At 39.4% G+C, this 144179-nt stretch overlaps 4 protein-coding genes and 2 pseudogenes across 12 annotated transcripts; 3 read left to right on the forward strand and 3 right to left on the reverse strand.

Annotated features, from left to right (window-relative positions):
• Positions 1–3382: 3382 nt before the first annotated feature.
• Positions 3383–94207, reverse strand: LOC100998165 (ras-related protein Rab-40A-like). The gene is made up of 14 exons (XM_031662633.1): positions 94129–94207; positions 79000–79215; positions 62073–63188; positions 45180–46326; positions 45004–45053; positions 43111–43202; positions 42579–42719; positions 37875–37999; positions 37381–37488; positions 33827–33907; positions 33296–33398; positions 25320–25406; positions 23316–23467; positions 3383–4474 (listed from the first exon to the last, which is right to left on the reverse strand). Exon 14 carries the CDS (start codon positions 4399–4401, stop codon positions 3565–3567), a length of 837 nt encoding a protein of 278 aa, XP_031518493.1. The 5' UTR covers positions 4402–4474; positions 23316–23467; positions 25320–25406; positions 33296–33398; positions 33827–33907; positions 37381–37488; positions 37875–37999; positions 42579–42719; positions 43111–43202; positions 45004–45053; positions 45180–46326; positions 62073–63188; positions 79000–79215; positions 94129–94207; the 3' UTR covers positions 3383–3564.
• LOC116273528 lies at positions 31284–32511 on the reverse strand (annotated as a pseudogene). Its single transcript, XR_004181847.1, has one exon. The product of XR_004181847.1 is annotated as a prohibitin-2 pseudogene (transcript).
• On the reverse strand, positions 32107–32527 carry LOC116273529 (annotated as a pseudogene).
• LOC116273527 (transcription elongation factor A protein-like 4) lies at positions 94205–96444 on the forward strand. Of its 2 annotated transcripts, none has more exons than XM_031662635.1 (3): positions 94205–94398; positions 94934–95006; positions 95365–96444. In XM_031662635.1, exon 3 carries the CDS (start codon positions 95392–95394, stop codon positions 96040–96042), a length of 651 nt encoding a protein of 216 aa, XP_031518495.1. In that variant the 5' UTR covers positions 94205–94398; positions 94934–95006; positions 95365–95391; the 3' UTR covers positions 96043–96444. The 2 variants fall into 2 exon arrangements, with proteins under 2 accessions (XP_031518495.1, XP_031518494.1); XM_031662634.1 differs by having other exon boundaries at positions 94205–94339.
• Positions 96445–116079: 19635 nt separating this feature from the next.
• On the forward strand, positions 116080–118116 carry LOC100999219 (transcription elongation factor A protein-like 3). Of its 2 annotated transcripts, none has more exons than XM_031662636.1 (3): positions 116080–116239; positions 116773–116842; positions 117207–118116. In XM_031662636.1, exon 3 carries the CDS (start codon positions 117234–117236, stop codon positions 117852–117854), a length of 621 nt encoding a protein of 206 aa, XP_031518496.1. In that variant the 5' UTR covers positions 116080–116239; positions 116773–116842; positions 117207–117233; the 3' UTR covers positions 117855–118116. The 2 variants fall into 2 exon arrangements, with proteins under 2 accessions (XP_031518496.1, XP_031518497.1); XM_031662637.1 differs by having other exon boundaries at positions 116125–116227; positions 117212–118116.
• An 18581-nt stretch (positions 118117–136697) lies between these two features.
• On the forward strand, positions 136698–138943 carry TCEAL1 (transcription elongation factor A like 1). 6 transcript variants are annotated; one of them, XM_031662638.1, is made up of 3 exons: positions 136698–136800; positions 137499–137578; positions 137888–138943. In XM_031662638.1, the coding sequence occupies exon 3, from the start codon at positions 137920–137922 to the stop codon at positions 138397–138399; it is 480 nt and encodes a 159-aa protein (XP_031518498.1). In that variant the 5' UTR covers positions 136698–136800; positions 137499–137578; positions 137888–137919; the 3' UTR covers positions 138400–138943. The 6 variants fall into 6 exon arrangements, with proteins under 6 accessions (XP_031518498.1, XP_003918102.1, XP_009196293.1 ...); XM_003918053.5 differs by having other exon boundaries at positions 137499–137566; XM_009198029.4 differs by lacking the exon at positions 136698–136800 and adding an exon at positions 136902–137031.
• The last annotated feature ends 5236 nt before the right edge of the window (positions 138944–144179 follow it).

Genomic DNA, 144179 nt, shown 5'->3' on the forward strand with positions numbered 1-144179 from the left:
AAAAGGAATTCCAGCATTATGATTTGTGTGGTGCAGTAGAATTCTGACCTAATCAGGAGATTGCAGAAGTTCCCTCTCTCTACTATTATATTTCACCACCATTATATTACCTAATTATGGCATATTAAACAATCAGACAATGCTTTTAGGCAATATATTTAACCATGACAAATTTTGAAACAACATTTTAATTTCAGGTGATTACATTGTATACTTAGTAATTCCTTCAGAAAGAAATAAAACAATAAACAGAATTTATTTAAGTGATCATAAAAATATTGCTAACATGCAGTAAATCTATTTGCAACATTCCTTTTATTGAAGTAATATTATGGGATATGTTGGGGAAATGTTGTACTTCAATTGATAGCACAGTTCCTGTAGCACAGCCTTCACATTATCTGACTGACTCTATGGAAGCTATTTTACAATGCTAGCTTTTAGGTAAATATAGCATTGCCATAAAATCTTTGTCTATACAAAAGCAACTGAATTTTGTCATTGCAGGTGAAGCTTTGTCTCCAGATAGATGTTCATTTCAACAGTCTTGATCTATAAATGGGACAAAGGCGTGGCTGTTGGTTTTGATGGGGTTCATTTCAGTGGAGGGATGCGGTAACAAAGCACCATTAGATGAGGAATGAGGACTGAGGTGGAGGGAGGTATAAAGGGATGAGTTGAGTATTGAGAATTCTTCATAGAACTTTGGTTGCAATGGGAGAATATATGTAAAGAGAACAGTAACTAGGGTTGTGGAGAGGGGTCCAGGGTTTTTAAATTATGTTTTGAAATTATCAATGATAAGAGGCTCTCTCAGGATGGAAATATTAATGAGAAGGAGCCATCTCTTCTTAGGTCTAGAAACTGAGTTCACCACAACCCCCTTACTTCCTTGTTTCTATTCTGGGGAAGTCTAAAGCTTCCCAGAAGGATGGTGTCATTTGACCTTAATGCCTGTTAACTATGGGGATGGATGGATGGATGGATGGACAGACGGATGAATGGATGGACAGATGAATGGATAGATGCACGATGTGTCAAACAGGTACTGGTATTTTATCTTCTAGCACCAAGCTCCTCACACAGGTGACTGAACCCATGGTTTTGGTGTCTGAGAAGATGCAGCTTCTCCAGTCTCTGTAACTGATGTCAGGAAGATGGGAGCACTCAGCTTCAGTGTTCAGAAGCAGATTTAGGCCGACTGCCATACCTTACATCCTGGAGGGATCCACCCTGACTTGAGCAGGTGAGATCACAGAAAGGCTTGCTTTCCATCACAGGGACAGTATTACAGCCTGCTCAGAAGCATGTTGTGGTCCAGCTCTTGTGTCATTTAAAAAGACTCCAGCTCTTCTCTAATACTGAATTCAACTAATATCACAGAGAGATGTTCTTAATCTTCTAGACAAACACACTGCCATCAGTATCCCCCAGAGGCCACAAACACACCCTGGAACCATAATGCCACCAGTAGCTCTAGGAGAACTTGCAGGCTAATGTGCCTGTTGCTCATTGTTTTTAGGCTACATATGAAAATGGACCAGTTTGCAATAAAAATATAATGCAATGATGATTATCAGAGCATTTTGTATACTGGGGAATTTTTTAAGTTATCTGAACACCAAATTAAATATAATGACAATGAAAGAATTTCCACCTGTCATATCATCAAAGTATAAAAAGAAACCATTCAGGATTCCAGTAAGGTGGGCATGCAGGGAAGTCTACCCTGTTTCATATTGGTGTTGGGGATGTCACTTAGTACAACCTCTTTCCAGGTTGATTTGGTAATTTCTATTAAAGACTGTATGTATCCCCCATCTGCATGTGTTTAGGGCCTGCTCCTTCAAGTATTCACCCTCAGCATGACCCCTGTCCCTCTGAGAGTGCATATTCTTCTTGACATCAGAACTGTCTGGAGACTCTAGTTTCTAAAGTACTGGCCCAGACACACTCCCTTGTCTACAGAGTAGGAAATTTAGGTCTGACAAGGTTCTCTATCTTTCAGAAGAGAGACAGAACTGGCAGACTGGCTTCAGAGCTGAAGATACAGATTTCAGTAGTGACCTGCGTCAGCAGGAAAGCAAGATTTACTTGGTTATGGTGTGATGTGCAGCTCAGCATCACAGTCTGCCTGGGGGTGTATAGGGTGCAGGTCTCTGCTTTTCCACTTAGTGGCAGGATGCTCCCCAGCCAGGCTGCTTAACCTGCAAACATCACTGTTTCTTCAGCTACAGGATGGTGTAGAGATTATATCCTCTACCTCCCAGGAATGTTGTGGGAAATTCATGAGACAGAAAAGTGCCAGCGTTCAGGAAGGGTGAGTCCCCAAGGCTTCCTGAGGCCAGAGATACTGCTCTTCTGCGGTACTTTATGTTATAATCACCCTATGACAATGCACAAATAAATAGTCATTCAGTTACAAGAGTGCAAGGACTTATATTTACTCAGTTCATCCAATATAGATTATTATAATATTCACAATGTAAATTGGAAAGTAACTACGTGGAAATCAGTTCTTCTTCCTTCCCATCTAAGGTCTCAGAAGTGCTTTCCCAGATGTGATCTCATTAACCTCTATATTGATCTGAGATTTGTTAACCAAAACTGGCCAGCACAGGGGAAATGACTCACCTAAAGTCTTATAATGGGCCTGCCCCGCCATGTTCTATTGCAATGTTTTTCTGCAAAGCCTCATCTTGCGGGGTTACATTATGTATATTTTTCTTTTTCTTTTCATTTTACCAAAAGAGAAAAATATATACCTTTTTATTGTTAAGAAACGTTTTCTCAAATAAGTACTTATTTCATTCCTTACTGAAATGATTTTTTCTTACTGATCCATTGAAACCATGTTGGCTATGTTCAACATAACTAGAGATATCTTTGGCGTTTTCCTCCCTTAGCTTCATATCTTGTAGAACATCTTGTACAAAAAAAGTAGATTTATAGAAAAACATACATATAAATCACGAATTAATCCTCAAATGTAGTAAAATAACATAGCAAAAACTTTATCAAATCCATTTCATGCACAAACTGGACAGATCTGTTATATACAATCTCTATATGCATCTGCAGTGTTTTATAAATTGGTGCTTTGACTTTAAATGGAGGTTTACAAAAAGGCCCCTCTTGTAATATCAATGACTAAATTATCTCACTATCATTGATTCTCAAATTTACTTGAATTTATACTCATCACTGCCATATCACCATTCTTACAAAGGCAGTAATTTTAAGGAAAAAGTTGCAGTGTGATTATGATATAAGTAACATTCAAAATTTCATGTTACCAAGAGTTGAGCAGAGTACTAATTTCCCGTTTATAAACACACGTCTAAAACGAGAGCTTCATGCACATCCACATAGAAATTCAAAGTCAAACTGCGTAATGTGTTTTTATTGACAGAAGGCATCACACCATTCCCAAGCAGCATGATTCCCTTGAGAAACTGAAAACTAATTTCTTGAATCTAGAATGCGACTTCCGACTTCCGTCTTCCAGGTGTAACCAGAGTTCTTCCTGGAGCGATTCCAGCTTGTTTCCTTTTGGTGCCTTCCTTAAGAAATTTTGCAGTTGTTTCTGGTGCAGTTTTTGGGTGGGCTCTGGGGTGGGCAGACGATCTCCACTTTGCAGAGGCTGCTCCTTTTGTGGGTGGAGCTGGTGGTGAGGGAGTAGGAGAGGCCTTGCATCATCCTGGCATTCAGGCCCTTAGCCATGGGGAAGGACTTGAGGTGGCTTCTTAAGGCATTGGGGAGCGGGAGCTTGTCCACCAGGTATACGGGTGTGCAGGACACGATGGTGCGGGAGCAGAGGTCTTGCAAGCTCAGTACCTTGCTCGGCCTCCCAAAACAATTCATCCTGTGCCGCAGCAGCACAATCCTGGCCAGCTCCGTGAAAGACTCTATGATGTTGAAATTGCACAGAGGGCTGACCTCAAAGAAGGTTATGCCCAGGCGCTCAGCGTAGGCCTGGGCCTGCTCCCTGGGCACCTGCCTCTTGAATGCCAGATGTAGGCGATTCCCCACCAGGATTTTAGGGACACCAGGGGCATGCTCATCGATCTTCTTAATCCATCGATCCATACCCTCGAAAGACCAGCGGTTTGCAATGTCGTAGACCAGAATCACTCCTTGTGCACCACGAGAGTAGGAGCGGAATATGGTACAAAATCTTCCCTGCCCCGACGTATCCCAGAGCTTCAGCTTCACCCGCTGACCGTCCAGCAGGATGGTGGTCGTCTTGTAGTCGATCCCCCTCAGGTGACTGTATGGGGACTCGGCCACGCCATCCTGCAGGCTCTCCAGGATCTCACTCTTGCCTACGTCGCTGTCGCCCACCAGCAGGAACTTGAGCAGGAAGTCATAGGCCTGGTCGGGGCTGTCCAGGGTGCTCATGTTGCTGGCCCCGCACTCCCGCCTGAGCCAGGCCCACAGGGTTGTGCGCAGAGGTAATGCCGGGCCTGTTTTTCTTGAGAAATTAACATAGAACATAAAAAATGAGATGGGGAAGTCTATGAAATAAAGCGAAATGAGGTGGTGGCTTTGATGGACTTCTTTTACAAACCCAGGAAATTGGTTCAGTGATTGTTTTCCTTTTCCTTACCCAGCACAGAGTAGTGACACAGCAGTTAATTAATCATGGAAACCTATACATTTCCCTTAAAATTTTCATATAATCATTATGGAACCATGCCTTTTGGATTATGTCAAAGGAATCTCCTTTAACGGAAGGATGGGTATGGGATAGGAAAGGGACTAAGATGTGTTGAGTACCGTATGTACCCTACACTGTGTATGACACTTAAAATATTTTGTTCTTTTGCTTTCAGAACAGCTGTCTTTGTTAGCTATGATTGTTTCCATTTTACAAATCAGAAAAGGCAAACTCAGAAATGTTATGTAATTTAAAAAAATATTGCCATTATTATAGAGATCACAGAAATCACAATCCTGAGCCAGGGCTCTCCTCATATAATGCACCACACATCCTTTTTACTCTGTGGCCATGCAGGGTTTAGGAGTAAGTGTGAATTGTCTGTGCATGTGATCCTTGACAAGCCACGCATGTTTGCATGGGCACTAATACTTTTCTTGCTGCAGGTGGACATCTCCCATAAATATAAGAGCCAAGATCTCAGAAGAGACATCTAGGACATAGATTTTGCTAGAGTGTCTCATAAATAATATTCACCCAACAAAGATGTGTTGAAATAATGCATGCATCCATCAGTGAAGGGTTTTAGGTTTAACACATGTACAGCTCCTATAACAAAACAGCAAAACTGACAAAATATGTAAATGGTTCACAGGCAAAGAAACGCAAATGGCCAGTAATCACAAGAAAAAGCATTCTAGCTCACTAATACATTAAGGAATGCAAATGAAACCATCTAAATATCCTTTTATCACCTATCATCTGACAAAATTTAAATGTGGAAAAAAAAGCAAAAAAGAATTTTTTAAAAATTTGAAAAACGAAAAGGTAAAAAGTGGTTCTGTGTGTGTCTGGGTATGGGGGCGGCATGAGGGACCAAATACATCACGGAAATGGAAACACACTTATCAGTTATAAATACATTTAAATATTGTAACAACAGGTACAAAGATGGTTAAAGAAATGAGAATGCTCAGACACATATAAGGAAGTTTAAATTATTGAAATCAAGCCCCAAGGGATGGATGTTTACACATGTAATGGAGGAAAAAATGTTCACATGTCCAAAATAGCCAGGTAAGTGGTTATTTGAAATAGCATTGCTGAAATCTTTTTAAAAAGGAAAAAATGAGAAACATTCTAAATACTCATCAATACAGGACAAACATGTGAATAAAGGATAAGAAAAACATTTCTATTTCTCTGTGGGCTTCAGGGCAAATAGAGAAAAAAAAAAAGCCTTTAGATTAATTCCAGAGTTAGCTGACAATAAGGAGATAATAAAGTTGTCTCCCTGATTTACATAAACTTCCTTAAAGACAGCACCCTGATTGGAATAATGATCATAATCATTGGTACCTTGAACAGCCGTTAGGGTAAAGGAGATGAAATATAGAGTGTATTTGCTTAAAGTAGTTCAGTGCAGGTTACTTTCCTTCTCTTCAGCTCACCCGTCGCAAGGCCAACACCTAAGCTTCTGCTTGAGCCCACTCACCACTTAAGGGATCAGCCAACTCATGCGGTCCTATACCCAGTCTCTTGGCATAAAGTGCAGGATTTCACCTCCTCTGTCTTCCTCATCACCCAGAGGGGTTGTGGAGTGGGGGACCCTTGGGGCCGCAATAGCAGGGTAGTGGAATCTGACCATTTCTCAAGCCCTGGAAGCCCATCTTCTAAAAGGGGGTGCTTGGGGTCGTTTAGGGAGGGTGAGGGATGAAACCTCATTCCAATCCTGCCACTTACCTGGGAAGGTGACTTAGGCTGTGAAAGCCTGAGCTTGATTATCTGTGAGATAGAACTGACTGTATCATCCTTACAGAGCTGTCCCAAGGAGCAAATGAGAAAACCTGTTGAGAGTATATGGCATGAAGTGGGACTTCAATGGCCCTTTAAATGCTGAGACACAGAAGTGGGGGCTGACCGAGCCTCTGGGCTAAGGCATTGTGAAAAGTCATTTTTCACTGTTTCTACTAATGAGAACACAGACATCCATATAAAGAAAGCAAATCTCTCTCTGATATGCCTTGAGTTCAAAGTTTTAGAGACAGAATGTTCTCTACATTCTTGGATGTTTCATAATCTAATAAAAGCTGTTCAACATCATGCCTCTGAGCAGACCCAAATCCACTTCCCATGTTAGAAAGAAAAAAATGATAGATGTAAAACAAGACTATAAAAACATATGCTCCAGGACATGAAACACCAAGTAGCACTTACAGGGCTGAAGAAAGGTGACAGAGAGGATAGAGGTCACAGGAGCAGGGTCTGGGCAACTGTGTCCATAGGATCCTAGAGAAGGGAGGACTGAAAGGGAATGGGAGGAGGTCTGGGAAGCCTATACAGGGGCAATGGAGGCTAAATGCCCCACTCTCTGTGAGGGACCTCTCTATAGTGTGCACGGGACAACGTATACTGAGGAGGGAAGAGATAAATCAGTGAATGCCATGTAGATTTGGAGTCCACAGCCAATGGACCAGCTTTAATACACATATATTTTTCAAACAGAACTGGCATCATAGTTTGTCACTCTTTGCAAAATGTCCTCATTAAAAAAAAAAAAAAAAAAAAAAATGGAGATAGCTGTGATGCCTCCTGATGGCCAGAACCCGGATCACAGCTTTGAAAGTCTCAGACAAGGGGCCCAGGGAAAGGGAGAGGGATGTTGGAGGTGAGCTACAAAGATATCAGCCAGAGTTTTCTGGAATTATTCACCTAACGATAGCAATCTCCGTGTATCAGTCATGTTCTGGCATATATGAAACTGAGATTGGTTCCAGCCCCTGTATGAATTAAAGATAAAACTGCATCTGTGAGTGTGTATTTGAAGTGATACAGCTAGACCTAGACACGCACACAAATGTGCACACACACACACACGCAAATACCCTGTCGATTAAATTCTTTTATTTTCTGTTTTCACCATAAAATAGAATACAATGAATGTTTTTTCAAATTAATAAACATATACACAGTACCTTTGACAATCTGTTCAAAAGTATTTTATCATAGCCATAAAAAAAAAAAAAATCATGTCCCTTGTAGCAACATAGATGCATCTGGAGGCCATTGTCCTAAGTGAATTAACACAGGAACAGAAAACCAAATACCACATGTTCTCACTTATAAATGGAAACTAAACATTGGGGACTCATGGACATAAAGATAGCAACAACAAGCCCTGGGGACTACTGGGGGAGGGGGGAGAGGTGGGGCAAAGGTTGAAAAACTATTGGGTACTATGCTCACTACCTAGGTGATGAGATCATTCATATCCCAAACCTTAGCATCCCACAATATACCTATGTAACAAACCTGCACGTGTACCCCCTGGATCTAAAACAAAAACTGAAATTTAAAAGAGAAGAACATTCTGCCTCCTATAATGAAGAAACATCTCAACTAACTTATTTTTTGGAAAACAGCAACATTTTTTCAAAGTTTGGGTACATTTTTAAAATTCACTATGGCTCTTTCTTTCAGGTCCATTTCATTGACTACAGAAAGGCATCAGAATTTTTTTCTTTTTCTTTTTCTTTTTTTTGGACAGAGTCTCGCTGTGACGTCCAGGCTAGAGTGCAGTGGTGCAATCTCAGCTCACTGCAACCTCCACCTCCCAGGTTCAAGCGATTCTCGTGCCTCAGCGTACTGAGTACCTGGGATTATAGGCATGCGCCACCACACCCGGCTAATTACTGTATTTTTAGTAGAGATGGGGTTTCACCATGTTGGCCAGGCTGGTCTTGAACTCCTGGCCTCATGTGATCCACCCACCTCAGCCTCCCAAAGTGCTGGGATTCCAGGTGTGAGCCACTGCACCCAGCCAGGCATTAGAATTTAACTTTATTGCCTTGAATATTTTAATTAATGTTTTATATTTAATCTTAAAGAAGGGGAAATTTTATATCATTGAAGAGACACTTATGCTTACAAGAACTCCTTTTAATAATAAAAGCAGAATTTATTAGTAAAAAAGGGAAAGAAATAGAACATTATCTTCACTTCAGGAGCTTCCTTTATGACCTTACAAGTCATTATTCCCCCAAAAGTAAACTACACTAACTTCTAACACTAGAGATTTGCCTGTTTATGAACTTTTCATATTTTATATACCTGAAATTATACTTTTTTGTTTCTGCTTTCTTTTGCTTAATATTATCCTTGTGAGATATATCCATGATTTTGCATATGGCAACATTAAAATGAGCATTCTAATTGTGGTAGAGTATTTCATTTTATGAATACTACAAGTTATCTGTTGGATGATATTTGGGTTATGCCCACAGTTTGACTAATATTATAGTACTACTACATACAGATTTGTGGCTGTCTTTAGTGGATATATGTACATGATTCTGTTGAGTATATCAAAGATTGGAACTGCTGGCTCATAGGTATGCATGTAGTTAGCTTTAGTAGATATTGCCAAATGATTTCCCAAAGTGTTTTCACCAATTTACTTTCAGTAATAGTACATAATGGTTCTACTTGCCCTTTATTCTTTTTTTTTCAGTTCATGGGGTTACTGTAGTATCTCATGACAAGTTTAATTTGCATTGTCCTAAAAACTAAAAACGTTAAGCACCTTTTTATTTTTTTTTATTTATTTTTATTTTTATTTTTATTTTTTTGAGACGGAGTCTCGCTCTGTAGCCCGGGCTGGAGTGCAGTGGCCGGATCTCAGCTCACTGCAAGCTCCGCCTCCCGGGTTCACGCCATTCTCCTGCCTCAGCCTCCCGAGTAGCTGGGACTACAGGCGCCCGCCACCTCGCCCGGCTAGTTTTTTGTATTTTTTAGTAGAGATGGGGTTTCACGGTGTTCGCCAGGATGGTCTCGATCTCCTGACCTCGTGATCCGCCCATCTCGGCCTCCCAAAGTGCTGGGATTACAGGCTTGAGCCACCGCGCCCGGCTAAGCACCTTTTTATACATGCAGTTGTTGTATGGGATTCTTATATTGTAAAGTGCCTGTTTACTTCTTTTGCTCATTTTCTACTTTTCTCCTTGTTTCCAAAAAATCAAATCACTGTATATATAAAATCTTTCACTCTGTATTTCAATATTTTCTTTCTTAAGAGTATGTTTTGAAAGACAGAGTCTTTAATTATAATGTAGCTCAATTTATTATTTTTTTTCCTTTGGGATTAACAGTTTTTTTGTCTAGTGATTAAGAAATATTTGCCACCCCAACTACATAAAAATATTTTCCTACATTGTTATAGGTTATTCTTTTACTTTTGCATTTAGACTGACAATCTACCTGAAATCAATTTTTGTACGTATCTAATTCAGCTAGCATACTTAAAATATCATCCTTCTCCTTTCACTGCACTGTCACCTGTGTCATAAGTGAAAATGACCACATATGGATTGGGTCTATTTCTTGACTCTATTAAGTCCATTGGCCTGTTTTTTTCTATCCTTACACCAATTCTACATTCTCTTAAGTACAATAGCTTGTTTTTTTAGATCTCAATTTTTAATTTTTTTTCTTTGAATAGCTTCAGGAGTACAAGTGGTTTTGGTTATAAGGATCAATTGTACAGTGGTGAAGTCTGGACTTTCAGTGTACCCTTCACCCAAAATAGTTTACATTGTACCCAGTAGGTGATTTTTCATCCCTTACTCCCTTCCCTCCCTTACTCCCACCTCCACTTTCTGAGTTTCCAGTGTTCATTATTAATTATAATAGCTTTATATTTTAATCTTAGTTTGTGATAAAATGTTTGAACTTTGTCCTTTTCAACAAAGGTTTTAAAAAACTGACATGCTTTTAAAATATATATATATATGTTTTAAGTCCTTGGGGCATAAAATTCAAATCCAAACAGATCTAATTAAAACATAATCCAGGCCGGGCGCGGTGGCTCAAGCCTGTAATCCCAGCACTTTGGGAGGCCGAGGCGGGTGGATCACGAGGTCAGGAGATCGAGACCATCCTGGCTAACATGGTGAAACCCCGTCTCTACCAAAAAAACAAAAAACTAGCCGGGCGTGGTGGCGGGCGCCTGTAGTCCCAGCTACTCCGGAGGCTGAGGCAGGAGAATGGCGTGAACCCGGGAGGCGGAGCTTGCAGTGAGCCGAGATCGCGCCACTGCACTCCAGCCTGGGTGACAGAGCGAGACTCCGTCTCAAAAAAAAAAAAAAAAAAAAAAAAAAAACATAATCCAACATATTTTACGACAAATGAATAGATCATTGCCAATTCTTTACTTGCCAGTTAAATTTTTAAAAACTGTGCATTCAAATATTCACTAAAATACTTTTATTCTCAAATATGAAACTTCAAAAACTATATAAGAGTATATTCACAAATCCAATTTAAACTGCACCTCTCACTGGCCCAACTCCCACCCCTTGACCCCAAGGGGTCTGTTGTCCCTAGAATAGTGCACATTCTCCAGAAGTGCCCCTGTAGGTGAGGTGCACATCAACACATTCACCTTCACACACAGTCTTCTCCAAAAGTACAATCATAGTCCTCATTTTTTGCATCTTGCATTATAAATTCTCAGGATTTAAAATCATTTGCGTCTTGTTAGTTCTTGTGGTTTTTGTATTTATTTTATTTCTTCTAAAAAAATGGGATACATGTGCAGAACGTGCAGGTTTGTTACATAGATATACGTGTGCCACGGTGGTTTGCTGCACCTATTGACCTGTCCTCTAAGTTCCCTCCCCTTACCCCCACCCCCAACAAGCCCTGGTGTGTGATGTTCCTCTCTCTGTCCATGTGTTCTCAGTGTTCAGCTCCCACTTATGAGTGAGAACATGTGGTGTTTGGTTTCCTGTTCCTGTGTTAGTTTGCTGAGGATGATGGCTTCCAGCTTCATCCATGTTCCTGCAAAGGACATAATCTCATTCCTTTTTATGGCTGCAGGTTTTTGTATTTTTAAATGTTTATTATTCATGTATATACTTATTTAAATTTTCTGTTGAAATCATTGCCAATTGTTTTGTTACCAAGTATGTTTCACAAATCATGGCTACTAACCCAGTGTCTGAGATGTAGTTTACAAATGTTTTCTCCTTTGTTTTAATACAGTCTTTAGTGTTTTTTTTCTTCCTTTGGAAAGTGTTTTAAATTTTATTAATGGGACCTAAACATTATAGAGGTCATATTTAAAAAGAAAAAAACATTAAAAACCACCTGTGGAGCAGATACTGCCAGCGTTGAAGGAGATTAGAGCACTCAGAGTTCTGGAGGCATCAAGACAAAATGAAAATAACAACCGAAAAAAAAACCTTAAGTAATTCCAAAGTTAGCTGCTGATCAGGAGATTAAAAAGTTTTCTCTCTGAATTACATAAATTCTCCTTAAGCTTAGTTTCCTGATTTGAATAATTATCAGAATGACTGGTTAAATGTTGTTAGGGTAAAAGCAGATGAAATACAAAGTGCATTTGCTTACAGTAGTTCAGGGCATGTTACTTTCCTTCTCTCCAGCTTGCCTGTCCCAAGGCCAACACCTGAGCTTCTGCCTGAGCCCACTCACCAAAAATCAAATTTAAAGTGCACCTCTCACTGGCCCAACTCCCACCCCTTGACCCCAAGGGGTCTGTTGTCTGTAGAATAGTGCACACTCAGGTCTACAGGTTTTTGTATTTTTTAAATGTTTATTGTTTATGTATATACTTATTTGAATTTTCTGTTGAAATCATTGCCAATTGTTTTGTTACCAAGTATGTTTCACAAATCAGGGATACTAACCCAATATCTGAGATGTAGTTTACAAATGTTTTCTCCCTTGTTTTTAATACAGCCCTTAGTGGGGTTTTTACACACTAGGTCTACACCCAGGTCTCTTGGCACAAAGCGCAGGATTTCACCTCCTCTGTCTTCCTCATCACCCAGAGGAGTTATGGAGTAAGGACCTGTGGGGCCACAATAGCAGGGGAGTGGAATCTGACCATTTCTCAAGCCCTGGAAGCCCATCTTCTAAAAGGGAGGCTACTCAGGGTCCCCTAGGGAGGGTGAAGGATGGAACCTCATTCCAATCCTGCCACTTACCTGGGGAGGTGACTCAGGCTCTGAAAGCCTGAGGTTGGTCATCTGTGAAATGGGACTGACCATACCATCCTTACAGAGCTGTATGAGGGGTTAATAAGACAACCCTCCCAGAGAATATGACATGAAGTGGGACTTCAATGTCCTTTAAATGTTGGAACACAGCAGTAGGGGCTGGCTGAGCCTCAGGGCTTAGGTAGTCATTATGAAAAATCATTTCTCATTGCTTCTCCAGACGAGAACACAGACATCCAGATAAAAGAAGCGAATCTCTCGGATATGCCTTCAGTTCAAAGTTTTAGAAACAGAATGCTCTCCACATTCTTTAGTGTTTCATAATTCATAAATACTGTTCAATATCATGCCTGTAAGGAGACCCAAATCCACTTCCCCATGGTGGTAAGACAGGCGTGTGTGAACTCACCTGGTGAGCTCCATGACAGATCTCATCAGGGACACAAGGGGCAGTGATTGTCTAATGAGTGCTCCAGCACTGCTTAGTGTGTGTGTGTGTGTGTGTGTGTGTGTGTGTGTGTAGATATATAGATATAGATATGAGTATTCTGAACATATCCTGCAGTCACCTGTGCAGGGTTCTCAGATCATGCATAATTCAGCCACATCACATCAAAATTTCAGCGGCTTGCTGCCTTCCTGAGAGACAAAAATCCAGGAATTACTAGCATTTCTGTAACACACAATTGTCCATTCTGTTATTGGGTAATAACTAAATATGTATTGAGCTTGAAAAACATACTAGTTCATTGGAGGTATCTCATTAACTCAAAACTGGAAATAAGAGAGCAAGAAGGGAAATGAATATATGGGCAACTTCATAGGTTAAATCTGAGATGAGACGGCTTCTTCACATCAACTTTTAAACTTGCTCAAAATTTCAAGGAATTGAAGTTTTTAAAAAATCTCTTTGGATCCCTCATCACCCAATCAGTCACAGGATCTCTCTCTCTCTCTCTCTCTCTCTCTCTCTCTCTATCTCTTCTTTCCCCTCCCCTCTCCCCTATCCCCTCCATTCTTTCTCCTCTCCCCTTTCCTTCCCTCCCCTCTCCTCCCCTCTCCCTCTCCCTGTCCATCCCCCTCTTCCTCTCCCTCCCTCCTTCCCTTCCCTCCTTCCTTCCCTTCTTCTCTCTTTTCCCCTTCAAAGTCAAGAACCAAAAAGAGTTTTCCGCATTTTCTGTTAACATTCTTCACTTCCCACTGACTCCTTATCCCACTGCACTATGGTTTCTGTCCCCAGAATTGCAATGAAGATGCTCTCCAAGGTCACATTCCACCTGTTTTCATTATGACCAGTTTTTTTCATCATGAGCAGTTTTTTTGTATAAATGTATTAACATACAAAATATTTCTTTTTTTTTTTTTTTTTTTAGATGGAGTCTTGCTCTGTCGCCCAGGCTGGAATGCAGTGGCACAATCTCAGCTCACTGCCTTCCTGGGTTCAAGCGATTCTCCTGCCTCAGCCTCCTGAGTAGCTGGGATTACAGGCATGCGCCACCACGCCTGGCTAATTTTTGTATTTTTAGCAGAGACAGGGTTTCACCATGTTGGTCAGGCTGGTCTCAAACTCCTGACCTCCTTATCCGCCCACCTCAACCTCCCAAAATGCTGGGATGCCTGGCCGAAATACTCCTTTTAATGAGCTCCTAAAATATCCTTGCTTGTGCAGTTGCATCTTTCACCTAACAACAGAGATTTCACTGTTTCTCAGACTCCGGAGCATGATGTACTGGACATAAATCCAATTGTCCCACTCCCTAACTGTGTGGTCTCAGGCAAAGTCCTTATTCTCTCTGTCCCTCAGTTTTTCATCTATGAAATGGAGATTAGCCACAGTATCTACTTTGTGAGGGAACTATAAGCACCAAATGACTCAATACCTAAAAATCACTCGGATCATAACATATTTTAGCCATTTTTATTTCTTTTTCTCTATCTTTATGGGCCATTAGTATCTCTGTTATCCCTATGGTGCAGTCTGATATTTACTCACAACCTTTCATGTATATTGTTTGTTAGACAAGCAGGTTACAAAAGTAAATAGGATGAAAGTAAGTAGAATGAAACTTTATCTTTCATGAATAAATATATAAATGCATGTAGTTCTGCTTAAATATATAAATACCTGAATAAGGAAACTTCTAAAAGAATTTATACAGATAAACTCATTACCAGGGCTTGTCTTTGAGTGTTCTGTTTGGGATTAATGTTATTTATTTCCTCTCCTATGCTATCTATTTTTAACTATAATAAATAGCTACTGCTTTTACAATTTTACAAAATAATAAAATGGTGGTGAAACGTAAGCATTCTCAGCCCTAAGCACAGGAAAGACACTGATATTTAGAATGAGGAATGTTCCTGAGACTCAGAAAGGGAGAGAAGATTTTGTGGGAACCTCATCTACATTATAACAGGGTATATTTTCCCCAAATTCCCAGTCACACTGATAATTATCAATACTTTAATTTTTGCCTAGTTCACTGGGAAAAATCAAGGTATTATTGTTTGGTTGCATTTTGTTCCCCCAAAAGATACATTGATGTACTAACCCCAGATACCTGTGAATGTGACCTTATTTTAAAAATAGAGTCTTTGACATGCACACATATGTTTACTGCGGCACTATCCACAATAGCAAAGACTTGGAACCAACCCAAATGCCCATCAGTGATAGTCTGGATAAAGAAAATGTGGCACATATACACCATGGAATACTATGCAGCCATAAAAAAGGATGAGTTTGGCCAGGAACGGTGGCTCATGCCTGTAATCCCAGCACTTTGGGAGGCTGAGGTGGGTGGATCACAAGGTCAGGAGATCGAGACTATCCTGGCTAACACAGTGAAACTCCATCTCTACTAAAAAAAATACAAAAAAAAAATTAGCCGGGTGTGATGGTGGGCGCCTGTAGTCTCAGCTACTTGGGAGGCTGAGGCAGGAGAATGGCATGAACCCAGGAGGCGGAGCTTGCAGTGAGCTGAGATTGCACCACTGCACTCCAGCCTGGGTGACAGAGCGAGACTCCGTCTCAAAAATAAATAAATAAATAAATAAATAAATAAATAAATAAATAAATGATGAGTTCATGTCATTTGCAGGGACATGGATAAAGCTGGAAACCATCATTCTCAGCAAACTAACACAAGAACAGAAAACCAAACACTGCATGTTCTCATTCATAAGTGGGAGCTGAACAATGGGAACACATGGACACAGGGAGGGGAACATCACACACCAGGGCCTATCGGGGGCGGGGGGGGGGGGGCTAGGGGAGGGATATCATTGGGAGAAATACCTAATGTAAATGATGGGTTGATGGGTGCAGCAAACCACCATGGCACGTGTATATGTAACAAATCTGCATGTTCTGTACATGTACCCAAGAACTTAAAGTATAGTAATAATATAAAAAAAGAGTCTTTGCAGATGTAATCAAGTTAAGATAAGACTATTAGGGTGAGCTCTAATCCAATATGACTTGTGGTCATATAAGGTAATGAAAATGCCACTAAAGACAGAGACACACAGGGAGAGCAACATGTGGTGACAGAGGAAGAGACTGGAGTGATGTCCCTGCAAGCAAGCAATATCAAGGATCTATGGCCATCACCAGATACTAGGAACAGGAAAGGAAAGATTCTTCTCATAGATTCAAAAGGAGCAAGGCCCCATCGACACCTGGACTTCAGACTGATATTCCTTGAGTTCCATGTTTTGTAGACAGAAGGTTATTGACATTCTTGGGTGTTTCAAAAGTGTTGCATCCAGAACTGTGAGAGACTAAATTTCTGTTGTTTTAAGCCACAAGTGTTTGGTACTATGTACAGCAGTCATAGGAAACTAATACAAAGCCTTAGTTTTGGTTAGCTTTTCTTTTGTTTGTTTGTTTTTTTGTTTTGTTTTGTTTTGTTTTGCTGTGCCCTGATCAACAGTAAGGCTGGAGATCTAATGAGCAGGAGTAGCACATGCTGGTTAGATAAATTTACTCAGGAACCACAGAGCCTGTGTTCAAATCTCAGCCTCACAACTTGCTAGCCCTGCCCTTGTTGTACCCCAGTTCTCTGATGTTTAAAGTTGGAAACAACTGCTCCTCTTTATAAATGGTGGTGAGGATTAAATGAAGTATGGGTTTAGAATTACAGCAGTGTCAGGAACTGAGAAAAATCACAATAAATATTAACCATTTCTATCATTATTTCATACCCGGATTGACTAGTACTGTTTCTACTGCCATTTTTTATTATAATGTGGATTTTGTTAGTGTGGGTTGACCTTCACAATATATGTCATTAAAAAGCAGTTTACAAAGCTAAAAGTAGGATACTATTTTATTTCTATTCTTAAATATATAGTTACATTTGCATAATATAATTTCTGAAAAAACATTCAAATGTTGACAGTGCTTATCCTTGCATAACAAAATTTTAAGGTTTTTTAAAGATTGTATTCCTTTCAGGTATTTTCCGTTTTTATCCATAAGAAAGGTGTCTTGGTTTTGGAAGCAAGAAAAACAATAAAAACAAAATAGCCCTGCCCTTTTCATAGGAAAGTTGCTCAACGTTAGGAATGATAACATGTCTAAGCCAAGACAATTAGGTACTAGGGTGGTCCTAGAATTAAAGTATGAATCTATCTACATGACATCCTCAGTTGGGCAGGTTTAGAGAAATTATAGACACCCGGGGGAAGGGCAAGCACGTCTCTCAGATGAACCTTACATTCAACAGCCAGATGACATTTCTACTTTTCAAGATTTTAGGGAAGGTCATGAGATGAAAGTGGTTTCATAACATGCTTCTTTCTGCAGTAGCACAAATAAAGTCCCTTGAATTGACAGCAGACTCCTCTTTTTACCCACCTAGTTGGCCAAGCAGTGACTGCCACAGGGGAGGGAAAGGGGAGGGACTGCATGAAACCACTAGGGCTCAGCACCACAGCTTCCAGAGGAGAGAATCCTAACACAGCAGGATTCAGGGTAAAAGTAGAGTCACAGTCTCACTCGGCCCTGGGCCCCAGGAGTAATCAACACACGTATGAAGTACCTTGCTCATACAATTAAAAATATTAAGCAGAAAGGAAAATATACACATGCCAATCACATGTAATACCAAATCATATCAAGTTCTAAATGGGATGCATACCTAAACTAACCAAGGGATTTGGATAGTAGATTGGACACATAAAAACCAACTCCTGGAAATCACTGACTTTTTTTCACCAAGATTGCCCAGATTAGTTCCAGATTTACAGACATAGATGTGTAATCACGTGAATAAAAGTGGGAAATTATGCCTGGACAATGGGAAGATATTTCACATTCAAGATAAACTGTAAATCCCAGCTACTTGGGAGGCTGAAGTGAGAGGAACAATTGAGCCCAGGAGTTCTAGGTTGTAGTGTGCTGTGATTGTGCCTGTTAATAACCACTGCACTCCAGCCTGAACAACATAAGGAGGCTGAAGAGATCCTGTCTCAAGGGAAAAAAAAAAAAAAAAAAAAAACCACAAAGATACACTGTAACATTGTTTTGGGCTGGCTGTCACCTGGGAAACTCTTAAGACTTTAAACACATCACATTTTTTTAAATCACTGAAAAGTGATATGTACCAATTCTGTTAGTGCTCTCTATAGCACGTAAACTGGAAAAGTGGGTGTGTCTGGTTTAGTAGCTCTGAAAGACAGTACACATGTAAAGAGGCATATATGGCAGGTCACAGTGTTGAGATATGAATGGGTATTTGTTCTTCTCATGTTTCTTCCTTTCTCCTTTCCGTCAGATAGCCAGACAACTACAGATAAAACACAAAATCACACTATATTTCGTGCAGAAATATATACATATGTAATGAAGAATAAATAATGAAAAGTCTAAATGCTTGTTACTGATTACTCCTTTGTAAGAAGGAGGCTAATGCAAGCAGAAGAAACTTTGATTTTCTTTCTTTTCTTTTTTTTTAAAGACAGGGTCTTACTCTGTCACCCAGGCTGGAGTGTAGTGGTACAATTATGGCTCAGCACAGCCTTGACCTCCCTGGCTCAGGTGATCCTCCCATCTCAGCCTCCCAAGTAACTGGGACTACAGTCCTGCGCCACCATGCTCAACTAATTTTTGTATTTTTTTATAGAGATGTGGTTTCACCATGTTGCCCAGGCTGGTCTCAAACTCCTGGTCTCAAGCAATCCGCCCGTCTCAACCTCCCAGAGTACAAGGATTATAGGTGTGAGCCACTGCACCCAGCCCAGACTTTGAGTGAATTTCGATTGTACATATAATGGTTTATTTCTTTTTTTTTTTTTTTTTCTCAATCTTCTTGTTTTCTCTTTAATTCTCTTTAAAGGAATGAAAAAAAATCTGTATGTCCTATTCAAATGCCATACATTGGTCTTAGGGACTGGAACTGAAAATTTTTTTTTTCTATTATTATACTTTAAGTTCTAGGGTACATGTGAACAACATGCAGGTTTGTTACATATATATACATGTGCCATGTTGGTGTGCTGCACCCATTGACTCATCATTTACATTAGGTATATCTCCTAATGCTATCCCTCCCCCCTACCCCCTCCCCACAATAGGACCCAGTGTGTGATGCTCCCCTTCCTGTGTCCAAGTGATCTCATTGTTCAATTCCCACCTATGAGTGAGAACATGAGGTATTTGGTTTTCTGTTCTTGTGATAGTTTGCTGAGAACGATGGTTTCCAGCTGCATCCATGTCCCTACAAAGGACACGAACTCATCCTTTCTGATGGCTCCATAGTATTCCATGGTGTATATGTGCCACATTTTCTTAATCCAGTCTGTCACTGATGGACATTTGGGTTGATTCCAAGTCTTTGCTATTGTGAATAGTGCCGCAATAAACATACGTGTGCATGTGTCTTTATAGCAGCATGACTTATAATCCTTTGGGTATATCCCCAGTAATGGGATGGCTGGGTCAAATGGTATTTCTCGTTCTAGATCCTTGAGGAATTGCCACACTGTCTTCCACAATGGTTGAACTAGTTTAAAGTCCCATCAACAGTGTAAAAGTGTTCCTATTTCTCCACATCCTCTCCAGCACCTGTTGTTTCCTGATTTTTTAATGATTGCCATTCTAACTGGTGTGAGATGGTATCTCATTGTGGTTTTGATTTGCATTTCTCTGATGGTGAGTGATGATGAGCATTTTTTCATGTGTCTGTTGGCTGCACAAATGTCTTCTTTTGAAAAGTGTCTATTCATATCCTTTGCCCACATTTTGATGGGGTTGTTTGTTTTTTTCTTGTAAATTTGATTGAGTTCTTTATAGGTTCTGGATATTAGCCCTTTGTCAGATGAGTAGATTGTAAAAACTTTCTCCCATTCTGTAGGTTGCCTGTTCACTCTGATGGTAGTTTCTTTTGCTGTGCAGAAGCTCTTTAGTTTAATTAGATCCCATTTGTCAATTTTGGCTTTTATTGCCATTGCTTTTGGTGTTTTAGACATGAAGTCCTTGCCCATGCCTATGTCCTGAATGGTATTACCTAGGTTTTCTTCTAGGGTTTTTATGGTTTTAGGTCTAACATTTAAGTCTCTAATCCATCTTGCATTAATTTTCGTATAAGGAGTAAGGAAAGGATCCAGTTTCAGCTTTCTACTTATGGCTAGCCAATTTTCCCAGCACCCTGTATTAAATAGGAAATCCTTTCCCCATTTCTTGTTTTTGTCAGGTTTGTCAAAGATAGGATGGCTGTAGATGTATGGTATTATTTCTGAGGGCTCTGTTCTGTTCCATTGGTCTATATCTCTGTTTTGGTACCAGTACCATGCTGTTTTGGTTACTGTAGCCTTGTAGTATAGTTTGAAGTCAGGTAGCGTGATGCCTCCAGCTTTGTTCTTTTGGCTTAGGATTGTCTTGGCAATGCGGGGTCTTTTTGGTTTATTTCTTAATGTGAGTATATACAGTATATTCTTTTTGTAAGTTTCTTTATGTCTAAAATATTTCAGAACCATAAATGTTTCTATGACTAGTTCTGATTATAAAAATGATTTGTATCAATTAAGAGGTTGTGAAAAATATAGTTATGTCCAGAAATAAATATATAATTAATCAAGTAATCCTACTACTCATTAACTTAAAAAAAGGTATTGTGTTTGTATATTACCCCCATTATTCTCTGTATGCATGCATCATAATGTACATTCATTGCATGTGTATATTACCCCCATTATTCTCTGTATGCATGCATCATAATGTACATTCATTGCATGTGAGTCTAATATATTGAGACATTCAAGATTTGCCAGACAGCATGAATTGAGTTATTAAATGATTCCAAGTTCAAACTAAACTCTGACTCTCAAGTCACCATCCCTAACCATTGGGATATACAATCTTTTTCTCAATAAGTGCTGTGTTCAGCTCAGGGAAAGTATCTTCTAGACAAGGTCAAATCTGGCATTCAGTCCCCAGGTCTCCTGATTTCAGTCTGTTGTACAGAATACTCATCTTTATGCTTTTTTATTCTGTACTGTCTCCTTTCTGGGGTTCAAACAAAGGTTCCTATTCTAGTGTCACAATGGAAGGTAAAAAGGAAGAGAAGAACACATCAAATAAAAAGTAACAAAGTGATTATTTGATCCCAAACTTCCACCATTCTCAGGTATCTCATCCACAAAAAAATGTCACCAAAGGTGTTCTATAACATATAAGTATGTATGTTTCCTTTCCCAATGTTTCAAATTTAAATGATCTCTGTAGGAGGTTCATGTTTAAGTCTTTTGAGGAAGGTAAAACCAAGGGGAGACCAAATATATATTTATTGAAGTATTATGTATCAGATGGTTTCTTTAGTTTTGCTCATTTCTCCTTATAACACTCCTGTGAGGTAAATATCAATATGCTAGTTTTATTGATGAGCAAGGTAAGGTTCACTAAGTGTAACTCACTACCATAGCATCATACAATAGAAAAGAGTGAGTATTCTTCCCTCATCCCAACTTCATCACATTGCATAGCACAGAGATGGCATCTAACTTCCTACATAATATAGATGAGTGTGTGTGGTTCCCTCACATTCCCAAATACTCACTAAAATATAGTGATGCTATCCAGATTATGAAACAACATCCCTGTTAAAGATCAGAAGAGTTAAGATGGGAAGGAAGCAAACACTGGCACTGTCCATGACGTACCAAATACCGTGCCAGCATCTTGACAAAGATCTCCCCTTGAACACGTCATAATGCCATCTTGAGTGTAAGGATCAGGTATATGTGTGTTTGTGGTGAAACATGCAAAACAATACTATGTTTTGTTTAGGGAAGCTTTCATATGGAATAAAAGGATAAAGTCACATTTGCGAATTATAATCATTGCTTTCTGGATGCTGATCATCTATAGCAGAGAAGGAAGGAGATACAATTAGGGAGGAGTAAAGTTTTTCCTAAGCTGGACTGATTTCATAGTTCTCTCTGTTTTCTTATTGAAACATTTCACAAGTAGCAGATGTTTTAGGGGATATAGTTTTTATTATAAATACAGATATTCCCTGTTGATGTTTTGACTTATAATTTTTCAATTTTATGATAGTGTGAAAGTGGTACACATTCAATAGAAACTATACTTCAAGTTTTAAATTTTGATCTTTTCCTGGGCTAGAAAAATGCAGTATTATACTCTCTTGTGATGCTGGTTAGGGAGCAGCAGTGAGCTACAGCTCCCAGTCAGCCATGCAATCATGAGGATAAACAACTGAGACTCTACAGTGTACAGTGTTGCCAGCATTTTTTAATATTGTTTTGTGTTTTCACATCCCATCTTGTCTACAAATGCCCATTTTTGACCTACAATTATTTTCAACTTACAATGAGTTTATCAGGATGTAACTCCCATAGTAAGTCAAGCATGGGGTATGGAATATGTATAATCCATACTCTCACCTTAGCAAATGTTTAATATTGAGCCAAATGCAGAGGTTAAAAATATCAAGAGCCAGCAATCCCATCATAATAAAAATTAACATGGTACTAGATCTTTCTAATGATTTTTTTATACATGGATATATGCACATGTACTGTACATGCATTACAAATGCAATCATAAAGCTATTATAATTACATTACAGTACAGTATCCTGAGTTTTTTGTTGTTATTTTCAGTTTTGCTTTTATCTTAAGTACTAACATGTGGATGAAACATTCTGTGTACATGACAAAGTTAGATATAATCTAACTTTGCTTTTTAATGAACACTTTACAGCTGGCCCAGACCCAATTCCTTAACAATGCATTTGATTAGAAATGCCATACTTGTAGCATCTTAAATGATGTTATATGCCTGGGTCTACTCCAGAGCTTTCTTTAAACTTCTTTAACCTGCATGTCAACCACTCTGTCCAAAACTTATGAAATGATACGCTCAGAGAACATTGTACTACCTGGCAAAGTAATCCCCACTTTTTCATTCAGTCTTTGTATGCGTGACAGGAATAATAATAAAAGACATAAATGGTTACAGGGCACACAGTAGATGAATTGGTTGATATAGATCATGCAACCAGCAAGTAATGGTTCCCAGGGTCAAATCCCAGTCCTTCTCACTAATCACTGTTTCTATACTGAATGTCCTTCTGTGTTAGAACAGAGGCCAGCAGAGGGAAGAGACTCACCCCAAAAAACACAGTCAATTGATGGGTCAAGTAACTGGGGTACAAATCTGATGACTACTGTCTTCTGTCTAGCTGACTCATTATTATTCTTTGCTCTTCTGTACTATTTCTTCCTCCCATGGCTCAATAAGAACTCCTTCACCCACGTCACACTAGAAAGAAAATAAGAGAGCAGAAAGTACATGGAATCAAAGGAATGATAAGATAAAACCAGCATTCATTTATTGCTACTATATTTCTAAATGCTCTCTGTTTCAAATCTTCTATTTCATAGGGCACAATTATTTTCTCTTGGAACCAACAATCTTTCTTTGGAGAATGTACCCCAAAGATACAATTCGAAAAGACAAAAAGGCAGAAGCACAAGGTCATTCTTGGCAGAACAAACTGTAACAGAAGAAGACGAGAAATAAGACAGACGTCCACCAATAAAAGATTGATTGAATAATCTAAGGTGCATCTACATCCTAGGTTTCGATGCCAGTATAAACAAGCAAGGAAGATTCCCTCTCTCTACTGCTATGTAGTTATTTCCAGGATATACCATTAAGTGAACAAAGCAAAGTGCAGAAAAATGTGTAGAGCTGCTGTTGTCCCATACCATAGCCACTGGCCACTCATGGCTATTTAACTAAATTTAAATGGAATTTTAAATTCACTTCCACAGTCACACTTACCACATTTTAGGTGTTTAATAGTCACAAGTATCTAGTGGCTACTATGTTGGACAGTTTAGACATAGAATATTTTCACCTTTGTGAAATTCTATTGGACTCCACCAGTGTAGAATATGCCACCTTATATGTATGAAATAGGAGAAAACTAATAGAAACATTCTATTTGCTTATATTTTAAAAATTGGAAAATTTTAATGAAAATTGATTTAAAAAATCATTACCTATAAAGAGAAGGAAAAACAGCCCAGGATGGAAGCCAATAATGTCTTTTCTCTTAAAAATATAATATATATACACTGGCTCCATGCACTGGAAAGGTGAGAAACATGATAGACCCAGTAGCAATGAGCAACTCTAGTACCCGTATTGAATCCACTTAAAACATATCACACTGAAAGGAACTAGGTTATCTTAGACAAATGGCTGAGTCTAGGTCTGTGTAGCCATTCTACTAGATGAATCTGGACCAAACTATCATACCAGAGTACGTCAAAAAAGGCTCAGAAGCCAAGCTTAAGGGGCTCTCGCTGGACAAAGATGAAGCTATTTGAACATTAAATAAAATAATGACTACTATAGATTAAAACACGTTAAATATAAAAACTTCTACAGCTCATGATGACACTCTAAAAGAAAAATAAAATAAAACAAACAATATCAACTCATTGCTTGCCTTTGGAGAACCCTAGGGAAACAACTCATTGTTTTGAAAAGTGGAAATATTGCAAAAGAATTAGGCACTCATCCAACCCTTTCTATACATACTACCCCTCAGTGTAACCTAATGGTTTATGAAAGGAAGTTTAGTTAATAGAATAATTCCAGCTAATAAAGTAGAAAAAATTATAGAATTAGAATATCATCCTTTTATGACGTTTAATGATACAGAACCAAGCAACAATCCTTAGAAGCTGCAGAAAAATCGAGGTGAAAAAGGGATGGGAAATTTTATAATGGATGGATCAGCTTAACGATACTTGAACATAGTAATTAAAGTAATTAATCTTAACATCACAAGAGGAGAGACACTTAGACACAATGAGCCCCTTGTGTAACACTATAGGAATAAACACCACCACATATGAAGTACTTCTGACCAAAACAAATCTAAATTGAATCAAGCCTCTGAATCTAACACCAATTTTTTTACAATTTTTTAATTATACTTTTAAGTTCTGGGATACATGTGCAGAATGTACAGGTTTGTTACATAGGTATACACGTGCCATGGTGGTTTGCTGCACCCATTAAGCTGTCATCTACATTAGGTATTTCTCCTACTGGTAATATAAAAAGAAAAAAATACTTGGAATTTGATTTGGCAAACCTTTCTTCTGTAGCCAGTCCACCTCCATGTGGTTGATGCAGTTGACACTTCTTACCCTACAGAAGATTATTCAGCCTATCAGCCAATCTAGAAAATAAAATCATCAGGATCCATGTTTGGTGGTATAGGAACTATTAAGTTTATATTGGAACATTTTGCAAAACATGTTAAAATTAAGTTAAAATGAATGTGGCTTGAAATTAGGATTGTAAGATTTTGGATTTCAACTCAGTTTCCACAGAGAAGTTTGGTTGACCTAAATTTTAAATATGTTAGGAACAAGCCTCTGATGAACATCATTATATTCAAAGTTCTCTGTAGCTTCAGTTGTGAAAACAAATGGATGAATGGGTATATATTTTTAAAACATGTCTTTGGGATAAAAAGGCATTTTGAGTTCTTGGTTTTCAGGATGTTCTTTCTGGTATTCTCCAAATACATGCTTCTATAATATTATAAAGATAATGTCATTAACCTGTTAAAATGGGAATGTATTTGTCTATAGCTACAAGGTGAAAAGTGTTATGAATAATAATTTTAAGATGACAGATATTAAATAGTTCAATTATTATTGATAATAAGATTTTTTAAAAAAGAAAATATATGTCCATCCGAAAGAATGAACATGAACATTCATAACACCATTATTCATGTCAGAAACTGGAAAATGCACAAATCTCCATAACAGATAAATATAGTGTGAAATATCCAAATAATATAATACTTTACACCAATGAGAATAAGCAATCTATAATACAGACCACAATAAATATTAATTTCACATACATTATGTTGACTGAAAGAAGCGAGACATAAAAGAGCACATGCTGTATGATTCCAAGAATTTCTCTTCTAACCTCCCAATAGAGATTGGGGCAGGAGAGGAATATCAACAACTCATTTCCTTTTATTTCAAGGTACTTAGTGTCTTTTTATGTTATCTGTAGCTTAACCTCAGATAAGTGAAGCAACTTGCTTCTGAGCCCTTGAAAAGCGATTAACTACACATAAGATGAAAAGCGATTAACTACATATAAGATGAAAAGCGAATACTATATCTGATGGACAGGCAATGTGGTATGAGAGATTTGGGCAAGAATCCTAAATGGATGCTCAGTCTGCACCAAATCACACAGCAGTCACTGAGTCACCATGGTAACCATTCTGGTCAAGGAAAGCTGAGAAAAACAACCACTACCCCGAGCTTGTTCCTAATATGTACCAGGAACTAAATAGGATTGACATGATGCACAGTAATTAACCTCAAGTAGTCCTTACAATAAAAATTCCTGACAGCTTCAGTGACATACAAATGTATACATACTCACATACATACATGCTTGCTCACCCTCTCACCACTCCAAATCCCAGGAATTTATTGAGGTTGATTTACTGGTGGGTAAAGAAGTAAATCTAGCCAGGCATGGTGGCTTGTGCCTATAATCCAGCTACTCAGATGGCTGAGGTAAGAGGATTGCTTGAGGTCAGGAGTGTGAGAGAAGTCTGAACAACATAGCAAAATGTTGCCTCTGAAAAATGTTTTTAAGTTTAGCTGAGCATGGTGGCACACACCTGTAGTGAGTTACTCAGGAGGCTGAGGTGGGAGAATTGCTTGAGCCCGGGAGTTCAAGGCTGCACTGAGCTATGATTGCACCACTGCACTCCAGCCTGAGCCACACATTGCAACAAAATCATTTCTGACCACACATATAAAATTGAAAGCTACTAAACTATGTTCTTTTGGTGTGATTTCTGAAGATGACCTGTAGAATTATCTCTGGAACATTTTCTTCCATAGTTTCAATATATCGCCAATGACTTGTAAAAGCAGATACGGAAATACAGGTAAACACAGATTAAGGATCAAATACATTTTCCATCCTAGAGTAAGCTGTACTTTCAACCAAAAAAATCCCTCACTGATGTTAAACACTTGGTTGCTGATAGTACTGTGAAAATATAGTAATTAGCAATTGTGTTTAACAAATAAATCCATGTATGGCATCATCAAAAGTATGAAATATTTATGAATAATCTGTCCACAGATGTGCAGTGCCTGTACACTGAACACCACACATCATTGCTGAGAGAATTAAAGAAGACCTAAATAAGTGGAGGAGATACCATGTTCATGGGTCACAAACAATACTGAGAAGATTCAGTATTGTTAAGATATCAATTCTTCCAAAACTGATCTATAGATTCAGAGCAATTCAAGTAGAAATCCTATAAAAAATATTTTAAAGAAACCGACAGGCTGATTCTAACATTCATATGGACACATAAAAGACCTAGACTACTGTATTAGTCTGTTCCCATATTGCTAAAAACAAACACATGAAACTGGGTCATTTATTTTTTTAAAAAGGGGTTTTCGTGGCTCATAGTTCTGCAGGCTGTATAGGAACCATAGTGGCATCTGCTTCTGGAGAGGTCTCAGGGAGCTTAACTCATGGCGAAAGGTAAAGCAGGAGCAGATGTTTTACATGGCAGGGAAGGTGCTACACACTTTTAAACAACCAGATTTTATGAGAATTCTATTATGAGAACACCACCAAAGGGGGAAATCCACCCCCACGACCCAATCGCCTCCCACCAGGCCTCATAGCCAACATTGGGGATTACAATGTGACATGAAATTTTGGTGGGGACACAGTTCCAAACCGTATCAACTACGAAGTACAACTGTGATAAAGAACAAAATTAGAAGACAAACACTACGTGATTTCAACACTCCTTAGTAATCCAGACAGTGTGTTATTGGCATCAAGATGGATTAGTAGGTAAAAGGAACAGAATAAAGAGTCCAGATATAGACCCACAAGTATATGGACAACTGAGTTTTGACAAAGATGCAATGGTGATTCAGTGGAGAAAGGATCGTCGTTTCAACAAATGGTGCTGGGACAAGTGAATATTGACATGTACAAATATAAACTGTGACCCAGATATCACACTGTATACAAAAATGTATTCAAAATGGACCTGAGATCTAGATATAAAACTTGAAGCTATAAAACTTCTAGCAGGAAAAAAAAAAAAAAAAAAAACCAGGAGAAAATCTTTGTGACAATGGGTCAGGTGAAGATTTCATAGATGAGACACCAAAACTACAATCTATAAGCAAAGAAATTGAAAAATTGGACTTTCTCAAAGTTAAAAACTTTAGCTTTCCAACTACATGGTTGAAAAAAAATGACAAGTAAGTTGCTGACTGGGATAAAATGTTTGAAAATTATATATCTAACAAGGGACTTGTATCCAGAATATGTTGAAAATCTTAGTAAGAAGAAAACAGGCACACCAGTAAAGAAACAGGCAAAAGATTTGAATAGACATCCCACTAAAGAAGACATACAAATGTCATGTAAGCACATGAAATGATGTTCAACATCACTCACTGTAAGGGAAATGTAAATGAAAACTACAATGAAAAATGGTATAAACACTTGGAAACAGGCAGTTTCTTACAATGTTAATCTTACATCTACCATATGATCCAGCCATTGCACTCCTAAGTGTTTATTAATGAGAAAGAAAGCCTATTTCCATGGAAAGACTTATTCACAAATATTCATAACAGCTTTGTTTACAAGAGATCCAAATTGGAAATAATTCAAATATCCAACAACAGGTGAATGGATAAAAAATTACGATATAGCCATATACTGGAATACTATTCAGTAGGAAAATGAATGAACTATTGATATGTGCAACAAAATGGATACATCTAAAAATAAATTGGTGAATGAAAGAAGCCAAACCAAAAATCAAACACAAACAGAAAATCATTTCTATGATTCCATTTAAATAAATGTCTAGGATGTAAAACTTAATCTATAGTGACAAAGTATTGTGTTTGTCTGAGGGCAGGGCAATAGGAGGGATAGAGAGTCCTAGTAGTACAGAACTGAAAATCTTATGTCCTGGGAAACAATGATAATAATATTTAGGCCTAGCTGGTTATTTTAGGGGACATGGCTGGGTATCATTGTAATACAGCAAATTATATGGAAATTATTATTTTTCAAAATATGGAACTTTTGTATCTGACATTTTGACAGTTTTAATTAATACTTTGTACATTTCTGCCTTCTTAAAAAATTTATTATAGAATGGATAATAATGTGGTTACCACTGAAAAATGCATATTACAATCTCCAGTTGCTTGGAAGACCTTCTGACCTACTGTGTATTTCAACGCCCATCTGAGAGATACATGGGAATCACCGATGATTATTTATACAGGCAGAAAACATGTAAATTTATTTCAAATACATGTTAAACATCAAGTTGCTTCCCCAAATGAATTATTCATTGCTTTGTGACAACGAAAGGTATTTTTAACATTGGCCTCAAGGGCCGCTACAAAGCACATAGCTGCTGATGGAAGGAAATTCCACCTGCTAAACCTCTTCTCCAAAGATGGGATCAAAGGAGTTTCTCTACTTTTAGACTATTTTATAATCCTCACAGAGCTATTCCACAACATGCTTTTGTTAGGATCTATTAACTCACTTGTGCCAGGCATCATATCCCACCAGGGATGGAAGTCTTGGGGGTGTCCTTAGGACTGCTGCCCTTCAAATCTGAAGCAGAAGCTTCAGCAGCCATCAAGACCCAGATCCTCAAAGCCCATCTCCTTCATACACCTGTTATGAGTTCAATAACCTGATGAAGATCTGCACAGGGACAGAGAGAACCCAGCAATCCCTGTGCTTTCTTAGAGTAACAGTGTGCCAGGAACCATGCTAGGCACTGGGTCAGTGACCAGGGACACTGATACAATTGGGTAGTGATCATTACAACCAGAAGATACAATGGGTTTCTCACCAGGGCCTTTTCTTCTCCTTTCCTCATCTATCTCCTAACAACAAATCTGTAAAGGACTAAGAAGAGGCCTGAATTCACACAGGCATTCCTAATCGTGCAGTAACCACAGGGCTATGGGCTTGCACCTGTGTTATCACTGCAGCTTGCAGCAATCCTGTGGGTGAGCATAATTAGCCCCATTTTACAGAGGGGATGCTAGGCTCAGAGAGTCCTTACCTGTCTCATCCTCCCACGTCCCACCTTTACATAGAAAGTAGCTCCAGAACACCAGGAGCAGGACACCCCACTCACTGGGGCCAGAAGGGTCCCAGCTCTCTCCCTCATAAAACAGTGAGAGCAACTTGTTTCAAAGTGGGAGTAAGGGGACTTAGATCTGGGATTCCTTCATCTCCCCACATCCCAAGGCACTTCAGCTCCCACTGTGGGACACTCACACCCTCAACTGAGTTCCAAACACCTGAAGGCGGGACCCTGCTATTCTCTCCAGCCCACAGGGGTTTCTATTAAAAAGTCATCAAGGTCACAGTAATGACTTCTGGTTTCTGTGGCAACCGTGGTGCTCAGGCTTGTCCTCCACATCAGAAATGCTTCTGCACAGCCCTCTGTCCCCTTGCCTTCCTCAAAAACAAAACAAAACAAAACAAAACAAAAAAACTTCACTCTTCCACTCTTCAGGCCACCTCCTGAGAAAGCTTACTAATTAGAGGAACTAGCCTCAGTCAAGGGCGATTTGTGGAATTCTGCCCAACTTGGTGAAACAAAGCATCTCCCCATCGGCAGGAATATTGCCTGCTTTAAAAGTGACAGTAGTTGAGTACCATCACTACACAGAGACGCAGGGAGGTATCCTAGGGCTCCTCCTGGTGATGAGCTAACCCTCTGAGGATGATGTGTAAAACTTACACAACATGCTAAGCAGTTAGCTATCTGTGGCAGAAGACTAAGAGACTGTCTATAATCATGTGTGTAAATGATGTAGGAACACCAAGAAATGTCATTTAAGATATCTCAGTTATTTCAAGGTGGCAGGCGTATAATAATGTAATCATTTAGTAGGCAGAAATCTAGTCAACTGAAACATACATTGGCTCATTTTGGGGAATTCTTATCCACCATTCTTTTTTTTTTTTTTTTAGTAATAAAAATTTATTGAGAATTCCTGGGTTGGTGGTTATCTCCTCCTAGCCTTGAGGGAGGGAACAACACTGTAGGGAATCACTGAGAAATCACACACTGTCCCAACAGCCCCAGTTAACACAGGAAGGAGGAAAGTAATTCCCCAGAAAACGGGCTGGTCTTCAGTCTTCCTTAATCCAAGAGGGGTTCAGGGGACCGGTGTGGGGGACCATCGCATGATACTGGGGTGGGGTAGGGCTGTGCTGGACCCCTGGCTGGCTCCTCAAAAACTGGAGAAGCAGATCCACTTCCTCTGGGGGTGGAGTTCTTGGTGACAAGGCTCATTTCTTACCCTTGATGAGGCTGTCACTTCCTCTGGTGAAACTTTCATCCTGTAGGTTCAGCACGAGGTTGTCAGCCGTGAGATAAATATGATTCTGTGATGTGGCGATCGTCTTGGAGATGTTCTGGGCTGCTCGGATCTTACGAAGTTTGATGTAGCCAGGGTTCTTGCTCAGTGCTTCTCCAAGCATCTTGGCAGCCTCGGCCTCACCCTCGGCCTGCACAATTTTCTGCCGCTGTTCCTGCTTCGCTTTTTCTACCAAGAATTGGGCCTGATGGACCTCCTGCTGGGCCACTTGTTTGGCTTCTACAGCAGCTGTGTACTCTCTGCTACAGCTCAGCTCTGTGATGGCCACATCATCCAGGATAAGGCTGAAGTCCTTGGCCCTCTCTGTCAGCTCCCGGCGGATCAACAGGGATACCCGGGCCCGCTGGGTGATCAGCTGTGAGGCATTGAACTTGGCCACCACACTCTTGAGCATCTCGTTGACAATGGACGGCAACACTCATTCCTCATAGTTCAGCTCTAGGCGCTGGTACATGCTAGGAAGCTCCTGAGCATTGGGTCGAGACAGCACTTGCAGGGAGATATTCACCATCTGTAGGTCTTTGGAGCCTATAGGGAAGGAGATTTTTCGAGATCTGGCCTGAATGTCATAGATAATGGGATACTGGAACCAGGGGATCCTGAAGTGAAGGCCCTCGACCAGGATAGTGTCCTGCTGCACTCCACTGATCCAATTGAAGAAGATGGCTCTGTGCCCACCTTCCACAGTGAACACGGATTCACGGACACCGTAGGCCATGGCGCTGGTCCCCAGCAACAGCTTCAGTGCTGTGCCCATGCCCCGGGGCCCGGCGGACAGCCGTCCCGCCAAGTCCTTCAAGTTCTGGGCCATGTCTGATCTTGAGGCTGGCAGCACTGGAGGTCAGAAGTGGGTGCTGGCCCGCCTCTATCCCGCTCCAGCTTAGGTACTGCTTGTCCACCATTCTTAATATTTTCTTCTATGTGGAGAGACATCGATACCCAAAACACTTCTGGCCTCTTGATACACTCACTCCTCTATCACAGGAATGTCCCATCTAATTGGTGAGTTTGGAAGGAGAAACAGGTTGCACAGCCCAGGTCCTCTCCCTTTAAAACTCTTGGTTGTAACTTTCACTTAACCAAGTATATGTTCTGCTCTGCCCTCAGGGGTGGGGCTTACAATAGGTCCACAGCTCTACTCTCCTGTGTCTCGCTTGCTCCCCAACTATTCCTACAGTCTTGCTTCGCAATGCTTGGATCTTTAAGGGGCCCCCAAAATGCCCTCCAGCTCCAAGTCTGAGTTGTACACCAACTGAGAAATACGACAAAAGAATAAGAAGAACAATACATTGACTTTATTCCTTATAAAGGAGATACTGGAGAATGTGACATAGATTTGCTGGCACATAGGTTTCCTATGAACAAACCCCAGAATTGGACAGACTTATCCAGTGATACATTGGGACCATCACAGAAAACAAGGTCTGCATTGCATATCTATCTGCTGTCTGCTGAAGGAGCCCTGTCTGTGTACCTAAGGAAAGTGACTTCCTTTTTAAGGGCTATCCCTGTAGCAGGAGAAAATCTTTCAGTACACCTTCTTAGAGAAACACTTCTCAAAGTCAATAAATATACCTTGTACTCCTTGTATACTCACCAAGCAACCTGCAGAAGATACAGCTTTCCATATGGCTCAGGGAACAGTTTATATCAACATTCTCTCAATTTCTTAACACAAGTGATTGCATCGGAGGCTTATCCTATAGAGAGAGAGATTGGAATTATGTTCTAAATTGCAAGAATAGGTAGAAAAGCATATTTTATGAAAACCTCCCTTGAAAATCCCATCAAAAAGGAATTAATGGTATGTTCAGAAATATATACCCACACATAAACTAACACATAGACTATAGTCAAAATTATAACAAAGCCCCCCCGAGCCTTCACGATCTGTGATCTGAGAGCAGATTACAGAAAATGAAGAAAAGGTCACCAAAACCATAAGGTTTTAGATAACCACTTGTGCTTAACAAAATGTCCCCAAACAATAGCTATTTATTATCTCTCAGGATTCTATGAATTGACTGGGCTTTGCTGGGTGTTTTCTATTCTATGTGGTGTCTGTCACCTGGGGCTATAGTCATCAGCACGCTACACTTGCCTGGGACATCCAAGAGAGCTCACTCACATGGATGGCGAATGGTGCTGGCATCTGCTGGGAGCTCAGCTGGGGCTGTTGCATGAAGCACAGAGTCCTCCGTGAGTAGGACTGTCAGAAAAAACAGAATATACTCAGTCAAATTTGAATTCCAGATAAACAATGAATAATTTTTTAGTGTAAATGTGATGGTGACTTTATGTGTCAACTTGGCTGGGCCACATTGTTCAAGTATCTCAACATTATTCTGCATGTTCCTGCAAGGGTGTTTTTGGATGGGATCAACATTTAAATTGGTGGACTTTGAGAAAAGCAGATTGCCCTCTATGATGTGGGTGGGCTTCATCCCATCAGATGGAGGCCTGAATAGAGCAAAAATCTTACCTCTTCTAAGCAAGAAAAAATTCTACTAGCAGATAGCCTTCAGACTTGAACTGCAACATTGGATATTCTCTAGTCTCCAGTCTGCCAACCGGCTCTGCAGATTTTGGACTTTCATCCTCCATAGTCATGTGAGCCAATTCTTGAAAATTAGTCTCTCTCTCTTACCATATACGTGTGTGTGTGTGTGTATGTGTGTGTGTGTTTGTGTGTGTATACACACATTACATTGGTTCTGTTTTTGTGAATGTGACATGCAATTTTTATTTGAATACAACTGGGCATTTTGTATTTTTATTTGCTAAATCTGGAAACCTTAGGAGAAGAGCCTCTGAATATGTAAGTTTAATGACCATCTGAGATGACCTTCCCAATAAGTCAGGGCAGGTCATGCGACAATGAGCAGATCAGATTTTTTTTTAAAAAAGACAAAAGCTGGTAATACCTACGTTGGTGAAATAAAGGAGAAACAGACTTTCATATACACTATTGGTGCCACATCGAGGTATCCATTTTCTGAGGCCCATATTATTACAGCTGAATGACTTGAATGGCCTTTGTACAGAAGTCCTATTTCTACCAACAAGGGGGTTTCAACTGAGGGTTTAGAAAAGGCTCATCAAGGCGACTCTGATGTGCATGCTGGTTAAGGGGCCCATGCTGTCGCAGGGGCAGGTGAAATTCACATATGAATTTCTGCTCCAAAGAGGAAAGATAACTTCTACTTATGGAGCAGAGTGTTTAGAGGGGCCCAGCTCCAGGTTCTTTATGTTAGTGTCTGGATTCGATCTCAGTATTAGTATCCTTTCTTCTTCACAGACGTCTGTGACTACAAAGCACATGCTCCTAACCACAGAGCTGGATGGAAAAGAGGTTGCTCAGCAGGTCCACTGCCAGAACGTGCCAGTCTAGGCACCTTGAGTTGCTGGTGGCAGATCTTTAGCATCAGGACATATATTGTTAAGGAGTTTAATATCTGTTCTCCTTGTGTTTACCCTCTGTATTAGTCCGTTTTCACACTGCTGTGAAGAACTTCCCTAAGACTAGGTAATTTAAAGGAAAAAGGTTTAATTAACTCACAGTTACACATGGCTGGGCGGATGTGCGGGGGGCCGTAGGAAACTTACAATCATGGAGATATGTTAAGGAGAAGCAAGTACCTTCTTCACAAGGCGGCAAGAAAAGAGAGTGTGTGAAGAGGAAAGTGCCAAACACTTATAAAACCATCAGATCACATGAGAACTCACTCACTATCATCAGAACAGCATGGGGGGAACCACCCCCATGATCCAATCACCTCCCACCACATTCCTCCCTCAACACCTGGGGATTACAATTCAAGATGAGACTTGGATGGGGACACAAAGCCAAACCATATCACCCTCCCTGCATTTCCAGGAAAAAAAAAAAAAAAAGGCTTGGGCCTGTTTCCTCCTGTCTCAAGGAAGGTTTATAGCAGGGCTGGAAGCAGAAGCTGTCTGAAGCCAGTGTTTGCTTCATCCTGTGTGAAAACTTAAACTTAAGGAAAGGATTGGACTGCTTGTACTTGGCAGGGAGGGGAAGGGTCCTGAGGACACAGAGAAGGGAGAAGAGAGGTTTTTCCTGGACAGGGATGAGGTCAGAGGTCTACAGGTCCCTCCGGGAGTAGGGACCTGAGCATTGCTCCATGTCAATTTGGAAAAGCTCTGTATATGGTTCATCAAGGCTGGGCATTCAGCCATGAGACAGATTCTCCTGTTTGGTTGGAAGGATAGATCGCTCAGGGTTGGGAATAGGGCTGGGGCTGAAGGTAACAAATCAGCTAGGGAAATGGTCAGCTCAGCCCTCAGCAATAGGGACACATGAGCCTGGGAGGCTGTATCTGGAGAATATGTTTCCACAAATGATTATTTTTTTGTCAAAGAGCATGACTATTTTTAGTATATACTGTCTAGTTGAAAGTTAAAATCTCTTTACTAATGAATATCCCAACCAACTACAAGATGAGAGCACCTGTTTCTCTAGATTTGTGCAATAATGGATTTCCCAACTTTATTAATATTTGCTACTTTTATATCCTATCACTATAATGTTAAAATACTTTTCATTTTTTTCCATCGATATCCACATAAATGGCATATTTCACATGTGCATTTCTAAACACAAACATAACAGTCCTACTTTATGCCTCAGAATATGTCCTGGAATAATTCTAGAATTTGATAAGAAAACCTGATAAGTGAGTTTGTATCTATGCTGTGTCCTGTTTAAATTGAAATTGTGGAGTCATAAAAATCCTATACACTGCTGCAGGAGGACAAAACGGTACAGAGTATCTTTGCAAATACACTCGGCAACATGTATGAGAGAAGCAAGCGTGGCCCCATCAACTGCTGTCCTCTCAAGTCTGCACTGCAGAGTCTCTGGCATGTGTGCAAGAATGGTCATGGCAGCATGGCCAAAATATCAAAACAGCCCCAAAGTCACCTTATTAGAGACATCTCAGAAACAACATTTTTAGAAGAAAAAATTCAGTAAGTGTTTGCTGCGGTTTGGATGTTTGTCTCCTCCAAACCTCATGTTGAAATTTGATCCCCAATGTTGGAGGTGGAGCCTAACAGGAGGTGTTTGGGTCTTGGGGGTAGATCCTTCATGAAAGGTAAATCCTTGCTGTGATGAGTGAGTGCTTGCTCTATTAGTTCCCACAAGAGCTGGTTGTTGAAAAAAGCCCAGCACCTCTCATCTCTTTTCCCTCTCCCGCCATATGATCTCTGCACAAGCCAGCTCCCCTTGGCCTTCCATTGTGAGTGGAAGCTTCCTGAGACCCTCATCAGAAGCAGATGCCCAATCTTGAACTTTCCAACCATCAAAATTGTTAGCCACATAACGATTTTATTATGTTTTGTTTTGTTTTTTTCTTTATAAGGTATGCAGCCTCAGATATTCCTTTATAACAATACTAAACAGACTAAGATAGTGGTATAAAAATATATAGTTTATTTCATTTACCCATCAGGAGAGTGGTGTGAAGAAAGTATGGTGAATCCCATCTCACAGATGATCAAGCTCTGGCTCACAGAGACTAAGACCCTCTCCAGATAAGTGGCAGAATGGCAATGAGGTTCCATCTCTTGCCCCCCACCCCCAACAATGGAACCAGCAGCTTCCCATTTGGAAGATGATAATTTTACACTTCCCTAGTATTGTGCCCTAAGGGTACTCACTCAACAGCCCTTCACGTTGAGGAAGACGACTGTGGAGATGAAATCTGACCCTTTGGGCCATGAGGCATAGCTGTGGGGTCATATGGATTACCAGGTTTCTGAGGTTAACTGTGGGGTAAAATAAAGAAACATGTGAAACAAGAAAGAACAGGGAAGAGAACGGAAAACAGCAGGCCCTCCAGGGATCACTTCTACCTCTCTCTGTATTTGCTCCCTTCCCCACCCCATTTGTCCCCTGCTCTTTGTGACAGTATGGGATGTAACAGGAATCCAAGCTACTCAGAGAGAGGACCGAAAGATGGGAAGACCTAGACCATGAGAAGGGTGGATCAAGCAGCACAAGTCCTGGAGCCCGTGCCCTGGGTGTTGGCTCACCCACCAGGTGCTCTACCTGCTTCTGTGTGCCTCAGCATCACTCTACCACACAGCAGTGAAGCTCCCACATAACAGAAATATGCACTCTCCAAGAGAGGCAAGCAGGAGAAGTGACTTACCCCTGAGTCAAGAACGTCCCGGAGTTACTGGTTTGGATTTTGTGCCAGGATGCAGAGAGCTCTCCAGTATCCTTGCTCCAGTGTCCTGTCCAGCAGACATAGTATGAGGTTTCCATTAAGCCCCTCTGGAGTGCAAAGGAAACACATTTCTGTCATACACAACAGGGTAGGGGGAAACAGGAGGTAGGAAAAACTATGAAACAGTAAGAAATGGGGTGAGTGATGACTTCATCCCTGTACCCCAAACTCCATTCATGGGGTCCATGACTCAGTTGGATGGAGATGGTAAAACCACTTTCTTCCCTTCCCCCCAGGCCCATCAGGGTGCTCATTCCACCACATAGAAATGAACTGACTCACAGTGAAATTAGAAATGTGTGTTTTCCTTCTTCTCTCCATATGCTCTCTAGGTACATGAAAAATAGTTACTGTACACTGGGGAAACATCACAAACACCATCCTTAACCAAACGATGAAGATTAACATCACCAGTGACATCATGCAGGCATTGTATACTCCCGGATACGATGTGACAAGAAGGACACCGGAACTAGTGGTATTCCTTCTAAAAATGTGTAACCACAGTCAAATCACAAGAGAAGCAACAGACTGAGCCTGTACTTCTCAAGACTGTTAGGGTTATGAAAGTTGTCTGGCAGTTCCTCAGATGAATAAACAGAGAGTTACCATATGACCCAGAAATCCTACTCCTGAGTACATAGCCAAGAAAAAATGAAAACCTATGTCTACATAAAAACTTGTACATAAATGTATATAACATCATCACTCATAACAGGCAAAAAGCAGAAATCATCGAAATGACCATCAATAGACAGATGGATAAACAAAATGTGGTATATCCTTAGAATAGAATATTATTCAGCCTTTAAAAAAATGAATGAATTCTGCTACATGCTACAATATGCATGAACCCTAAAAACATCATGCTAAGTGAAAGATGCAAAATACCAAATATTACATGATTCCATTTATATGAATGTCCAGGATGAACAAATCCACAGACACACAAAGCATAACTGTGGTTCCAAGAGCTGAGGATAGGTGCAGGTTTAACTGCATTAAAGCACAATGGGAGTTTTGGGGGCAATTGCAATTTCTAAAACTCAATTATGGTGACGGTTGTACAACTCTATACATTTAATAAAAATTGCCAACCTTAAAATGAATTGATTCTATTGTCTATAAATAATATTGCAAGAAATTTGTTTAACAAATATTGGCCAAGGCTTCTATTGTACCACAGGAATGACCAAAATTTTTCATAAAAAGGCCTTGATGCACATGTCTTACATAAACACGAATGTACATAAAGTTGTAGTTGTATCCCAGCCCTGACTCTATGTCCTGTGTTCCTCCAATGACCTTTTCCCCACCCTACATGCTACCTGAAGTCTAATTCAGGTCTGATCATTTTCATGTCTTCCAAATGTTGTGATGGCTTGAGAGTGGGACCACAACAGGGTCCCGGGCCTTCCCTCTGTGACAGGATGCCAGCATTATTACTTTCCTCACCCCTCTCCAAACTTTTTCACGTTGTTGCACTTTGGGGAGCCTAAACGGCACTAACATTCTGGGTGTCAGCATGACAATACTTATCAAAGGGTTACATAGGTGCATACACTAAGCACCAACAATTTCCTTTTTAGAAGTTTAACTTCAGGATGTAGTGAAGGATGTTGATAAAGGTCTGGTTATAAGGACGGCCATCCTAACAATACCCTCTCTTCACTGCTAGACCTCAATTTAGAAAGGGAGACCAAACAGGATGCAAAGCCATAAAGAGGCAGAAGGAAGCAGAGGCAAGTGTGGTTGTCAGCACACACACACTTACACACATTCACACACACTCCCCCACACTCATGTGCTAATCAGGTTCTATTATCACAATACTAGAATTTTTCTAAGACAGCTTGCTGTGTTCCAAGAGGACGTATTCAGCTCAGTGCAAACAGCCACAGGAACTGTGCCCTTCAGCAGAGCACAGACCTTGAAAACATGCCAGAGTAGATAAAAGGAAATATCAGGACACTCTGAATAACACAGGGTTGTGAAAATTGATTATGTCACATCCATAGGATGGAATTCTAGGAGGCAGTAAAAATAAGTTATAATGAAAACAATGATGAGAGATGATTTCTTGCCTAACCAGTTAGCAATAATCAACATTATTTCCAGTGTGTGAGCAGACACTTACATACCGTATTAGTAGGAATACATATGAGTAATAATGTTATCATGTATTGTGTTAATATAATAACTTTATAGATTTCATAATGAAATAGTATTTTGAGAATCTCATAAAGAAACTCTTACAAATATATTTGCACATATGTGAGCAAGGATGTTATGTTTGCTACTGTTTATAATAAAACATGGTAAAGGAACTACATTTTTATCTCAAAGTGAAATAAATGTGGTACCATCCATATGATGAAACATCCAGTTGATGGCAAAAATCAAAACTAAAATTATGTTGTAAAGTAATTTAAAATGTTATGGTAGACATGTATTTTCATGGGAAAATTGTCATAATAAAGTCAAAGGCAGGTTACAAAGATCATCAGTAGCCAGGATCCATTTTTGCTCATATCCATCTACAGCTATTTTTTCAGAGGACTCAAAGCATACAAATAAAAATAATCTTTTCCTTGCTCCCACATAAAGCCTTCTCTTCAGCATAGTGAGAGGCTGCACTTTGTTTGGAGGCCATCAATATTCCTTTAGCCTGGAATTGCTCCATTTTCCATCCAGACTTCCAGAAAACTCCATAGAGTGGGCTTGAGCTAAACCGCTCCTTCCCACCTTCCTGCTCAGATGTAAAAGCTGCAGTTCAGGCTCCTGTCACGAGGGGGCACCAACGTACCTCCATCGTCAAACCTCTACAAAGACGTTTACGCAATGAGCAAAAAAATAAAATACCCTCCACTAAAACCCAGTCTATGAACCTATGGACAGAATGATTCTAATTCTTCCAGAAAAAAATTGATAGGTGTAAAAGAACACTGCAAAAACATATACTCCATGGCATCTATACAATGAAACACCATGCATGACAAGCGAGCCTTGGCAGTCCTTAGCAGGCTGGTGTAGCGCAAACCAGGGCAGCGGGAGGTGAGTGGAAGAGAATGGGGGCACTGGAATGGGGTCTGGACGGCTGTGTCCATAGCGTCCCGGAGAGGGGATGCCTAAGAGGAGGTCTGGGAAGCCTGTACAGGTGTGGGGTAATGGAGAGTGAACACCCTACACCCTGGGAGGGACCCCTCTACAGTATGGACGCCTCAACCTGCACTAACAAAGGAAGAAATAAATCAATGAATGACATGTGGATTTAGGGTCAACAGCAAATGGACCTGCTTTTAATATACATGTGAATTTTCCAAAGAAAACTTACAGTAAACAAACCATCCCAAGACATTTGACACTCTTTGAAAAATGTACTCTTTTTCATTAGAAAAAGGAAAATAATAATGGAGTTAGATATCACTTCGGGCCAGAGTCAGGATTGCAGCTCTGAGAGTTTCAGACTAGGGGGTTCATCAACTGGGAAGGAAAGATGGAGGTTGGGACCTTGACTTCAGTATCACCCAAAGTTTTCTGGAATTATTCACCTAATGGTAGCAATCTCTCTGTGTCTTTCATTTTCCTGTATATCTAAAAGCAAGATTAGTGCTAGACCACCAACCTCTACATTGAAGGTAAAACTGTACCTGTGAGCGTGTATTTGGAGTAATTTAGCTGGAGGAGAAACAGACACAAACACACACACACACGTAGAAATACAGTCAATTCAATTTTTATCTATTTTGTTTCACCATAAAATCAAATACATTGTTTTCATAAATTAGTGAATACATATATACAATTCTTTTGTTGATCTCTTCATAAAGATTTTTTGTGCTCAAGTTTTTATCAAAATACTCTTCTCTTTAATATAAAGTTTTTAAAAATATGCAAAATTACACTCAAAAATAAGAATTTTATCCTGCATCTCTCACAGACCTGACTCCTGCCCCCTGACCCCAAAGGGTCTGCTGTCCCTAGGATGGCACATATTCTTCAGACATGTCCCTGTGAGATGCACATAAACATGTTCACCCCCCCATACACACACACATTGTCTTCTCCAAAAGTGCAATCACAGTCCTCATCTTGTCATTTCCACTTATTATCATTTATCAGGATTTAAAAATATTTGCATCTTATTAGTTATTGTGGTTTTTGCATATTTAATATGTTTATTGTCCATGTATATACTTATTTGAATTTTCTGTTGAAATCATTGCCAATTGTTTTGTTAATGAGTACATTTCACAAATCACAGACACCAACCCAACATCTGAGATGTAGTTTGAAAATGTTTTCCCCCCTGTTTTAATTCAATTGTTACTGGGTTTTTATCTTTCATTTGGAAAATGTTTTAAATTTCCATAATGGGACTTAATAATTATACATGTCATAACTGAAAAAGAAAAAACATTGCAAAACACTTGGGGAGCACGTACTATCAGCCTGGAGGGAGATTAGAGCATTCAGAGACCTGGAGGCATCAAGAGAAAATGATAAATCTTTAGAGTATTCCAGAGTTAGCTGCTGGTCAGGAGATAACAAAGTTTTCTCCTGGATTCACAAAAACTCCCCTAAAGGCAGCACCCTGATCTGAATAATGGTCATAATAATGGGTACCTCAGATAGCAGTTAAGATTAACGGAGGCCAGGTGAGGTGGTTCATGCCTGTAATCCCGGTGCTTTGGGATGCCATGGAGGGAGGATCTCTTGAGGCCAGGAATTCAAGACAAGCCTGGACAACATAGCAGGACCTTGTCTCTACCAAAAAAAGAAGAAAGAAAAAAGATTAAAGGAGATAAAATATAAAGTGTATTGGCTTACAGTAGTTTAGTGCATATTACTTTCCTTCCCTCCAGCTCTCCTGTCCCGAGGCCAACACCTGAGCTTCTGCCTGAGCCCACTCTCCACCTCAGCCAACTCGTGTGACCCTACACCCAGGTCTCTTGGTACAAAGGACAAGATTTCACGTCCTCTGTCATCTTCATCACCCAGAGGGGCTGTGGAGTGGAGAACCCGTGGGGCCACAATAGCAGGGGAGTGGAATTTGGCCATTTGTCAAGTCCTGGAAGCCCATCTTCTAGAAGGGAAGCTGCCCAGGGTCCTCTAGGGAGGGTGAAGGATGGAACCTCATTCCAATCCTGCCACTTACCTGGGGAGGTGACTTAGACTCTGTGAGCCTCTGTGAAATGGGACTGACCATACCATCCTTACAGAGCTGTCCTGAGGGGTTAATGAGAAAACCTGTGGAGAATATATAGCATGGAGTGGGACTTCAATGGCCCTTTAAATGCTGAGACACAGAAGTGGGGGCTGGCTGAGCCTCAGGGCTAAGGCAGGCATTGTGAAAAGTCATTTTTCATTGTTTCTCTCCTAATGAGAACACAGACATCCATATAAGGAAAGCAAATCTCTCTCTGATATGCCTCGAGTTCAAAGTTTTAGAGACAGAATGTTCTCTACATTCTTGGGTGTTTTCTAATCTCATAAAAGCTGTTCAACGTCATGCCTCTGAGCAGACCCAAATCCACTTCCCCATACTGGGAAGAAAAAAAAAATGATAGAGGTAAAAAAGAAGACTGTAAAAACATATGCTCCAGGAAATCCATGCCATGAAACACCAGGTAGCTCTAGTGCATCTTGGCAGTCACCAGTCGTCATTGGTCAGTGCAGGGCAGGCAGGAGGTGGCTGAGAGTGGATGGGTCACTGATATAGGACCTGGGCAGCTGTGTTCATAGTGTCCAGGAGAGAGGATGACTGAGAGGGGCTGGGAGAAGGACTAGGAAGCCTGTACAGGGGTGCAGTAATGAAGAGTGAACGCCCTGCTCTCTGGGAGGAACCTATCCACCTTATGGACACCTCAACCTATATCGTGGAGAGAAGAGATAAATGAATGAACATGATGTAGATTTGGAGTCAACAGCAAATGGACCTGCTTTAATATGTGAATTTTCCAAATAGAACTGGTGTCATAGTAAACAAATCACTTCATAACATTTGTTACTCTTAGCAAAATGTACTCCTTTTCTAAAATAAAAGAACAAAAGACATGGAGATAGCTGTGATGCCTCCTGGTAGCCAAAGACAGGATCGCAGCATTGAGAGTCAGACCAGAGGCTCAGCAGGGGAGAGAAAGGGATTGAGGTTGGAAGTTAGCTTCACTATATCAGCCAGAGGTTTTTTTGAATTATTGACCTAATGATAGCAGTCTCCTTGTATTCATCACGTTTTAGGATATATAAAACTCAGATTGGTTACAGTGCCCACCCGAATGAACGATAATGCTACATCTGTGAGTGTGTATATGGGGTGATAGAGCTAGAGGACACACACACACAGTCAATTAGATGTTTTATTTCTTTCACCATATAACACAATGAATTCTTTTTCAAATTAATGAAAATATGTGCATATTACCTTTGACAATCAGTTCAAAAGTTTCTTGTGTGTTCAAATCTTTATCAAAATACTTTATTCCCAAATACTGAATTTCAAACAATATATGAATACATTCATAAATTGAAATTAATCTGCACTCTCACTGGTCCAACTCCCACCCCTTGATTCCAAGGGGTCTGCTGTCCCCAGGATTCTGCATACTCTCTAGATGTGTCCCTGTGAGGTGCACATGAACACGTTCACCCCTCCCCCCAACACACACACACATTGTCTGTTCCAAATGTGCAATCACAGTCCTCATCTTTTGTATCTTGTTGTTTCCACTTATTATAAATTCTCAGGATTTTAAAATATTTGCATCTCATTAGTTCTTGTGGTGTCTCTGTTTTTTAATATTTATTGTTCACATATATACTTATTTGAATTATCTGTTGAAATTGTTGCCAGTTTGTTAACAACTATGTTTCACAAATCACAGACACCAACCCAATATCTGAGAAGTAGTTTTAAAAGTGTTTCCTTCCTCGTTTTAATACAATTGTTACTGGGTTTTTATTTTTCATTTGGAAAGCATTTTAAATTTCCATAATGAGACTTAAAAATTATACATGTCATAATTTAAAAAGAAAAAACTTTGGAAAATACCTGAGGAGCCCGTACTGTCAGCCAGGAGGGAGATTAGAGCATTCAGAGACCTGGAGGCATCAAGAGAAAATGATAAAACTTTAGAGTATTCCAGAGTTAGCGGCTGGTCAGGAGATAAAGTTTTCTCCTCGAAAAAACTCCCCTAACGGCAGCACCCTCATCTGAATACTGGGTACCTTGGATAGCAATTAAGATTAAAGGAGGCCAGGTGAGGTGGTACATGACTGTAATCCCAGCACTTTGGAAGGCTGACATGGGAGGATCACTTGAGGTCAGGAATTCAAGGCAAGCCTGGGCAACATAGCGAGACACTGTCTCTACCGAAACAGACAAAAACAAAAAGATTAAAGGAGATGAAATATAGAGTGCATTTGCTTTCAGTAGTTCAGGGCATGTTACTTCCCTTCTGTCCAGCTCACCTGTCCCAAAGCCAACACCTGAGCTTCTGACTGAGCCCACTCACCACTTCAGGAATCAGCCAATTCATGCAGCCCAACAACCAGCTCTCTCAGCACAAGGGGCAGGATATCATCTCTCTGTCTTCTTCATCACCCAGAGGGGCTGTGGAGTGAGGATGCATGGGTCCATAATAGCAGGGCAATGGATGCTGACCATTTCTCAAGTCCCGGAAGCCCATCTTCTAAAAGGGAGGCTGCTCAGGGTCCTCTAGGGAGGGTGAGAGATGGAACCTCATTCCAATCCTGCCACTTCAGGTGATTTAGACTCTGTGAGTCTGAGCCTGATTATCTGTGAAATGGGACTGACCATACCATCCTTACAGAGCTGTCCTGAGGAGTTAATGAGAAAACCTGTGGAGAATATATAGCATGGAGTGGGACTTCAATAGCCCTTTAAATGCTGAGACACAGAAATGGGGGCTGGTTGAGCCTCAAGGCTAAGGCAGGCATTGTGAAAAGTCATTTTTCATTGTTTCTCTCCTAATGAGAACACAGACATCCATATAAGGAAGGCAAATCTCTCTCTGATGTGCCTTGAGTTCAAAGTTTTAGAAACAGAACGTTCTCTACATTCTTGGGTGCTTCATAATCTCATAAAAGCTGGCCAACATCAGGCCTTTCAGCAGACCCAGTTCCCAATGCTGGGAACATGGGCATGTTTTTGAACTCACCTGGTGAGCTCAGATATCAATCACACCAGAGAAGCAAGGTGTGGTATTTGCCTAAGGGCTGCTCCTGACTGCTCAGTATATGAATATATTTGTAGAAAAAAATGTGGCCCCATCCACAGTCATCAGTATAGGGGTCCTCAGATCATGCATTATCCAGTCACAGCACGCCAGAATTTCAGCCACCTGCTGCCTCCCTGAGAGGTAAAAGTCCAAGAGTTATGAGCAGTTCTTTCACACAGTTTTCCCACTTTTAATCACTAATAACTAAATCTGTATTTCACTCAAAGCCCATAGTATTCCAATGGAGGTGTCTCATTAACTCCATAATAGAAATGAGATGGTAGTAGGGAAATAAATATATGGACAACTTCAAGGTTACATCTGAGATTAGAGAGCTCCTTTACATTAACTTTTGAATGTACTTAAGTTTAAAGGAATTGAAGATTCTAAAATATCCCTCCTTAACCCCTTATTACCCATTCAGCAATAGGATATTTAATTCATTCTCTCTCTGTCTCTCCCTACCTCCTTCAAATTCAAAGTACCAAAAACAGTTCTCTACAGTCTCTGTTAACATTGTTCACTTTGTTGACTCCTTATCCCCCTACTATGGCTTCTGTCCCTTGATTGCAATGAACAGGCTCTCCAAGATCACAAACCACCTTTTGTCACTAGGTCCAATGTTTGCGTAAATGTGTAACTGTATTAAAACACTTAGTATTACTTTTAATGACCTCCTAAAATACGCTCACTTGTGCAGACTGCTTTCACTTAACAAATTTGTGACAGCTTCTAGGCTCTGGAGCAACATGTACTGGGCACAAATCCAAGCTGACCCACTCCCTAACTGTGTAGTCTTGGGCAAAGTCACTCTCTCTGTCCCTCAGTTTTTCATCTATAAAACAGAGATTAGCCACAATATCTATCTCGTAAGGGAGCTATGAGCAGTGAATGACTCAATACATATAAAAATCACTTGTTACAAGAAATTTTAGTCAATTTAAAATTTCTTTAATGTGTCACTGATATTACTATCCTTACAGCCACATCAATATAAGACATAGACTGGTGTTTATTTACAATTAATGACATTTTAGATATGTTGTTAGTGAGTATACTAGTTTCGTAGGGTTACCACAACAAATTACCACAAAATTTGTGTCTTTAAACAGCAGAAATTTATTTTCTTACAGTTTTGGAGACCAGAAGCCTGATATCAAGGTTTTGACAGGGTCACACTCCCCATGAAGGCTTGGGAAGACAATTTTTTTCTTGCCTCTTCCAGCTTCTGGTGACTCATAGCTTTCCCTGGCTTATGGCAGCATAACTCCAATCTCTGCCTCCTTCTTCACATGACCTTCTTTCCTGTGTATGTCAAATCTCCCCATCCTCTCTGTTACAAGGACACCAGTCATTAGATTTAGGGCCCACACTAAATCCAGAATCATCTCATCTTGAGATCCTAAATTATATTTGCAATGACTCTATTTCCAAATAATATTACATTCACAGGTACTAAGGGCTAAGGCTTGGACATATATTATTGGAGGATATTATCCAACCCACTATATTGACATAGGCAGGTTAAAAAACTAAAATGAGATCTTGTCTTTTTCATATAAATATATAAATACGTCCATACATGCATAAGTGTATAAATTCCTACATGAGAAAACTTCTAAGAAAATAATGCGGATGAAAACATTAGCAGGTCTTATTTTTAGGTGTTATGTTTGAGGAATGGTTATTTTATTTTATGTCCTATGTTTTCACTTTTTAAACTGTAATAAACACCTATTGGTCTTATAAATATGCAAAAGAATAAAATCACCGGGAAACATAACCATTCTCTGCTCCACCTACAGCAAAGCCCCTCGCTTCAGAATAGGAACGTCTTTGAGAAACAGGAAGGGAGACAAGATGCTGGTCAGCCCCTTCCACAGTATTCCAGGACACATTTCCCCAAATTCCAAATCACATTCATTTTTTTCAATATTTTAAATCTCTGCTTAGTCAAATGGGGAAAAATGTAGTATCTTAATTTCATATATTTTGCTTTATTCTGATAAATAATACGGTTGGTGTTCTCATATGAGAGGCAGTGGCATATACTGATTAGATGTAAGGGCTTGGGAGCCACACAGCCTGTGTTCAAATTGAAGTCTCAGCACTTGCTAGCCCTATCCTCACTATGCCTCAGTTCCCTTATGTTTAAAGTCAGACAACAACAGTGCCTCATCATATAATATGGTGAGGATTAAATGATTAAGTATATGTTTAGCACTTGCAACAGTATCAGGCATTGAGGAAATCACAATAAACATTAGCTATTATTATTATTATTATTATACCTGAATAGACCATTACTGCTTCTATGGCCATTTTTGTTATTATGTGGATTTATATTGATTGATATAGATTGACCTTCGAAATATGATGTTTTTCATAAAAAGGCAGTTTATAAAGCTATAAGTAGGATATTATCTGATTTTTGTTTTAAGTATAGTTACATTTGCATAGTAAAACTTCTGGAAAAATGTTTATTTCTCTTAGTCCATTTTCTGATGCTATAACAGAATACCAGAGACTGGATAATTTATAAAGAAAAGAAATTTATTTCTCGCTGTTCTGAAGGCTGGCAAGTCCAACAGCATAGTGCTGGCATCTGGCAAGGGTCATCCCATGACGGAAGTGTGGGAAGCAGAAGTGAGTGCAGAAGACAGAGAAAATCGGGCTGAAGTCATTCTTTTATTAGAAGCTTACTATCACAATAATGGCATTAAATCATTCATGAGGGCAGAGCTATCATAACCTAATCACCTCTTAAAGGCCCCACCTCTCAACACTGTTATAATGTCAATAAAATTTTAATATGAGTTTTGGAAGGGACATTCAAACCATAGCAATATTCAAAAGTTAACAGTTCTTATTCATGAATAATAGAATTTTTAGGGTTTCTAATGATATTTTTCCTTTTGTGCATTTTCCAACAAAAAGCATGTTGGGTTTGGAAGTGAGAAAAATAATCCAAAAAAAACAAAATCTCCAGTCCTTCCCACAGGAAAATGGCTTAGCATCAGAATGGGGAACATCCCTGAGCCAAAGGAACTAGGTAATATGGTTGTCACAAAACTAATATATTAATCTATCCACATGATAGCTTCAGGAAAAGCTGAGCAGCATCAGGGAAATTACAGCTCCAACTGAGTGGCTTCAGCGAAATTACAGATGCCCAGGGAAAGGACAAGCATGCCTCTCAAATGAACCTTACATTCTGCTGTCAGGCAATGTCTCTTCTTCCTAGGATTTCAGTGAAGGTCATGAAATGAAAATGAAATGAAAGTAGTTTCATAACACGCGTGATACAGTTTGAATATCTGTCTCCTCCAAATCTCAAGTTGAAATGTGATCTCCAATGTTGAGGGTGGGGCCTGGCGGGAGGTGTTTAGGTCATGCGGGCAGATCCCTCATGAATGGCTTGGTGCTATCCTTGTGGTAATGAGTAAGTTTTGGCTCCATTCGTTACCATAAGATCTGATTGTTAAAAAGAGCCTGGCACCTCCTCTTTTCTCTATTGTTTCCTCTCTTGCCGTGTGACATGCCACCTCCCCTTGCCTTCTACCATGAGTAAAAGCTTCCAGAAACAGATGCTGGCACCATGTTTCTTGTACAGTCTGCAGAACTCTGAGCCAAATAAACCTCTTTTCATTATGAATTACCTCACCTTAGGTATTATTCCTTTATAGCAATGCAAAATGCATGAACACAATGTCTCTCTCTGTATTCTCCCAAATGCATCCCCTTAAATTGAAAGTAGGCTCCTCTGTTTAGCTACCTAGTTAGCCGAGCAGTGACTTCCACAAGGGATGGAAAGGGGGAGAGACTGCATGAAACCACCCAGGGCTCAGCACCACAGTCTCTGGAGGGGAAGAATCCTGACACAGTGGGTTCGGGGTATAAGTTGAGTCAGAGTCTCACTCAGCCCAGGGCCCAGGAACAACCAATATGTGCACATTAAAACACTCTTAAAGTACCTTCCTTGTGCAATTAAAAATAATAAAAGGAATGGAAAAGATACACATGCCCAGCACTTATAACACAAAATCAGGTCAGGTTCTAAATGGGATGCATCTCTAAACCAACCAAGGGATTTGTGTAGTAGTGTGGACACATGAAAACTAAATTCCAGAAATCACTGCCTTTTCGCACCAAGATTTTCCAGATTAGGTTCCAGATGTACAAGTATAACAATGTAATGAGTAATAGTGTAAATGAAACATGGAAAATTAAGTATGGACAAATGGAAAGCTGTTTCATGTTCATTACTTGGGGCTAGATGGCACCTGGGAAACTCTAAGACTTTGGACACCTTAGATTTAAAAAGTGACAGCAAATATTATCTGAAGGTTCTGTTAGTGCTCCCTACAGCATATAAACTGAGAAAACAAGTATGTGGAGGCTAAAGTTACTCTATCTTGGATGCTAATCTGCCATATTTACTTCTGATTAACCTCAGTTCCAGGAAAGCCTCAAAAAATTTCCAGTTTATCTATTGTTCCTTGTGTAAGAGCACATACTTACCATAATTCTTGCCCTTAGGTCAAAACAATCTTGATGTTATTGTACTTCAATTTTCCTACAGATTTCTTCTGAATCATGTATACCCTTTCCTTATGGTAAGTAAGCCCTGGATTTGGATTTTCCAATAGCTTCTGTTTGTTAGTTCCTATTAAATGTTTCTTTCTAAGAAACTGGATTTATCAGCCTCTTTCTTTGGCCTCTCAGCTTCCTTGGACTTTGGGGGTAGGTTTGCATAGACCTGTCCACCACAGAACACAGTGTGTCTGTTTGAGCAAGTCTGAAAGAAGATACACATAACAAGTAGGCATATATGGCAGGTCCCACTGATGAGATGTGAACATGTATTTGTTCTCATAATTATTTTTTCCTTCTTTTCCATGAAGTAGGCATCTGTAGATAAAATCATGCAACAAAAGAATATCATATTTTACTTTAGGAGGAACTCTAAAGAAAAGTCTCAAAAATTAAAAAAAAAAAACTGACCAAGATGGTGGAGTAGGAGGTATCAGCCTTCATCCCCCAACAAAAACAAATACAAACATCTATTCACAAACCAAAATAGACCAGAAAGGGCTCAATGGTCCAATAAAAATTCTGCAGCAGCACAATGGAGAAAAAAAAGGAGACTACCCACAGAGAAAGGATTTCTGGTGAGAACAGCATACCTGAGACACCAGGAGACAGCTATGAGCAAAGAAGAAAGGTGGCATGTCAGTCATGCACAGGGAACCGTCATGGTACCCAGAGGAGTGCTCCACAGAGGACACCAGTATCCCTTGCCACTGAGGTAACCCGCAGCCATTCCTACTAGGGAAATCCAGAGAGGGAGACACAGCTGCATACCTCTCCTTCTCCACAAGAAGTAGCCACCCTGTTGAGCTGCTTCAGGAAAGGAGCCATCACCTCTTCCAACCCTGAGCATTCCTTAATGTAGAGCCATAACCTCTTTGCGAGTGATCACACTCCAGACCCAGGCTCTGTGGCTACACTGGGCCCACTGATGACTCAGACACCAGAGCCATTGACATAATGAGCTAGTCCACACTCCAGGCTCGAGAACCAAGTCCTCACTATGCATGACCCAACTCAAGGTGCCAGCTCAGATGCCACAGAGAACTAGACCTTCCCCTAACGACAGAGTCTCTCTAACTTTGTGTGCATCTGTGCTCCCATTCTTGGCCCTCTAGCTACTTTACGAGCATTTTCACCTTACATATTGCCATAACACAACATCAGGGGTGCCAGCACCCCAGATATCAGGTACATTACTGCACCAGATACCAGAGCCATAGTCCTTCCATGTATATCTGTGCTTTGTGCCTCAGCAGAATATACATTCTTCTCAAGCACATATTCTGGAGGATAGATCATATGTTAGGCAACAAAAGAAGTCCTAACAAATTCAACATTAAAATAATATCAAGTGTATTTTTTTTACCACAATAGTATAAAACTAGAAATCAATAGTAGAAGGAATTTCAGAAATTTTATAAAAATACGGAAATTAAACAACATTGTCCTAAACAACCAATGAATCAGTAAATAAATTAAAAGGGAAATTTTAAAATACCTTGAGACAAATAGAAATGGAAATACACCAAAATGGAAACATACCAAAACTCATGAGTTTCGGCAAAATCAGTTCTAAGGGAGAAGTTTATAGTAATTAATGTCTACATCAAAAGAGAAGAAGATTCCAAATAAACCACCTAATGTTATACATCAAGGAACTAGAAAAATAAAAACAAACTAAGCCCAAAGTTAGTAGAGGGAATGAAATAATGAAGACCAGATCAGAAATAACTGAAATAGAGATGAGAAAAACGATAGAAAAATCCACAGTAGAGTGGATTTTATGAAAAGATTTTTAAAAATTCAACAAAACTTTAACAAGACTAACAAAGTAAAAAAGACAGATGACTCAGATAAATAAAATCAGAAGTAGGCCCAGTGTGGTGGCTCATGCCTGTAATCCCAGAACTTAGGGAGGCTGAGGCGGGCATATAGCTTGAGGCCACGAGTTCAAGATCAGCCTGGTCAACATGGCGAAACCCCGTCTCCACAAAAAATATAAAAATTAGCTGGGCGTGATGGTGCATGCCTGTAATCCCTTCAGAGGCTACTTGAGAGGCTGAGGCATGAGAATCACTTGAACCCGGGAGGTGGAGATTGCAGTGAGCCGAGATCACACCATTGCACTTCAGCCTGGGTACAGAGCAAGACTCTGTCTCAAAAAAAAAAAAAAAAAATATATATATATATATATATATATATATATATACATATATACATATCAGAAATGAAAGAGGAGATATTACAACTGACATCACAGAAATACAAAGGTTGATAAGAGACTACCTCAAAATAGAAGAACAGTGTGAAGAGAAGTGAACAGCTATATGGCAACAAATTGGGTAACCTAGAAGAAGTGGATAAATTCCTAGATGCATACATCCTACCAAGACTAAACTATGAAAAAGTAGAAAACATGAAAATATGAACTGACCAACAAGGGGATTGAATCAGTAATAAAAGTATCCCATCAAAGAACAGCCCAGGACCTGATGGTTCACTGCTAATTTTTACCAAACTTTTAAAGAACTAATACCAATTCTTCTCAAACTCTTCCCAAAAATTAAAGAGGAGGGAACACTTCCAAATTCATTTTACAAGGCCAGTACTACCCTAGTAACAAAGCCAGACAAGGACACTACAAGAAAAGAAAATTGCAGGCCAATATTCTTGATGAACATAGATGCAAATATCCTCAACAAAATACTGGCAAACCAAATTAAATAGCACATTAAAAAGATCATTCAACACGATCACTAGGGATTCATACCTGGGATGCAAGGGTGGCTCAATATATCCAAATCTATAAATGACATTAATGGAATGAACAACAAAAACCACATGTTCATCCCAATAGATGAATAAAAGGCATTCAGCAAAATTCAACATCCTTTCAGGATAAAAACTCTCAACAAATTAGGTATATAAGAAATGAGCCTCAACATACACACACAAAACCCATATATGACAAGACCACAGCTAACATTATATTCAATGGTGAAAAGCTGAAAGCTTCCTCTAAGATCAGTAACAAGGTAAGGATGCCCACTCTCACCACTTCTATTCAACTTAACACTGGACGTCCTAGCCAGAAGTTAGGCAAGAGAATGAAATGAAAAGCATCTAAATCAGAAAGGAATAAGTTAAAGTATCTGTTTGCACATGACATGATCTTCTACAAATAAAACCCTAAAGACTCCACCAAAAACTGTTGGAATTGATGAACGAATTTAGTAAAACTGTGGATACAAAATGAACATACAAAAATCAGTTGTGTTTCTACACTCTAACAACAAACTATGTGAAAAAGAAGTCAATCCCATTTACAATAGAATCAGAAAGAATAAAATACTTAGGATTAAATTTAACCAAGGAGGTGAAAGATCTATTTCACATTGGATAAATTTAAGCAAGGAGGTGATGCAATCCCTATCAAAAATCCCATGACATTTTTCACAGGAAAAGAAAATATAATCCTAAAATTTATAAGAAACCACAAAAGACCCTGAATAGCCAAAGCAACCTTGAGAAAGAAGAACAAAGCAGGAAGCATCACATTCCCCTGATTGCAAACTATATTACAAAGATATAGTAATCAAAACAGCATGGTACTGGCATAATACAAACAGTCACATAGACTAAAAGAACAGAGTAGAGCCGAGAAATAAGTTCACACATACAGGGTCAACTGATCTTTGACAAGGGCACCAAGAATACACAATGACAAAAGGAATGTGTCTTCAATAAATAGCATTGGGAAAATTGAATATCCACATGCAAAAAAAAAAAATGAAATTGGACCATTGTTTTACACCATATTCAAAAATTAATTCAAATGCATTAAAGACTTAAACATAAACTCTGAATCCGTGAACCTCCCAGAAGATGACATAGGGAAAACAGAGACATGGGTCCTTGACATGGGTCTTGGCAATTTTTTTTTATATGACTCTAAAAGCATAGGCAACTAAAGCAAAAATAAACAAGTAGAATTACATCAAACTAAAAAATTTCTGCATGGCAAAGGAGACAACAAAATGAAAAGACAACCTATGGGATGAGAGACAATATCTGCAAACCACATAACTGATAAAGAGTTAATACCCAAAACATGAAAGGAACTCACACCATGCAATAGGAAAAAAACCCAAACAACTCAATAAAAAATAGCAAAGGACCTGAATTGGTATTTTCCAAAGAAGATATAAAAATGGCCAACAGGTATAGTGTATGAAAAGGTGCACAATATCACTAATCATAAAGAAATACAAATCAAAATCACAATGAGATATCACCTCACAGCTGAAGGGATGGCTATTATCAAAAAGACAAGAGGTAACAAGTGTTACCAAGTATGTAAAGAAAAGGGAACTTTTGTACACTGTTGCTGGGAAAGTAACTTGGTACAGCCATTATGGAAAACAGTATGGAGATTCTTCAAAAAATTAAAAATTGAACTACCATACAATACAGCAATCTCATTTCAAGGTATATATTCAAAGGAAATGAAATCAGTATCTTGAAGGAGTATCTGCATTCCCATGTTCATTACAGCATTACTCAAAATAGCCAAAATATGGAATAAACCTGACTGTTTATCGGTGAATGAATGAATATTTAAAATGTGGTGTGTGTGTGTGTATATATATATATATCAAATATATAATATATAATATAATAATATATATCTATTATTCGGCCATAAACAAGAAGGAAATACTGCCATTTGTAACAACATGAATGAACCTAGAAGACATTAGCAGTGAAATAAGTCAGACACAGAAAGAAAAATATTGCATGATCTCACTCATATGTAAAATCTTAAAAGGTCAAACTCATAGAAGCTGAATAGAGCAGTGGTTGCAGAGGCTAGAAAGTCAGGGAAATGGGAAGGTGTTAATCAAAGGGCATAAATTTTCAGTTTTAAGATGAACAAGTTCTGGGAATCTAGAATAAAGCATGAGTGGTGATAGATATGTTATAATTTGATTGTGATAATCATTACATAATGTATAGGTGTGTCAAATCATCACACTGTACAACTTAAATATATAGAATCTTTGTTAATGAAATATTTTTTAAAAAATAAAGTTTAATAATATTATCACTGCTTGGTGTTACATTTCCAAATATTCTCTCTGGTAATCATGCTATTATGTTTTTGTTTTTGTTTTTGAGACAGAGTCTCACTCTGTCAACTAGGCTGGAGTGTAGTGGCATGATACTGGCTCACTGTAACCCCTGTCTCCCAGGTTCAAGCAATCTTCCCACCTCAGCCTTCCAAGTAGCTTGGATTACAGGAGTGCACCACCATGTCTGGTTAATTGGGTTTTGTTGTTGTTGTTGTTGTTGTATTTTTAGTAGAGATGGAGTTTCATCATGTTGGCCAGGCTGGTCTCGAACTCGTGACCTCAAGTGATCCGCCCACCTCAGCCTCCCAAAGTGCTGGGATTACAGGCATGAGCCACTGTGCTACTATGTTAATGTCAGTAGCATTACAATGACAGAATGAAGGCAAGTGGGAATGGACAGCCAAAATTTGTTTAAGGCCTACTAGATGCTACACATGTGGTAGGTTGTAATTTGTAGACTTTCACTCTTCAGATCATCAGAGCAATGCTCTGAGGTTGGCATCCTTTTTACCTATGGGGAGATAAGCTTACGCCCTTTTTACTTACGAGGAGATAGGCTCAGAGAGCAAAATGCATGCTCCAGGAATTCTAGGAAGGCGTCAAATGGACTGAGGTCAACTTGAGGGGCTTCCACTGGCCAATTCTGGAATAATTTGAGCATCAAATAAATATTGATAATAACAAATGCTATATCTTTGAGCAAACCAGGAATCTATGAATCACAGTAATATAAATAAATAGCTGGGTACGGTGGTTCACACCTGTAATCCCAGCACTTTGGGAAGCAGAGACAGGTGGATCACCTGCGGTCAGGAGTTCGAGACCAGCCTGGCCAACATGGGGAAACTCCATCTCTACTAAACATACAAAAATTCACTGGGCATGGTGGCAGGTGCCTGTAATCCCAGCTACTCAGGAGGCTGAGGCAGGAGAATAATTTGAACCCAGGAGGCGGAGGTTGCAGTGAGCCAATATCGCGCCATTGCACTCCAGCCTGGGCGACAAGAGCGAAACTCTGTCTCAAAAAAAAAAAAAAAAAAATAAATATATATATAAAAATATAAATATACACACACACACACACACACATATACACATAGCTCTATCCAACAGTCAAATGTCAATTAATAAATCTAAACAAAGTGACAGAATTATAAAAGCAACCCTGACAACTATCACAGTAGTAAATGATTCAAGCAAGAATCATAAATAGATTTTCATTCTGCACCAAAACCCATAGCAATCACTGAGTCACCATGGTAACCATGCTAGCCAAGGAAAGCTGGGAGGAAAAAACAAAACAAAACAAAAAACCAACCACCTCCTCGATCTTATTCCTAACATGTGCTAAGAACTGAATAGGACTGACATGATGCACAGTAATTAACCTCAATTTTTTCTCACAATAAACATTCCTGGCAGCTTCAGCAATATACACCTTCATACATACCTAGATACCCACATACATACATGCTCTCTCCCTCTTTTTCTCATCGCCCAAGAATCCAAGAATTCATCAAGGTAGATTTGTTTGGAAGTATAAAAAGAAAACTCCACAATTAAAATCTACCCACACACAGAAAGTCAAGAGCTACAAGACTATTTTATTTTAGTAATTCATTTCTCTGGAGATGACCTTTAGAAAAATGTCTTAGTGACATTTTTCTCCCTGGTTTCAGTACATTACCAATGACTTATAAAAGCTGATAGTGGAAATACTGGCAAATGTATGTTGTGATGACTAATTTTATGTGTCAACTTGGCTGGGTCACAGTGCCCAGATATTTGGTCAAACGTTATTTTGGATGTTTCCGTGAGGGTGTTTTTGGATGAAATTTACATTTAATTTGGCAGACTAAGTAAAGCAGATTGCCCTCCCCAGTGTGGGTGGGTCTCATCCAGTCAGCCGGAGTCCTAAATAGAATAAAAAGCTGATATCCTCCAAAGAAGAGGGAATTCTGCCAGCTCACTCTTCAGATTTCATCTGTAATATTGGCTCTTCCTAGTTTATCAGTACACTGCCTTTGGACTTTAACTTCAACTCTTTCCTGAGTCTGAAGCCTGCTGGCCTCCCCCATCAAATTTTGGACTCACCTAGCGTCCAGAATCACAGACGCCGGTTCCTTAAAATAAATATCTTTATATATATATAATATTTATATAAAGATATATGGATATATAGATATCTTATTGGTTCTGTTTCTCTGTAGAACCTTGACTAATACAGACATTAAGTATTAAGCATCTTTTCTACCCTAGAGTAGCCTGTGCTTTCAATCAAAAAGGTTCCTCAGCAGCTACTGTTAAACACTCAGCTTCTGACGATTCAGTAAAAATATAATACATTGAAATTGCAATTGAAAATACTGCCATTAGGCCAGGCATGGTGGCTCATGCCTGTAATCTCAGCACTTTGGGAGGCCAAGGTGGGAGGATAGTTTGGGACCAGGAGTTTGGGACCAGCCTGGGCAACAAAGCAAGACCCTACCTCTATTAAAAAATTTTTTTAATTTTTTTTTTTTTTTTTTTTTGAGACGGAGTCTTGCTCTGTCGCCCAGGCTGGAGTGCAGTGGCCGGATCTCAGCTCACTGCAAGCTCCGCCTCCCGGGTTTCTGCCATTCTCCTGCCTCAGCCTCCCGAGTAGCTGGGACTACAGGCGCCCGCCACCTCGCCCGGCTAGATTTTTGTATTTTTTTAGTAGAGACGGGGTTTCACCGTGTTCGCCAGGATGGTCTCGATGTCCTGACCTCGTGATCCGCCCGTCTTGGCCTCCCAAAGTGCTGGGATTACAGGCTTGAGCCACCGCGCCCGGCCCAATTTTTTTAATTTTTTAATTAGCCAGGCATGGTGGCACACACTTGTGGTCCCACCTGCTCGGTAGGCTGAGACGGGTGGATCACTTGAGCCCAGAAGCCCGAAGCTATAGTGAGTTGTGATCATATCACTGCACTCTAGCCTAAAAAAAGAAATACTGCCATTTATAATAGCATCAAAAAGTATGAAATACATGAGGATAATCTGTCCACATGTGTGCAAGGCCTGTACATTGAACACCACAAAACATTGCTGAGAGAAGTTAAAGAAGACCTAAATAAATGAAGAGAAATGTCATCATCATGAGTCAGAACCCTCAGTATTGTCAAGATATCTACTCTCCTCAAACTGATGTATAGATTCTATGCAACTCCAATAGAAATGTTAGCATATATTTTTAAGAAGAAATCAATAAACTTATTCCAGAAATCATGTGGAAATGCAAATGACCCTAAACTATGAAAAACAACTTTGTAAAATAACAAAGTTGGAGGACAAACACTACCTAATTTATGTTTCATTAAAAACTTACATTAACCAAAACAGTGCATTATTGCCTTCAAGGAAGAAATGTATATCAAAGGAACAAAGTATAGAGTCCAGAAATAGACCCACAAATATAAGGACAACTGATTTTTGACAACAATGCAGACAATTCAATGCAGAAAAGATCAACCTTTCAACAACTTGTGCTGGAACAGGTAGATAACAAAAATAAACTTTTATCTATATATCACATCATAAAAAAACTCAAAGTGGATCTTAAAAGAAGATTTAAACTTAAAAGCCAGAACTATAAATTTTCAAGAAGAAAACATAACAGAAAATTGTTGCGATCTTAGCTTAAGTGAAGATTTCTTAGATATGACACAAATAGCAACATCCAAAGCATAAATGAACAAATTTGGAACTATTCATACATACAACAATATGGATAAATCTAAAAATAATTAGGTCAAATATGTAAAATAACATGAAACTTCAGGATCCCCAAATTCATCACGCCAAGGGAAAAGTTAAGCCTGGGAAATGAATTGTGCAACATTACCAACCTTTGTCCCCAGATAGCTGCAATTTCACAACCCTGTGTCATAGCATAATACATAAACCAGATTCCCACAACAGTAAAAAGCATTATACCTTCCCAGATGACCTTCCTCAAACGTTGCTCACAAGGAGATTCCTTGCTAGCCCCTGGATCTTTCAGGATACATATCCCCCTATAAAACCAACACATGCCAATCGTAACCTTAGGTCTGCAACCAAAGTTTAACTCCTAAAACTGAGTTCTGTTAAATCTTACACTGACAGTGTCAATTACAAGCTTACCTTCCCAGAACAAAGACAAGATCAATCACTCTTCCACCTACTCTGAAATGAATATATAATTGACTCTTTCCTCTCTCTTTTCAAATCTTATATTATGTAAAACTCAGATTTACTGAGTGCTAATTAGCACCTCAGAAGAATGTAACCATTTGCCTCACTGCCTACCTTCCCTCCCTTTTTCCCTCTTGCTCTCTGCCCTTAAATACTGAGTTCCCAAAACCCTCTTTGTAAAGTACAAGTCAAGGATGCTCCTGTGACTTGCAATTTTCCCAGGCATGTCCTCAAACTTTGGCTCAATAAACCTCTAGTGATTGGGACACTTGCCTCAGTCACTTTTTTGGGGGGTTAACAAATGAATTAGGTCAGAAAAAAGAGAATAAGCATCCTATGATTCCATTTACTTAAAAGGTCAAGAAACAAAAACTAATCTATGGTAAGAGGAGACCAGTGATTGTCCGGGAATGGGACAGGCTGGCATGGAGAGGGAAGCTAGAGACAGATAGATGGAGAGGATTACAAAGGGGCATAAGGAAGCTTTTTGAGGTGATGAATATGTTCATTATCTTGACTATAATATTGGATTCACCAGAGCATACATATGTTAAAACTTATTAAACTATATATTTTAAACATGTACAGTATATTGTATGTCAATGTGGCTCAAAGAAAGTATTTGAAATACATTTGTATAATAATGTTTTTGATGCAATTAAATTAATGAGCCGAAAGATTCCCACTACTACACTCTTATTATATTAATGGATCCTTACTATGTCTGATCCAATCGTTCTGCACTACATATAACCATAATAATCACTTGCAATGTTTAAATATTTTTGGAAAAGTGGATGTTCATTTCTTTTTGAAGTACAAAAATAAAAATATTACATTCTAAGAAAATAATGATGATGATACTTAAGAGTAACTGTTTATTTTAGGGAACATGTCTTAGTATCATTATAATAGAGCGAATTCTGGGGTAATTCTTATTTCTGAAACTATTAAGGTATAGCAACTGACATTTTAACTAACACTTGCAAAATCTCTGGCTTAAAAAATTATTATAGGATGGAAAAATACCATGGTCACCAGGAAATAATTTATATAATTTATATTACAATCTCAAAATGCTAGAAAGACCTAACAACTGCATATTTCCATATCCATTTGAGAGATATATAGGAATCACTGATGATTATTTATATAGACAGAAAAATATATGTAAATTTATTGCAAATACATGTTAAACATCAAGGTGCTTCCCCAAATGAACTATTCATTGCTTTGTGACAATGAAAGGCATCTTTAACATGGGCCTCAAAAGCTACCACAAAGCACATAACTGCTGATGGAAGGAAATTCCACCTGCTAAACCTCTTCTCCAATGATGAGATGAAAGGAGTTTCTCTGCTTGTAGGCTATTTTATACACCTCACAGGGCTATTCCACAACATGCTTCTGCCCAGATCTGTGAGCTCACTTGAGCCAGGTGTCATATCCCACCAGGGAAGGAAGTGTTGGGGGTCTCCTTAGTACTGCTGCCCTTCAAATCTGGAATAGAAGCTTCAGCAATCATCATGACCCAGATCCTCAAAACCTACCTTCTTCAGACACTTGATATGAGCTCAGTCATCTGATGAAGAGCTGCACAGGGACAGAGAGAATCCAGCAATCACTGTGCTTTCTTAGAGTAACTATGTGCCAGGCATTAAGCTAGGCACTGAGTCAGTGACCAATGACAATGATACAATTGGGTAGTGATCATAACAACCAGAGATACAATGGGTTTCTCACCAGGGCCTTTTTCTTCTCCTTTTCCCATCTATCTCCCAACAACAAATTTGAAAAGGAATAAGAGGCCTGAATTCATACAGACATTCACCCTCCTGCAGTAACCACAGGGCTACCTACCGGCTTGCACCTGTATCACTGAAGGTTCCAGCAATCCTGTGGGTGAGCATTTTTATCCCCATTTCACAGAGGAAGACCGTAGGCTCAGAAAGAGTATTTACCTGTCTCATTTTTTGGCACCTTGCCTTTACTTGGAAAGTAGCTCCGGGACACCCCTGGAGTAGGACACCACATTCATTGGGGCCAAGAGAGTCCTACTTCTCCCTGCCTCATCAGACAGCGAGGGCAACTTGTCCTAAAGCGGGAACAAGGAAACTTGGATATGGGATCTCTTCCTCTCTCCACATCGCAGAGTACCCACAGCCACAGTTGAGTCTAAACACCTGAAGACGAAACCCTGCTCTCCTCACCAGGCCAAGTCAGTCTCCATTAAAAAGTCGTCATGGTTGTCACAGTCGCCAAAATGACATCAGGTTACTATGGTAACCGCGATGCACAGGCTTGTCCTCCACACCGAAAATGCTTCTGCACGACCCTCCCCTTCAAGCCTTCACCTTTCCCTGGAAGTGAAACACCTTCACTCTTCAGGCCACCACCTGAGAAAACTTAATAGTAATAATTAGAGGAACTAGGCTGGGACCCAGGCAATTGGAAGAATTTTGCAGGTTGTGGAAACAAAGCATGACTCTGTTGTCAGGAATTTTATTTGCTTAAAAGTGACAGTAGAGGAGTATGATCAGTACACAGAGACCCAGGGAGCTATCCTAAAGCTCTTGGTGATGAGACAGCCCTCTGAGGGGGAACATGTACAACTCACATATCATGCTAAGCAGTCATCTGTGGCAGAAAACTAAGAGACTGCCTATAATCATGCAACTGAATGACCTAGAGACACCAAAATATGTCATTTAAGGAATCTCAGAGTTATTTCAAGGAATCAGGACAAGAATCTTATACTTACTTAGTAAGCAGAAACTTATTCAATGGAATCATATACAGATGCTCTTCAACGTAGGATGGGGCTATGTCCTGACAATCCTATCTTTAGGTTGAAAATATCATAATTCAAAAATGCATTTAATACATCACTAAACCTATTATAAGGGAAAAATCGTAAGTTGAACCATCATAAGTTAGGGACCATCGATATTGAGTTATCCTGGGGGATTCTTACCCTCCATTTCTGATATTTTCATCCATGTGGTGGGGCATCCATGACAAAAGCAATTCCATCCTCTCTGCACACTCACTCCTTCTCTGTCACAGGAATCAGTCACCTGATTAGCAAGTTGAGAAGGAGAACCATGGGTTGCACAGCCAAGGCCCTTTCCCTTTAAAACTCTTGGTACGAAAGTAATAAGTTCTAATGTTCTATAGCAGAGAAGCGTGACTATAGTTAACAATAATGTATTATATATTTCAACATAGCTAGAAGAAAGGACTTGAAATGTTCCCAACATATAGAAATGATAAATACTCGAGGTGATGGATACCCTAAATATCCTGACTTGATAATTACACATTCTATGCATGTAACAAAATATCACATGTACCCCATAAACATGTACAATATTATGTACTAACTTTTTGAAAATGTGTTCTGCTCTGTCCTCAGGAGTGGGTATTCCAATAGGCTCAAAGCTCTTCTTCCATTTTCTGGGTCTCACTGGCTTCCCAACTGTTTCTATGATCTTGCTCCAAAATGCTTGGGTCTTTAAGTGGCCTCCAAAATAACTCCCACTCCAAGTTTGAGCTCTAAACCAACTAAGAGTTATGGCAAAAGTATAAGGAGAATAGTACATCAACTTTATTCCCTATAAAGGTGAGATTGGAGAATGTGTCTTAGATGTGCTGGCATGTGGGCTTCCTATTAATGAACTACAGAATTGGACAGACTTATCCACCCAGCAGGGCTACACTGAGACAGCCACAAACGTCAAGAACTAAAATGCACATTCCATCTGCTATCTGCTGAAGGAGTCCTGTCTTTGTGTGCTCAAGGAAAGTGACTTCCTTGCTAAAGGTTATCTCTATAGCAGGAGAAAATATTCCAGGACACCTTCTTTGAGGAACACTTCTCAAGGTGAATAAATACCTCTCTGTTCTGATTGTATACTCACCAAGCAAACTTCTGAGGATGTGGTTTTCCATGTGGCCTGTAGAGCCATTCATAACAACACTTTCTTACCCCCTTAACAAGCATGATTATAGTGGAGGTTCACCTTATGGAAAAGGATTGGAATTAATCTCTAAATTCCAAGAGTAGAATGAAAATCATACATCAGAAAAATTTATCTTGGAAATCCCTTCAAGAAGGAATTGGTGGAATGTTCAGAAGTTTATACTCACATATTAACCCACAGACAGACTATATCTAAAAATTATAACAAAGTCCTACTAAGGCTTCTAGAATAAGGGAATACCTATATTATCCAATGATAGAAAGAGTACACTCAAATGACATGTTTTGAATATCCATTTCTGCTTAACAAAACACCCCAAAACAATAGCTGCTTTTTATCTCTCAGGATTCTGTGTGTTGACTGAGCTCTGCTGGTTGTTTTTTGCTCCATGTGGTGTCTGTCACCTGGGCTGTGGTCATGGAGGCTACACTTGGCTGGGATATCTGAGAGTGCTAACTCATATGAATGACAACTGGCGCAGGTGTGTGCTGGGAGCTCAGTGGGGGCTGTTGACTGGAGCCCTTCGGTTCTACTTCACAGAGTCCTCCATGTGTATGGTTGCCAGATTGAATTTATTATAAGCCAGTTAAATTTGAATTTTGGATAAACAACAAATAATTTTTAGTCTGATGCAATATTGTTTTGTTTGTCTGAAATTCAAATATAATTGGGTGTCCTGGATGTATGCTTATTTGTTAAATCTGGCAGCTCTAGGGGAGGAGATTGTTAATCTATAAGCTTAACGACCCTTTGGGATGACTCATGCAATGGGGCAGATCTGGAAAAAATGAGCAGATTACATTGGCAATAAAGAAAATACCTGGTGCTGACGGTATGAAGGGGAAACAATCACATACGGTGTTGGTATAAAATGGGCATATCAATTTTCTGAGGCCCATATTATTATGGATTAATAACTTGAATGTCTTTTGATACAGAAGTCCTGTTGCCACCAACAAGTGACATTCAACTGAGGGTTTAGAAAAGGATACCACTGGGATTCTGACCTGCAATCTAGTTAAGGAGTCCTGGCTGAGGGGGCAGTTCAGGAGCCACATGAGTTCCCTGTTCCAGGGAGGAAAGACAGATATTTATGGAGCAGAGTGTTTAGAGGATCCAGCTTCAGGTTCTTCACGTTAGTGTCTGGATTTAATCTCATGACAGCCTTGCTAGTGAGGTGTCAGTATCCTCTCTTCATGGATGTCTGTGACTCCAAAGCATATGCTCCTAACCACAGAGCTAGATGGCAAAGAGGTTTCTCATCAGGCCTCTGCCAGAGCCAGAGATAGAACCTGGCAGCCTGAGTCCCTTTACTGGCTAATTGCATAGCTTTAGCAAATATATCAGGACACGTACTGTTGAGGTGGTTAATCTCTATTCTCCCTGTGTTTATCCTCCTTGCATCAGGGAGTGCCCCTTCCCCTTGCCTCGAGGGAAGTTTATGGCAGAGATGGAAGCAGAAGCTATTCGAAATTCGTGTTTCTTCCATCCTTTATGAAAACTTAAATTTATAGAAATGATTGGGCTGTTTTTCACCTGGTAGGGAAGAGAGGACCTCTGAAGATACAGTGAGAGTAAGGAAGGGAAACTTCTTCCAGACAGGGATGAGGTTAGAGGTCTACAGTCTCCTCCAGGAGTAGGGACCTGAGCACTGCTCCATATCAACACTTGAGGCAGCTCTGTGGATGGTCTATTGTGGCTGAGCATCTGGTCATGATATATTTTCTAGTATGGACCAAGAGGTGGATGGAGGAGGAATAGGGTCCCAAATTTTGTCCTAATCACAATATACCATGCATTCTCAATATATGTGGCATTATGCCCAAGGGGCCAAAAATTAGATTTTGGGGGTAGGGTTTTCATAGATATTACAATACTCTTTGACCCTCCAAAGGACTACAGTACATAAACAGATATACACTACATCTGTGGTATTAAAAATCTCACCTTCTGAAGTTGAGAGGGGGTGATTAGGAAAAAAATGTTTGAAAAGTCTCCTGGAGTTAGGGGGAAGTAATAATGAAAGAACATTGACAAACACTTCACATACGTAACACCCTTTTATGTAGATCATTGGCTACAGGAACTTAGGGACTGATTATTTTATACTTCCTCATGGATACACATTCAGCAACCTCTTTTGGGGGTTGATGGTGGTGGTGGTGGTGATGATGATGATAATATAAATGAAATCCTGCCCTTGGAGCTAAGAGACCAGGATATGGTGATTTTTTGAATTGACTGGTTTTTAAGGCGGTAGACAGAAAGTGCTCAGTCAGAAAAACTGATATTTTCTCTAAGAAAAATGATCTTGATAGTAGAAAATTAATGTTTACAAAAGTAATGTAAATAAGTGGTACTCTAAATTTTATAAATTATAAAATGTATATATATTATTTAATCTTAACACTTATTCAAGTTACCTATTTAATTATATAATTCAGATCAGGGTATAGAAAGGGCAGGTTAAGTACTTCAGGGAAACTGCTTTAAATGCCTGCTCAGTAGTGGAACCTTGAATTATTCTAAAGCTTTTCCCATTGTGTCCTGAAATTGCCAGGGCTCTGAATACTCTATCTAATCTTTGTGGGCACTGGCATTTGATGCTGCCCAGGATACTGCTTAAATTTCTATTAATGACTTATATTGCTTTTAAATTATAATATTATTGACAATTTTTAAACACTGAATGGCAAATTTCTCATTCTTGCTAATTCCTGCCCCAATTTGGGACTCTAAGGAATTCTAAGGAGGAAGTAAATATGAATATATAGCTGAATAGGTTTCAAAAAGCATGAAAAATGTTGGAAAACCACAGCAAAATATAATATTGACTGGTGGGGTTCTAAATAATTTATATATAATAGATATTTATGTATGTTTCAACATAGATATAATATATAAGGAAACTATAGCATAAAGCAGGGATGGTAAGGGGACCTTTTAAGGTGAGGTTTCTATATATTAATTGAAGTGGTAAAACAATAATTCTAAATAGGCTGTAAAAAGTTAAGTAGGTAGATTTTAATTTATAGAGTGACCACAAAAATGTTATGCAAAGAGCTACATTCAAAATCACCATAGAAAAATTGAAATGGTGTACTAAAAAGTGTTCAAATAAACCAAAGGAATCCAAGAAAGAGGAAACAAGGTAATGAAAATCAGAGGGGATATAAAGTAGTAGACCTAAATGGAAACATATCAATAATTACATTAAATGTTAATGGTATAAACACATATTAGATGAGGTTATCAGAATGGATTTTTTAAAAACAACAAAAATAAAAACAGCCCAACTATACACTGTCTACAAGAAACTCACTTCAAATATAAATGATATCGATAGTTTAAAAGTAATAGAATGATTGAAGAAATACCATGCAAACATTGATCAAAAAGAAGCTGGTGCATCTATATTATCAAACAAAGTAGACTTGAAAATAAACAAAATTACTAGGGATAAAAAAGGCCAATTAAGCAAGAATATATAACAATTCTAAGTGCATATATATAGATATGCATACACACACACACACACACACACACACAGAGCCTCAAAATACATGAAGCAAAAACTGATGGAACTGAAAGAGAAATAGATAAATTATAATGGGGGGTCTTCAACACTCTTCTCTCAGTAATAGATAGAATTGGTAAACCAAAACTCAGTAAAGTTATAGATGAACTGAACAACACCATCAACCAACTGCATCTAATTAACATTTACTGAACACTCCACCCCAAAACAGCAGAACACACACTCTTTCCAAGTGCACATGAAACACTAAGCAAGACAGACTACATCTTAGATCATAAAACCAACTTTAACAAATTGAAACCGAATAGAATGTGTTATCTCACGATAGTGAATAAAACTAGAAATTAATAACAAAAGACAACAGAAAAGTTGCCAAGAACTTGGAAATTAAACGCATATCTAGTTAATTCATGAGTCAAAGAGGAAGACTCAAGGGAAATAAAAAATACATAGAACAGAATTAAAATGAAAATGCAAAATGAAAACCTACAGCTATCAAAATTGTAGGGTCAGAAAACAAATAGTTCATTGCCAGGGTTGGGGTGTGGAGAACAGGCTGACTGCAAAGGGGCACAAGATGCCCCTTTTTGGAGTGATGCAACTGTTGTACAGCTTGATTGTGGTAATACTTGCACAACTGTATGCACTTTTCAAGACTTGAAGAACTGTACATTAAAGACAGTGAATTTTACTTTAAATAATAGCCTAATGAAAATGATTTTTAAAAGTGTGCTCCTTGTTATGTGAAGAACACAACTAGCACATCAGTGTTATTTTGTGATTGCAATTTGGTATCTTAAAATAAATAAATCAGTGTAGCAGTGGTTACCTTTAGAGAGTAAGATGGGGAATGTTGGTCAGGAAACAGAATTTCACTTTGTCTAGCTGTGGGGACATTTTAAATGACATGTAAAATATTTATAATCTATTACAAATCGGTATCTATGGAAGATATTCTGATAAGCAGTAAGGGTACAGAGGAGAATAAAAGTGATTTTCAATATACACTTAAAACACACTTGTCTCGTTGTTCCATTAAAATTAATTTAGGAATGATAAGTAGTTCCATATGATTTATGACATAAAACCACAAAAATAAATTATGTTCAGTAGGATACAGCTAAAAGTTTAAATAAATGTGATCTATGCTCCTTCTGAATTATAATTCATTAAGGGAAATGGTTATGCTCTGGTGAATAATAATATCTTTTAAACAATATCAGAAGGATCAAGAATTGTGGCTGGATATGATTATAATAGGGAAAATGTAATGGAAGAATATGGGCCTTTTGTCACAAAAAGAAGAATTTCTAGGTGTTTCTGCTTTTAAAAATTCTATACAAGGGGCCAGGTGTGGTGGTTTCAAGCCTGTAATCCCAGCATCTGGGGAGGCTGGGGCGGAAGAATCACTTTAGCCCAGAAGTTCAAGACAAGCCAGGGCAACATAGTGAGACCTTGTCTCTACAAAAAAATAAAAAAGAAATTAGCTGGGCATGGTGGCATGCACTTGTGGTCCCAGCTACACTGGAGGCTGAGGTGGGAGGATTGCTCAAGTCTAGGAGCTGGAGCTATGATCGTCACTGCACTCCAGCCTGGGGGACAGAGTGAGACTCTGTTTCAAAATATATACATATATACATTTTAAAAGACCTATATGAAGGAAGTGGAACCATGTGTCTCAGTGACCTTTGTCGTCTCTTAACATGGTCTAGAGCCAGACCTAAATTCTGTGAGGGACCATCTGTCCTCCAACCCTCTTCACCTCGGGCAACGCGTTCACTGGAGTAGAGGAATTAGGAGAGTCCCACCGGCCAGCTCCATGTCCTGTCACATGTCCTCATTACCACTGTCACCAGCCCAATGTTAGGTTTCCACAGTAAATAGGACAGACTTCTGTCACTTCAGCAGCAGAGGCTCCATCCACAGGGTTACTCCTCATGGCTGCTCTGCTTCGTTCGACTCTGAGAGCAGTATTTTTACCCTCAGCGTCCAACACCTTTCAGGCTGCCAAAAGCAAATGGGATCATGTGTGTTTACAACTCTCCAGTGCCTTGCCAAAACTCAGCAGGTAAAATGCGGACTCTGTATTATATAGCCTGCAGAGACCTGTTCACTCTGCCCAGTGTTCCTTACTACCCTCATCTAAGGCCACTCCCCTCTCACACTCACTCTGCTACACTGGCCTTCCCCCAGCCCAAATGGGCCAAGCTACTTCCCACCTCAGGGCCTTTGTACGTGCTGCTCCCACTGCCTGGGAGTCTCTCCCACCCTAGCTTTCTCCTATTCACACTTCAGGCTGCCATTTAAAGGTAATTTCTCACAAGGGATTTCTGTGCCCCCCCTCTCATCTAAATTAGATTCCCAATGTTGTTCTCTGGGATAATGGACTTTGCTTCATGAAGGTCACTTGAGTAAAAGTACTTGACTAAAAGAGAGAAATGCAAATAATGCAAATGGTACAGTGCTTGGAACATAGTAAATCCTCAACGTAGGTACCAGACTCCCACTGACTTGGCTCCCTGATGTTATCCTCTTTGGTAGCTGAGGAGAGGAGAGAGGAAATGACTCACCTGACGTCCCGTCAACAGTGAAGGCTCGGGCACTGAAATTCAGGCAGAGCTCCTGATTCTTGTTCCAGTGTCCCTCCCTGCAGACCCACAGTCACCAAATGCCTAGTGTTTCTGGAGCTCCAAGAAGATCTCAGACTCTTAAATCATGGGAAACCTACATTGAAACTATTGGACCCACAAAGCCACAAAGACCACAGGAAAGGTACAACCATTCAATAGGAAAGTGTGCACTTTTTTCCCACCCGTTTTTATCAGACAACTCATTCTATAACATTCTTTCTCACAGAAATGGCCTTGAATCTGTTACATAAGTACACGAGCATGTTTACTTTTTCTTCTCCTTTTAACATTCCCCGAATGCTAAGACATAGCAATGATCTTGAGGTTAAAAATAAAATCTCTCTTTAAAAAAGATAGAATGGGAAGGAAACAGACAAATGCTGTCTTTCTATATGTTCTAGATATTCTATTTGGTATCAGGATTTCCTTTTACAGATTATAAGACTGAGTTTCAGAGAGGTTAAGTATGGGTTCCAGGGTCACACAGCTTCTAAGAGAAAGAGCTGCTATCTCAATCCCCATGTGCTTGACTAAATGGCCCGTGTTTGTAACCATGCACTCAACCTCCTCTTTAGATGAACAAGGTAGACCAATGAGACCTTCCATACACAATTGGTTGGATTGTGACCTGGCATACATATAGACTTTGCAGAACATTTTGGTCATATCTAGCAGACTGTGCCTATTTGATAACACCTCAAACGGACCCATAGATAGATAGATAGATAGATAGATAGATAGATAGATAGATAGCAAGCAGATGTATACAAGGAGATTTGTACAAAATGACCTCTGCACCACTCTTCTTTAAAAACCTTTTTACTATGGAAAATTTCAAATATATACAAAAGTAGAGAAAATAGTCTATTAAACACCCATTTCTCATCACCTAATTTCAAGAATTATCAATTCATAGTCGCATACTCCACATTTTCCCACCTCCACCATTTTGAAGCAAATAACATATTTTCAGCCATAAGTATTTCAGTATGAATTTCTAAAAGATGAGAGCTCTTTTTAACATAAGCACAATACCATTGACACACCTTGAAAAAATTTTGATAGTAACTCATTAATATCAAATATCAATATCAATTGTTGCAAAAACGCTTTTTGTACAGTTGGTTTGTTCCAATTATGGTCCAAACAAGGTCCCCATATTGCACTTGGTTGATATGTTTCTTAAGTGTTACAGACATTATGTTGAGCAAAAGAAAGTTGAACTCATGGAAATAGAGAGTACAAGGATGGTTATCAGAGGCTGGAGAAGGTAGTGGAAGGATGAAGGGGAAGGAGGGATGGTTAATGGGCACAAAAAGTAGTCAGAATGAATGAGACCTAGTATTTGGTAGCACAACAGGGAGATTATAGTCAATAGTAATTTTATTATACATTTTAAAATAACTAAAAGAGTATAATTGGATTGTTTGTAACACAAGGGATAAATGCTTGAGGGAATGGATACTTCATGTTCTGTGATGTGATTATTTCACATTGCATAACTGTATCAAAACATCTCATGTACCCCATAAATATATACACCTACTAGTAATCCCAGCACTTTGGGAGGCCGAGGCGGGTGGATCACGAGGTCAGGAGATTGAGACTATCCTGGCTAACACAGTGAAACCCTGTCTCTACTAGAAATACAAAAAAAATTAGCTGGGCGTGGTGGTGGGCGCCTGTAGTCCCAGCTACTCAGGAGGTTGAGGCAGGAGAATGGCGTGAACCCGGGAGGCGGAGCTTGCAGCGAGCCGAGATCGCGCCACTGCACTCCAGCCTGGGCGACAAAGCGAGACTCCGTCTCAAAAAAAAAAAAAAAAAACCTACAAAGAACTCAAACAAATTTACAAGAAAAAAACAAACAACTCCATCAAAAAGTGGGCAAAGGATATGAACAGACATTTCTCAAAAGAAGACATGCATACAGCCAACAGACACATGAAAAAACGCTCATCACTGGCCATCAGAGAAATGCAAATCAAAACCACAATGAGATACCATCTCACACCAGTTGGAATGGCAATCATTAAAAAGTCAGGAAACAACAGGTGCTGGAGAGGATGTGGAGAAATAGGAACACTTTTACACTGTTGGTGGGATTGTAAACTAGTTCAACCATTATGGAAAACAGTATGGCGATTCCTCAAGGATCTAGAACTAGATGTACCATATGACCCAGCCATCCCATTACTGGGTATATACCCAAAGGATTATAAATCATGCTGCTATAAAGACACATGCACACATATGTTCATTGCAGCACTATTCACAATAGCAAAGACTTGGAATCAACCCAAATGTCCATCAGTGACAGACCGGATTAAGAAAATGTGGCACATATACACCATGGAATACTATGCAGCCATAAAAAAGGATGAGTGTGTGTCCTTTGTAGGGACATGGATGTAGCTAGAAACCATCATTCTCAGCAAACTATCGCAAGAACAGAAAACCAAACACCGCATGTTCTCACTCATAGGTGGGAACTGAACAATGAGATCACCTGGACTCGGGAAGGGGAACATCACACACCGGGGCCTATTATGGGGAGGGGGAGGAGGGAGGAATTGCACTGGGAGTTATACCTGAAGTAAATGAAGAGTTGATGGGTGCTGACAAGTTGATGGGTGCACCACACCAACATGGCACAAGTATACATATGTAACAAACCTGCACGTTGTGCTCAGGTACCCTAGAACTTAAAGTATAATAAAAAAAATTATTAGTAAAATAAAATGTCTTCAAAGTGTAAAAAAAAAAAAAAAAAAACCACACACACACACACACACACACAAAAGAAGCCAAGCACAAAAAAGGGAATACTGCATAATCCCACTGGTATGTTTAAAAACAGGTAAAATTAATATTTGTGCACCATTCTTTTTAACAGCACAAATCTGAAAACAATTGAAATGTCCATCCACAGATTATTCTGGATAAATCATACTACAATCATACAATGGAATACAATATACCAGTAAAAATGAATGGACTAAAGCTACAGCAATTAGAATGCAGATAAATATCAGAAACAATATTTGGTGAAAATTGCAAGTTACAGAATGATACCTAGTTAAACCTGTGTACATATACCTGTAAAATATTTCCTATGAGGCTTTATTAAATTATAGATGTTTAGGATCTACTCTGGACTTAATCTCAACTTGATATTCTATTGGTATATATTACTACTGAATTCTTAATATACTCATGGTATATTATGTACATTGTGTTTTCCTGAATTATTAAATCCAAATATTTTTCCTTTATAAAAATTATGTTCATCTGTTTTTTTTGTATATCAGATGTAATATTCACTGTCTTCATTGAAAATCTGTATAATGACTATCTTTATATACATTGTGTTTAAAACTTTGTGGATTAACTTTATATCCTTTGTGTCACAGAAATAACCAAATTTTCTGTCGATTGCATTATTCTTGTTATAGACACATCAGTTCTTTCACTTCAGAAAATTACCATCAATAAATTAACCACAGCCCCATTTTAAGCTTCTGTCATCCACAAGTAGTTTTTGTTTTATTCTGATGCTTGCCAGAAGACTCTGCAATCAGTCACAGGCTGGAGTTTGTCTCTCCAAGAAAGGAGGACTGTCTCAGAGCCCTGAGGAAATGGATGTCAACACTAAGCAGGGTGATAGATTTGGTCAGTAAAGAAACACTTAGCTCTTATCAGATTCAGAGACTTTATTACTTACATACATATTTTTTTAATGAGCAGCAAATTGTCCCTTGCATTGGGCAAAACAAAAGAGGCCAAATGACTTCAACATGTGTGAGAGGACATCCTGTTCCTAAGAAGTCAGTGCTGTACTACAGCCACAGTATTTTAATTTTTATTTATAATTGACACATGATAATTGTATATATTTATGGGCTACAATGTGATGTTTCGATGCATGTATACATAGTATAATGATCAAATTGGGGTAGTCAGTTACAGTTAGGCAGGAAGAATAAGTTTGGTGTTCTATTACACAGTAGGGTGACTTATAGCAAATAACAATGTATTGTATAGTTCAAGATAACTAACAGAATAGGCTGTGAATGTTGCCACCACAAAAAAATGATAAATGCAGCTAAAAAGTTTTACAGCCTGCAGCTGTAACCCAAAGGAGTAGCGCAGAACGACTCACACCTCATCAGAATCCAAGAGGCAATAAGAAACTCTCATGATAGTCTCCTGCTAGATACGGAGGCAAGTGAGAAATGGTGTGGTTAACAGCTGCTCAGAGACTTGCCATGCTCTCATGCTCAAGCAAGACCAAAAAGGTATTATTTCAAGATTTAGATGAGCAGGGGTTCAACCTTTGCCTTCATGGCCTATGTGAATACATGCAAAGATGTTAGGGTGCTGGAAAGGAGCTGTATCCCTCCCCCCAAAACTATGCTACGTATTTTAGTCTTTTGACACATGAAAGGTACTAGCTGCTGCTGCTGATTCTCTTTTTTTTTTTTTTTTTTTGAGATGGGGGTCTCACTCTGTCACCCAGGCTAGAATGCAGTGTTGTGATCACAGCTCACTGAAGCCTCTAATTCCTGGGCTCAAGCAATCCTCCTGCCTCAGGATCCCAAGTAGCTGGAACTGCAGGTGTGCACCAAATGCCAGGCTGAGGTGTTTTTGTTGTTGTTGTTGTTGTTGGTTGGTTGGTTGTTTTTTGCAGAGATGGAGGTCTATTTTGGCCAGGCTGGTCTCTGATTCCTGGCCTCAAGCAATCCTCTTCCCTGAGCCTCCCTAACTGCTGGGATCACAGGCATGAGCCACTGCGCCTGGCTAACTTCTGAAGTCACTGCTTCAACAACTTTAAAACCATACCAATAGACTGAGGATTTCCAGAATTTTTTAAATTGAGAAGCAGATGGATTCATGAGACCGCTAACCCCAAATCCATCAGAACAAGAGTTAATCATATATGATTGAATTATTTGATGAGGGATTCTTGTCGTTTTTTTAATATTGTTGATGTTGTTCTATGTTCTGGACATATAACGCAGCCTTGTCTTTCTTACATATCTCTAACCCATAACAATTGAGTAGACTTGGCATTCATAAACTGAAACAAAACATTTGCAAATTATCTTTTTCTCTCTGATACCCCCACCCTCTGTAGAATTCACAAATTTGAATTAGATACTCTATTTTTCATGGTAATATAGTGATCTATACAGGTTCAACAAGAACTTGTCCTCCTTTTAAACAGGATATATTAATAATTGGCAAATTTGGTTATGCAAATAAGGCCTTGTCTGAAATATCATATTTGAGAATGATGCTCACTTAATCAAGTATAAACCAGCTACAGTTAGAGAATTAAGGTTTAAACTAGAGAGCCCACTGAGGAAAACTGACTTAGTACCTGGCTTTCAGGGTCCCAGCTTTACAGGTGAGAAACGAAGGCCAGGACCTTTGAGATAGTTTGATAATCTCCAGAAGAAAGAATTGGCCCAAATTTTATATAGTGCAGGTGAAATCCAGTGAGAAAAGTTTCTTGAGTTTCCTTTATAGCCTCAGGATGAGCAAATAATAAGAGGCTTTTAAAAATCCAGTGTGAAAAATCCACAGCTAACATAAAATTCAATGGTGAAAGCTTGGAAGTTTTTCCTTTAAGATCAGGAACAAGACACCTGCATTCAAACTAATATTGGAAGTTCTAGACAAAGCAATTACATGAATAAAAAGAATCATTCAAGTTATAAGGAAAGTAAAATTATTTCTGTTCACAGGTGACATTACCTAGTTTGTAGAAAAATTTAAGGATTCCACAAAAGAACTGTTCAAACTAATAAATTCAGCAATGTTGTAGGATACAAAACCAACACATAAAAATCAGTAGCATTTTTATACACTAACAATGAACAACCCAAAAAGGAAATTAAGAAAACAATTCCATTTGCAATAGCATCAAAAAGAATATAATAATTAGGAATAAACTTAACTAAGGAGGCAAAAGACATCTGCACTCAGAACTACAAAATGTCGATGAAAGAAAATTTAAAAGACAGAAATAAATGGAGATGCATTCTGTGTTCATGGATTGAAAGACTTAATATTGTTAAGATGTCAGTACTAATCAAAGTGATCTATAGATTCAATCACTATCAAAATCCCAATGATGCAATGATATTTTTTGCAGGAATAGAAAAATGCATCCTAAAATTCATATGGAATCTCAAGGGATACTGAATAACTAAAACAACCTTGAGAAAGAAGAACAAAGTTGGAGGTCTCACACTACCAGATTTTAAAACTTACCAAAACTCTACAGTAATCAAAATAGTATGGTGCTGGCATTAAGGACAGACAAATAAACTAATGAGATAGAATAGAGCCTAGAAATAAACTCTCACATATATGATAATTGATTTTTGACAAGGTTGCCAAGACCATTCCATGAGGGAAAGGACAGTCTTTTCAATGAATATGTGAGGAAAACTGAATATCCACATGTCAAAGAATGAAGTTAGATACTTCCCTTACACCGTATACAAAAATAAACTCAAAATAGATCAAAGCCCTAAGTGTAAATCTAAAACTATCAAACTTTTAGAAGAAAACATAGGGGGGAACCTTCATGCCACTGGATTTGGCAATGATTTCTTGAATAACAAAAGCACAGGCAACAAAAAATAGATAAATTGGATTTTATCAAAATAAAAACCTTCTGTGCATCAAAGGATACTATCAACATGGTGAAAATGCAGTCCATGCAATGGGAGAAAATATTTGCAAATCATATATCTCATAAGGGACTAATATTTAGAATATAGAACTCCTACAACTCAACAATAAAAAAAATCCAATTAAAAACTCGGCAAAGGACCTGAACGACTATTACTCCAAAGGAGATATACAGATTGCCAATAAGTACACGAAAAGATGCTCAACACCACTAATTAGTAAGGAAATGCAAACCAAACCACACAATGAGATACCACTTCACATCCATTAGGATGGCTACTATATGAGAAAAAACAAAAATAAAAACAGAAAATAACAAGTATTGGCAAGGATGCAGAGAAACTGGAACCCTTGTGCATTGTTGATGGAAATGTAGAATGGTACAGCCACTGTGGAAAATAGCACGGCAATTCCTCAAAAAATTAAACATATAATTAATATATGATCCATTAATTCCACTTTAAGTACATACCCAAAAGAACTGAAAACAGGAGCGTGAATAGATATTGTATGCCAATGGTCAATAACAGCATTATTCACAATAGCCAAAAGATGGAAACAACCCAAGTGTCCACCAAGGGATGAATAAATAAATAAAATGTGATATAGACATACAGTGGAATATTATTTAACCTTAGAAAGGAATAGAATTCTGATACATGCTATAACATCGATGAACCTTGAAGACATTATGCTAAGTGATATAAGTCAGACACAAAAAACAAATATTGTATGAGTCCATTTATATGGGGTACCTAGAATAGTCAAATTCATAGAGATAGAAAGTAGAATGGTGGCTACCAGGGACTGGGGTTGTGGGGGGAATGGGAGGTTGTCGTTTAATGGGTACAGCTTCAGTTTGGGAAGATGAAAAAGTCTGGAGACAGATGGTGATAACGGTTGCACAACAATGTGAATATATTTAATGTCACTAAACTGTACACCAAAAATTATTTATATGGTAAATTTTATGTTATATATATTTTTTAATACAGTAAAAAAGTCCAATGTGATCATCATTATGAAAACTCTTAGCAATGAATACTAAAGAAGGACTATATAGTAAATTAGGATTTCTGCTGTATCTGTGTAAATAAACAAGCCAAATCTAATGAGTTCAGCCTTATTTTGTGGTCAAGAATAACCATACTTTGAAATTAATGTTTATCAAAAATAGAAAAGCTATAGGAAAAAATGTTCTTCAAAGGAAAATTATGTGTTATCTATAGTACACCCTTCTGGGTTGTTTGATTCTGATTCTATAGGAGCAATTTTATAGCTCTGTACGCTTTTAGTTACTTAAAGAAATGGAAATAATTCCAGTCTATAAATATGCAAATGAATTTTGTATGGTGAAAGTATGGAAAAGAATGGCCTTCCTCTCTTGTGGCAAAACCCCTGAGAAAGAGGCTATTTTCAGTTTTAAAATAATGAAGCTTTACAATTTCATGTAGTCATATCTGTTAATATTTATTATATTAAATAGTAAAACAGAAATTTTTAATATATTTATATTAATTCATTTTAAACTTACAATAAAATATCCATTACATCCTGTAAACTTACATTGTAAATTTATATGAAAAATGTGTTTTCTAAAACAAGTCATAAGGAGATGGACTTTTTTATTTGAAAATCTCTTTAATATTTATTCTAATGGAAGTCTGCTGAATTCTTATATATGTTCCTGCAATTAATCTGTTGGATATAATATATAAGGTATCTCTGGAAAATTTCAGCATATATTTGTGAGGGAATGAGAATGAAAAATGTAGATAACATCTTACAGGTCCGATGAATGGCTGACCTACAAAAATAACTAAAAGAACTGACTCATTAGTAAAGTGGTATAATGCAACATTATTAAGTATAACCCACTATTTTATTTTTTAAACAAATTGGACCATAGATACATTAAACTAAAATTGATAATATTTAGTTTGTTGTAACAAAAAAAGAAGATGTTTTAAAATTAGCAGGACATCACACTTCAAGAACTAAAGTAGATTCAACATTACTGGAACATGGTTCTTACCTTTGGTTTTGAATACAGTGTGCTTGTGGATATCCCCAGACAGCATCGGGCTCGGGTGATCTGGATGTCTCTGGAGGTGATAGTGGAGCACTCAGTGTAGCAACCAGGCAGCCAGCCTTGGTGGTGATGTGCTCAAAGATGTCGATAAGAAAATCATTCATGATGCCCAAGGAATTTAATGTAGTGCTGATATAAGGATGAAATTGCTTCAGAACCCTGTAAACATAGATGTAAATATAGACAGTTACTCAACTGTCTCCGCAGCATCTCTTTTCACATCTTCCCCTTCTGTGTTTTGGAAATGACTTTCTTAAAGCCCTTTATGTTAAAGTAAGATTTAGAAGGATGCTCAGCCATGACAGACATTGTTTTCAGTACCTTGGAATGAGATACTGGTTGGTGACAGGGTGGTGCCCATGTATAGGCCCTGTATTCAAATGAAGTACTGGGTACACACACAATTTCTAATTAGATGAAATGTAATTCGAGGAAACCCTGCCAATAAACCACACAATGGCAAATATGATTCGATAGTTCTATGTGGTACAGTCCAATGAGAAGGCATGAAATGGTCAGTCTCACTGGAAGCTTCCTGTAGGCTCCACCAAGAGCACTTTGAAGATACCATCTACAGCAGCTAAACTGTAACAATTTCAGCTTCAACTTGTTGAGTGATTCTGATCTCCATAACCCAGGTCCGTGATGCCAGAGGAATGATGCTGGCCATGTTTGAGCTATTTGTCCACTAACCCAGAATCTAATGTCACCTTAGGCTAAGCCACTGTGGCTTGAGCAAGAATCCTCCCACATGGGAGAAGAGCTCGTGGAAAACAAGAGATCTGGCTAACAAACCACTGCCTCTAATTCTGATCAAAAACCTCAGTGACTCGAGGAAAGATGACAAAACTATGGTCTCCAAACAACACACAAAAAACCAGGAATATTTATTAACATGTAAAATATTCATAAGCATTAAACAAGTTAAAAATCACTTTCTTGACAATACTTAAGTCCTAGAAACATACTTTAAACTGTATAATTTGTGGATAAATATCAGTGTTCTTGGCTGAAAAAAGTTACTAAACATCTAACTAACCTCCTTAGGGAAAAGAGAGAAATAATGTAGGAAATATTATTCAATGGAAATAATATCTCTTTCAAATATCTATGATAATACAACTGAAAATATTGATTGAATGCATAAATTTGTGGAAAACATAAATTACAGAAACTAAACCCACTCTCCTCCCCACAAAAGAGATTTAAGGACTAAGAAGAATGGAAGAAATCGAGGTCACCAATGAGCTACCATCCCAAAAGGCCAGGCTTCCAAAAGTATTTCATGTCAAACCACTAAGGAACAGGTGTTTTTTTCTCTTAATGGAATAGTGTCAGATTATGAAGGGAAAAAATATCATTTTGATGTAAAGAAAATATGCTAAAAGGAGTTCTGACCAGTGACATTTATAAACAAGAATATAAAATCCTACATAAAATATTAGCAATTATATCTGGCATCATAGTTAATGATGAACACAAAAGGACAAAGCAGGGTTCATCCAAAAATATAAAGACGTTCCAGTAAAATACAAGTATGATTCACCTTATGATGTTAAAGGAAAAAAGGGTAATCTTCAGTTAATCTCAGTACATGATTTAACTTCCTTTGCTAATATAATGAGTTATACAATGTTTGTTTCATGGCAAATACTAGCATTACCATCATTAGAGTCAGGATTCAGAAAAAGTGAGCCCTCTCATCAAGACTGTTATTTATCATGATTTGGTGTATTAGGAAAAATCTTATAAAAGGACTTAAAAAAGGATTTTACTGCAGAGGAGACCTGGAAAAACTACAATAAAATCATCTGCAAGTAAACTGCCCAAAGAGGCACCACATGATTGACTTACACATTTGGAACGACATTTTGGAAAACCAAGGCTCTTTTCAGAGCCATGTGTGGCTTGAAAAGAAAGGCTTTCTCTTTCAGAGAAAGAGCTGTGGACATATTTGTAAAAAAAACATTTCATTAAGTCACTTAATTTATATCATGCTGCTTCAAAATGCCAGTGTCTGTCAGCATGCCATACAAATGTTTTACCAAAATTATTCTAGCATATTGGTCTCATATACATTGTATTATGCAAAAAGGCATTTTTAATATATCATATCCATGAAGACAGTTATAGTGTTTTTGCCATTTTCCTCTTGTAAATTCAGAAAGTAAATAGAAACATTAGTGAAAGAACATTAAAAATGCGTTATAATTTGGCTGAGAGTGCAGGGGTGATTGAGACAGATGAATCTGGTAAGTAGAGAAAAAAACAGGGCTTGATGCTGAAAGGCTAGATGGGGCAATGAGTACATCTGATTATTAACCTGATGGGTGCACGAACAAGGAGATTAAGTGAACAAGAGTGCTCTAATTCTTTGTTAAAAAAAAAAAAAAGACTACGGGAAACAGCTTTAACTGCTGTAAATAATGTACTATAAGCAGGACTCCTGGGGAAACAGTGTTACTGGAATAAAAATATCACAAGCTTTTTTTGAATCCACGTTAATACATAATGAAAACAAACAAAAAGCACAGAAATATATATCAAAAACTTCAAGAAACAATCCAATCCCCTTGCCAAGCTCTCTGGACTCTGAAATTTTTATTCTATTTCATTGAGGTTTATTCAATTCTGTTCTTTCCCAGTCAAAAGTCTTTTTAAAAATCACAAATCTTAATGAGCTGCAATTATGCAAGATTTGGATGATGTGAGCATTCAGTGAGTGCAGCTCATACCCCACTCTCTGCTGGGTCAGCCAATGTAGGACCCGCAGCCCCTGAGCTATTGGCCCAGAGTATGGGGAAGTGACCCTGCTGAACCAATAAGAGCCTTCCTGGGATGTTCAGTCTTGAATGTTGAAGAGGAAACTGGTGTGGCTCTTTGTTTAGGTTTGGTTGCTTCATTGTCTAATCTTTTGCTTCCATTCATGGAGATTTAAGGATATAAATTCAGGGCTAGTAGTCGTGGACATAATTCTTGCCTCATACATCATGTTAGTCCATTTATGCTGCTAAATACCTGAGATTGGGTAATTTATAAGGAACAGAAAGTTATTTCTCACAATTCAGGGGGCACCAGCAAGTTTGGTATCTAGTTGAGGGATCAGGTTCTGCTTCCAAGAAAGCATCTTGTTGCTGCATCCTCATTTGGAGGAAAGTGTAGGGACGAAAGGGGCCTAGGCAGTTCCCTCCAGCCCTTTTATAAAGTCGCTTATCCTGTTCATGAGGGCAGAGCCCTCATAGCCTAATCACCTGCTAGGGCCTCCACCTCTTAATACCATTACATTGGATATTAAGTTTCGACATGAATTTTGGAGTAGACGCAAACATTCAAACCATAGCATATGGCAACTGATTAAGAAAAATAATGTCACACACACACACACACACACACACACACAAGCTAAATGAATGTTATCTTATTTTTTTCACTTCCAAGCACATATGCCTGAAAATAAAACCCACGACGTCAACTCAGAAGGATGAAATCCCAGCTCCCAGTGCAGCCACCAATATAATGGGTTTGGTCCTTATTCCTGGCCCCTTACTGCCCACCTTCTCTTTGATCCTGGCCTGTTACTACTGGACAAGAGGAGAATAAGGATGGTGTGAGGAGGAGAAAGTTTGAAAAAGTAGCCACTCTTTCCCTTTATTTTGAGGGACTTTAAAAACAAATCTAGGGTCATAGGCAGGTTTTGCCCAGTCCCTGAGGAGGACATTAGGGGAACATGAGAGCACCCAGACCTCTCTTTAGTGGGTCATCAGTCCAGTCCTTGCATGCTGACCTGTGGTCCATCTGAGAGATGTGATAGGCCAGCCCTGCCCCTCACGGCTTCTACCATTACTAAGTAATACCAAAACCCATCCATAATTTAACTACCTCTGCTTCCAAGATCGTCCCACACAGAGGTAAGTGCAAACAACATCAGCCTTTGGAGGTTGAAACTAGGCAGGGACCATATGGCTTTGGGTGGACCTGATACTTGACCAGATATTTTGTCATGCACTATCAGCAATCTTGTTTTAAGAATAAATAATATGCATAGTCATTGCACTTGTTAAAATAATTGTGAATAGTGAATTCTGTCCCTTCTAGTAACTGAGAGTCCTTTCCCAGATGGGATCTTCCCACAGAGCTGAAGGACCTTACCCATGGCCGGGTAGGTTTTGGGTTAGGTCTGACACCAGAACCCAGGACGATCTCCTGAATTTCACTCCAGCGTCTGCTCTATCAGACATGGCATTAGACTGAGTGTTTGAGCCTATCAGAGACTCATAGAAACTGTGCCCCTCTACATTAACCTGCTTGACAAGAAATACGTTAAAATAAAATCTAAATGCTATGTTGATTTGCTTGATCTCCCTCAATATTCACTTGGGTAATTAATTCAAATTAAAATGTGTAAGCACATTTTTCTCTTAACAAACTCCAACAACTGGGGATATCAGCAATCATGCTGAATTCCAGGGGCTGCTTCTGCTTTTCACTGTCTTTGAATTTCTTCTTGTGGCCTCAAACCTGAACCCATTTTCAACTCCATAGGTATGTGGCTTTGTAGACAGGAGGGTGATAGAGGGATTACAATGGAAGTATCAGTGCTATATATGTGTTTTTATCCCATGTTGCTTGAAGCTGTAATTTGTTCATTTTCATTTCTGTGTTGTAATGCATTGTAGGACTATAACACTATTCTTATGTTGATGAACATTTGCATTGCTTTATGTTTTGTACTTAATGATCAATCTTGTTCACATCTTTTGGTGGACATAAAAACTCATTTCTGTTGCATATATACCAGGAGTGCAACTGCTGAGTCAGAGCATACATGAATGTTTAACCTTAGTAAATACTGACAGTTTTTCAAAGTGCTTTTTCAATTCATAGTTCCAGCCAGAATGTATATGTGGGTTCTCGTTGCTCTGTATCCTTACCAACTCTCCACATTATTTGTCTTTCAACTATTATACTCCCATTTCACAGATGGGCTAACCCCTGGGCCTAGAAGAGGTTACTTTTCTAAAGTAAATACTAAGTCTGAATTCTATATTCTTTCCACTATGCCAGGTTATCAACTTTTAGATATGAGTTTCCAGTACTCAAGTATTGGTTGTTCCAAAATTACACAGGATAATACTTTTGTAACTTTAAAATTATATGTATTTTGGCCGGGTGCGGTGGCTCATACCTGTAATCCCAGCATTTTGGAAGGTCGAGGCAGGTGGATCACTTGAAGTCAGGTGTTCAAGACCAGCCCGTCCAACATAGTGAAACCCCATCTGTACTAAAATACAAAAATTAGCCAGGTGTGGCGGCACACGCCTGTGATCCCAGCTACTCAGGAGGCCGAGGCACAAGAATTGCTTGAACCCAGGAGGCAGAGGTTGCAGTGAGCCGAGATGATGCCACCGCACTCCAGCCTGGGCAACAGTGAGACTCTGTCTCAAAAATAAAACATAAAAAATTACATGCATTTTGAGTTACCCCCACAAATGAATAGAATGATACCTGTACCCTGATATGCATCTATGTTAGTAGTCACTCAACATCACATCTCAATGATGACAATTGTTGTGGTGGTTGAGGTTAAATTGTTTCCTTTGGTCTAAGACATGGGCTGATGAACTTTTTCCATAAAGGGCCAGATAGTAAATATTTTAGGCTTTGTGGGCTATTTATGATTTATTTTACTCCTAGTATTATTTCATATTTTATACAGATTATTAAGGTTAGTATTGCTGTATAACAAATTACTCCAAAATTTAACCATTTATATTCAAGAAGTGTTCAGCTGCTAGGTTCTTATTTTGGGACTCTCATGATGTTGAAGTCAAGATGTCAGCTGGAGGCTAGGCACCGTGGCTCACGCCTGTAATCCCAACATTTTGGGAGGCCAGGGTGAGTAGATCACCTGAGGTCAGGAGTTTGAGACCAGCCTGACCAACATAGCGAAACCCCGTCTCTACTAAAATTAGCCTGGTGTGGTGGCATGCACCTGTAATCCCAGCTACTCAGGAGGCTGAGGCAGGAGAATCATTTGAACCCGGAGGCGGAGGTTGCAGTGAGCTGATATTGCACCACTGCACTCCAGTCTGGGTGACAGAGCGAGACTGTCTCATTCAATCAATCAATCAATAAAATATGTCAGCTAGGACAGCAATCATCTTAAAGCTGGACTGGGATGGAAATCCAAGAGGGCTCACTAACAGGGATGGCAGTTATTGCTAGCTTTTGGATTACAACACAGCTGGAGCTGTCAACTAAAGAGCATATATATGGCCTTTTCAGCATGGTGGTTTCAGGGTAGGAAGAATTGTTACATGGCAGCTGCTTCTCCAAGAGTGAATGTTCCAAAAATGCCAGGCAGATAACCTTGTGGGGCTTTTTGACCTAACCTTAAAAGTCACACAAAGTGATTTACACTGTACTATACAGATCAAAGTAGTCACAAGCCTCCCAAATTCAAAAGGAAGAGACAAAGTCCACATCTGTCAATGGGAAGAATGGAAAGGTCACACATCATATGTGGAGTGGGACATAACAACTTTGGAAATTAAATCTCTTCCTCAGGTAAATAAATGGATGCAATATGCATATAGATATTCAATAGATCAATGTTGTTAACAGTAAAAATATGGAACATTTCTAATGCTAATCAATGGGGAATTGATTAAATAAATTTTGGTAACTGTGAAGAGTAGAATATTATGCAACCACTAAAATGTAGACTGACGTGGGAATGTTCTGAAGATATAGTTTTAAGTGAAAGAATCAAGTAGCAGAACAGTATATACAGTACAATTTCATTAAATATACAAATTGTATATGAAATATGCATAGAAAAATTTAATAAAATATAGCATACAACCCCACCCTCTACATTATATATGTTTGATTTTCTGTATTTTTTATAATTAACAACCTAGTAAACATTTAGCTACATATATCAAGAAATCTTAAAATTCTCATAACTTTTGATCCATTAATTCAAGTTTTTAGAATAAATCCAAATAAAATAATCAAGGAAAGGTACTAACATATAAATATTAAAACATGCATAATAGAGAAAAATTATGTGACTTTAGTTCAATCCATTATAGTGAAAATCTGCATATATAATACTTTGAAATAATCAATATTATGACAGATTTTTATCACAGCTTTATTGAGATATAATTCGCGTGCCATATAATTCGCCTATGTAGGGTACATAATCAAATGGTTTTTTAGTATACTCACAGAGTTGTGCAACCATCATCACAAAGAAATCTCATGCCCATTAGCAGTCACTACCATCTTCCCTTCAATTTCCCACCCCCAGCCCTAGGCTACCACTAATTTACCTTCTGTCTCTATGGATATACCAATTCTAAATGTTGCATATTAATGGACTCATACAATATGTAATAATTTGTGACTGGATTATTTCACTTGGCACAAAGTTTTCAAGGTTCATTCACGTTTTAGCATGTATCAGCACTTTGTTCCATTTCTTTTTCCATTTCTTTTGCCAAATAATATTCCATTGTACAGATATACCGTATTTTATATATCTATTCATTGAGTGATAGGTATTTAAGAATATTTCTACTTTCTAACTATAATGAATAATGCTGCCAGGAACATACATATTCAAGTTTTGTGTCAGCATATTGTTCCATTTGCCTTGGGGATATACTTAGGAGTGGAATTGTTGAGTCATATGGTAATGCCATGTTTAACATTTTGAGGAACTGCCCAACTGTTTTCCACAGTAGTGTGCCATTTGATGTTCCCACCTATAGTATGTGATGGTTCAAATTTTTCTACATTTTTTGCAAATACTTGTCATTATATTTCTTGTTTATTATATCCATCCTAGTGGGTATAAAGTAGTATCTCATTATGGCTTTGATTTGCATTTTCCTGATGGCTAATGATGTTGGGCACATTTTCATGTATTTATTGGCCATTCGTATATTTTCTTTGGAGAAATACCTATTCAGATCCTTTGCCCATTTTAAAATTGGGTTTTTAAAATTATTTAGTTGTAAGTATTTCTATATATTATAGATACAAGTCCCTTATCAGATACATTACTCGCAAAAATTTTTCCTAGTCTGTTAGTTGTCTTCTCACTTTCCTGATGATGTCCTTTGAATCATAAAAATTCTGCATTTTGATGAGGTCCCATTTATCTATAGTTCTTTTGTTTCTTGAGCTTTTGTTGTCATATCTGAAGAACCACTGCCTAATCCAAGGTCATAAAGAATTACACCTAAGTTTTCTTCTAAGAATTTGATAGTTTTAGCTCTTACAATTAGGACTCTAATCTATTTTGAAGTAAGTTTTGTAGATGGTGTGAGAAAGAGGCCCAAATTCATTTTTTTGAAGGTAGATATCCATTTGTCTCAGCACCATTTGTTAAAAAAACTATTCTTTCATAGTTGAATTTTCTTGGCACGACTGTAGGTATGAGGGTTTATTTCTGGACTCTTAATTATATTCCATTGATCTATATGTCCTTATGCCAGTACCACACTGCCTTGATAGAAATCTGGAAGTGTGAGACCTCCAATGTTTTCCTTCTTTTTAAATATTGTTTTGTATATTCTGGGTTTCCTGAATTTTCATGTCGATTTTGGGACCAGCTTACCAATTTCTGCAAAGAAGCCAGATAAGATTTTGATAGAGATTACATTGATTCTATGGATCAATTTTGGAAATATTAAGTCTTCCGATCTATGAATATAGAATGTTTTTCCATTTATTTAGGTATTCTTTTATTTCTTTCAACAATTTTTTTTTAGTTTTTGGTGTACAAGTCTTAGATCTTTTATTGAATTTATTTCTAAGTGTTTTATTATCTTTATGCTATTTTAAGTGGAATTGTTTTCTTACTTTCCTCTTTGAATAGTTCATTGCTAGCATATAAAATACAATTAACTTTTGTATATAAATCATATATTCAGCTGCATCACTGAACTCATTTGTTAGTTCTCACAGTTCTTCAGTGGATTCTTTGGGATGTTCTATATACAAGATCACATCACCTGCAAATAGATAGTTTTACTTCTTTCCTTTCAACCTGGATGCCTTTTATTTCATGTCTCTTGCCTACCCTGAAGATATCTGAATGTATGTCAGAAAATAAAGCTCTTAATTTTCCCTCAAATATTTAACTAATTACACAAATATGGTTTCTATAATAGCCTATTTTTTACTACTGATCAGAAATGTTTCCCTATCACACACTAAAAACTTGTATACTTGGGTGTGTTAGTGGGCTTTCTTGTTTTATTTCTCTTACTGTGCTTATTTCAGTACTATATTGGTTAAAATTGTAGCCTTATAAGTCATTCTTCTTCCTTGAAGTGTGAATTGCCCCACCAGAGATAAATGAAATAGCACGCCAGATAAGACAAGGTAGCTAGCACAGTGCTGCTAACGTAAGTCGCATCTCTAGAGGGCAACATCACATACTTGTGGCTGTCCTTTGTGTCCCACCACACATAGTAGTGTCACTATCAATTGGGATGAACAGTTAATAAAGAATTATTTTTACTGTGTATTAAGTGCCCAATATATAAGGATTAATTATTTTTATAAACCAAACACCCAAAGATAACCAGATTAAGCAGGTATACTAAGAAGATTATGTAACTAAATCTGTAATGATGTACATTTGTGTTGTTCCATTTTTTTAAAATTATAAACTAAGCCAATGGAATCACTACTGTAGTTACAATACAAACAAATAATAAGTGTTCAATAAATAATTGCTATGGGAATCTTTTAACATAAATTTTTTGAGACAGGGTCTGGCTCTTTCACTGAGGCTGGAATGCAGTGGCACAGTCACAGCTCACTGCAGCCTCTATCTCCCAAGAGCAAGCAATCAATTCTCCCACCTCAGCCTCCCAAGTAGCTGGGACTACTGGTGTGTGCCACCACACTGGGCTAAATGTTGTAATTTTTGCAGAAACAGGGTTTTGCCATGTTGCCCAGGCTGGTCTCAAACTCCTGGGCTCAAGCAATCTACCCACCTTGGCTTCCCAAAGTGAACATTTTAAATATAAGACTATTTTAGCACTGTCTTAATTATCTCTGTGGGTACATCAAAAAGCTAGAAAGATATGAAGTTAACAACCTAACATCACAACTAAAAGAGCTAGAGAACCAAGAGCAAACAAACCCTAAAGCTAGCAGAAGACAAGAAATAGCCAAAATGATAGCTGAACTAAAGGAGATAGAGATATGAAAAACCCTTCAAAAAAATCAATGAATCCAGGAGCTGGTTTTTGGAAAAAATCAATAAAATAGATAGACTGCTAGCCAGACTAATGAAGAAAAGAGAAAAAATCAAATAAACACAATCAGAAATGATAGGGGGATATCACCACTGACCCCACAGAAATATAAAAACCATCAGAGAATACTATAAACACCTTTATGCACGTAAACTGGAAAACCTAAAAGAAATGGATAAATTCCTGGACACGTACAGCCTCCCAAGACTGAAACAGGAAGAAATTGAATTCCTGAATAGGCCAATAACAAGTTCTGAAATTGAGGCAGTAATAAATAGCCTACTAACAACAACAAAAAAGCCCAGGACCAGACAGATTCACAGCTGAATTTTACCAGAGGTACAAAGAACAGCTAGAATAGTTTCTATTGAAACTATTCCCAAAAAATTGAAAAGGAAAGACTCCTCCCTAATTCATATTAAGAGGCCAGCATCATCCTGATACCAAAATCTGGCAGAGATACAACAAAAAAAGAAAACTTCAGATAAATATCCTTGATGAACATTGATGCAAAAATCCTCTATAAAATACTGGCAAATCAAATCCAGCAGCACATCAAAAACTTATCCATCACGATCAAGTTGGCTTCATCCCCGAGATGAAAGGTTGGTTAAACATACACAAATCAATAAATGTGATTAATCATATAAACAGCACTAAAGACAAAAACCACATGATTATCTCAATAGATGTAGAAAAACCCTTTGATAAAATTCAATATCCCTTCATGTTAAAAATTCTCAATAAACTACATATTGAAGGAACATACCTCAAAATAATAACACCCACATATGACAAACCCACAGTCAATATCATACAGAATGGGCAAAAGCTGGAGGCATTTCCCTTGAAAACCAGCACAAGACAAGGATGCTCTCTCTCACCACTCCTATTCAACATAGTATTGGAAGTTCTGACCAGGACAATCAGGCAAAAGAAAGAAATAAAGGGTATTCAAATAGGAAGAAAGGTAGTCAAATTATCTTTGTTTGCAGATGAAATTCTCCTATATCTAGAAAACACCATTATCTCAGCCCAAAAGCTTCTTAAGCTGATAAGCAACTTCAGCAAAGGCTCAGGATATAAAATCAATGTGCAAATATCACTAGCATTCCTATATACAAACAATATGCGAGCTGAGAGTCAAATGATGAATGAACTTCCATTCACAATTGCTACAAAAAGAATAAAATTCCTAGGAATACAGCTAACAAGGGAAGTGAAGGACCTCTTCAAGGAGAACTAAAAACCACTACTAAAAGAAATCAGAGAGGATTTCAGTGAGGACCCAAACAAATGGAAAACATTTCATTCTCGTGGATAGGAAGAATCAATATCATGAAAATGGTCATACTGCCCAAGGTAATTTATAGATTCAATGCTATTTCCATTAAACTACCATTGACATTCTTCACAGAACTGAAAAAAACTATTTTAAAACTCATATGGAACCAAAAAAGGGCCCAAATAGCCAAGACAATCCTAAGCAAATAAAACAAAGTTGGAGGCATCACACTACTTGATTTCTAACTATACTACAAGGTTACAGTAAATAAAACAGCATGGTACTGGTACAAGAACGGACACATAGACTAATGGAACATAATAGAGAACTCATAAATAAGACCACACACCTACAACCATCTGATCTTCAATAAATCTGACAAAAACGAGCAATGGGGAAAGGATTCCCTATTTAATAAATAGTGCTGGGAGAAATGGCTAGCCATATGCAGAGAATTGAAACTGGACCCCTTCCTTATACCATATACAAATATTAACTCGAGATGGATTAAAGACTTAAACGTAAAACCCAAAACTACAAAAACCTTAGAAGAAAATCTAGGCAATACCATACAGGACATAGGCACCGACAATTGCAACAAAAGCAAAAATTGACAAATGAGATCTAATTAAACTAACGACCTTCTATGCAGCAAACAAAACTCATCAGAGTGAACAGACAACCTACAGAATGGGATAAAATTTTTGCAATTTATCCATCTGACAAAGGTCTAATATCCAGAGCCTCCAAGAAGCTTAAACAAATTTACGAGAAAAAACAACCCCATTAAAAAGTAACCAAAGGACATGAACAGACGCTTCCCAAAAGAAGACATACATGAGGCCAAAAAACATATGAAAAAAGCTCAACATCACTGATAGTTAGAGAAATGCAAATCACAACCACAATGAGATACCATCTCAAGCCAGTCAGAATGGCTATTATTAAAAAGTCAAAAAACAACAGATGCTGGCAAGGTTGTAGAGAAAAAGAAATGCTTTTACACTGTTGGTGGGAGTGTAAATCAGCAACCACTGTGGAAGACTGTGACGATTCCTCAAAGACCTAGAACCAGAAATACCATTTGACTGAGCAATCTCATTACTGGCTATATACCCAAAGGAATATAAATCATTCTGTTACAAGGATACATGCACGCGTATGTTCACTGCAGCACTATTCACAATAGCAAAGATACGGAATCAACTGAAATGCCCATCAATGATAGACTAGATTAAGAAAATGTGGTACATATACACCATGGAATACTATGCAGCCATAAAAAGGAACAAGATCATGTCCTTTTCAGGCACATGGATGGAGCTAGAAGCCACTATTCTCAGCAAACTAATGCAGGAACAGAAAACCAAACACCGTGTGTTCTCACTGGGAGCTGAATGATGAGAACACATGGACACATGTTAGGGAACAACACACACAGGGGCCTGTTGGGGGCAGGGAGGAAGAGCATAAGGAAGAATAGCTAGTGGCTGCCAGGCTTAATACCTAGGTGATGGGATGATCTATACAGCAAACCACCATGGCACATGTTTATCTATGTAACAAACCTTCACATCCTGCACATGTGCCCCTGAGCTTAAAATAAAAGTTGAAGAAAGAAAATTATCATTGTGGGTAACTATTAGAAGTGAAATTACGCCGGGCGCGGTGGCTCAAGCCTGTAATCCCAGCACTTTGGGAGGCCGAGACAGGCGGATCACAAGGTCAGGAGATCGAGACCATCCTGGCTAACACGGTGAAACCCTGTCTCTACTAAAAAATACAAAAAACTAGCCGGGCGAGGTGGCAGGCGCCTGTAGTCCCAGCTACTCGAGAGGCTGAGGCAGGAGAATGGTGTAAACCCGGGAGGCGGAGCTTACAGTGAGCCGAGATCCGGCCACTGCACTCCAGCCTGGGCGACAGAGCGAGACTCCGTCTCAAAAAAAAAAAAAAAAAAGAAAAAAGAAAAAGTGAAATTACTGACACAAAAGATCAAATATTAATTTTTTTTTTGAGATGAAATCTCACTCTCTCCCCCAGGCTGGAGTGCAATGGCATGATCTCGACTCACTGCAAACTCTGCCTCCCGGGTTCAAGCAATTCTCCTGCCTCAGCCTATGAAATAGCTGGGATTATAGGCACCCGCCACCACGCCCAGCTAGTTTTGGTATTTTTAGTAGAGAGGGGGTTTCACCATTCTGGTCAGGCTGGTTTTGAACTCCTGACCTCAGGTGATCCACCCGCCTCAGCCTCCTAAAGCACTGGGATTACAGGTGTGAGCCACTGTGCCTGGCCAATATTTTTATTTTTAAATAATTTACAAAGTTGATCTTCAGAAAAATTTCACCAATATATTCAATAAGAGCAGGGGAGGGTGCATGTGTCCCCAGTCCTTCAACAAATCTGTTAAAAATTTTCATGTAATCTAATCTATCAGCATTTGTCTCTTTGTTATATAGTCACACTGCATATCGATTGGCCAACGACAACAGACAGCATAGAATACGACAGGCTATAGTATACAGCCTAGGAGTGTAGTAGGCTATACCATATAGGTTTGTATAACCACACTCTACGATGTTCGCACCACCACGAAATTGCCTGATGCATTTCTCAGAACATATCCCCATTATTAAGTGGCACGTGACTATATTTAAAGGCCTTCCACACCAAAAGCTTATGTGGAGATAAACGGAGACTACCCATAAGAGAACAAACAAGTGCTACTTATTCACAGCTTTTTTATAGCAAGGAAGTCAAGCCACCATCATTTGAATCTGGCAGAGATTCAAAGGCAGGCAGGGGAGTGGGAAAGCTTTATAGCGGAAAACAAAAACACAAAGACTTCAAGTATGCTCTGATTGGATGTTGTTGACGTGAGGAAGCTAGAGGCAGGCCAACTAGAGGCAAGCATCCTATGTGATTGAGTATGGGTTCATATTTGGGTTTTTCTTGTTTGTCATCAGGTCAAAAAAATTAAAAAGGCCAGAAAGGCTAGCAAATTGATTAAAGTCCTGAACATTTCTGCAGATGCTATACTTTGGCTTCTCGAGCTGCTTGCAGTAACGGTTGTGGGTCTCAGTTCTATTTTCGTATGTGGTCTGGTCATTGTCTCTGTATATTCAGTTTCTCACTTAAGATAAATTAATCGTTTTTATTTTGCTTCAAATATAACTTTTTTTATTCATTTGAAAATTTATGTTTGTACATGTCAGGAAAAAGGGGCAATTTCATTTATTTTGGAAAATTTTTATTAAGTTTTTTCTAAAGTCGATATTCTATTCTTTATACAGTACTTGAGTTCACATTTATACGATTTTATCGGGTGGGTCTACGTTATTTCTGTGGAATTTAAGAGCAACATTATCAAGACTCCTCCTCTGGACCGCCCAACTCATTAAAAAAAAAAAACAACTTTGCGATTTTCATTAAAATTCCTTCTTTGATTAATTTCTTAACAAGAAGAAAAGGACAAAAGGGTCCAGGGAGGTGAGAGGGTACCTGCTGGAGAGAGGTGGTGGGTAGCTGGAAGCGGCTGGCTAGGAGGCGGGGCGTGGGGCGTGGGGCGGTGGAACTCCTGTGCTGCGGCATTCACGTGATCCGCCCGGGCGCAGATGTGGGCACCGGTCCGAGTGCCCGCCCTCTGTCCCCGCGGCTGGGTCCCGTCTGCTCCAGTTCCTGGGCTCCTAATTCTTGGTCCAGCTTCCTCCAGGTCAGTGTGCGGGCCTTCCACGCTGCCAGCGGAATACTGGAATGGCGGAAGGGGAACGGGTACAGTACCGGGAAAGGCTGGGGGTGGGGTCGGGTCGAATCGAGGGAAGCTGGCCCGAGTGTGGACAGAGATGGCGGTGGGAAAACGGCTAAAGGTGGCTGAGGGGGAGCACGTAGGCAGTGGGCAGAGGGTGAGGAAGGCGAGCACCTCCAAGTATCCATGCTCGCTTTCCAGGCACATCCTCTTTTCTGCCCTCCGTCCATTTTGGAGCCGGAGATGGTGGGCTGGGGACGCCCCAGTAGTGAGACAGTGGAAGTAAACCCCCTCTGCCGTTCCCGCACATAGAGAAAAACGTTGACCGCGAGCCTGGGGAGGAGAGTTGCCTCTGAGGAAGAAGGACACAGAGACCCTAAATTAGTTTGGAAAGCATCCTGGTTTGGTGCCCGAGGCCTGGAAAGAAATGGCGGCTGGGGTGCGGGGGAGGTAGGGGAGGAAAACGTTGGATGAGAAGGGCCTGGACTCAGGAAAGGGAACCGAGTCCCTGTGAGCCCGCTGAGCGCGCAACCCCTACCCCTGTCTCCTGTGTGTCCGCAGGTCTGCGCGTCTGTTGTTCCCAGCGCTCTGCGAAGCCTGAAAAAGAGGAGCAACCTGTCCAGAATCCCCGCAGGTCCGTGAAAGTAGGGGGCTGCATGGACAGGGGCCCACAAGGGTTGAGAGTGTGGAGGGCCCGGCCAGAGCCGAATTGGGGCCCCCGCCCATCCCCCCACCCACATTAACACACACCTTACCAGGCTGAACCACTGCAGAGAAAGTGACAGGGCCTGCCAGGCAATGGCTGGCTCACGTGTGTGGGAGGAGTGGCAGGCTACGTGGTGGGCAGAAGGCCCTCTTGGAGGCCCCGCCAGCTCAGGGGAACCCTCATCAGGGGTGAGATGCAAGTACTATCCAGACCTGCATTTCATCCCACGCACTCAGTCTCCCATGTCTCCTCTTTGTCTCCTCTTCCCTCCACCCCCATCCCCCAGGGCACGAAAAGGAGGAGAAATCTCGACATGGAAAAACTCTACAATGAAAATGAAGGAATGGCTTCAAACCAAGGAAAGATGAAAAATGAAGAACAGCCACAGGACGAGAGAAAGCCAGAAGTAGCTTGTACTCTGGAAGACAAGAAGTTGGAAAACGAGGGAAAGACAGAAAACAAGGGCAAAACAGGAGATGAGGAAATGTTAAAGGATAAAGGAAAGCCAGAGAGTGAGGGAAAGGCAAAAGAAGAAGGAAAGTCAGAGAGGGAGGGAGAGTCAGAGATGGAGGGAGGATCAGAGAGAGAGGGAAAACCAGGGATAGAGGGAAAGCCAGAGAGTCAAGGAGAGCCAGGGAGTGAAACAAGGGCTGCAGGAAAGCGCCCAGCTGAGGATGATGTACCCAGGAAAGCCAAAAGAAAAACTAATAAGGGGCTGGCTCATTACCTCAAGGAGTATAAAGAGGCCATACACGATATGAATTTCAGCAATGAGGACATGATAAGAGAATTTGACAATATGGCTAAGGTGCAGGATGAGAAGAGAAAAAGCAAACAGAAATTGGGGGCGTTTTTGTGGATGCAAAGAAATTTACAGGACCCCTTCTACCCTAGAGGCCCAAGGGAATTCAGGGGTGGCTGCAGGGCCCCACGAAGGGACATTGAAGACATTCCTTATGTGTAGTGTCCCTGGCAGGCATTTACCAGGCCATGTGCTTTACCCCTACGGTAGTACTTTACTTTAGGCATCCCTCCTGTTACTAGCAGCCTTCTGACCCAACTGCAACGCGGTGTTCTTAGTAGCAAATTTTCATCCGTTACATGGAAAGAATGTTGATGGTGCATTGTAAAATTAAAAAACACAACTTGCAGAACCAAACATATGGCATCAGTACATTTTTGTAAAACTACAAAGATACCTAGTAATTTATGTATAGAAAACAATTCTGAAAGCTGTGTCAACTAAAAGATTAACAGTGGTTATCTGTGCGTGATTTTTTCTGTACTTTTTTGTTCATCTGTCCATTTTTCTCCTAAAAACAGATTTCTTAATCATAAAAATAATAAAAGTTAAAATATTGGAAAACAGTGAATATTTGAATTTCATTCATTTGAATAAGCATTCAAATGAACTGCCCAGTGAACTTATAAAGACAGTGGATATACTTAAAATTCTTGTCAGGACATAAAATGATGGGTAAAAGTTGCATTACTTCTAGGACTGGAAGCTGGAGGAGTCAACTCGATGGTTATTACAGCTCCATTGCTGTAAGGGACAGCCTTGACATCTGTGAAACGGGGATAAAATTAGCCTAGACATGTGGAGAAGATCAAATGAGGTATTGAGTGTGTGAGCTGTGTTAGGCTGGCTCCTACTCTCTCCCCTTGCACTAGCAGAACCAGTACCCAGTCAGACGCTTGGGGAGGGCTGAAGGAGGTCTCACCTATGCCCAGAAATAAGTCCCGACAGCTGAGAGATGGGTGCCACTCTTTCTGGGTAATGCCATACTTGAAAGGTAGTATGCCCCTTTCTCATGGATCCTGCACCCTCCTAAGGCAGTAGCTGCTGCTGCTGGGCTGGAGACCATGATGGACTAAGCAACACTATGTCCCAACAGAAAAGTGGAGAATTCCGTCTCTACCTACAATAGAGTTATCCTAATTCAGGTTGTTAGTACCCAATTGTCACTTGGGCCTTGATATTTTATAAAGTTTTTACAAAACACTGCTTTCCATGTTTTTTGTTGACTTGTGTGTATTTTTGCATATAGCCGTTTTCCACTGGATTTAGATAGTGGAGATTGAGCCAGGAGAAAAAGCTGAGTGACGAGATGCTGTGCTATTCTCATTTGTTAATCTCTAGTCTGCTGACCCTTTTTTCTTACGAATTGTCTTCCAGGAAATTTCTGTTAAGCTCTGCTTTACTATTTCAACAGACCCATCTACCTATGTGATTTTTCCCCCTGGCTCTTGAGTAGCTTTTTATTTCGTTACAGTATTTTTTTAAAATAAACTTTTAGGATGGTTTTAGATCTACAGAATTATTACAAAGAGTACAGAGTATCCCATATGCACTGTCCCCTATTGTTAACATCTTACATTAGCAGGGTGGATTTGTCACAGTTAACCAATATTGATAGATATATTATTAAGTAAAGTATGTACTTTATTCAGATTTCTCCTAATGTCCTTTTTCTGTTCCAAGATCCCATTCAGGTTACATTTAGTCGTCATGTCTCCATAGGCTCCACTTAGCTGTGAGAGCTTTTCAGACTTTGCCTGTTTTTTGATGACCTTGACACTTTTGAGAAGTATTGGTCAGGTATTTTGTATAATGTCCCAGAACTTGGGTTTGCTTGTCTTGTGATTACACAGGCATTATGTGTTTTGGGAAGAAGACCACAGAGGTAAAATGCCATTCTCATCATATAAAGGGGACATACCGTCAATACATTTACCACTGTTCTTATCCTTGGTAACCTGACTGAAGTAGTGTTTGTCAGGTTTCTCCAAGGTTAAGTTTTATTTTTCACTTTCCATACTGTATTCTTTGGAATAAAGTCACTATTGGCAGCCCACACTTAAGGAGTAGGGCATTATTACCTCCTTGAAGGCAGAGTATTGACAAAAATTATTTGGAGTCCCTCTGCAGAGGATATTTGACTCTTCTTCCCCACCTATTTATATATTCAGTTTATTTGTAACAATGTAGGCTCATGACTATTTTACTTTGGATTAACGCAATACTACTTTACATGTTTTTGCTCAAATTGTTCCAGCTTTGGTCACTGGGAGCTTTCAGTTGGCTCCTGTATTCATTTGACATGCTTCCATTGTTATGTTGTGGAGGGTTTTTTTTTAGTATTTACTTACATTCTGGCACTACAAGACGCTATAGCTTTATCTTTCATATTGCCCAAGTCCTAGAATCAGTCATTTCTCCAAGTAGCCCTGGTATCTTATGTTGGAGAATGGTGTTAGAAAAACAAGACCTGGGTGCTAGACACACGCATTGCTGCTGAAATAAAATTGCTTCTAGGCCCTCTCAGTTGACATAGCAAAAAGATATATGTGTATATAATACCCATACATATATAAAGTATTTATGGAAATATAAATATTTCTGTATATAACCATCTGTATTTATATAAGGCTAAACATGAATTTATACTAGTGTCTCCAACTACAGTCTATTACTGCATGGATCATTCTAGCCTCCCCTTGCTTATTTGTAACCTTCTACTCCAACTGTGAGAAACCTGTCTCCTACCATCTGCCATCCATTTTATTGTTTATTAATTATATAAATATATAGTGGTTTCAAAACTGTAAACCTGTAACCCTGTGGAAAACAACTTTATCAACTGGAGTAGAGTGCCATGTACAGTTCCTTTTGCCTTTAGTCTTATAGACTCCACTCATTTCCAAATTTACCTATGTCAGTACCTTATTCCCCCATCCCTTTCAGTGAGGTTGTTTCACACATTTGTGATACATTAAAATTCTTCTGTCACATTCTGCATTTGGTGACTGCTATTATAAATGGCACTTTTACATTTTGAGTGCTAATTGTTCATTGCTAGTATATAGGAAAGCAACTGACTTTTGTATATTAATCTTGTATGCTGGGACTTTGCACCAGGCATTTGTCAGTTATTTGGCAGCCATGTCAACTGCAGATAAAGACAGTTTATTTCTTCCTTTCCAATCTGTATATGTTTAATTGCCCTTAAAAATTTTTATTTTGTAGGATTGGTACATTTCATCTATATTAACAAATTTGTAGGTGTGGAGTTGTTCATATTAACTTCTTAATGTCCATGGGATCAATAATGATAACTCCACCTTCATTTCTTTTTAAAAATTTTTTTGTAGAGCTATGTTGCCCAGGCTGGTCTCAAACACCTGAGCCAAAGTGATCCTCCAGCCTCAGCCTCCCAAAGTGCTGAGATTAGAGGTGTGAGCCACAACACCTGGCCTCATTTCTGATATTGTTAATTTGTCTTCTTTCTTTGTTCTTGGTTAGCTTGGCAAGTAATCTGTCAATTTTATTTACCCTTTTTAAAGAACCAGCTTTGGTTTAATTGATTTCCTCTGTTGTTTTTCTGTTTTCAGTTTATTTCTTCTCTAATTTTTATTATATCTTTTGTTTGCTCTAGGCTTAAGTTACTCCTCTTTCTCTAGTTTCCTAATGTGAAAGGTTAGATTATGGATTATAGATTTTTCCTTTCTCATATATGCGTTTAAGCTAGAAATTTTCCCCTAAGCACTGCTTTGGGGAATCCCACAAATTTGATATGTTGTATTTCATTTATTTCAAAATATTTTTACATTTCTCTTGAGGATTCTTCTTTGAATTGTGTTATTTAGAAGTATATTTAATTTCCAGATATTTGAGTTTTCCATCTACCTTTCTGTTATTGATTTCTAGTTTAATTTTATTGAGAGCATACTTGTGATTTCTATCATTTGCTATATCATATTTTCCCACAAATTTGATATGTTATATTTTCATTTAGTTCAAAATATTTTTTCAAAGTAATTAAATGTTTATTAATAACAACTAGGTACAGATGAATCTATACTGAATCATAGCTTCCCTGTGGATTTCTTTTATGATTCTACAAAAAGAACATTTACACACTACAGCAAATTCTCCATTTCTCTCCTTTACATCTTTTTTGCACATTGTAGGTGCCTTTTCACTTCTCCAATTCTAAATTCTCGAAAAACGCCTTCCCTAATCTCCTGCTCTCATGGTTTTAACTCGTTCTATGTTTTTCTCCTCAGTATTAATAAACAGATTGGCAAATTATTTTGCTAAGTCACCCCCTTTCTCTGTTACCCATCTGGTCCTGTTTTCCACCCATAACCATCAATTTTTCATTAGCCCAAAAGAACAAATCTGCCCAGAAAGGACCATCGTTGAAGAATGGGCAAGGGGAAGAAAATAAAGTAGCAAAGTAACAAGTCTCTTTAATGGTGGAGGGTAAGGTAAAAATTTGGCAAACATCCGTACATTAACCATATCAGTCTGAGCAAGTTGCTATAATAAAATATCATAGCCCGGATGGCATATAAACAACAGCAATGTTTTTTTCCTCACAGTTCTGGAAGTCTGGAAGTCCAATATCAGGTACCAGCATGGTTGGGTTCTTGTGAGGGTCCTCTTTCAAGTTGCAGACTGTGAGCTTCTTGCTGTTTGTTTTTTTTTTTTTTACTACTTTAAGTTCTGGGGTACATGTGCAGAATGTGCAGGTTTGTTACATAGGTATACACATTCTATGGTGGTTTGCTGCACCCATCAACCCGTCATCTATATTAGGTATTTCTCCTAATGCTATCCCTCCCTTACCCCCTTGCCCCGTGACAGGCCCCGGTGTGTGATGCTCCCCTCCCTGTGTCCATATGTTCTCATTGATCAACTCCCACTTATGAGAACATGTAGTATTTGGTTTTCTGTTCTTGTGTTAGTTTGCTGAGAATGATGGTTTCAGGCGTCATCTATGTCCCTGCAAATGACATGAACTCATCCTTTTTTATGGGTGCATAGTATTCCATGGAATACGTTCTCTCTTGGTGAATTTTCTATGTGAACTTGAAAAAAAATGGTGTTCTGCTGTTGGGGTGTTCTGTAAATTAGATGAAGTGTCATTTAGCTAAAAGTTGATTAGTATGTCTTTCGGATCAACTATATCCATATTGATTTTCTGCCTGCTTAATCTATCAATTACTGACTGGCAGGAGTTATTGACATCTGCAACTCTAATAATGGATTTTTGTCTATTTCTCCTTTCATTTCTTAGTGTTTGCCTCACATATGTTGACACTCTATTGTTAGGTATATAACTAATTATAATTATTATGTGTTGGAGAATTGTTCCCTTTATTATTATGTAATGCCCCTGTTTATCTCTGATAATTGTCTTTGTTCTGAAGTCAGCTGTCTAAAATTATATAGCTACTTCAGCTTTCTTTTCATTAGTGTAGTATGATATATCTTTCTCCATTGCTTTATGTTTAACCTCTCAGTCTTATGTTTAAAGTGGGCTTCTTGTAGACAACATGTAGTTGGGTTTTTTTTCTTTTTTTTGTGATAGGGTCTTACTCTGTCACCTAGGCTGGAGTGCAGTGGCATGATCATAGCTCACTGCAGCCTTGGCCTCCTGGGCTCGATCGAGCCTCCTACCCCAGGCTCCTGAGTAGCTGCGGCCATAGACACATGCCACCATACCTGGCACATTTTTGTATTTTTTGTAGAGATGGGGTTTCGCCATGTTTCCTAGCCTGGTCTCAAACTTCTGGGCTCAAGTGATCTGCTCACCTTAGCCAGGATGGTCTCGATCTCCTGACCTCTTGATCCACCTGCCTCAGCTCCCCAAAGTGCTGGGATTACAGATGTGAGCCACCGCGCCCGACCAAGTCCACTTTCAAATAACACTCTTCCGTTTAACTTGTATATAGTGCACGTACCTTAATGCAGAGCATTTGTCACTCATTTCAATTACTCATACACTATAATCACGCCTTCCAAAGTGCTAGGATTACGGGCGTGAGCCACTGCACTTGGCCTAGTTGGTTTTTTTTTTTAAATTCACTCTGACAAATTCTGTCTTCAACTGGTGTATTTTGACCCCTCACATTTAGAGTGTTTCTTAATATATTTGGATTAATATCAACCATGTTTGTAACAGTTTTCTATTTGTTGTCCAAGGTTTCTTTTTTTGCCTTCTCTGGTTTTAATTATTTTACATGATTTCATTTTGTCTCCTCTCTTAGTGTATCAGCTATACTTTTTAAAACAACTTTTAGTGATTTCTCTTGAGTTTATTATATATTAACCAATCTAAGTCCACTTTTTTTTTTTTTTTTTTTTTGAGAAGAGTCTCACTCTGTCGCCCAGGCTGGAGGGCAATGGTGCAATCTCAGCTCACTGCAACCTCTGCCTCCCGGGTTCAAGTGATTCTCCTGCTTCAGCCTCCCGAGTAGCTGGGACTATAGGTGTGTGCCACCTTGCCCCGCTAATTTTTGTATTTTCACTAGAAGGTTTCGCCGTGTTAGCCAGGATGGTCTCGATCTCCTGACCTCTTGATCCACCTGCCTCAGCTCCCCAAAGTGCTGGGATTACAGATGTGAGCCACCGCGCCCGACCAAGTCCACTTTCAAATAACACTCTTCCGTTTAACTTGTATATAGTGCACATACCTTAATGCAGAGCATTTGTCACTCATTTCAATTACTCATACACTATAATCACGCAGTATATTGTTGCTATTATTTCTTCAGTTATCTTTTAGATCAATTAAGAATAAGAAAAATAAATATTTTTCTTTACTTTCATTTATTTCATTTCTAATCCTCTTTCATTCTTTATGTAGATCTAAGTTGCCTAAAGAAAATCTTTTAACATTTCTTAAAGGGCAGGCTTGCTGGTGCTGAATTCCATCAGTTTTTGTTTGTCTGAGAAAGTATTTATTTTATTTCTCCTTCACTTTTGAAGGATAATTTTGCTGGATATAGAATTTTAGGCTGGATACAGTGGTGCACAACTGTAATCCCAGCACTGTGGGAGGCCAAGGTGAGTGGATCATTTAGCTCAGCAGTTTGAGACCAGCCTGGGCAAAATGTGGAAACTCTGTCTTTACAAAAATATACAAAAATTAGCCTGGCATGGTAACATGTGCCTGTAGTCCCAGCTGAGACTCAGGAGGCTGAGGTGGGAGGATTGCTTGAGCCCAGGAATTCGAGGCTGCAGAGGGCCATGATTGCACCACTGCACTCTAGCCCGAGCCAGGGTAAGACTCTGTCTCAAAAAAAATAAAAAATAAAAAAATAATTTTAGGTTGGTTGTTTTTTCTTTCAACAGTTTAAGTATTTCACTTTACTCTCTTCTTGCTTGCATGGTTTCTGGTGACAATTCCACTGCAGTTCTTATCCTTGTTCTTCCACAGGTAAGGTGTTTTTTTCCCCTCTGGTTTCTTTCATTATTTCCTGCTGGGGATAGGCCCCCAAATCTGGCCATAAACTGGCCCCAAAACTGGCCATAAACAAAATCTCTGCAGTACTGTGACATGTTTGTGATGGCCATAACGCCCACGCTGAAGGTTGTGGGTTTACCGGAATGAGGGCAAGGAACACCTGGCCCACCCAGGGCAGAAAACCGCTTAAAGGCATTCCTAAGCCACAAATAATAGCATGAGCGATCTGTGCCTTAAGGACATGTTCCTGCTGCAGATAACTAGCGAGAGCCCATCCCTTTGTTTCGGCCCATCCCTTTGTTTCCCATAAGGAATACTTTTAGTAAATCTATAATCTATAATCTATAGAACAATGCTTATCACTGGCTTGCTGTCAATAAATATGTGGGTAAATCTCTGTTTGGAGCTCTCAGCTCTGAAGGCTGTGAGACCCCTGATTTCCCACTCCACATGCCATATTTCTGTGTATGTGTCTTTAATTCCTCTAGCGCCGCTGGGCTAGGGTCTCCACGACCAAGCTGGTCTCGGCAATTTCCTCTTTGTTTTTGGTTTTATGCAGTTTGAATATTATATGCCTAGGTGTACTGGTGTTTTCTTTTGGTATTTATTCTGCCCGTTGTCCACTGAACTTCTTGGATGTATTGTTTGGTGTCTATTAATTTTGGAAAGTTATCTGCCATTACTTCAAATATTTCTTCTGCTTCATTCTCTATTCCTTCTTCTGGTATTCCAATTTAGCATATGTTACTTGTCTTGAAATTGTCCCTTAGTTCTTGGATATTATGTTCTATTTTTTACTTTTTTTCTATTTGCATTTCAGTTTGAGAGGTTTCTACTGACATATCTTTAGCTCATTTATCTTTTTCCTCAGCTATGTCTAGTCCATTGATGAACCTATCAAAGGCATTCCTTGTTTCTGTTAGTTTACTTTTTAATTTCTAGTATTTTCTTTTGAGTCTTTCTTGGCATTTCCTTCTCTCTAGCTTCATTACCCATCTATTCTGGCGTGTTGTCTATTTTTTCCATTAGTGCCCTTAATGTATTGATCATAGTTACTTTATTTATTATTTTTACTTCTTTAGAGATAAGATATTGCTCTGCTGCCCAGGCTGGCATGTGGTGGCATGATCACAGCTCACTGTAGCCTCAAACTCCTGGGCTCAAGCAATCCTTCTGCCTCAGCATCCCAAGTAGCTAGGACTACAGGCAGGAACCACCATGCCCAGCTAATTTTTTTTTTAAGAGACGAAATCTTGCTCTGTTGCCCAGACTGGTCTTGAACTCCTGGCCTCAAGTGATCCTCCCACCTTGGCCTTCTAAAGTGCTAGAATTACAGGCATGAGCCACCACACCCGTTCTGATCATAGTTATTTTAAATTCTTTGTCTTACAATTTCAAAAACTGTATCATATCTGAGTCTGGTTCTAAAGCTTGCTTTGTTTCTTCAGAATGTTTTTTCCCCTTGCCTTTTGCTGTCGTAATTTTTTGTTAAAAACCAGACATACTATATCACGTATATAGGAACTGAGGTAAATAAGGTAAATAACCCTCCGGTGTAAGGAGCTATGTTAATCTGGCTAGGAGTTGTGCTTTGATTAATGTTTGCTATTGCTGTAGGTGCTAGAGGCATCAAATTTCTCAGTGTTGTTTTTGTCTCCCCTCTTGACTTTGGGCTTCCCAAACAGAGAGACTCTAGTTTTTGCAGCTCTTTCCATTGTAATTTACTGTTATACTAGAGCCCTGATGGTGTAGTGATAAGACATTGGGGATAGGGAGTATTCTATAATATTCCAACTAAATCTCCATCTTTTAGTGGACCTATGTCTCTGGCCTGTGACCTCCGCAAGTGTTTCTTTTTGTATAGCGTCGATCCTCCCCTTAGATGACACAAGAAGCATAGAGGGTGATGGAGTTAGGTAATCACTGTTACCCCACAGCTCTGAGACAGAGCTCTGGTAAAATCTTTACCCCTAGAGAGTAGATATTTGTTATGAAAAAAGCTCTGAGATGTAGAGAGCAGGGCCCTCCTAAATTACACAGGCCAGTCATTGAGTTTACTGAGAATAGCTGTGAGTCCACAGACTTAGGTTCCAGGACCAGCTGTCTTTTTGTCTTCAGAATGGAGCACAAAGTAGCTGACTCCTGCCCATCACCACACATACAACTCACAGGATATGAGAGATGCAGTCTGGCAGAGTATCTTAAGATCATGGACTATTGGGGTCATGAGTTCCAGTCCCATCCCTACCACTTACTATCAGCTCTTTGATCTTGGAACCATTTTTTGACCATTCCAAATCTCAATTATCCCATATTTACAGTAGATTTGATGACTCTCCTTTCACTTGTAATCCCCACTAGTTATATTGGGCCAAAAAGTATGCCTGTCATAGAGCCTGAGTTCTCTAACACGAAATCAAATTCTCTTAGTACAAAATGCCAGGAGGAATGATGTGAGAAAAGGGCAAAATATTCCCAAATATGGAAATTTTCTAGTTTTCTTTTTGCTATTGATTATTGATCTCTGTATAAGTGTTTTGAGGGTCAGAGAACATGTGTATAACTGCAATCCTTTTGTATTTATTGAGACATCCTTATGACCTAATAGTCAATTTTTGTAAAAATGTTTCATGCCTACATTTACAGGGTTCAGAGTTCTGTGTATGTCCTTTAGAAAAGTTTGTCAAATTGTTCCAAGCATCTTTATCATTTCTGAATTTTTATCTGCTTGCTCTATCAGTTATTGATAACTTAACAATTGAAACTTAACATATTAAGTTTCTCATTATGGTTGTGAATTTGTTTCTCCTGTGGTTCTGCCATTTTAACATTTGATCATGAAAGACAGCACACATATAGAGTCACACGCATACACAAGATGTAGAGCTAAATTATTTATTACAAAATGAAAAACGGGGTAATCACCACTCATGTCAAGAAATAGAATACTGTTAGCAGTCCAGAAATGCCATTGATGTCCCCTCCAGTCATCCCCCTTCCTTCCCACTAGAGCTAATAATAATCCTGAAATTTATGGTAACCATTTCCTTGTTTTTCTTTATATTTTACATCCTAAGCAGTATAGTTTAGGATATTGCCTGTTTTGTGAACTCCATATAAATGGAACTATACAGCATGTATTTTTTACGGCTGGCATATTTTATTCAATACTATGTACAATGAAACTAAATGTTCATGTCCTTCCCCCAAAAAATTACATGTTGAAATCCAAACTTCCAGGGTGATGATATTAGGAGTTGGGGCCACTGGAAGGGATTAGTGCCCTTATTAAAGAGACCCCAGAGAGCTCTCTCACTCTTCTATCATGTGAGGTTACAGTGAAAAACAGCCATCTGTGAGGAAGAGGGCCCCCACCAGACACTGAATCTATCACCTTGATCCTGTACTTCCCAGCCTCCAGAACTATGAGAAATAAATTTGTTTTTTTTTTTATAAGCCATAGTATTTTGTTATGGCAGCCTGAGCTAAAACATTATATTTATGATATGAATCCATGTTTTTATGTTTAGATGTAATTAATTTATTTGCATTGATGTATAGTACACTGTTATTGAACATATCACAGTTTATGCTATTGTTTTGTTCTTCATATAAATTTAGCTTATTTCCAGCTTTTCAATATTATATATAATGCAGCTATGAAAATTCTTATATATAACTCTCAGTGTACATGTACACAACTTTCTGTTGGGTAGTTATCTATGAGGAGAATTCCATGTTTAATTGTAATATATGATGCCAAACTTCCAAATTGGTTGTATCAGTTTACACTTCCATCAGTAGTGATAAGAGTTCTTGGCGCTCCACATCACCACCATTGCTTATTATCTGCCTTTTTCATTTCATTGATAACTAATGAAGCTGAGCAAACTTTCAATTTTTTGGACAACTTGGATATCCTGTTTTACGAAGTGGTTGTATTATTCCCATTCTACTATTGGCTTATGTGTCTTTTTCGTACTAATTTGTAGGACTTTAAAAATATATTCTGCATCTGAGCTCTTTGTCAGTGACATGTATTGCAAATAGCTCACCAACTCTGTGGCATGCCTTTTTACTCTCTTTGTGGTGTCATTTGACTAATGGAATGTCTTAATTTCAATGGAATGATAGTTATCAGTTTTTTCCTTTATGATGAGTACTCTTGTGTCCAGTTTAAAAAGTCTGTGCCTACATCATAGTTATAAAGATATTCTATATTATTTTCTAGAAGACAGATGTATAATTGACCACAAATTAGTTTTTGTGTATTGCATTAGGGTTTTTCAGAGAAACAGAACCAATCTATAGCAAATATATATAGCATATATATTACATACACACACACACACAGAGAGAGAGAGAGAGAGAGAGAGAGATTACAAGGAATTGGCTCATGTGATTATGAAGGCTGAGAAATCCCAAGATCTGTAGTCAGTAAGTTCGAGACAGGCTCAAGACCCAAGGACAGTTGATTTTTCTGTTCAAGTATGAAGTCAAGAAAAGACCAATGTCCCAGTTCAAACAGTCAGACAGAAGTTCCCTCTTATCAGCCTTTGTATTCTATTCAGGTCTTCAATTGGTTGGATGAGGCCCATCCATGTTAGGAAGGGCAATTTGTTTTATTCTGTCTACCAATTAAAATGTTAATGTCATCCAGAAATACCCCAGGATAACATTTGAACAAATGTCTGGGCATTCTGTGGCCCAGTCAAGTTAACACATAAAATTAACCATCACATGTTTAATGTGAGGTAGGGGTCAAGATTTACATTTTCCATATTATATACTGCAGTACATTCAGTGTCATTTGATAAAAGTTATCCTTTCCTCCAATGCTTAACAATGCACGTTTATTATAAATCAGCAATCCGTAATGCATGGGTCTGTTTCTGGGATCTCTCTTTGATTCCATTGGTCTCTTTGGCTATCCTTGGATTAGTATCACAATAAATTACTATCACTTTATAACATGTGTCAATATTTAGATTTTATAATAAGTTTTGGTGTTTAGTAGACAGAGCAAAGTCCTCCAGATTGGTATTTTTTCAGTGATGTGTAAGTTATTCTTGATTTTTTGTGTTCGTATATAATCTTTAGAATCAGTTTGTCAAGTTCCGTGAAAGGAAGAAGGGAAGGAGAGAATGAAGGAGTTTTGTTTAGGATTGAATTGTAATTATAGGTCAGTTAGGAGAGAACTGACATCTTCCTAACACTGAGTCTTCCAACCCATGACCATGGTATATATTCCATTTATTTATTTGAAGATCTCAGTAACATTCATCATGTATTGGATTTAAAACTTCCATTTTGTAACTGTTTTTTTGCTGACTAAGAAATGCAACTGAACTTTGTATATTGTCATATCCAGACCACTTGATGAACTCATTTATTCATTCCAAAATTTTTATATATGGATTCTTTTAGATTTCCTAAATTACAGTCATGTTTTCTGTGCATGATAGTTTGATTTCTTCCTTTCCAATTCTCTACCGTTTCTTTCTTCTTCCCTTCCTTCCTTCCTTTTGCCTTCCTGTCTTCATCTTTTTTTTTTTTTTTTTTTCCGCTGGCCTAGGACCTACAGTCAAATTTTAAAAAGATCTGGGGCTTCCTTATCTCAGTTTCAATTTCAAACAGAAAGCTTTCTATACTCACCATTATATTTTATGTTTGCTCTATGTGTTTTATAAACATATTCTAACAAATCAAGGAAGTCTCCTTCTGTCTCTTCCCATTTAATAAGGGCTTCTATTATAAATACTTTTTTTCTTCACCTATTAAAATAATCATGATTGTTAGACTTTATTCTTTTAATGTGGTAAATTACATTAATTGACTTTCAAATATACCAATCTTTCATTTCTGGAATACCTTAACTTGTATGTAGTATATTATTATTCTCATATATGGTCAGAATCTTTCTTCTTTAAATTTTTTTCAGTTATGTCAATGAGTTACATTGACCTATATTTTTCTTTTCCCATAATGACCTTGTCGGGTTTTGATATTAAGGTTATACCAAATCTTAAAATGACTTGCAGAGTATTCTCTCTTTTTTAATTCTCTGGAAGACTGTGTTGGATGGATATTATTTTCTTCACTAGTGAAGTTATCTGGGTCTAAAATCTTCTGGTCAGAAACATTTTGGAAGATTTTAAATATGAATTTTATTTATTTCCTTTTTATTTATTTATATTGAAATCTTCAAGATGAGATTTTATTTATCTGAATACAGTAAGTATTGTGGTTTAATAACCCGTACCTGATAAATCAAATAATTCAAATCATATTGATCTATTTCTGTTGCCTGTTGTTCTATTTCTTACTCATAACGTATTTTTTTTCATGCCCCTGGTTATCTTTGTGTGTGGATATTGTATTTGAATTGTTGTAATAATTTAAGGCCTAAGATGATAAAAATCTTACTCTAGAGAAGATTTTATTTGCATTGGTCAGGCCTATAAGAGTGCTTCCTGGCCGGGCGCGGTGGCTCACACCTGCAATCCCAGCACTTTGGGAGGCCGAGGTGGGTGGATCACAAGGTCAGGAGTTTGAGACCAGCCTGATCAACATGGTGAAACCCCGTCTCTACTAAAAACACAAAAAAATTAGCTGGGTGTGGTGGCACACACCTGTAATCCCAGCTACTTAGGAGGCTGAAGCATGAGAATCGCTTGAACCCGGGAGGTGGAGGTTGCAGTGAGCTGAGATTTCACCATTGTACTCCAGCCTGGGTGACAGGCGAGACTGTCTCAAAAACAAAAAAGTGCTTCCTGTCTGTTACCACCATAATATTTGTTCAGAGCTTACAGTTCAGTAGTCCACCCAGATGATGCAAAGCCAAGTTACAAGACTTTGTAAGGGCCAGTATATTTTTGGATTACAATTTCCCTGAAGGTATAAACATTTGAGGTTCCCAGCATACTATGGGTGATGGTTTGTCAGGAAACCCTCCACCCCTTTTGATGGGCCTTGGGCTCTGATTTCTGTTACTATAGCACCTTGAATGTGCCATAAGTTCCAAGCAGTTTAGCACAGGCTTATTACTTAACCACAGATGCCTTCAATAAAAATATAGCTCTAAGTCCTAGGCTTACCTCTCTGGATGCTTCTGTTCTCTTATAGTATAACATAGTAATTCCTCACGATTGTATTAACTTTGTAGCCTTTTAGAGATCTGACTTTTTGTAGTTTTTTTCAATGGGTGGGTTGCTCTAAATCATCTAGTTCGCCATTACCAGAAGCAGATATATATATATACACACACACACACATACACATACACACACACACACACACACACACATATACCTGTTTTCATCAACGGGTATTTGAATAATCATGCAAGAGGATGCAAAGATGAACATGGCACAGTCTCCATCTTTAGGGGCCTTATAGGGGGATACGAAATGGAAAGAGCCAATTACAAAACCTAATGAGTGTTAACAACGGGGAAATAACGGTGCTAAAATAACAGATAAGGGATCTAGACTTGAGGGTTCAGGGATGGCTCTTCTTTCAGAATATGATTGATTTCTTTTTATATCAAAAGTCCATTAAACAGAAGAGGAGTTAATAAGCCCCTACTCCAACCTTTGTGAACCCAGAAAGCAGGTTCAGCTATGAGTCAATTGGAAAACAGCTTCTGAGACTGAGATTTTCTGAGCAAATCACCATGTATCAGCATAGGGACCACAGAAGCAGGACAAGATCACATCTGATCTCCCACATCCGACCATCTCCCTGATGAGCTACCACTACTCTTTCCCAGTGCACACGTGCGTGCGCACGCACACACACACACACACAGAAAGACATGGAAAAGTACAAGGGTATATGGTACAAAAACCTTTGTTAAGGGCAACATGAAGGGTAGAGACCCTATGTGTAGCTGTAACAGGGGAGGGAAAGATCATTTCCAGCTAGGGTGGCTTCAGAGGCTGAGTGATGAGGGTTGGGCCTGTAAGAATAAGCAGGACCAGGACCTCTAGGGGGAATAAGAAGGCAGTTGGCAGGAAGTAAATGACACATGAGGACAATGAGAGGGAAGAATAAGACATACTTGGGGCACAGTGAGTGAGGGCAGAGAAGTGCATGACTAGGTTGGGAATGTGTGTCCTGGGGCTCAATTCTGATGGATGCTGAATGTCAGGATGAAGAGTGCAGGATTTACTCTGTGGGTGGTAGGTATACTGTCAGCGCCTTCAAGCAGGAGAATGGCAGTTAAAAGCAGGGAAGAGTAAAGTTTAATTTGATGGTAATATGCAAGATTTATCTGAAGGAAGGGGCAGGGCTGGAAGCAGGAAAACTAGAGAAGAGATTATTTTAAGAGTTCAAATGAGAAATGGTGAAGCTCTAAGGTAGTAACAGATTCAGGAGATACAGTGAAGCAGGAAGTAGGGCTTTGTCTGTGGGAGAGGGAGAAATCAGATGTCTGAGACCTTGATTTCAAGTTGGGGCAACCTGACCATTTAATAAAGATAGGCCGGTATAATTAATGTAAGACCAGGAACTATAGTCAAACAGCTGAGTTTTCCCTCCCTACCTCCTTCTAGGTCCCACCCATCATCTGAGGCCCAAGTCAAGGTCCTTTTCCTCCTTGAAGCTTTCTCTGTTTATTTCCAGCAACCTTGGCCATTGCCTTCTCTGAGCTCCTATTGGCCCATTGACAGTGGCCCAAAGTCACTGGCCTAGTGACTTTTCCTTTAGCTCTTTCTCCAAGTGGCCTTATATGAAGAGGCTTTCTGCTACCCAGAGAGCATATCATTCACCAAGGTGAAAGATCTTCCTCCTCTGATACCTAGCCCTTTTCACTTAAAGAACACGGTAAAGTGCTAGATATCAGTAGGTCCCTGAGAAATAATTATTGATTCATCAGTGATCACAGGGAAGGAAGTTGAGTAGAGAAAATGGGAGATAACATAGGGACATATTGAGATAGTAGTCCTCATTCTAAGACCTAGGTTGGTTCTCAAGCCTGGCAGTAACCAGCTTGTGTAACCTTAAACAGTTTACTTAAATCTCTCTGAGCCTTGGGTTTCTCATTCATCTAATGGGGCAAAGACTCTTTACTCACAGGCTGTTGAGAGGGTACTTGGGATACCCCACTGTCCTACATAAAGCAGCTATCCCCGTGTAGGGCATATGACAGGCACTCAGTTAATAGTGAGGTTCCCAAAGGTCTCTAGAGGAAAGTATTGTTTCCTTGTGGTTGGCCTTTGTCTCCCTCATCCTGACATACCCCAGTAGATATATAAGAAATAGTTATGATTGCCTTTTATTGAGTGCCCAAGATGTGAAGATTTTGGTGTGTTACAGAGGTGATGTCAGCACATTAGGAGTGACTTACCCAAGGACACACAGTAGTGATGATTCTGTCTCTGGGGACTCAGAGAGGTCTCCTGACTCCAGTTTTCTGTCCAGACAGAAGAGGCATCCACAGTGCCTTGTGTTTCTGTGTCTCATATACCTGTGCTTCCCAGATGTTTATCTAGAAGTTAAAATAATGGGGCAGAAGAACAACTGATGGTGCAGTATTTTTTTCCATCTCATAATCTATTGATCTGATAACGCTGAAGCTCATATAGTATATATGGTTCCTCTTACTATATTTCCAAATGATGCCTCTGATAGCTACGCAATTTTTTTAATTTTTTAATTTAATTTTTTTTTTTTTGAGATGGAGTCTCACTCTGTCACCCAGGCTGGAGTGCAGTGGCGCTATCTCGGTTCACTGCAAGCTCCACCTCCTGAGTTCGCGCCATTCTCCTGCCTCAGCCTCCTGAGAAGCTGGGACTACAGGCGCCTGCCACCATGCTCGGCTAATTTTTTGTATTTTCAGTAGAGACAGGGTTTCACCATATTAGCCAGGATGGTCTCGATCTCCTGACCTCATGATCTGCCCGCCTTGGCCTCCCAAAGTGCTGGGATTACAGGCGTGAGCCACCGCGCCTGGCCAGCTATGCAAATTTTTATTGCAAAATCATGTATTTTATGGGAAGTTGAAGGAACTATTTGTTGAAGGTCTACTATGTGCTAAACACTTTATATAGCCATTTTTATTTATAATTCACAATAATCCTAATACAGAAAATCTTACTCCCATTTTCTAGAAGAGAAAACTAAAGCTCACAGAATTTTAGTAACTTTTCTAGGTTGACACAACTAGTAAGTGGCAAAGCTGGTATTTTAGCTGTTGATCTCCACAGTAAATAGACTGGTTGCTATAGTATACGTTATATGGTGACCATGTGATGTCATGCACATAAAGGAATTCAACACCTATTGATGAGGATGATAATAAACATGAAATAATCTCTCTTGGGTTTAGACATCTGGGTTGTGGTGTTCATACAAATTTAGTTAGAGCAAAAACTCAATGTATTGCACTCAACAAAGCCTAGCCCAGCTTTTGCACTAGGTTGAAATGCCACCTAATCTGTATATTAAAAGCTCATTAAAACCTAAGTGTGTAGAAGAGCATTCTTGCCTTTTCTTCACTAAATTTCTATTTTTGGACCTGTGCCATACTGTTTGGATTATTACGAGCTCTCATACGTTAAACAACTAGAACCCCTTTATCATGACTTTTATTAATTTCTTGCCTATCCTTTTCCATTTGATTTTTTTAAAGAGACTTTTGAAGGAAAATCTACCAAACTTCCAAATGCCGGCAGGGTGGGGGGCAGGAGTGATAAAATTCACAGCTTTACAAGACTGAATCATCATCCCATCCAGGAATCTGGTATCCTAATTGTCTAATTATCCAACAGGCACATTTCTTTTCAATTATTTCAAAATTTAGAATTTACTTTAGATCTTCAATAACTGCTAAAAGTTGATCTGAAAATAATCAGGCTAAAGACCAAGGCCCTTTTTAACCTGGCTTGTGAAGTGGTTTCTGTATAAGAGGTAATTAGTGACCTACCTACTTCAAGTACTGCAATGAAGATGAAACAGAAAAAGGCAGTGGGACAATATGATATATAATATTTTGGAACGTATTAAAGGAGAGCAAGACTTGAGGTAGCAAAACCAGAAAGGGATCTTCCACCATAGACCAGGAGTGGGGAGTTGTTTGCCTAAAAAAAAGTAGCAAGAGTGGAAATGGAAGAAAAGTGGGAAGATCCAGAGATATTTAGAAGAGAAGGTCAAGATTACTTGGTGGCAGGGAGGAAGAGGGAATGAGGGATGATTCCCAGATTTCTTGCTTGGGCAACAGTGTGGGTTCTAGAGCCATCTATTAAGATAAGAGAAACGAAGAGGGGGGAGTTTTGTGTGTGGAAAAGATCAAGGAAGGATGGTAAAATCACTTGGGACATATTGCATTTGAGGTCCTTCAGGGACATTCAGGTGGATATATCTAATCGTTAATTAAAATGGATCTGAATCAAATTTATACTGAAGTTCATGTAGAAAAATAAACATACAAGAATGTTTAGGAAAAAAGGGAATCTACTGAGGGGGCCTAGCTCTACCAGATATATGAAATTATATATGCTCTATAATTCAACTGGTATATGGATAGCAAACAGACCAATGAAATAGAATAGAAAGCCCAGAAAGTTTTCCAAGTACATATGGAAATTTGATATGTAATAAAGGTGGCATCTCAAATCCCTAAAGCAAAGATGGACTTTCTGATGCCAGAACAACTGAGAAACCAATTGGAAAAAGAAAACAAAAGATCCGTGAATACTTTATGCCATACATAAATATAAACTCTAAATGTAAAGAAAACCATACGAATACTAGAAGAAAACATGGGTGAATGCTTCTTGGACCTTATGTAGGAAAAGATTTCTTAACTATGAATCGAAATTTAGAGGCAATAAAAGTTTAATAAATTTGACTATTTTTTTTAATGCATGGCAGAAAAACACCATAAACAAAGCCAAAAAGCAACTGACAAACTGGGGACAAAATTGCAACATATGTAACAGTTAATGTATTAAGAAAACTTGAAAACTGAGGTGAGAAAGACCAACAACCCACTAGAAAAATGTGGAAAAGACATGAACCGACAATTCACAAAGAAAGATATTTAAATTGTCCTTAAACAGAGATAAGGCAATATAAAATGCCATTGATACTACTTCTCAACTATCATATCAGTGAACATTTAAAAGAATGTCATAGGTTATGTTGGGAAAGGTGTTGGGAAACAAAACACTATATTACTGGTGGGAATGCAAAAATAGGTCTGAGATTCTGGGGAGGGAATAGCCTGGAGATGTAGCTCTGGAAGTCATTGGTCTTTACAGGAAATGAATGAGATCGAACAGGGAGACAGAACTTGAGGACTGAGGAGAGAGGAGGCCCAGGACAGAACCCTAGGAACACCGCCACCCAAGGTGGCAGCTCAGCTTCCTGGCAGGCACCACCACCCTGGGCTCTGGAGTCAGGCAGAGACGGTCTTGAAAGCGGGCTCTGAGTTCTGGGGCTGAGCGCTCTCGGCAAAGTCGGGTACCCTCTTTGATCAGCTGTCACACCTGGCGATAATGGGCATCACAGAGAGATACCCTGCGAGGATGCTATGAGATGCGCCAGGTAAAGCACCTGGGGTCAGAAAGCCACCCTCTCCTCTTCTTCTCCGTGACGGCCCTTTGCTACACAAACACACCCCGACCCTGACCGTCCCCAGCCTCCCGGCCCCTCGGGGATGGATGGTGAGGTGGGTCAGGGAAGGGGGGCCGAGCTCGGGTGACGCGGCGCTCACGTGACCCGCCGGGCGCCTACGTGGGCACCAGCCCCCGCGCCTGCCCGCCCGCCCTGCGGTCCGGTCCTGGCGCCCGCGCAGAACCAGCTGTCTGAGCTGTCCGGGCGGCGGGGGAGCAGCGAGCGGGCTTCTGCGAGCCGGAGGAGGCACAGGCCTGTCCCGGGTCCCGGCAGGTCAGTGTGAAGGTGGGCGCTGCCGGCGGACCTGGGAAGAGGAGGAGGTGGCTGGCAGTAGGAGTAGGGAGGGGGTGGAGAAAGGATCCGGGAGATTGGTGAGGAGGGGGATGCGGAGCGGGCGGGGGTGAGGGCGGGGGAGCCTGGCCCGCCTTCTTGACGACCCCCTGCACTGAGCCCTCCATCCATTTTAGTGCTGGAAATGGGGTATGGGGGAGCAACCCTGCAGTGCAACAGTGAAACGTAGACGTATTCTGGAAATAACCCCCTCTCACAATCTGCTCCCATGGAAACATCTGACCTCCGCAAAAACGGGGTGGCGCTGGGACAGGTTGCCTCCAGGGGAAGGGGACACAGAGACAAACGCAGTTTGGAAAGCATCCTGGTTTGGTGCCCGAGGCCTGGAAAGAAATGGCGGCTGGGGTGCGGGGGATGTAGGGGAGGAAAACGTTGGATGAGCAGGGCCTGGACTTAGGAAAGGGAACCGAGTCCCTGTGAGACTGCTGAGCGCGCAGCCCCTACCCCTGTCTCCTGTCTGTCCACAGGTCTGCGCGTCTGTTCCCAGGACTCTGCGAGGCCTGAAAAGGAGCAGCAACCTGTCCAGAATCCCCGCAGGTCCGTGAAGGTGGTTGGAGGGGAGCTCCATGGACAAGGCCCTATAAGGGTTGAGAGTGTGGAGGGCCCGGCCAGGGCCGAATTGGGGCCCCTGCCCATCCCCCAGTCACATGAACACACACCTTACCAGGCTGAACCAGGGCAGAGAAGGTGGCAGGGCCTGCCAGGCAATGGCTGGCTCACGTGTGTGGGAGGAGTGGCAGGCTACGTGGTGGGCAGAAGGCCCTCTTGCAGGCCCGGCGAGCTTAGGGGAACCCTCACCAGGGGTAAGATGCAAGTACTATCCAGACCTGCATTCCACCCCACGCACTCAGTCTCCCATGTCTCTTAATTGTCTCCTCTTCCCTCCATTCCCATCCCCCAGGACAGGAAAAGGAGGGGAAATCTCGACATGGAAAAACCCTACAATAAAAATGAAGGAAACCTGGAAAACGAGGGAAAGCCAGAAGATGAAGTAGAGCCTGATGATGAAGGAAAGTCAGACGAGGAAGAAAAGCCAGACGTGGAGGGGAAGACAGAATGCGAGGGAAAGAGAGAGGATGAGGGAGAGCCAGGTGATGAGGGACAACTGGAAGATGAGGGGAGCCAGGAAAAGCAGGGCAAGTCCGAAGGTGAGGGCAAGCCACAAGGCGAGGGCAAGCCACAAGGCGAGGGCAAGCCAGCCTCGCAGGCAAAGCCAGAGAGCCAGCCGCGGGCCGCCGAAAAGCGCCCGGCTGAAGATTATGTGCCCCGGAAAGCAAAAAGAAAAACGGACAGGGGGACAGACGATTCCCCCAAGGACTCTCAGGAGGACTTACAGGAAAGGCATCTGAGCAGTGAGGAGATGATGAGAGAATGTGGAGATGTGTCAAGGGCTCAGGAGGAGCTAAGGAAAAAACAGAAAATGGGCGGTTTTCATTGGATGCAAAGAGATGTACAGGATCCATTTGCCCCAAGGGGACAACGGGGTGTCAGGGGAGTGAGGGGTGGAGGTAGGGGCCAGAGGGGCTTACACGATATCCCATACCTTTAATGCCTTTGGCCTTCCATTCTGACTTCTCTGATGAGAATATTGCTGGCCCTGCTTTCCCTGGTAGGTATTTGCCAGGCCCAATGCTTTAACCTTAAGCTGATACTTTGCTTTAGATGTCAATCTCGTTACCAGCAGCCTTTTGACCCAACTACAGTGCTCTATATTTTAGTAGAGGATTTTCACCCATGTGCATGGAAAAGATGTTCATGGTACATTGTAAAAAAATAAAAAATAAAAATAAAAAAAAGTTTGCAGAACCGCATATACAGTATCAGCCCGTTTTTATAAAAATGTAAATGTTTGCATAATGCATTTGTGCACAAAGAAAACTCTGAAAGGGGGCCGGGCGTGGTGGCTCAAGCCTGTAATCCCAGCACTTTGGGAGGCCGAGGCGGGTGGATCACGAGGTCAGGAGATCGAGACCATCCTGGCTAACATGGTGAAACCCCGTCTCTACTAAAAATACAAAAAACTAGCCGGGCGTGGTGGCGGGCGCCTGTAGTCCCAGCTACTCGGAGGCTGAGGCAGGAGAATGGCGTGAACCTGGGAGGCGGAGCTTGCAGTGAGCCGAGATCGCGCCACTGCACTCCAGCCTGGGTGACACAGCGCGAGACTCCGTCTCAAAAAAAAAAAAAAAAAAAAAAAAAAAAAAGAAAACTCTGAAAGCATGTACACTAAAAAGCAGCCAATGGTTATTCCTGAATGGTAGCCAAAAATGAGTTCAATCATCTGCTGGGTAGGTACCTCCATGCCATTCTGCTGTTGTTGTGCCCATCCTCATGTCTTCCCTAGGTGTAACTAGGTGAGTGGGCACTGCTACCCTTTCTCCTGTGTCCTATGGCTCCGCCATAGGATGTGATTCTTTTTCTTTTCTTTGCTGTCATCTCCACCTTTTCTTAAAGGATATGTCCTTTTGTCATAATAATAATTTGAAAAACTAAATGAGAAAACAATACATAAGCAATTGAACTGTTCAGTGAGCCTATGAGGGTAATAAAGACACTTAAAATTTCTGTTGCCAGAACATAAAATGATAAGTAAAATTTATATTACCTCTGAGACTAATAGCTAAAGGTATCAACCTGGCAGTTATAACAAATCCATTGCTGTAAGGGTCAGTCTTGCCATCTGTGAAATGGGAATAATACTTATCTCACAGGACTGCACAGTGGATCAGATGAGGTATTGAACATGTGAGCTGTCCTTACAGTAGCAGGACCCAGCACCCTGTCAGACACTTAAAAGAAGAGCTGAAGGTAGGTTTCACCTGTCCCCAGGAACAAGTCCAAGCAGCTGAGTAGAGGATGCCATCCTTCTCTGGATACTATCATATCATATCCGCTGGGCACTTCTCTTCTGCTATGCCCTGTATATGTACTGTCTGCTGACAGCCGCTGATATAATGGAGTACTCATGGTGACAAAGCCCTTCTGATTCCCTACAGTCCCCAAAGGGCCACAGTTCCAATTGCAGGCGGTTCTACTCTAGGGCTTCCTGGGGCCCACTGTATTACACAGTTCTTAGCAAAGTAGCCATTAACATTTTTAGTTCATTTTATATTTGCTTACAGCTTCATTTCTCTTCTTAGGACTTGAGACATTTTGGGTCTACTTGGGACTGTGTCCTGAGTCTAACCTATTGACTAGATAATGAACTGTGTTTGAACCAAACATCCTACTCCAGTACCACAGGTGAACCCTATCTAAATTTTTGTACCTTTCTAAGTGTGAGTTTTCTCTAAAAAGCTTGTTGGCTGGCCTACTATACAAAATCAAGGGACTTATCCATACATAATCACAGAGATAACCCTGTGTGAAACATCCCTTCCCATACTAAACCACTTGCAACTGAAAGAGGTACAGTGCTCTTAAAAATATTAAAAACTCTCAGGCATTTTTATTTAGCCCACCAGTATATTCCCTTATCAAAACAGACTTTTAAAAAATTCATCCTGATATCCCTTAGGATATCCCTTGTCACTGTACTTGACATATACATTTAACAATTACTTGACTATGACTGAGTCAGGAGCCCTGAGGTTTTGGCCCAGTTTATCCTTGGGCAAGTAATTTCACTTGTCGAAAATACAACTTGAAATTCAAAACTAAATAATACAGGAGAAGTGATAATTCTAAATTCAGCTCATAAACCATTTTAACAGTGTATAAAAATGATTTTTTTCAAAATATGTTAAACGACTCCCTGGGAAGCTTGTTTAGAATGTAGCATCCTGGTCCCTGGCACAAACCCAGAATTTCTAGGAAAATGGTTCTAGAACCTGCAATTTCCACAAACTGCCCAGGTAATTCTGATGTACACTAAAGTTTAACACTTTGCATGATCTCAATTAATTAAATATAAACCATAAAAAAGTAGGAGGAAGTATAAGGAAATGTTTATCTGAATTCAGTAGGCACAAAGCATATATGTACCAACATCTTTTAAAAAATCAAACTATGTGCTAGATTTGTACATTGACAACTACAAAACATTTATGAGAGAAATGAAGATTTAAATAAATGGAAAGATACATTGTTCATGGATTGGAATGGCTGCAAAGAAACAGTGGCACAGGACTCCCTCAAGGTGGATGCCCTAACCAAGGTTCTGCCTGTTTTTACCCTTTGGGAAGGTCTTGAAATCTAAAGACTACCAGGTCACATTCCCTTCTAAATAGTCCGTATCTGTTTATTCAGGTAGTGAGTGTACCCACTGGGGGCATCCACTGCAGAGGAAACTATCGATAATTGGGAGGAAAAAATGACCATCTCTGTAGATATCATTCAGCCTCCCCATTCCCCTGCCACTGCTATCCCAATGTTTGCTCAATGGGCCCTTGTACAAAACTATGCGAGAGCTCAACAATACTGACTTCCCATACCAACCTGATCTGACTATTCTCATAGCTGAGTATGAAACCTGCCAACAGCAGAGGCCATTGCTGAGACCCTAATACGGTATCATTTCCGGAGGGAAGGTTGATTATATTACTTTGTGCCCTATAAATATATACAATTATAAATTGTCAATTAACAATAATTATTTAAACTATGAGAAATAATACACAAGTACAATGTAGCAAGATACAATATCAATATACAAAATCAATTGCATTTCTTTATAGTAGAAATTAACAATCTGAAATGAACTTAAAATGATTCCATTTACAATGGTATCAAAAAGAAAAACAATCTTGGGAATAAATTTAACAAAACAAACGCCAGACTTGTATATGGAAAAGCACAAAATGTTGTCAAAAGAAATTAAAGACAACATAAATAAATGGAAATAAATTCAATGTTCATTGACTGAAAGACTTAACATTGTTCAGATGGCAATATTCCCTCATTGATCTACAGACTTCAGGCAATCGCTATCAAAATCTCACCTGGCTTCTTTGCAGAAAATGACAAAGTGATCCTAAATTGTAATGACCGAAAACAGACAAAAGAATCTTGAAAAACAGTAACAAATGGAGTTCTTACACTTTCTAACTTCAAAACTTACCACAAAGCAATAGTAATCAAGACAGGGTGGTCCTACCATAAGGATAGATATATAAATCAATGGAATAGAACTGAGAATCTAGAAGTAAACTCTCACTTTTATGCTCAATGGATTTTCAACAAGTCTACCAAGACAATTCAAAGGGAAGATAATAGTTTTTAAACTAATTGTGATGAAACAATTTGATATCCACATGCCAAAGAACGAATTTAGAACATTATGTCACACCCTATATCAAAGTGAACTCAACACAGATCATAAATATAAATGAAAGAGCTAAAACTATACAGCTCTTAGAAGAAAACATATGCATAAATATTCATGACCTTGAGTTAGGCAATTTTACTTAGATATGACAACAAAATCATATATGACAATAGATACATTCCATTTCATGAAAATGGAAATGTTTTGTGCTTCAAATGATAACATCGAGAAAATGAAAAGATGATCTACCAGATGGGAGAAAATAACTGCAAATAATACATCTGATAAGGAGCTAATTTCCAGAATATATAAAGAACTCTTACAACTCAACCATTAAAAAAAAGAGAACCCAATTTTAAAATGGGCAAATGATTTGAATAGGTATTTCTCCCAAGAAGATATACAAATGCCCAATAGGCATATGAAAAGAAGCTCAACATTATTAGTCACTAGGGAATGTAAACCAGAACCACAAAGTGATACCACCTCACACACAGTAGGATGGCTAAAACGAAAGAGATAGAAAATAAGTTTTGGTGAGGATGGAGAGAAACGAGTCCTCACACATTGCTGATGGGAATGCACTCGCTTGGCATAACAAATCGGCAATTCTTTAAAATGTTAAACATAATGTGTCATATGACCTAGCAATTCCATTCCTAGGTATATACCCAAGAGAAATGAAAACATACAGTCATGTAAAATGTATACACAAATGTTTATAGCAGTATTGTTCATAATAGCCAAAATATAGAAAAAAAAATCCATGAACTGGTGAATAAACAAATATGGTATATTATACAATATATTTGGCAATAAAAAGGAAGTAGTACTGATACATGGTATAGCATGGATGAACCTTGAAAACATTATGCTAAGTGAAAGTAGGCAGTCACAAAATACCACATATTTTATTATTCAATTTATAATAAATGGCCATATCAACAAATCTATAGAGAAAGTAGATTCGTGGTTGCATAGGGCTTGCAGAAGGGCAGGAATGAAAAATGATTGGTAATAGGAAGGTTTTCTTTAGGGTTGATGAAAATGTAAAACTGGATAATGGTGATGGTTGCCCACCTCCATAAATATTCTAAAAACCATTGAATTGTGCACTTTACATGGGTGAATTATAAGGCATATGAATTATATCTCGATAAAGCTGTTAAAGAAAAATAATTATCTACAATAAAAATAAGAACAATGTGTTACATGGCTTGTAACATATGTAGAAGTAAAATGTACAATGTGGTGGTTAATACTGAGTGTCAACTTGATTGGATTGAAGGATGCAAAATATTGTTCCTGGGTGTGTCTGTCAGGGTATTGCCAGAGATTAACACATGAGTCACTGAACTGGGAGACGCAGACCCACCCTCAATCTGGGTAGGCACCATCTAATCAGCTGCTAGTGTGACTCGGATAAAAGTAGGCAGAGGAACGTGGAAAGACTAGAATGGCTTAGTCTTCCGGCCTACATTTTTCTCCCTTGCTGGATGCTTCCTGCCCTCAAACATCAGACTCCAAGTTCTTCAGTTTTTGGACTCTTGAACCTTCGACCAAAGACTAAAGGCTGCACTGTCGGCTTCCCTACTTTTGAGGTTTTGGGACTCAGACTGGCTTCCTTGCTCTTCAACTTGCAGACGGCCTATTGTGCTATTGTGGGACTTCGCCTGGTGATTGTGTGAGTCAATACTCCTTAATAAACTCCCCTTTATATATACATCTATCCTATTAGTTCTGTCCCTCTAGAGAACCCTGACTAATACGTACAACAATAGAAAAAAAGATGGGAGGGGGAATGCACAGTTGTAGGGTTCTTCCATCATCCATGAAATCATTTACAGTTGACCCTTGAACAACACAGGTTTGACCTGTGTTTTTTGATGTGGATTTTTCCAACCAAATTGAGATGGAAAATACTGTACTTGTGGGATGTGAAGCCTGCATATAGAGAGGGCTGACTTTTCACATAGGTGGGTTCTGCAGAGCCAACTCCAGGTCTTGAGTATACATAGATTTGTGTATCCTGGGGAGAGGGGGTCCTGGAACCAATCCCCTGAGTATACTGAGAGATAGCTGTAATATTATTTGAAGGTAGACTGTGATAACCTATGATACATATTACAAATACCAGAGCCACGGCTCAGAGATTTTGCCTGAGGGAAGGGAGGGAAGCAGGATGTAAAATGGAGAGTTCTAAATTTTTTCCCAAAGAAAAATAATCCATTTGCAACAGAATATGGAGAAGTCCAAGCTCAAGGGAGCTCTCAAAAACAGTGGAGGCTGTGGTGCATGGTATATTAAAAATATATAATACAGTAAGTATTTTGCCAATGTCCCCAGTTCCTGGCACAGAGCTCCTAAAACCTTTGGGATTTCCTGAATGATAGGAGTGTCTTTTGTTATTCATAATGAGCCCCTTTTGACTATTCCTGAATTTATGCTAATGAGGTGACTTAGGGTAAGACTCCTAGATAGCTTCAGAATGGGGACTGGATACCAGAAAGACCAAATACATGATTAGAGGATGGGAACTTTCTGCCTTGCTCCTGACCTCCAGGGATTGGAGAGGGGATAAAAATTGAGTTCAATTACCAGTGGCCAATTATTACATAAATCATTCCTATTCGATAAAACCTCCATTAAAATCCCTAAATGATGGGGCTCAGGAGCTTCTTGGTTGGGAATACATTGAGGTACTGGTCAGATGGAGCACCTAGAAAGGGCATGGAAGTTCTGTGCCAAATATACCCCATGTCTTACCCTATGCATGTCTTCCATTAGGCTCTTCCTGAGTTGTATCCTCTATAATAAACTGGTAATAGTAAGCAAAGCACTTTTCTAAGTTCTGTGAGTCATTTCAGTAAATTACTGAATTCAAGGAGGGAGTCATGAGAACTGTGAATAAAAAATAGACTCTCAGGATCCCAAACTCACTATGGCAAAAGGGAAGTTAAGCTTGGGAACTGAGTCATCCAAAAACTGCCTTCTTTTGTTCCCAAATAGCTGTAATTTCACATGCTTACTTTATCTTATGTAAAATGTAGATTTACTGAGCATGAAACAAATGCATAATTGACTTTTCCTCTACTCCCTTCTTTTTCCATGTAAAATGTAGATTCACTGAGTGCTAATCAGAGACTCACAAGAATGTAACCACTTGCCTCATTGCCTACCCATCCTCCTTTTTTTCCCTCCCCTCTTGCTTGCTCTTTCTCCTTTAAATATTGAAGTTCCCAAAGCCCTCTTTGGGAAAATGACAGGTCACCAATGCTACTTTCACTTGTGTTTCATTTTCCTAGGTGTGTCCTTAACCTTGGCAAAATAAACCTCTAATCAATTGAGATCTGCCTCAGCCACTTTTTGGTTTACAGAACCCTCAAATTTGTAGTAGCCCAGGCTGAAGTGTGGGTAGGTTGGGCACCCCATTTGCAGCTGCCATCTGAAGTGGAGGGCAGTCTTATACTTAAGAGCCCTTAAACTGTAGGGTCTGCACTAACTCTGAGGAATTAATATCAGAATTAAATTGAATTGTAGGACATCCAGTTGGTGCCAGAGAATCAGAGAATTGATGTGTTAGAAAACACTACACATTTGATGTCAGAAATGGTGCCAGAAAACACTACACATGGTAAAAGGCAATTGAGAGGACATTGGTAGATTCACTGGAGATGCAGACTAAGCTGTAGGCCCACTAGTTTGCTGGAGACAACCTGGGACAGAGAAAGCTGGGAGGAGACCTACTGGGATTAGAACAAATCTGTCTGTGGAATCATTTATGCCCCAGGGTATTGTTGAAAACAATAGGGCAATCAGCAGGCAATTAGTGGAGCTAAATAGCTGGGTATGGTCAGGGAAAGAAACAGTCAAGGAAAGCCCTGCCAAAGGTGACTGTGGGCATAACCAAGGTTGAGTCTTCTGGTGAGCAACATAAGAGGCTTCACATTGTGTGAGCACAGACTTTACTAAAATAATCTAGCTAATCACTAAACAAATAAATATGCAAATATCAGTAAAAAGCTCCAGATGGGGAAGAGGGAAATAGTACCCAGAAGTACTACAATATATTATCCAAAAATGCTCGGTTTCCAACAAAAATTTATGAGATTTGCAGGGAAACAGGAAAGTATAACCCATATACCAGAAAAAGGCAGACACTAGGAGGTCCTTGTAAGAGTGGCCATATGTCAGTTTGAACAAAGACTTCAAAGTAGCTATTATTAATATGTTCACAGAACTACAAGAAACCATGATTAAAGAAGTAAAGATGATGTTGCATCAAATATAAAATACCAATAAAAACATATAAATTATTTTTAAAACAAATCGAAATTCTGGGATTCAAAAGTACAGTAAAATGAAAAATTCAGTATTACATTTGAACTGCCAAAAGAATCAGTAAACTTGAAGGTAAATTGATAGAGATTATGCAATCTGAATAACCAAGAGAAGAAAAGACTAAATACAAATGTACAGTGCCTCAGAGAAATGTGGAACACCATTAAATATTACATTAGCAAAGGAATTACTCCCAACAAGAAATCCATAGGAACCAACTGAAGAGATCTAAAAATGATATCTAAGAAGGTCAAAAACATATACTCGTTCTCCTCTCTTCTCTCAGCTTCTTTAAAATACACGTTTATATAAAGCAATAATCATAATAATGTATTGTTGAGTTTGTCAGTAGTATAGTTGTAACATACATAACAATAATGACAAAAATGGAGAAGGAAATAGAATGATATAGAAATAACATTTCTATATCTCACTGGAATTCAGTATAAATCTGAAGCTGATTCTGATAAGCTAATATATATATGGTAAGTCTAGAGCAACCACTAAGGAAATAACTAAAAAGTATAGTTTAAAAATCATTTTAAAAATTAAAATGCTATATTAGAGAATATTCAGTTAATGCAAAAGAAAGTGGTAAAGGAAGATTTGAGGAAGACAGGAGACCTACAGAAAACAAAAAGTAAAATGGCAGGTATAAATCCAACTAAATCAATAATAACATTAAGTCTGAATGGGTTAAACTATCCAATAAAAGGCAGTTGTTAAAATGGAAATTAAAAATCCAAGATCAAACCATTTCCTGTCTATAGCAGACAAACTTCAGATTCAAAGATACAAATGGACTGAAAGTAAAAGGATGAAAAAAGATACATCATTTTGTCTGATATTACTATAGCCAGCTTTCTGGAGTGGCCACAGTAATATTAGACAAAATAGACTTCAAGAAAAAAAAAGTGTTAGCAGAGATAAAGAAGGACATTGTATAATAATAAAAGGGTTAATCCATCGGGCAGATGTAACAATTATAAACATGTATGTACCTAACAAAACAGCATCAGAGGGCTGGGTGCAGTGACTCACACCTGTAATTCCAGAACTTTGGGAGGCCGAGGTAGGTGTATCACCTGAGGTCAGGAGTTTGAGACCAGCCTGGCCAACATGGTGAAACTCCATCTCTACTAAAAATACAAAAAATTAGCCGAGTGTGGTGGCACACATCTGTAATCCATGCTACTTGGGAGGCTGAAGCAGGAAGATCACTTGAACCTGGGAAGTAGAGGTTGCAGTGAGCCGAGATCGTGCTTTTACACCCCAGCCTGGGCAATAAGAACGAAACTCTGTCTAAAGAAAAAAAAAAACAAAAACAGAATACCTGAAGCAACTTACAGAAATTAAGAGATAAATAGACCACTCAACAATAATAGTTGGGATAGTTGGGGACTTTCAGCTTTTAATAATGGATAGAAGAACTAGGCAGAAGATCAACAAGGAAATAGAAGACTTGAACAACACTATAAACCAACTAGACCAAATAGACATATATGGAATATTCCACCCAACAAAAGAATATACGTTCTTCTCAAATGCACATGGAACATACTGCAGAATAGACCATATGCTAGGCAATAAAACAAACCACAATAAATTTGAAAGATTAGAGATAATTCTAAGTATTTCCCATAGCATAGAATGAAAGTAGAAAACAATAACATAAATAAATTTGGGAAACTCACAAATATGTGGAAATTAAACAACACACTCCTAAATCACCAACAGATCAAAGATAAAATAAAGAGGAAAATTAGAAAATATGTTAAGACTAATGAAAATGAAGATACAAAATACCAAACCTTACAACATGCGTCTAAACCAATGCTTAGAAAGACATTTATAGCTGTAAATGCCTACAGTAAAAAAGAAGGCTGGACACAGTGACATGTGTCAGTAGTCCCAGCTACTTGGGAGGCTGAGGTGAGAGGATAACTTGAGCCCAGGAGTTTGAGACCAGCCTGGGTAACATAACAAGACTCTATCTTCAAGAAGAAAAAGGAAGAAAGATCTCATATCAATAACCTAACCTTCCACCTTCAGACACTGAAAAAGAAGGGCAAACTAAACCTAAAGCAAGCAGAAGGAAGGGAATAATAAAAACTAGAGCGGAAATTAATAAAATAAAGAATAGAAAAATAATAGGAAAAGTCAATAAAAACAAAAGCTGGTTCTCTGTAAGGATCAACAAAATGAACAAACATTTAAGTTGATTAGCCTGGAAAAAAAAAGAGAAGACTCAAACAACTAGAGTCAAAAATGAAAGAGGGTATATTACTATTGACTTTAGAGAAATAAGAGGATTATGGAGGAACACTATGAATAACTGTATGCCAATAAATTACATAATTTAGATTAAATAATGGATTCCTAGAAAGACACACGCTACCAAAACTGACTCCCGGATAAACAGAAAATCTGAATAGACCTATAACAAATAAAGAGAATGAACTACCAATGAAGAAACATCCAGGCCAAGATGGCTTCATTGGTGAATTCTACCAAACATGTAAAGAAAAATTAATATTCACATTTCACAAACTTTTATAAAAAATAGAAGAAGAGAGAACATTTCTCCACTCATTCTATAAGACCAGTGTTACTCTGTTACCAAAACTATACAAAGACACCACATGAAAACTACAAGCCAATATCTCTTATGCTGTAGATTTTTTGAGGATGCAAAAATCCTCAAAAAATATTTCAAACAAATCCAGCATCATATAGAAAGAATTATACAATATGACCAAGTGTGGTTTATCCCAGGAATGCAAAGTTGATTTAACATTCAAAAATCAATCAATGTAAAACACCATATGAATAGAATAAAGCACAAAAACCACATGATGATCTCAAAAGATGCCGAAAAAAATGTTTAACAAAATTCAACACCATTTCATGATAAAAACACATAACAAACGAGGAATACAAGCAAAATTCCTTAACCTGACAAAGGGTATATATGAAAAAGACACAGTTAATAACATACTTAATGATGAAAGACTGGATGCTTTCCCCTTAAGATCAGGAACAAGACAAGAATGTCTGTTCTCTCCACTTCTATTCAACATTGCACTAGAGGTTCCAGCCACGGAGGTTAGACCAAAAAAAAGAAAGAAAAGACATCCAGATTGGAAAGGAAGAAGTAAAACAACCTCTGTCTTAGTCCATTCAGGCTGCTATAACAAAATACCATAAACTGGGTAGCTTATAAACAACAGAATTTTATTTCTCACAGCTGTGGAAGCTGGAAGTTCAAGATCATGGTGCCAGCAGATTTGGTGCCTGATTAGGGCTGAATCTCTGGTTCATAGATAGCACCTTCTAGCTGTGTACTCACATGGTAGAAGGGGCAAATAAGTTCCCTCAGGCCTCCTTATAAGAGTACTAATCCCTTATAATGTTCTGCCCTCACAGAGCACTTCATCAGACTTGTAATCTACCAGAAATGAACAATCCAAATAATAACAAGTATTGGTGAGGATGAGGAGAAATGTAAACCCTCATATGCTGCTGGTGGAAATGTAAAATGACAGTTCCTCAAAATGTTAAACATGGAGTAACCATATGACCCAGCAATTCCAGACCTAGTTACATACCCAAGAGAAAAAAACCCCACAAATATATGTCCACACAAAAACTTACATGAATGTTTATAGCAGCATTATTCATAATAGCCAAAAGGTGAAAAGAATCTAAATGTATATCAACTGATGAATGCATAAACAAAATGTGGTATATTTAGATGATGGAAAACTATTTGGTCATTAAAAATGAAGTTCTGATATATGCTACAATATGGATGGGCCTTGAAAACATTATGCTAAGTGAAAGAAGCTAATCACAAAAGACCATATATTGCATGATTCCATTTATATGAAATACAGAGAATATGCAATTCCATAGAGACAAGGAGTAGATTAATGGTTGGCTAGGGTTGGGGAGGATGGAGGGTGGAGAGTCTTAACCAAAGGGTATAAACTTTCTTTATGGGGTGATGAAAATGTTCTAAAATTGATTGTAGTGACGGTTACACATATCTCTTAATATACTAAAAGCCACTGAACTGTACACTTTCAATGGGTGAACTCTATGTCATGTGAACAACAACTAAATAAAGCTGTTTTTTTTATAAAAAAAAAAAAAGAATGAAAAGGGGTCATTATTACAGATTCTCTAAGCATTTAAGGACAGCATGGTAGTATTATGAATAACTTTATGCCAATAAATGCAATAATGTAGATAAAATGGCCAAATTTCTTGAAAGATACAAATTACCAAGCTCACTCAAAAAATAAATAGAAAACCTGAACAGAAGAGTGGTGTTTAACCACCTGGTCTCTGGAAGAAATTAAAAACCCTGATTCATAGAGTATCTGACTTCTAAAGTGTAAACTATGGCCAATTTTAATCAATCAATGTATCATCACTGAATGTAGATTTGATAAGAGATAGTGACAATCAGCTCTCAATAGCTGGTACAGGCCAGTTCCAGTATACCACTGTCTATATCTATAAAATAAAATTAATGTTATTAAAAACTTTCCTAGAAAACTCCAGGCCCAGATGTCTTCACTAGTGAATTCTATCAAACATTCAAGGCCGAAATAACACAAATGTTAAGCAAACTCTCAGAAAATAAAGGAAAAGGCCTCCTCTCTATATAATGAGGCCAGAATTACCCTGATGCCAATACAAAAACATTACAAGAAAACTATAGACATTACGTTTATAGATGCAAAAATTCTTAACAAAATTTTGGGAATTTGAATCCAGCAGTAAATAAAAAGTATATATATATATATTTATCATGACCAAGTGAGGTTTATCACAAAAATGCAAAGTTGGTCAAGTACTTGGAAGTCAATTTAATTAAACATATTAACATAATAAGGAGAAAAATATGACCACCTCAATAGATACAGAAACAGCATTTGATAAAAGTCAATAAAATCTCTTAGGAAACAATTAGAAAGGAAATTCCTTAACCTGAAATAGGGTATCTATTTAAAAAAAATCACAGCTGACATCACACTTAATAGTGAAAGAATGATTTCCTCTTATGATAGGGGATCATGCAAGGATATCAGTTCTCACCACTGTTATTCAACTATGTACTGGAAATCCTAGTTAGTGCAATAAGGCAAGGAGAAAAGGTATGTCGAGGCCGGGCACGGTGGCTCACACCTGTAATACCAACACTTTGGGAGGACAACACCGAAGGATCACCTGAGGTCAGGAGTTGAACTAGCCTGTAGTCAGCATGGGTGAGAACCCCATCTCTACTAAAAATACAAAATAGTTGGGTGTCGTGGTGCATGCCTGTAATCCCAGCTAGCAGGAGGAACTGAGACGGGAGGAGAATCATGAGCCCAGGAGGCAGAGGTTGCAGTGAGAGCTGAAGGATAAGTGCCATTTGCACTCTAGCCTGGAGCAACAAAATGAAACTCTATTTCAAAAAAAAAAAAAAAGAGAAGAAGAAGAAAGAAAAAAGAAAAGAAAGAAATGTAGATAGAAAGGAAGAAATGCAAAATGTCTTTATTCACAGAAAAATCATGATCATGTACATAAGTGCCTTAGAATCTACAAAGTTACTGGAATTACTAAAGTGAATTTGCTGATCTAAAGATAAAAGATCAATATACAAAAAATCAAGTATATATTTTTATATACTAGAAATAAACAATTAGAACCGAAATTTAAAATTACCACTTGCAAGGCAAAGCATGAAATAATTAGAAATAAAAGTTTATTAAATATGCTTGATGACTTTTATATTTGAAAGTTATAATACATCACACAGCAGTAATTATGGAGACCTAAATAAATGATATAATACCATATTTCACTTATCAGAAGACTCATTATTGTAGAGAAGTAGCAGTTCTCCCCCAGATTGATCCATTTATTTGGTATAGTTCAGTTAAGATCACGGCCAAAGAAAAGCCACAAGACAGCATACCAGCTAAAGTAATGAGTATTGTAGATGAAAATCCCTGGAACAAGAAAAAAAGGATATCAAGAGTAAAATGAAAATGGAGGAATAAAGTATGACTTTAGTTAATGATAATATCCCAATAGTAGTTTGTTAATTATAACAAATGCACCATAATAATGTAAGATCATTAAAAATAGAAACAGGGTTTGGAATATATAGACACTGTATATTATTTTCTAGATTTTTGAGTAAAATCTAAAACTATTCTAAAAATTATATTAAAAAATAAAAAAAAATGACGTTAAAAAAAAGCTTTATATTTTGTACCTCCAATGAAACTCTTTATTTCTTGCTTTTGAATAAACACTTAAAACCTTGTTTACACTGGGCCCTGCCACTGGAATTATAAGACCAGCCCTGCCTCTGTCCAACCTCCTACCCAGACCTCAGGCTGAGGAGTTGTTTTGAGTGCTTATAAAAAGTCCCTGAAAGGCCAAAGGAAGAGCTAAGCTGTGGCTCTGTTGCAGCCAGCAGAAATGCCAAAATAGAATGAGTTCTGTGTGCTCTGAGCTTGTCTGGATTCCGGGAAATGCAGCAGCAGCCACAGTCTGCAGGTGGTCCCCACTCCAGGGCAAATGGTGTTCCTAGTAAAGGCTGCCTCCACCTCCAGCACATAAGGTGGAGGCGGGATGGAATCATGGCTACAGGCTAGAAGGGACCTCATTCATGGATTTCACCACAGCCCTCACCGTTTAGGAGAAAAAATGAAAATGCAAATAGAGGCAAGGAGAGGGGTAGGAGGCTGCCACATCTCCAGAGCCCTCAAGGGAGTGAATGACAACATAAAGTCTTACCCAGACCCAAGCCTGGTACTGTCTCCCTTCAGCCCCAGAGTCTGGACCCCTTCCCTGTCCCTGTGCATCCCAGCAGCCTGGAGTTGCTCTTGGCCTTTTCCCTCAGAGCCCCTTCTTGTTTCTCTGAGCATATACAGGGTGTGTGTGTGTGTATATATGTATGTGTGTGTCTTTGGAACCCCAATTAGGATGAGGCACCAGGCAGAGCAGAAAACAGAGGTTTCTGTCATTGGCACCTCCTGTAGGTATTTCCCCTGGGGCAGGGTAGGGGAGAAGCCATGGGAGGCCACAGGCTGGACAGGGCCTGCAGTTAACAGCTGCAAGTCTGAGGCAGGTACTGGTGGTACCACGTGGAAAGAATGCAGAGGCAGCATCCACAGAGGAGCCTCCCGGGCGGAGAAGACTGCAGAACTCCTCAAATTGGCAGACAGGCCCTGCAAAGTGAGACAAGGGGACTCACCATAGAGAAGAAGGGCTCATTGTTCCTGCCACAGGTACGGCCTCCCCCAGCCAGCAGGAATCCTGGAGGAGGCACCTGGGCTCTCTGAGATCCCCAGAGGAAAGGCCACACCCCCTGGATACTGTTGTCATGGCAGCAGCTGCCCAGTGCTGTGTGTAAATGTGGGTGTAGCCCACTGCCCAGGAGCAGTTTTCATAGTGATTAAAGGTACAATCTCTCATGCCACACTGCCTATGTTTTGTTTTTTTGTTTTGTTTTGTTTTCAGATGGAATCTCTTATCAGCCAGGCTGGAATACAGTGGCACAATCACGGCTCACTGAAGCCTTGAGTTCCCAGGCCTCTAACCTCAGCCTCCCAAAGAACTGGGACCACCTGGGACCACAGGGGTGCACCACCATGCCTGGCTAATTTTTGTATTGTTTCTAGAGATAGGGTCTCACTATGTTACCCAGGCTGGTCTTGAATTCCTGGGCTGAAGCTATTCTTCCACCTTGGCCTCCCAAAGTGTTGGGATTATAGGTGTGAGCCATTGCACCTAGCCTTAGGTTTTAAATCCCATCTCAGCTAGTTACTATCATCTGTGTTTCCATGGGAACAATTTGTCACCTCCCAGAGCTCAGTTATCACACTTTTGAAATGGGTTTCAAAACACTTAAACTCTCATTAGTAATAATGGACCGAGCAATACACCCTCATAGGACCTAAATCAAGGGTATCAAATCAAATCCATCAGAAGGACAGCCCCACCCCAACCCTACACAAACAAGTAGCAGACCACATTTCTTTGTAACAAATGATTGTCATTTGGTGGCAGAACCACCTTTACCTCATTCCCTCTTGAGAGTCCTTTCTCTTAAGGGAACCCAAGATCACCTACTGCTGGGCAGACTTAGAGCTCACATGGAGACTCGGTCTTCATTCCTCCTTTCCTGCTTCTATTTCCTCACACCTCCTTATCTGCCCTGCATAGTTACTAAGTTCTCATCAAAGTTTAATTTACACCAGTTCAGGAGCTTTCAAGGACTATAGTGTCTTCTATTAGCAGTACTAGAAAGCAAGCAATCTGAGAAGCCACATGAGAGATGAGAGGAAGGGAACTAGCTTGGCAGGGCATACTCCCGGCTTCCACATGCAATAAGGAAACGAAATTTTTTTCACTTGGAGTCAGAACTCTCTGCTGAGATACCTATAGATCTTTCCTGAGTTTGCTGACCTTATCATCCTATTTAGTACTAGTGGCATGTTTTAAATTAATGATTTGCAGCTAATATACAGAATGATAGAATCTGGATTCAAAGATTAAGGGAGTGAATCTAACGACACAAAATTTAACCCAGAAAAAATCAGAAGCTTCTATACTTCAGTTAAAACTAAAAAGATTTACAGAAGTGGATTAACAGCTTGAAGTATGAAATAAGGGAGGGGTCTAGTTGACTGCAACTTAAACTGGATTCAATTGTGTAATATGGCATTCACAAAATCTACTATAATTTTAGGATGCATCTATAGATGTATAGCACCTATTCTAAAATGAAGGAGGTGATAAGATCACTCCATTCTGCACTAGGCAGAATATTCAGTGTTTTCAGAGACATTTACACATTCAGGAACGTGTAGAATAATGAATGACTTTGAAAAAATATGACACATCAGAAATGGCTGAAATAACTGGGGAGGTTAAACTCCCCAAAAAAACTCTTGGTGAGAACATAATTCTTTAAGGATTATGTGAGATATCTTATTGAAAATACTTAGTGCAATGCCTGGCATAAAGTGCACAATTAATCTTAATATTAAAAGGATGTTAATTAGTAGTATTGTTAGCACTATGTCATACTATTATTATTACTATTATTATGGTTAATGCTTATAGAGTGCTTTCTATGTGCTAGGCTCTATTCCAGGTCCTTTACATAGGTTGACTCATTGACTCAGTTATTCCTCTTACCAATTCTATGAGATAGGTACTATTATTGTCTCCAATGTTATACATGAGGAAGCTGAGGCACAGAAAAATTGAGTAGATTGCCTAGTGTGTCTCACAGAATGGAAGGGGAAAGAACCAGAATAGAAGCTGTGGCAATTTTAAGCCGTCAAGGATGAAAGGTACTTTTATTATTTTATACCTGTTCTGTACCACTCCAAAGGGCAGAGCCAGGACCAATGTGTGTAAACTACTGGGAGGCAGATTTTAACTCAACAGAAGCAAAAGTCAATTAATTAATTAATTTTAAAACTCTGAATGATTAGAACTTTGAGATTTCAATGAGATATCTTATAAGGTAGTGAGTTCTCCATCACAGGATGTAAGAAGAATGAGGATAGAAATGAATGAAATGGGACTTCTCTAGGAAAGAAACTATGCAAATGAGAAACCAACCCTTGACGAAAAAATAAGAAGGCATAGTGAAACTTGGTTTTAAAGACGCATGCCACAGAGAAGTTGGAAAGTAAAACAGTTATAAAGAAGATATGAAGGTAAACTAATATTTGTCTAACTGCCATCTCAACACAAAATTAATTAGATGTTGGAGAAAAGCAACAGTTCTTAAAAGGGGAAATTTCACATGAATTTCTGTTCAGAAACTTACTAAACAGCCTGGCTTTAAAACAAAATCCCAGGATCCTCACAGATCAGATGGCCATCTACCCTGGAAGTGTAAAACACAGAGGGAAGGGAAGTAGTATGCTCTGTGGAGGAAAGAGCATCTGCATAAGAAAGTAGCATCCAGGCTGATGTGAGTAGGTGAGAGGCAGGCATAAGGTTAAAGATCATAAAATACCATTAGATAAAAAAAATACATAATGCAGTGACAATTGACAATGCTAGCATGATTGTAGTCCTGCTACTCAGTATGTGGTCAACAGAATTATTGCATAGTTTAATACGGAATGCCCTCCCTGCTGCATCTATCTTTTGGGGTCCAGCAGTCCCAGAACTCAAATATTTGTCAATTTAGTGAATTAATATAAACTTCCTCAACCAGAAGCACCAAGAGGTGGCTGGTTAAGGATTGAGAGTCCCAGTAAAATCTATTTATTCTATTATAAATAACTACTGATATATATATATATGTGCACATGTAAATATAAGTTATTTAATATATAATATATTCAGTGTGTATACATGCATATATATGTGTGTATACACACACGGACAAATGTGTATTTGATTTACAAAAATTAAAGTATTCATTCTTTTTAGATCTACAAACTTTACAAACTTAACTCTTTCTAGAGGTCTAGAACTGAATGATTACCAATTTAGGTCTGGGAGCTCAAAAAAACAAAATGTGATGTCAAGAAAAAGTGAAAGATTGTCTCCCATGAAAGTGACAAGAGATGAAAACACGCTGAAAGAGCCTAAATGGACATGATGGAGATATGGATGTGGATTAAAACTGAGAGTGTTGGGATATAAGGATATAATACTGATTTATGAAGGTGAATAGTCAAATGTCAGTGCAGAATCTGAACTGCAGGGGAAATAAGGGGCCTTGGTGGCTAAGGAAGTGAGGAGGGGAGAAAGAGGTGGTACCACGGGAAGTAGCACAGAGGAAGAGGCAATACTACCCGAGACTAGATGCGGACCGTCTCTGGCAACCAGGAAAAGGCAAATACAAAGAGAGGTGAGTGACAATGCCTGGTGTGTCTGGGGTCAGGGAACACTAGCAGGCACTAGCAGGTGGCTGCGGCAAGGCCGCGGGTCAAAGTGGTAACTGGGGATCTGAGTTCGGCAGTGACGCGCGTCCCTCACGTGACCAGGAGCCTATGTCTGCCCAAGTCCCTCTCGTCCCGGTCTTTTTTTGCCTGTCCACCATCTCCCTATTACCTTTGGTCGAGAGGGAAAGCAGAAGGAAGTAAGTTCCCTCTACCCTCTTAAATCGGTGTGAGTGTCGGCGCTGCCTAGTAACCCGGGGAATGGGGTTGACAGAATCGGGATGGCGGAGTCCAGGCCTTTCCCTACGCTCCAGCCCCGCCTCCCGCGCCCATATTTCTGTGCAAAATATGGTGGTCTTGGGGGCGGGGTGGGAAGGCGAGTGCTTCCCCCGTCCCCCGGGAGGGAGGTACAGACACTTGGAAATAGTTTCTAAGAATGCTTCGCTTCCACTTCCCATCTGAAAAGAAATGGCAAGCTTTGCGGGGTGGGGAGGTGCGGGCACGGAGGACGAAGCTTTAAGCAGGGTCTGAGACTAGAGGAGAACCCGAGGGGTGGGGGGCGTGCAGGCAGTGGCTGGTGCCCAGAAAGTGGGGGATGGGGGGTGTCAGTCAGTCCGTCCCTCCTCCCCACTCCCCGCCCCCTACCCTGTCTTGCGTCTGTGTGCAGGTCTGCTGGTCACAGCGGGGCACCTCGAGGAGGGGACGACTAGAAGCACACGGCCCGGAAAGGTCCAGGTCAGGGAAGGGGTACGCAGTGGACCGGGACTGGGGCGCGAGGGTGGACGCCGAAAGGCATGGAGTCTGCAGGCCGCACTGTCCCGCCAGTCACTGCGGGCGAGGCCTGTAGCAAAGCCTGCTGGGAAAATGGTGGGCTTTCGGGAAGGAGGGGGCGACCGGGAAGCGGCGGAGTCGGGAGAGCCGGAGAGCCTCTGGGAAAGCGCAAGGTTGAGGGCCTGGGCCCCGAATCAGGAAAAGGCAGGTATTGGAACCCACGGTTTGGGTGTTAGTCCAGTCACTTAGTATTCTGACTCTATTCTGCCTTTCTTGTCTCCTAAGAATAACTGTGCTTGAAGAAGAAAATTCCCAACATGGACAAACCACGCAAAGAAAATGAAGAAGAGCCGCAGAGCGCGCCCAAGACCGATGAGGAGAGGCCTCCGGTGGAGCACTCTCACGAAAAGCAGTCCCTCGAGGAGCAGTCTTCGGAGGAGCAGTCCTCGGAGGAGGAGTTCTTTCCCGAGGAGCTCCTGCCTGAGCTCCTGCCTGAGATGCTTCTCTCGGAGGAGCGCCCTCCGCAGGAGGGCCTTTCCAGGAAGGACCTGTTTGAGGGGCGCCCTCCCATGGAGCAGCCTCCTTGTGGAGTAGGAAAACATAAGCTTGAAGAAGGAAGCTTTAAAGAAAGGTTGGCTCGTTCTCGCCCGCAATTTAGAGGGGACATACATGGCAGAAATTTAAGCAATGAGGAGATGATACAGGCAGCAGATGAGCTAGAAGAGATGAAAAGAGTAAGAAACAAACTGATGATAATGCATTGGAAGGCAAAACGGAGCCGTCCTTATCCTATTTAATGTGTTCGCCCTTTAATTCTGTTTTGCCTGCTAATAGTATTGCCATTGCCACCTGGACTTTCTGTGCGTTTTCTTAATGCCTTTTCCCATATTCTGAATTTTAACTTTTTGTGAGGATTTATTTTAGATGTTTAGCTTGTAACTCTCTTAAAGTTGGGGTTTCCCCCCTAAAATTTACAAGTTTCCCTCTTTCAATCATAAGTCCTATACATTTGCATGAAAGATGTACATTATATATTGTGAAACGAAAAAAGCAATTTTCAAATGGTATATATTGTATCCCATTTTTGTAAAAAATGTATATTTATATATTAATATGCAAAGAAAAAACAAAGTATATACTTCAAAGGTATAACAGTGGTTGTGTGGTAAGATAATAGGTGATTTTTAAAAATTTTGCTTTATCTGAATTTCTCATTTTTTCAAGACAAACATTTTACTTGTGTTGCAAAAATATATAATGAAAAAATCACCCAATTTTGAAAAAAACTGTCAATCAGCTTATAAAGACAATGTGGCACTTAATAAATACTTGTCAGAACTTAAAAAAAAAGTGAATCCTATTTTTTTTCTGAATCTCTTAGGCACAAATATGAGCCAGATATTGATTATATTTAATAGTCATTTTGTTCTCATTTAAATAGGAATAATACTTGCTTTACAGTGCTGCTGTGGGACCGGATGAGAAAAAGATTGTGTGAGCTGTGTTTGGGGTCTTTATTCCACCTGCACAGGCAGGACCCCAACCCCTATAGATTCCCTGCAGACATAGGCAGGTTACCCAAAGGAGATCTCACTTGTGCTCACAAACAATTCCGGTGAGATTCCAAGTGAGTGCCACATTCTATTCATGTCCTGCTGTACTCTCAGATTCTTACAGTATCTGCTAGGCACCGCTGCTCCTTCTCCTGGGTCCTGATCCTTCCACTGGCTCTCATCCCTGCTGACATGCTGGAGTGCGTAAGGTACAAAGCCTCACTGATTGCTCTGGAGTCCCTGTTGGGCCCAAGCTGAATTGTATCTCCTGCAGATATATGAATGCCCTTTTTCCAGCTTTGATATTGCACTTAGCTAGGAGGCTACCATCCCAATGCTGCTTAGACCTCAATGTCTTTAAAAAATGCTTAGTAAAATAGTTCTTCCTTTTTTTTTTTTTTTTTTTTCCATTTAGAACCTTCCTCTTCTCCATTGGACTCAAACATGAGTCCACCTTTTCTCCACCTGACTCAAACATGATTCCACTAGGTCCTGGGCTAGGAGACAAAATTAATGAGCCAGACACCATGCTATGTACTCAGAATTGGAACTTCCCTCCCAAACATCCAAGGATAACTATCATTTTAATTGTCTAACTGGCCTTAGGGTGAGTTCTCTCTCAGGGGCTTCTGGCAAGCTTGCCTTGCCAATTCAGCTGACTTGCTCAAGTTGTATAAATTGAAGATGAAGATAATGCTTAGGCTCAAACTAGGACATTCCCCTTCTACACTGCTCCATATCAGCAAGACACATGCAAAACTACTTTCTACAACATTAAAGTACTATATATGTATATGTATATAAACATAGATATGATTTCTCTATTAAGCTACCTTTATAAATCCTAAGATTTTGTTTTATTGATCCTGTTAGTGCTAGAAATACAGAGAGTGGTTAATAATGATTAAAAATTATGACCCAGTCATGAACTCTGAGATTCCCTTTGATTGACTATATAAGCTTTACTGTGTTGACTTCTCTAGAGCTATGATTTGCAGTTCCAAAAGGAACATGGTGAAGGAGGGATTGTTAACTGAAATTCAACATTAAAATTATTTAAATATTTTATATATCAGTGTTTCTCTTACAAAAAATGCAGAAACCTATTTTCTACACCAGACCCAGTAAATCTGCTTTTTTATAAATTAGCACACTAAAAGTTGGATAGTCACTGGCATATATGGTATACTTCTGATTTTACTGATAATAAACTATGATGTAAATGGAAGAAAATATAAATAATTGTGTCAGAATTAAAAGGGCGAAAGACGCATCCAAGCATATTTTTAAGTAAGCAACTAACGATAGTCTTACCAATTTTATAACATAAAATTTAGATTTCTTACAGCAAAGCAAGACCTTACACAAAATTAAAACCTAAGAGACAACTTAATAGAAATGTATTTCCATGACTAATGTTATATAATGCCTTACATTCCATACTTTCAATATGAGTAAAATGCATCAGAAGTAAATTCAAAGTTCTCCTTTAGTAATAATCTCAAAAAAACGGTTGAGCCAGCCCTGTACCCTTGGCTTTCTTTTGTTTTTATATTTACTATAAGCAATGCTATTGGGGAGTTTCTATGTCTCCAGACTATTTCAAGGCTACTGGCAGCCTTGATGGGGTAACCAGCCAAACCGTACCCCTGGGCTGAGTGAGATCAGGTTCCAGGCTCACTGGGAATTAGCTTTATAAGAAAGGGATAAATCCATCCCCCTAACACTCAAGAGGTGTGCTTAGGCAGGAGGTGTATGGGCTCACTCAGGCCAGCCCCCTGGGGTGGGTCTGACTGTTGTTTCTTGCTCAGCTCACAGCAGGCACACAGGCCCCTTAGGCCAATGGCCTGCTGCCCCTATGCCCTGGAGGAGGAGAACTGACTGCCCCATTGCAGGTCAGAGCACTTTGCCTCTCCCTCCTTTTCCCTTTCTCTTTTGGGGAACATTTTGCAGGGGAGGAGATAAAGCCCCAAAGTATCCTGGCAGGAAACATTCATTGGGATAGTCTTTGAGCAAACAGATGTCTGAACAGATCTGACCAGGTAACTTGGGGTTGAAGCAGAAGAGGCTGACCCGTCTCTCAGAGTCCAGTGAAGTAGCCCCAAGAAGACTGGGGCAAAAATGGGGTTAGCACACAAAACCTCACCCATCCCTCTCCCACCCACCTTGCTCAGGTTCCCAGAAGGGCCTTGATGTGTCCTGGCCTGTTTGGTTGGTTCTGCAAAGACTTTAGCTATGTGTCTGCCTGGTGCAGTGCATCTGATGTTTGAGTTAGTACAGACCCTGAAGTACTGGAGACCCCAGATAAAGAGAATTTGCAAAGACATGTGGTCCTACAAGTCAGGAGAAAAGGGGTGTCACCTCCTATCTGAAAACCTCCATGCACTGCAGGCCCAGCTCACGACTTGGGAGTCAGGACAGTCAAGCTGTGAATTGGTGTGAAGATGCTTTTTAAGGCATTAGTGGTGGAGGGTCAGCAGCATCCAGAGCCCCTGGGCCTCTGCTATGATTTGAATGTGTTTCCCACAATTCATATGCTGGAAATTTAATCCTCAGTGAAACACGGATGTGGGATATGGGGCTTAATGGGAGGTTTTTAGGTCATGAGGGCTGTACCCTCATGAATGGATTAATGCCATCATAAAAAGGGCTTGCAGGAATGGGTTCTCTCCCATTCTTCTGCCACATGAAAACACAGAGTTCCTCTTTCTTGCCCTCTGCCTTCCTGCATGTAAGAATGCAATAGGAAGGCCCATCCCAGATGCCAGTGTCTTGATCTTGGACTTCCCAGCCTCCAAAACTGTAAGATAATAAGTTTCTATTCTTTATCAATTATCCTAGAGCTGGTCACGGTTGCTCATGCCTGTAATCCCAACACTTTAGGAGGCCAAGGCAGGAGGATCGCTTGAGCCCAGGATTTCAATACCAGCCTAGGCAACATAGTAAGATGCCGTCTCTACAAAAAGCAGAAAAAAAAAATAGCTGGGCATGGTGGTGTGTGCCTATAGTCCCAGTCACTTGGGAGGCTGAAGTGGGAGGATTGCTTGAGCCCAGGAAGTCGAGGCTGCAGTGAGCCATGATGGTGCCACTGCACTCCAGCCTGAGCAATGGAGACCCTGTCTCAAAACAAAAAAAAAATCCAGTCTCAGGTATTCTGTTATAACAGCAGAAAATGGACTAAGACAGCCTCTCGCCACCTTCCTGCCCACACAGAGGGCTGGTATCTCTATCACATGTCCAAGCAGCAACTTGCCTGGCCAACTCCAGAGCAGAAAGCATTGAGGGTCCAGGATCATGGAGAGAGAGTCCTCTACTAACCAGGGTCCCCCTGCTCTTAGGAAACAATGCATATGACTGGGAACTCCCTGGAGTGGTGAAGCAGCATAGAAAGGATCAGGCTCAGGGTCCCTAGAAAAGGACCAGAGACAACTCCTTCCCCCATTGGGAAATACTAATCTAAACAAATAATTATTTTACAAATGAGGGATAATATTTCACAGATAAATAGGAGGCAGATCCTGTCTTCTAGCTCAGATTTGTTTGCGTCAAATTCTATGTTCTTCCCACTCTACCACACGACCACCAATTTAGATGGTAGCTTTTTAGGGCTGAGGGAATCATTGATTTAGACTTACTGAGTATGATATTCTTGTTGGTTTGTGGATTTGGGTGAGTTTTCGCATTTTTATCTCACTCCAGGTAGAAATATCTAGCAGGCAGTTAGATATGTGTTTGAAGTTTAGAAAAGAGATTAGAATGGAAATATCAATTTTGGTTTACGATACCAGGAACATAGCAAGTGGCCCAGGAGTATTTGTTGAATTAAATGAATGAATGAAGAATGCAACTGTATGCTCTTCTATCCTTTTCCATGAATACGTATTTTTCAAACAGAAGTGGGATTCTACTGAACACACTGGTTCATATCTTGTGTGTAAAAAAAATAAACTTTTTCTTTAAACTTTCTTTTTACCAAGACAATACCTGTTTCAGGAGAATGTTTACAAATAGAAGTAAGTGCCACCCGGTGACCAGAGTCAGAATTGTGGGTCGAACATGGCTAACAAAGGAGAGCAGGGAGGAGAGAAACTGATAGGAGAGCTGGTGGAGAGGCTTGATATTTGGGAAGGGAATGTCTCAACCCCGACTCACACTGGACCCACACAAGTATCAGGCTCTTCTTGGGGATTGAGGTGACCCAAGAAGCAACATATAGTTAGGTGGTTTTTCCTTGTCTCAAGTCAAGATAAGCGTGTGCATGTATGTGTGTTTTAACTGAATTGTCTTATACTATTTTCACTTTTTCTCTGATTGTAGAAGTTACATGTTTCTACTAGAAAATATATGGAAATGCAGAAAAGTGTAAGAAGAAGATGCCTATACTTCCTCTACCCAGAGAAGAGAATTATTAATATTGAGGAGCATGTACTTACATTGTGTGTATATCTCCTTTTTTGTATTCGATCCATTTACTTTGTTATAAAGTATACATGTATATTATATTATATAAAAAATACATTTAAATGCCTTTATGTATTCATTTTTATACATGTAATTATATCTTACAGAGCATATATTTTCTTTTTTTTTTTTTTTCCACTCTGTCACCCAGGCTGGAGTGCAGTGGCACGATCTCGGCTCACTGCGACCTCCACCTCCTGGGTGCAAGTGATTCTCCTGCCTCAGCCTGAGTAGCTGGGACTACAGACGCGTACCACCATGCGTCTTTTTTTTTTTTTTTTTTTTTTGTATTTTTAGTAGAGATGGGGTTTCACTGTGTTAGCCAGGATGGTCTTGATCTCCTGACCTCGTGATCCACCCACCTCAGCCTCCCAAAGTGCTGGAATTACAGGCGTGAGCCACCGCGCCTGGCCTATTTTCTTTATTCTCTTACTTTTATTTACATATGTGCCATGACATTCATCTGTATGAGTATTCCATCAACCACACTCCTTGATGGTGATGTCAATGATGAAAATAAAATTGTGCTCTTTGGTCTCAGAGACCTGTGTCTGAGGGCCACA

The sequence above is a fragment of the Papio anubis genome, unplaced genomic scaffold (assembly GCF_008728515.1).
Source record: "Papio anubis isolate 15944 unplaced genomic scaffold, Panubis1.0 scaffold82, whole genome shotgun sequence".
Classification (NCBI taxonomy): domain Eukaryota; kingdom Metazoa; phylum Chordata; class Mammalia; order Primates; family Cercopithecidae; genus Papio; species Papio anubis.

Bases quoted from the DNA above. Each gene is read 5' to 3' on its own strand.
- LOC100999219 (XM_031662636.1), top strand. From the start codon at position 117,234: ATGGAAAAACCCTACAATAAAAATGAAGGAAACCTGGAAAACGAGGGA.
- LOC100998165 (XM_031662633.1), bottom strand. From the start codon at position 4,401: ATGAGCACCCTGGACAGCCCCGACCAGGCCTATGACTTCCTGCTCAAG.
- TCEAL1 (XM_031662638.1), top strand. From the start codon at position 137,920: ATGGACAAACCACGCAAAGAAAATGAAGAAGAGCCGCAGAGCGCGCCC.
- LOC116273527 (XM_031662635.1), top strand. From the start codon at position 95,392: ATGGAAAAACTCTACAATGAAAATGAAGGAATGGCTTCAAACCAAGGA.